Source organism: Pipistrellus kuhlii, unplaced genomic scaffold (genome assembly GCF_014108245.1).
Source record: "Pipistrellus kuhlii isolate mPipKuh1 unplaced genomic scaffold, mPipKuh1.p scaffold_m20_p_3, whole genome shotgun sequence".
Lineage (NCBI taxonomy): Eukaryota > Metazoa > Chordata > Mammalia > Chiroptera > Vespertilionidae > Pipistrellus > Pipistrellus kuhlii.
This window is the reverse complement of record NW_023425529.1, coordinates 8,834,972-8,979,150: the sequence shown is the minus strand read 5'-3', so window position 1 is coordinate 8,979,150 and position 144,179 is coordinate 8,834,972. Positions and strand designations below refer to the sequence as shown.

The window sequence follows — 144,179 nt, the reverse complement described above, 5'->3', positions numbered from 1 at the left end:
AACAAGAGAGCATGAGTTCTATTCTCAGACCCTGGGAGCTGTAATAAACATAGTTCCCCCAATCACTTCAACCTACAATTAGCAAAAATCTGATTCTTTTGTGATGTGTGTCTGTTTCATTGATGAGGCAAAACCAGTCCTTCACTCCAGTGTTGAATTCCCATCTCTTTTAAACTTCTGGGTTTTCCCCTCTGAAAAGCTATTCTCAAAATTTCCCTTTATGGTCACCCTCCTTCATCATACTTCATTAGATAGCGTGACCCCTCTGACACTGTCAAAATTGCCCCCAGAGAGCCCTAGAATGAGTCTTAGGGATGTATTTCTTACAATGGCCCTGTCTTCGTTTTACTGCAATCAATATGCTTAGGGCACAAGTTGTTAAAATGTATTACTGACTTGACTTTAGGCTTTAAATACAAAGACATCTCTTTTTACTGGTGGAACTAGTGGGGATACTGAAAATAACAAATCCTGGAGTAGAAACTTCTAAACTAAATCCTTGTTGGAAGGCTCCTCTGAAAAGAGAAAGTGAACCACACCAGGAGAGAAAAGTCAGGAAATGTTTGCAGAGTTTCCGGGAGGCCCAGGCCATTCTCTCCTGGAATCTGAACTGTCACCAGCACATGGAGCCTGGCTGACATTTGAAGAGTGGGATGCAGCACCACTTAGTATTCTGCAAAGGCAGTGGCGTGTGCTGGGGGCCAGGGAGTGCTGGCGGCTCTGGGCTCTGCCAGGCTTTCACTGCCTCCGATCGCCCTGCCTCCCAGCAGGAGCTGACCCAGGCTTGGAAAAGGTTAACTAGCACAAACAGCCATCATTTGTGGCGAGTGGGAAAGCCCCATGTGTTGCCCCAGCGTCTCTTTATGAGGCATGAGGGGTGGCTTCTCTCTGTTGTTCAGGCAGTTGGCACAAGGTAAGTACCCAGCATGCTTCTGCCTTTGGAACTGGAAAGGCCTGTCTCCAGGCAAGTGCTCCTGGGGGCCCCAAAAGGAAGCATCGGAAACCCTACTTCTGCACTGGGGGAGGCAAGGGGGGAAGGGGCAGGGAGACAAGTTGAGGTGGGGTGGGGGTAGGAGCAGAATAGCCCTTCAGTGTTAGCCCTGAATAAATGTGTTCACCTCGGCCTAATCAGTTCAGATGCTCTATTTTCAGATCCCATCTGCTTATCTCCAGGAAAGTTTGAGGACCAGCTCTTGCCCCATTGTGAGTCCATCATTCTGCAAATCTATTCCCGTCAGACCTCTCATTATAACAGATGTCAGCAGAGGAATCTGAGCTGTCGGGGAACCACCAACCATGAAAAGGAGGCAGAGGCAACACGCTAGGCAAACAAAACCACGGCCCCCGCCACCAACGTCAGCAGACATGTTGTCACAATATTTTCCCACATCGCCTAACAATTCCAGGGGGCTGCTTTCTAAAAGAAAAGGGGAGACATCACTGTCACCATAAGAGGCAGATTCCTTCAAGTTCCTCTCCTCCACGCTGAAAGACTGGTAACGTGTTCCTAAAATCGTCTTTCCCTGCAACAAAAATCAACATGTGTCTATTCCTTACAAGAGAGTTTCTTGCTATCATTAGAAAATGGTGCACCGACTAACTTTAGCCTGAGTGGCAATGCGAAGAGTTTCAAGTCTTCTCCTTTGTTGTTGAAAAGCCCTGCCTGGGTCATGAGCAGCATGGGACCTAAAATGCTGCACCATGGAGGAAAGGATGCACAATTTCTGGCCAGCCCTACTCTGTGGTCAGAACATTAGGCAAATCCACTGGAACAAGGGGACATGGTCAAGGGCTGTTGCTCTGGGGAGCAGTGTGTCTAACCTGGGCTTACTGTTGTCACAGGAAAGCAAGGAGTTGAGTTTTGGAAATGGAGATAGTGGGAACTCACAGCTCATGATTTCACTGGTTTGAGTGGCAAGTCCGTCTTACCATATTTTATTTATTTATTTTTAATATATATTTTTATTGAGTTCAGAGAGGAAGGGAGAAGGAGAGAGAGAAACCCTCTTACCATATTTTATTTATTTAATTTATTTTTATTGAGTTCAGATATAAAGGGAGAAGGAAAGAGAGAGAACAACATCAACGATGAGAGAAAATCATTGATTGGCTGCTTCCTGCATGCACCACACCGGGAATCAAGTCCCCAACCCAGGCATGTGCCATGCCTGAGAATCAAACCCTTGACCTCCTAGCTCATAAGTGGACTACTGAGCCATACCAGTCAGGAACTGTTAACAATGAATGTTCATCAATACATTTCTTTCTGGAACCTGAGAGGCTCCCCTGAATGCCTACGCAGTGTCAAAGCCATTCAGTGATTTTGTTTGAAGATCAGAGCCCTGGCCACATCTCCAAAAGGGAGCTTCACTGCCTCATTGAAGAGAAAACAAAGCTGTAAAGAGCATGCTCGGTCTTTGAACGTTTGGTTGTAACCTCACCTTTAAGAGCTGTTTTATGGGGCATTGTGGGAATCAAGGTTTGCTATAACTTGGATTGTGATGGTTGATTGGTTTGTTTGTCTACTTTTAAGATCAACCACTAAGGCAAGCTCCAGTGTTATGGCCTATCTGTGAAGCGTTACCACATCCCTCATCAAGACACCTTACACAAGAGTCTTATTGTGGGGATCACTCTGTAAGTTATAGAATCAGGAATAACTATGCTGTATACCTAAAACTAATAAAGTATTGTATGTCTACTGTAATTTAAAAGTTTTATAATACATAATTTTTTTAAAATGTTTTAAAGAATCCCTTGCTGGCATACCCTGCTCTGTGCACCACAGAAACTCACTTAACTTTCATGAGGAGAGGAAATGGAGGCCCTGAGAGCACTAAAATTTAAAGCTGCATATTCCAGCCCTAATAACCAGCACTACCTATGAGTGAAAAGTCCCATCAATTTTCATACCCATCCGCATCATGGAATTCCATATAACCACACACACACACACACACACACACACACACACACACACACACACACACACACACACACACAAACACAAACACAAAAAAAAAAAAACAGGGAAGAGAAGAATATTAAGGTCAAAAATGTTTGCACTCTATGAAGTGGGAAAATACCCGATACTAGAAGTATGTATAGTATGATAATAATTTGTGTTATAAATAGATTTATTGATGTACCCAGGTCAAAAAGTACTTATAAAACTATACATACATGCATAGCCCATGAACAGAGACAATATGTGGTGAAGGCCTGGGTTGGATGGAAGGGGAAAGTGGGAGAAATAGGGGACATCTGTAATACTGTCAACAATAACAAATAAACATAATAGGAAAAAAAGTTATAAAACTAATTGTCTAGATTGTCATGGAACACTGAGAATTTTGCTTTTTCTGTGCTCACTTTGTATTTTAAAACATGTTATACAATAGATTTACAAAATAGTATTTCCTCCTTAAAAAATAATAAACAATTTGATTGGCAGTTCTTAGCACAAATCGTGTTCTAAATGAAAGGGAAGGTAATAAGAAAGAGAAATCGCTCTATTTTTGCTTTGTTCACTTCTCTACGCACTCCTGACACGGTGACATGGAATCTTCTGGATTTTTCAGAGCTCCGGCTTCCATGCCAAAATCAAACATTGTCATCCGCTGTCGGAATGACATGCTTATTAAGCTGTCATTAGGATGGGTGACCTACTAACTGTGATGGGAGGCCGCAAAAGGCGGAGGAGGGCCCGCCATCACCATCCCGGCAGCATCTCGCTTGCCAGCCCCTCTGACAACGGAGCGGGACGCAGCATTGAGTCCTCCAGGAGGTCATATCCAACCACGCCTGCCCCCCAGGCAAGGTGAAGGGCAGACCACGGGCACAACGGGGAATTGTGTGTCTGCTGGCAGGACAGGAACCGATGCCAATCAAACAGAAGCTCAGCCTGCAGTTCAGCCCGCGACAAGATGCGCTTCCTTTCAGATCGGCTGGGTCAGCACAGGGAGCTCCTGGGCGCTTTCTGGCTGCGTTTCAGAACATAATGATGTAAATGCATATTTCGCCCTGAACATTAGCTCCGAGCAACAATGCGGGTTATGTCCTCTAACTCAGTTAATTGCTGGACTTCTTGAATACTCGGGGGATGTGTCATTTGCTGAGAACAGCAAATTCATTTTGGGGGACTTGAATTTGCTTAAATTGTCCCTTCAGATTTCTAGTCAGGAATTCGTCCTGACAGTATGAGGTTTAATACTCATAATGCTCCAGAAGGCCTGTGCAGTTCAGGGTCATCTGCAGCTGCTGGAGACTCGGTCCCTGGTTTCTTGCACCATGCTTTTGGTCCTCGTGGGTCTTAGGATCCCTGGTCCCCATTTTCCATCAAAAAAAAAAAAAAATCCCCTGGATGACCTCAGGGCCTAGGTAAGTAGTAAAACTGTGGTGCCAAGCATGGGGTGGGGAACCAGTGCACACCCTTAAGTCAAGATACTTCATGCTTCTGAAGCTGATTTTTTAACATCCACGTTGCTGAGATGATGTGTATGGCACAGAGTTGATGTTGAAACTATGAAACTGAGATCCTGTAAGGCCGAAAGGCTCAGAGATCAGCCTTTTGGTTTTGTTCAGGAGTGAGATACTTGTCAAGCTACAAATTTCCACATCACAAGATCAGACACTGATCCACTCAAAAGGCAGGACGTAGGTTAACATTCTACCACCCTCCTTCTCAGCAAATGGTCACCCTCCAACACTGGCACTTTGTGGGCAGAGAGGTGCTTTGTGTGGAGTCCCTGCCTAGGTCTGAGCACTAGCCCAGCACTTGCTAACAGTGCAGTCATAGACAAGCCTTCATTTCTCTAAACCTCAGCAAAATGAGGCTAATGTAGGACCTATTTTTGCAGGGGGTTTTATACAAATTAAATGGAGTATATAACTGCTGTGCCCAATGCATGGGCACATAGTGAGTACTCAATCAATTTCATTCTTTCATTCAATAAACAGAAATATATTAAGGGCCCACCCCCATCCTTCCAATAGTTTTGTGAACCTCCAATTCCCAGTAATTTATCTCTATCTCTCACTACTTGCAATACCGAAAGTGATTTCTGTCTTTCTGGCCCAAACCTTATTGATACAAAGAAATGGGAGAAGCCATATGGGAGCAGGACAATTTGTGGAATGAGAACATGGAGGTCACAGAGATGACAATGGGATTCAGAGTTTGACTGAAGAAATGGGCCTTAAGAGGTGAAGGAATCCTTTCTTAATTATGTCAGAAGAGAAGAAATCAAGAATGCGGATGGGTAAATCAGAGTGAAACAGGACAGAGCATCCCTAAGCTTTTTCTCTCTTAGAGGCAATAGTAATAGCATTTATTGACCTCTAAACAATTATCTAAGGCCGTGGTTGGCAAACTGCTGCTCGCGAGCCACATGTGGCTCTTTGGCCCCTTGAGTGTGGCTCTTGTACAAAATACCACAGAAATGGCGTTAGAAGAAGTTTGCTTAAAAAATTTGACTTTCAAAAGAAATGTCAATCATTGTACTGTTGGTATTTGGCTCTGTTGACTAATGAGTTTGCCAACCACTGATCTAAGGACTTTAAATGCATTAGCTCATTTAATGGTCACTATGATGTGATGAGATAAGCAAAATTATTATCAACTCCATATGACAAAGGAAGGGACCAAGGTACAGAGAGATCGAGTGCAGAGCCAGAATCCTAACTTGGGCAGCCCATCTCCAGATTTTATATATATATTATAAAATCAGTTTAGGTATAGGTATAGGTACTCAGCTGCACAGATTTGGACTAATATTATCCTTGGTTCTTATTTATTTTCTATTTTAATAAAGAAAAATAAGCTATCTACTCACCATCCAAAACATTTTATACAATGAAGACTATTAACAAGTTATATCTACCTATGTGCTCCCCAATTCTGTTCCCATGACTTTCCCCATCTGAAATGGTCATAATACTGAATCTTGTCTTCATCACACCTTTATTTTTTAATACATATCTTATGGTATATTTGTGTATGCATATTAAAGTTAATTTTTCAATAATATATATATATATTTTTTTTGGGGGGGAAAGGAAGGGATAAGGATAGAGAGATAGAAACATCAATGAGAGAGAAACATCATTGATCACCTGCCTCCTGCATGCCCATACTGGACATTGAGCCCAAAACCCAGGCAATGTGTCCTGATCAGGAATCAAACCAATGACCTCTTGGTTCATGGGCCAATGTTCAACCACTGAGCCACAACAGTGGGGATTATTTTCTTTAATTTTAACAAAAGAAAGAATTATTGTCTTCTGAGACTTAATTTTAATTTTATATTTTATTAAACATGAGATTGTGTATATTGTTTGTACTTTATAATTTTTCCATATTGTTGACACTTTTGTCTACCTGATCTATCAATTACTGAGAAAGGTGTAGCAAAAAATCTTCATTGTTTAATGTTGCATTTGTCACCTTTTCCATGTAGTTAAAATTTTTATTTTAAGCATTTTCAGGTTATGTTACTAGGCAAGACACAGTTAGAATTTTTATATCTTTCTCATGAATTGAACCTTCCTCATTCCCTCATTCTGTAGTAACTTCCATTATTTATCATAGTTTTCTTTGTCTTATAGTCTAAAGTTGTTAATATTATTACATGAGCTTTCTTAATATTAGCATTTGCCTACTATCAAATTTTCCATACTTTTAACTTTTTCATATGCTGATACTTTAAATGTGTCTCTTTTAAAAAGCATATGGAATATATTTTAAAACCCAGTCTAACAATCTTAGTCTTTTAATTGGAATATTTACCATTTGATATTTTGCAATGAAAATATAAATGGCTTTATTTTAATCAACTTATTCTGTACTTTCTGTTTGTTTCAATTTTTGTGGTATGCTTTCTCCTTTCTTGCCTCTTTTGGATTGAAATTTTTTTCTTTTTTTAAATATATTTTTATTGATTTAAGAGAGGAAGAGAGAGGGAGAGATAGAAAAATCAATGGTGAGAGAGAATCATTGATCAGCTGCCCCCTATATGTTCTCTATTGGGGATCAAGCCCACAACCCAGGCATGTGCCCTGACAAGAAATTGAACCATGACCTCCTGGTGACCTCCTGGTTCACAAATGGATGCTCAACCACTGAGCAACACCAGCTGGGCTGGATTTAATTTTCTATTGATTTGGAATTTATAATCACATTTCTATAATTCTAAATTCCCATGTAAATTACAGTATGCATATTTAAGTTATTAAAATCTAAAGTTAGTCATATATTTATCTCTTCCTATGCAATACAAAGGCCTTAAAATATTTTAATCCAATCAGCTACTTGCCAATTTGCATGCTGTTGTTCTGTGTATTGAATTCTCTCTTGGCTTATCACCATAAATATTTTATAGAATTGATGCTTGTTTTAGATTTATCTGTATGTTTATGACTTTTTCACTAATCATTTCTTCTTGCATCTAAGATCATTCCATCTGGAAATACTTTTATTATTCTTCAAGTACATTCTTCAGTTTGGTAGCAAACTGCCTGCGGTTTTAGTCTTCCTTATAATGTCTTTATTTCACTTTGATTATTAGATTTTTTGCTGAGAAATTCTAGGTTAACAGTTATTTACTCTGTACAATCACAAAATCTGCTTTATTATGGCTTTCATTGTTAATGTTCAGAAGTCAATTCCATTCAATTGCCATTCTTTCGTAAATACTTTATTTTTCTCAGGTTCCTTTTGAAATAATATATTTCCTCAAAGATTCTAAATTTTGCTGTGAAGTTTCAAAATACGGTGTTGTTTTTATTATTATTGTTATTATTATTATTTACTTGGTTGAAGCAGGCTAGATTCCTCCAAATGAGGATTGGTGCTTTCCATTGGTCCTGAAAAATACTTAGCCATTAATTCTTCAAACATTCCCTCTACCTCATATATCACTTCTCTCCTTCTGAAATTCCAAATATTAGACCATCTCATTTTATTCTTGTGCCTCCTAAAGTTCCTTAAATATTTTTCATCCCTTTGTTTCTTTGTATTTTCCTTAATTCTACTTTCAATTCATTCATTCTCTCTTTTACTATGTCTAATTTACTATTAAAATCCATCTGATTGTTTTTTTCTCTTTTTATCTAGTACCAAGGTTCAAGGCAGACCATTTCAATGCTGTTCCTTGTTTATGGGGATTGACAGCTTTATTTTTAGTTTATTGGTTGGCAGCTTTATTTTTATTTTACCATTGCATACTTAGCCTAGGGATTGCAGAGTCCCAAATTGGGGTATCCCTTATGTTTCTCACTTAGGGTAGAACCTAGTTTTTCTCCTTTTTCCCATGTAAGAGGTCATTACAATAAAAATTCAGTTTCTTGGCACGTTGGTGGAAATGGAGGCTCGCTTTGGATCGGCACAGATCCTGGCACCAATCAGCAGTATCGATGCCCAGTTGAGTGATATTCACTGAGTAGCAGACCCCAGCAGCTCATGGAAACCAGGATGAGGCTGGGGCACCTACCACAGTCTGCTGGAGGGCCAGGATGCCTGCTACAACAACTGGCCCAGCACCATGACTGCATAGGTCCAACAGCCTGCCACATGTGCACCAGCCAGGGGCAGGGATCCAACCTGCAACCCAGGTACGTGCCCTTGACCAGGCATAAACCCGAAAACCTGCAACCCTTCAGGGTGGGTAGATGCTGTCTAACCACTTAGAACACTGGTCAGGCCCAAGCCTGGGATTCTTTGAAATCTTTCTCTCCTGCTCCATCATAAAATGGAGCAGATGAGGCTGGCATCACATGGTTAATGGGATTGAATGTTGTATGATCTGTATTTTCATGTTCCTCCAAAGAAGGAATATAAATAGACCTGTCTTGGCTGTTTCCTTGTTTGTAAAATGAGCAAGTTGAACTACAAGATAATCCTTTGCCATCTCAAAAAGATCATGTTCAAACAACTTCTTTTCTTATTTTTTTTTCTTTTTTTTTCATCTGAAAGTATGAGAAAGAAGAAAGGTTTTACTCATCTGGATTGACACCAGAGCCCCACCTGTGTCAGAGGTCTGTGGTCACATAAGATGCATGAGGGACCCCGAAGGAGGAGCAAGAGCTCCACAGCATGGAGGGACCGCAGCCCTTTTGCCTTGAACGCATGGTGGCAGTTGGAGGCCTTGTTAGTAGATGTATGCGTTATATAAATTAGATAATCAGGCTCTAACTAGTTTGGCTCACTGGATAAAGAGTTGGCCTGCAGACTCAAGGGTCCCACGTTCGATTCCAGTCAAGAGCATGTACCTTGGTTGCAGTCACATCACCAGTAGGGAGTGTGCAGGAGGCAGCTGATTGATGTTTCTCTCTCATCAATGTTTCTGGATCTATTTTTTTTTTCCTCTCTGTAAAAGTTAAATTAGATAATCCATACTTCCAAAATGGACAAGTGGTGAAGAAAATCCTGTCAAAGTAAAAGCAGACTGAAGATAATGCAAAGAACGCACCTAGAGGCGAACCACATGAAATTGCCAATATTTCCTCAGTTTTCACCTAAGAAAATTCACTATTGAATTTGGTTCAAACCAATGCTTCCAGGCAACAAGGAAGTGGCATGATTCCTCAGAGCAGCCAGTTGGCCACATTAGAAGGCAAAAACAATGACCATCTAGTGAGACTTGACAGAAAGTGAGCCCAAAGAAGGTGGAATTATCCATCTCATTTGCAGTATGGACGTATACCCACTATCCTTAACTGTAAACCTCACTGGAAATATATACACTACACTGCCTTCAGATATTAGCTAATGATAGAAGGAAGGCATCAAAGTGACTTATTTACTTTATATCATCTTGCGATTCTATATGTTGGTGTATTTTACAATGTGCATATACTAATACACACAGAGCCTAACGGGGTACGTAATCAAAACCATGTAGATGGCTTCTTAATCACCAACCTCAGCACCTCAGCAGTGACTCTGACTAGATGGCTTATGTTCTGCTGCCACCTAGTGGCAAGCAGGCTAAGAACACATTTGTTGGGGCCATCAGTGGGGAGGATTGGTTTAAACTTTTAACCTCCTAATTTCTGGGGATCCTGGAGACCAGAAGAAGGAATCTGCATGTCACTGCCACAACACCTGGAAAACTCGGTGACTCAAACAAGTGGCACATCAGGGTACTGTACCCTAAGGAGGTGACCTCACTTCTTCGGACTCCTTTTCCTTACCTGTAAAAATGTTGATGCTTTTCAAACTGTTGGTGAACTTCAAAAGCATTTCCAACTCTGAAATGCCTATGACATTCATCAAGTGTCACTCTGCATTTTAATCTCTTCCAAACTCCCATAAGGAGTTGTAACGTCTCAGGGTAGCTCCTCCTTTATTACATCGTGTGCACGTGTGTTGAAATAAACTTGTAGGTCCAGGATGGAGATGCTCTTGCCAGGGTAACACATCAGCAAACCCAAACATCGGTAGCTTTCAGATCCCTGTCAGAGTTATGCTGGCCGAACCATATATGTGAACTAATTTATATCCAGTCAGCCAATCCCCAAGGCAAGCCAACTCTGGATTACCTGTTTTATTTCTTTGTCCCTTATTCATTTTCTATTTTTCTCTTCCTGGTGTATTTTGGGGAGTTATTGTTTGTTTGTTTGTTTGTTTGGGTTTTTTTTTCCCCTATAAAAGTTTCTTGTCTGCTGCTCCATTTAGCTGCTCTCTGACCTTCAAGGCATGGAGACTGGCTGCTTCATGCAGAGTTATAAATTGTCCGCTTTAACCATTTTTAACCTGTGTTTGTCTCTTACAATTCTTATTAAGTTGTTGTTTTTTAATATATTTCATTGATTTTTTTTAAGAAAGGAAAGGAGAGGGACAGAGAGCCAGAAACATCCATAAGAGAGAAACATTGATCAGCTGCCTCTCATTGGGGATGTGTCCGCAACCAAGGTACATGCCCTTGACTGACTGGAATCGAACCTGGGACCTTTCAGTCCACAGGCTTACGCTCTATCCACTGAGCCAAACTGGTTAGGGCTAAGTTGTTTTTTCAATTTTTGTTTTGCTTTGTTTTACTTTTTATTTTGAAATAAATTGTAGATTCACAGGAAGTTGGGAGGGGACTGTACAAGGAGGTCCCATGCACACTTCTCACTTCCCCCAGTGGTAGCAACTTATGTAATTCCAGTGCTCAGTCACCTATCTGGGAGTTGGCTGCCAGTCAGCAGATCTAGACTGATATCAGCTGAGGCTATTGGGAGGACTCATCTCTGCTCCACTTGTCTCATCCTCCCGCAGACTAGCCTCATGGCAATGGCAGAAAACCAGGATATGAAGTCCCAGTGCTCAAGGCAATTTCAGGCCTCTGCTTCCATTGCATCTACTAATATCCCACTGGCCAAAGCAAGGCACACCAGAGTTAGCATGAATAGTGATGGTCACCACCAAGTCACATGGAAAATAGCACGAATGTAAGGAGAAGTGAAGAACAGGCACCAGTCAAAGGCCCCTCCTCCAGACTTCTACCTCATAACAACTGCTTCTGTTCAGCTCTGCATTAAAAATAATCCATCGCATGAGGTTCAACCTCTGGGTGTCGATGTTATAAACAATTAGAAGCCTGATACATGAAGATTCGTGCTAGAATGGGCTTTCCTTTCCCTGGCTGCCAGCACCACCTTTCCACTCCAGCCCAGCCCCTTTCTGCTCTGGGAGCCTCCTCTTTCCACTCATGCCCCATCTTCTCTCGCTGCCCAGAGTCCCTGAGAGACCAGGGGTGGTGCAGAATGTCTGAGTGGTCACCTGAGTGGTCACAAGTGTCCCTCCCCATCACTTGGCACCTGTGTATGCAAATTAACCACCATCTTTGTTCAGTTAATTTGCATATCACTGGTGGCATAGCAGAGGTACAGTCAATTTACATGTTTGTCTATTATTAGGTAAGATTGGCTTAATGCAAGAAACCAGACCCTCTTACATTTTTCAAGATTTCTCACGTCCATCAGATGAGTATTATATTCTCCCATTGTTTTTGTCCCAGATACTCCTGTCTGGACACTTCTGTCTGTCCTTTCTGCAAGATCCACATGATAGGAAAACACAAAATGGGTGGTGCAGAGGGAAGCCACATGGGCTGAAGAAGTTTTTGTTTGTGCATTCGATGTTCTTTTCCCCTACTAAGTCATCACCTTGGATTGCACCTCTTTATGACCCCACCCCTATCCCCAAGCCTCTTTCTCTCTTTAGCAATGCTGCATGCTAGGAAAAGTACAGGTTTTGAGCCAAACAGTCCTTGGTTAGCTTCTCGGCTGACTGAAAAGCTATGCTGTTTGGGGACAAGTCACATCACAGCTCTGAGCCTCAGCTCCCTTGTGTGCAGAGCCGGAAGATGGCCTATTTGAATGTTAAATGATATAATGTGCAGCAAGCGCCCAGCGTGTACCATCAACACTGGGACCTTTCTCCCCATTCCCTCTACTCACCACAAGGAGGGGCTGGGGAAGAAGATTCTAAAATAAGGGGAGTGGATCTGTAAGAATAGTTTCATTTGCAAGAGATAGAGAACATGAGTCAAAGCAGCTTAAACAAAAAAATTAATTCTGAGCTCAATGAACTAAAAATCTAAGGGCAGAGCCCATTAAAGACCTTCTTGTTAAGATACAGTATGATTACAGCCTGTTTTTTCCTCTATTTCTCCCCACACTGGCTTCTCTCAGACATGGGTTCTCTTTAAGGTGGCCTCTGGGACTCATCCCCGAGTCACCCCTCACAGCTCCAAGTCTAGTGGAAACCCTGTCACCCACAGCACATAGACTCAGAACAGAAAAGACCTGGCTCTCCAGAGGCAGGGTTGCCAAATAAAATATAAGACACCCAGTTCGAGTCAAATTTCAGGTCAACAACATGCTTTTTAAATGTAAGCATGTCCAAAATATTGCATAGGACATGCTTATACTAAATATTTATTTGTTGTTTAAATATAAATTGAACTGGGTGTCCTGTATTTTATTTACTAAATCTGGCTACCCTATCCAGAGGTAAATGATGATCCTATATAATAAAACCCTAATATGCAAATCAACCGAATGACTAAACAACCATTCGCTATGATGCACATTGACCACCAGGGGGCAAATGCTCATTGTGCTCCCACAGGTGGAGCACCACTCAGCCAGAAGCCAGGCTCACAGCAACAGTACTAAGGACCCCTCAGGGGATGTCTGATTGCAAGAGGGTACAGGCCAGGCTGAGGGATCCCCTCCCATTTGTGCACTGGGCCTCTAGTCCTATATAATAAAAGGAAAATATGCAAATTGTCCCTTCGGGGAATTTGACCAGAAAACTTAAGAGTTTGATTACTCGCTATAATGTGCGCTGACCACCAGGGGGCAGCATGAAACATGGTAGGCCACCAATGGTGGTAGCAGCAGGGCACTGAGGGAGCAAGGAAAGGAGGAGGCAGGGAGGCGGAGAACCTGATCACCCCTGATCGCTGGCCAGGCTGAGGGACCCTAGCCGTGCATGCATTTCATGTATCAGGCCTCTAGTATTCTTAATAAAAAGAAAGAGATCTGGCTGGCATGGCCCAATGGTTGAACGTTGACCTATGAACCAGGGGTCACAGTTCAATTACTGGTCAGGGCACATGTCTGGGTTGTGGGCTCAATCACCAGAGAGGGGCGTGCAGGAGGCAGCCAGTCAATGATTCTCTCTCATTATTGATGTTTCTATCTCTCCCTCTCTCCCTTCATCTGTGAAGTCAATTAAAATTAATAAAAATAAAAAAAGAACTTCCCAATCAGAAGTTTCATTCAACACGATAATAAATCACTAAGGAAGGTGATAAGAGCTCAGTGCAATCTTATTGTGAAGCATTTCATATAGCAAAACATCAATAATGGGAGAGAATCATTGATTGGCTGCCTCCTGCACGCCCCTCTCTGGTGACTGAGCCCACAACCCAGACATGTGCCCTGACCAGGAATTGAACTGTGACTCCCTGGTTCATAGGTCAATGTTCAACCATTGAGCCATGCCAGCCAGGTCTCTTTCTTTTTATTAAGAGTACTAGAGGCCTGATGCACAAAATGCATGCACAAGTAGGGTCCCTAGGCCTGGCCAGTGATCAGGGGCATTGAGCAGAGAGAAACCCCTCTCATTCCGCATAACACTAGAAGCAAGTCCACCAGAAACACCAAAAGCATCGCATCCACAAAACAATTTGTTTACATGGAGGCCAGAGACTTCCTCAAAACATGCACATGACCCAGCACAACCCTAATTTGGGAAGTCCAGGAGAATCTAAGCTCTCAAATTCACACTCAACAGCCATGTTGCCCCTGCCCAGGCAGTCTTCCCTGCTCCTGTTCAAACAGACCTTCCTTTGGTTGACAGCAACAGCGCCAGCTGAGCGACTCTTTTTAGCCACGCAACAAAAAGACACGAAAAGAGGCAGCTTTCGGGATTAATCTATGGGTATGGGTAAGGCCACACTTCCCAGGCAGACAAGGTGGCCATAAGCTGTCCATGGCAGGGCCACGCTAGAGGCTGGAGCCACAGCCTGTGCCCCGTGCTCAGTGCCACCATCCCTGCTCGGCCAGATAAAGGCCTGGCTCAGTCCCACAGGCAAGATTCCTCTGCAGAGCAGCTGCGCTCAGGTTTTAAGGCATCCAGTTGTCCTGCTGATTTAATGAGGTCTCTTGGGCACTGTGTTTGTAAGTGACAGTCATCAAAATGCCAAAGCACCGGCGAGTCTATTTTGAAGAAGTGGCATTAGAAGTTTTAAAAATTTGGCTCTCAAAAGAAATTTCAGTCATTGTACTGTTGATATTTGGCTCTGTTGACTAATGAGTTTGCCGACCACTGGGCTAGAGTGAGAGGGTAAAAAAATGACAACCCCCTGGGAAAATCCAGCTTTTTTTATTTTTGTAAATAAAGTTTTATTGAAACGCAACCCTACTTACTCATTTATATATTGTCTATAGTTTCTTTTACATTGCAGTGGCATGGTTAAGTCGTTGCCAAAGAGATCATATGACCTACAAAGGCCTAAAATATTAATTCTCTAGCCCTTTCCAGAGAAAGTTTTCCGACCCCTGAGCTAGAAAGAAGGGGATGGGCCTAGAACAGCATTTGGCACATAGTAGGTCATCAGTGGATAGATGTTCAGGAAAAAAAATGAGAGAACCGAATAACTGAATGGGCAGGAAGCGGCTTTTTCATTGTGGGTCCTGACCTACCAGGGGCTTCATGAAGTCAGGACCACTTCATAGTGATGTGTCAGCTCTATTATTGCCCGGGGAAACTGTGTGACCTGTTGTTGGGAATGAATAGGGCATAAATATCATTTTGCAAATCAGACACATCGGTACTGGGTTCTTGCCAGTCAGTTCCAAGTGTCCCATCCTCTGCCCTAGTGGAGCCAGAGAGGGAAGCTAGTGATAGCAGAAAATGCATGAACTTTACATTGAGATACTATAGAGAACAAAGAGCAAAGGGCAGACTCTGAAACAGCACATTTGTCTCCAGTCGTAGCAAAGGAAGAGGATGCAGCTGATTCCCAATCCTGCTGAACTCTACAGAATGCAGTAAGAAAAGCAAACTTCCATATTCAGAGAGAACAAGGAGCATAGTCAATTTTGAAAACAACAAAAAGACACGTGGGAATATGCATAGCTAGAGTTTGGGTTGACTAGATTATGTGAACACAATTGTCTGCTAAAACGTCTGTCAAAATTCCTAGCTGAACTAAAAATGCCTGGTCTTCCCCATCAGAATGTGGGCTCTGAGCAGGTCCATGCTCATCTCTGACCTCTGTGCACACCCACCATGCTTAGCATATTGCTCTGCATGTCCCCTTTTGGTTGAAGTCCCCTTGGGTTTTCCTTTACCTGCTACTTAAATTGTCTGAGATATACCATTATCGTTGGTTATCAATGAACTCTGCTCTCCTCCCCTCTCAAATCTGTTGCTGGCAAAGAAGTAAAAAGGAAAAAGAGAGAGAGAGAGAAAGAGAGAGAGAGAGAGAGAGAGAGAGAGAGAGAGAGAGAGAGAGAGAGAGAGATTAAGAGTTCAGAATCTGTGGCCAGACTGCCTGGATTTGAACCCAAACTCCTCCACTTGCCCTTGGGCCCATTATCTCTTTGTGTCTTCATTTCCTCTCAGAGAAATGAGGGATAATAATAGTACCTACCTCATAGGATTGTTGAAAATGTGGAAGGTAATTTATATAAATGCTGACAGTAGTGCATAACGATGAATAAGACCTAAAAACACTGTCATTTTTTCCCGATAGTCCTAAGCCAGACCGTGTTGCTCTCTGCCCTTGCCTCAAGGAGGCATAACCCCTGATGCTTCCTGGTGTCTTTCCCACCATGGCCGCCTCTCCTCCTAACTTAATTGGCATGGACCGTAGGAACAAAACAAATTATTTTACTGCCTAAAACAGACCCACAAGCTCACTCTAGGTGAAATGGGTTTTTGGACCCTAAAGATGTCATATGTTAGCAACTAGAGATACATGCACACACGCCAAGACCATCAAAGGCCCAAAGCTGCATTTCCCAGCTATGGTGACTGAAAATCCTCTCTTGACAGGTGGCAGGTGGGGACCCCAGTACAAAGTCCGAAATGCCACTTTGACTCTGCTGAACTATAAGCCCCATGAACCGTTCCACACTCCAGAGGCAACTGTTTATTTTCTCAAATCACCTCTCAAGGCCCCGTGAATCTTATCTGTCATGAAATCTAGCCTCTCTTTCTAGAATTCTGTGCCATCTACTTTGTTGATTATTAACCCCGTGAGAACTGTATAATCCAAAAAGGTTAAGGGGTGTCCATGTGGTTCCCACATTCAGGCTGTCATTGCCCCTTGCGGCCACACGGAGTCACTGTTAAAGGCAGATACTGCAAGTCCTCACAGCCCTGGAGCCTGCTGGTCCCAGTTCCAGTTCCGGTGCAGGTGGTGGAGTCTTGGTCTTCCACGGAAGCCCACCCTCGCGCTGGGTGTAGCAGGGCCAAAAACATTGGGGTCATCCTTGACCCTTCTCTTCCTTACTGAACCTCCCCCCTCATCCAAACTTTCCACACATTTTGTTGGCCTTCCTTGTGAAATCTACCAAGAATCTAACCCCTTCCCACTACCTCACTGCCCCCACCATGGTTCAAGGTATCATCTCCTCTCACCTGCTTGGTTGCAATAGGCCCTTCAGAAGTCTTCTTTTCTCCAAGGTCTGTTCTTAAGACAACAGCTGAGATGATGGTTTCCTAATAAAATCCAGATATGTCTTGACTTAAAACCCTCCACTATGTCCCAGAATTTTCACCAAGACCCTTGATCTTCTATCTCCCATTACCACTTCCAACGAAGGGCCTTTGCTGTTTCTGCTCCCTCTACCTGGGATACCCTTAGGTATCCACTTATAAAATCCCCTCATCTCCTTTAAGTCTTTCTCACATTTCACCTTTTCAGTGAGGATTACCCAGACTGTCCTATTTACTATGCCTTTCCTCACTCTCCAAAACCCCTTTATAGAGCCCTGCTGAATCTGTTTTGACATTTTTAATATTTTTTTAAAAAAGGACCCTGCATATTCATTTTGCAATGAGCCCCACAAGTTATTAGCCAGCCATAGAAATCCCTACTTTCCTCTGTTTTCTGGTTTGTAAAGCAAAGGTAACAATGGCACCTTTCCCAAGGGAATTTTGAGAGGATTAAATAATACGTAACAGGCACATAAAACTTATAAATGCATTCAACAAGAATGTATTGTCTACTATGTATCAGATACTATGTTCTCAATCCTGGGAAATGCCTATCAAACATTGGTCTCATGGAGCTTACAGTCCAGTGGGAAAGAGAGACAATAACAAACAAGATACCATCACATGGAATAAGCACTATGTGAAGAATTAAAATGCAGTCATGTGACAGAGTGGCTAGATGACCACTGTCACTTGGGTGATCTGGGATGGCTTCTCTGTGGGGTGACATTGAAATGAGACCTGGTGACGAGAAAAAAATCAACCATGCAAAAATCAGAGGCAAGAGCATTCCTGGCAGAGGGAGAGTAGTGAATGTGCCCAAGATGGGTACCAACTGAGGTGTCAGAGACCCAGAATAAAGGCAGGGTGGGTGTAGCAGAGGGCATTAGAAAGCGCTTCGAGACAAAGCCAGAGAGAAGACGGGAGCCCGGATCAAGAAGGACCAAAGCCACAGCAATGGGTGGTGCTTGGTTAAAGGTGTGATGGCAAGTCATTCAAGAGTTTTTAAGCTGGGAACACTTGGTCTAAACTTCCATGTTTAAAAGTTAACTGTGACTGATGTTTGAAAAATGGATGTGAGTGGAGGAGCAAGAGAGGAAAGAGAGAGGTCAAGGAGGAAGTTATTTCAGTCATGTAAACAAGAAGTGGGGATGGCCTGAACCAAGGTGATAGTGGCGGGGATAATGAGAAGGGGTCAGATTCATGACAGGACAACACCTATTGAAGATAGAATCAATAGGCATTGTTGATGCTGATGGTGAGGAAAAGAGAGAATCAAAGATGATCTTTGAACAGTTGGTGGATAAACGTTCACAGCAATTGTATAAATACCAAAGATCATGAAGTAAATACCAAATGATTAATAACAAGAATGGGTTACTTAATTAATTAATATTGAATCCTAATGAAGAATTGGGATGTTTTCATGGAATAACATCCGAACCAGAAAGGTGCCCTGTGCTGAGCACTTTAGTGAATGTCGCTTGAGGGAAGGAAGGGGAGAGGGGGGATGATAAGGGGGAAGAGGAAGGGGAAGCTAACGAAACTTTGCCAACTTTACAGTTTTGCCCAAAGCAGGACCTGCTGACTAGTCTCCTCAAAGAGGAAAAACAAAATCACACACACAAAAAAAGAAAGTTTGCTGCACGGGAAGATTTGAACTAACAAAGGAACAGGAAAGGGCCCGGAGGACAGGGACACACATGTTTGGACACATCCCCCACTTAGGAAAGCTGACTCTGGAGAGGGCCAGGGCCTGATGAGTGTGCAGGAAACCCTTTTGCCCTGTCAGTTCCTAACAACAAGTGGGTGCATGTATTTACCCTCTCAAAGCAAGGCGAGAGGAACCAGGAGGGGTGTCCGGGGCCAGGTAAAGGCAAGGACACTTCCCCATCTGTTGGCCTACCCCCTTCTGGAGGGCGGGAAGCCTTTACAAAGGCAATGCTGTGACCCTAACGTACGTGCTACCTGGAGACTCACATTTCAACCAAAACTGACAGTCTCCTGAGTCTGGTATCTTATACCCACAATAATTACCTTCCTAGAAAATTCATTCCCTGAGAAGTGGACTAAAGGTCACCTCTCTATGACGATCGAAAGCTTATAATCTTTTCTAATCATGTGTAGTGCCAAGCAGGATCATGTTAGGGTACACGCTAAGAAGTTGCCATTATTAGTCCAGTTTTTTTTACCTAAAAAAGTGACTTTTTCATGTGGATCAACGTGATTATCTGCTTCTGCAGCCTGGTGAAATAGTCTCAGATAAATATCACCATGGCCATGAGTATTAGCTTAATTAAATATATCTCTGACCCTTTTATCAGAACTATAGAATGTTCGATATCTTTTGAGAAAGTAATATTAAGGGATTAAAGCAATTTCAGATTACTTGTGGGAGAAAATAATTTACCTATATTCCTTCAGGATGCAGCCAAAATTCAAGCCAAACATTAAAAGACTCAAGTCTTAAAGAAATCTCTTTAGGGTGAGAAATGTGAAAAGAAATATTTTACAATCCATAAAATATGGAGAACCAGAGTGAATATCTAGCCCCCTTACTTTATCAGAGAGCTCAAGGACTTGCTCAAGGTCAGGGTCAGAAGTCAGAGCAGAACTGGAGCCAGACCTTTGTGTGTATAGAAACAATTCTCTTTTCTGAACCAATACACATTATATATGGGAAAAGTTGAGATTTTGTCGTTAAAACCACTTCATTTGTAAGAAAAAAAAATATTTAACACATGTTACAAGAATTTGATTTCCCAGATATCAAATAATTCAGCATAATAAGATATGGGAAAACTCACCAAGAAGGAAAAGGATTTTAGAATGATCATTTAGAGGACAGTGTTATGAAAGAACTGAGTGGCATAAAGAGCAGAATGAGCTGATTTTGTAAGTGACTCGAGGAATTTAAAGAAAAAAAGAAGAGTATGTTTCAATAAATGTATTTTTTCTGAGGATGGTGGTATTTTACTTGGATTATTTAACTTGCTCATCTATATAGCTGAGAAATTTTCATGCCCATGAGTTATTCTGTCAATCATTTATATTGAGTGCTTACTATATATCAAGCATTCTCCCAGATAGTTAAGATAATATCAGTTCACTAAGCAAAAAAAAAAAAAAACAAAAAAAAAACAAACCCTGTCCTTAATGAGCATATATTATAATTGGGGGACCAGACAGCAAACAATAAATATAATAAGCAAGCGAAGTGTATGGTGACTTAGAAAGTGACAGATGCCAAGGAAAGGGAACAAGAAGATCAGGATGAGAGGAAGCAGGGGCTGTGGGAGGGATGCATGCAGCTGCTTTCAGCTGAGTGGTCCGCACTCGCCTCGTGGAGATGGTGGCTTTGAACACGGACTTGAAGGAAATGAGTTAGTCAAGTGGCTCTTTGGGGGAAGGTTGTTACAGGTATAACCAAGTCACCTGGTCCTGGAAGGTATATGCTTCATCATGTGCTCTGAAGAGCTGGGGTATTACCCGTTTCTTCCTTTTACATAGAACAGGAAGCCTCAACCTAACCAATTTTCCCATGTGATGACAAGACCGGTAGACCTTGCAGTGGGCCATTGGGGATCAGTGACCCAACACTTTCAGTTCTGGCCCAGGTATGCCTGAGGTTATATGAATCTCAACCATGTTCTTCTTATCCATTTTTCAGGGCTTCTGTGTCCATGGCCTTATCTCAGTGTGAAAACAAATAGACAGCACCCAATGCAGTTCAGCATTCTAATGACTGAATTAGATGAACCACAGATAACCCATTTAATAGCTTAGGCATCAACTATCAGAATGGTGGTCTACCATTACAGGCAGAGTATGTGACTAGAGTAAGATTACTGGCTCTTCTGTGGCTAATTCTTACTAACTTATTGACCTGTATGAATCAATTCTTTTATGCCTCAATTTTCACATTTATCAAGTTAATACACATTGAGTTGCTCAGTCTATTTTACAAGGTTTAATAAAGTAAAATTAGCAAAGATTAAGAGTATACTGTAAAATTAATTAAATCAGTTAAATATTAAGAGTGGCCTGAGTTTGTGCAACAGGAAGAGAAGGAGGAGAAGCTGCCAGAAGCCGGGGAAGACAGTCCTGATTGCAAGCTAGGCCTAGGGATTGTACCCACGCACAATTTTGTGCACCTGGCCTCTAGTAAAATTAATAAAACTACTCAGACAATTTCTAAACAAAGTCACATGAGTTATATGTATTTTTTAAGTATAATTTTTTTAAATCTTCACTCAAGGATATTCTTCCATTGATTCTTAAAGAGAGTGGAAGAGAAAGGGAAAGACAGAGAGAAACATCAGTGTGAGAAGCACATTGATTGATTGCCTCCTCCTGCATGAGTCCCGACCAGGGCCTGGGCCAGGGAGGAGTCTGAAACCAAGGTATGTGCCCCTAACCAGAATCAAACCTGGGACCCTTCAGTCTGCAGGCCAATGCTCTATCCACTGAGCCAAACCAGCCAGGGCATCTGTATTTTTTAATGCAACTAATTGATAAAGTGTATGAACAAGTCCTATGGAGTCCCCCTTGGCCGTTTGCAGGCTAGCATTTTCTAGCAACTTAAAAGTAGAATATTAACCCTGCTAAAGTCTAGGACACTATTGCCCTAAGATAGATCAATAGAACACTAAATCTAGAGGCTAGTTTGCAAAGGGAAAAAGCATCCCTTGGTCTTAGAAATTTGAAAAATACTGCTTTAAGCAAAGCAGAACTGTTTTTCTTTGGTTTTGTTACACTATTTTTTACTGCGGGACTTCTCAGAACCTTTAATAGGCAAATAGACATGGTCTCTCAATAAAAAAGGGAATCGGAGGCAGGCTTTTCCAAATTATCTAATGAGAGAATTCTTCCTTCCCCAGCAATCCCTGCAGCATCTCCCAGAATAATTTAGGAAATGCAAATATGGGTTCATTTTATTATTTCTCTGAGAAACTAAAACATTCTAAGCCACAGATATTTATCCAGGTCCATCAAAGAGAAAAGAATCAGAAAGAAGCTCCCAACTACTTTCCCTGGTGATCTCTTAGGGTGAAACAGCTGTGTAACAGACAAGCCTCCAACCGTCATTGGCTTCCCAGAATAATAGTAAATTTTTTTCTCAAGCAATAGTCCTATGCAAGTGGAATTGTCTAGTAAGATTGGAAAAATGCTCCTGTTCTCCACACCCCAAAGTTCTGATTTGATAGTTCTAGAGAGGTTCGGACATGGAGGAATTTTTTTCTAAGCTCCTCCAGGATTCTAAATCATGCCTGAAACCCACTAAAACAAAGGGCTTCCTCGCCATTCACACCTCTGGGTTAGCTTCTGAAGGCTGTCTGTATTGGGAGTTTCTTAGATTATTGATCAATATAATATAATTTTGTTTTTAAAATGCAAAAAGAGAAAGACTTGCCGGAGGAAGAAGTTGTTTTATCAAAACTAGTCTCTCTAACCATGTCCCCCAGTAAACTCAGTGTCATGAGATGTGCCCTCAGAAGCCCATCTTGTTGCTAAACCCAGACTTTATCCTTTCTCAATCTCATCAGTGAGACTGTAGCACCACCTGCTATTTGTTTATGCGTAAAGAGTTACTGTTTTAAACCATAGAGGGTAGTGGTTAAAAGTATCTGCTCTACAGTTATACAATTTGAAAACTGATTCCCCACCTACTAGCTATGTGGCCTGGGGAATGTCACCTAACCTCTCTGCTTCAGTTTCCTCATCTGTAAACTACAGAAAATAATTATGGTATTTTATGAGGATTAAACAGATTAATCTATGGAAAGGTCTAGAGATCTCCTGCCCCCATGGCTGCTTTGCTTCCCATGCACAGCTCAAATTGGGACCCAGGTAACAGACAGAGACAGCAGCTGCCCTCTCATTGCAACAAGACTTGTTTGAGAGGTCTTGTACCCATGGCGTGGACAAGTAGGTTTTTAACATCCAAGTCCAGCCTAGTAGCAGGAATGCTCAGGCCCTTCTCAAGAAGGGAAATAATCAATTCCACTAATGCACACATGGTAAATAAGATTTGTTGAGTTTGACAGATGAATAGTAGCCAATTTCTCAGAGGAAATTAATGTGGCTAATGGAAATAAATGAATATTCTAGAAAAACTGATTGTAATGTACAAAAAGCTGTTCCCAAAGTGTTAACAAAAATTCTTATTGGCAGAGCGTCCCATGGTAAAATTGCATATGTTATGAACCTAAAGCAGTCATAGTGTAGAGCAAATAATTAAAATGTAAAAGCTATCAAGACAACATTATAAAATTTCCAAAAGTCTCCTATTATTTAAAGTAAAAAAGGAGGTGACAGTGAAAGAATATCACATAAGGAAAAATATCCTGAGAATAATTTACATCTAAAAAAATTGTACTTTAGAAAATTAACCTTCATTCGAAACTCTAAGAGCGAGATACCCATGAAAATACACAAAACAAGCCAGAGGAAAATTATTTGGGGGGAAAATAATGAAAAAGAATCTCAAGTCAAATTAAAGAAAATATCCCTTTATTAACTTTTGGTAGAGAATATGTCTATATATTTTCAGAAAACAACTTCGAGACCATCTGGAATCCTGTAACAGAGAGGAATAGACAGAAGTGCTCCAGCCATGAAGACTGAAGAGACACAATTCAGAGATGGAAGATGCTGATGACGCCTCGCCATACCAGCAGACAGCAGCTGCGTGTTGCTGAAGGATGCCCAGGACCAAACCAGAGATGGTTGGACCTGCATCACCACCATTTGCCCACCAACCAGATCTGAAATATCATGGCTGACATGTATACATAAGGAACTACTTGACATTGAAATTGGGACTCAAAAGAACTGTTGGCCCAGAAAGGAACTCACTACAGATTGATTCATTTGCCTCTCAGCATAACCATTATGGCTTGTCACAGTTTAGGTTCTTACAAGGTTATTTCTTGGATCACACGATCTCACACATCTAGAGGAAATAATGAACAACATAAACTGCTGAACAAAAACAGACCCAGAGAAAGAGAAGCAGCAACCAGACTCTCAAACCTCAGAGGGAAAGTAGGGGAGGGTGGGGATAAGGGGAAGAGATCAACCAAAGGACTTGTGTGCATGCATATGGGCCTAGCCAGTGGCCATGGACAACAGGGGGCGGGGGTATATGTAGGGAGGGGTTTGGGATGGGAATGGGGGATAAGGACAATTATGTGAGACCATAATCAATAAAATAAAATAAAAATAAATAAATAAATAACACATGAAGGTTTTAACAAATATTGGCTATTATTTGATTTTATTATTGTCTAATGCAAGTCTCTGCTCTAGGCTGTCAAGGGTATATGTCCTCAAGGAATTCATACCTGGGCATGGGAGGCAGACATATAGACTGTGATGGCTGTGACTAGGTTTCCATGCCATTATGTGCACAACTCTAGGAGGGTCTCCAAGATGCTATTGGAGGATCAGGCCCAGAGGAGCTGGCATTAGATCCTTGAAGAAGTGGCCTTGAAGGCTAAGATGAGACTTATAGGCTCTGTCGTTTGCTACTGAAGTGACACGGAAGATGAGAAAGGATGAGTCAAAACCCACTGTTGGCATCTGCAAAGTGATATTCCTTTGTGGTAGTTTGCCAAGCACACCAGGTGAGGCCACCACTAGTCTTCAAAGTCAAGGACCTGGGCTCCTGCAGCATTCCCTCCAGGATATTGTGCCCATTTATGGCATTCCCACAAATACTGCCAGTCAGCAAGCTTGGATACGGACAGAAAGGGGTGCCGTTTTCCACAGTGTGGCTGTGGAAATGGTGGTGGGTCTCTGGGTCCAGGAATAGGCAGACCCAGAGGCAGGATGGGCAGAGCAGTGGAGGTGGGAGCTTGTTCCCAGGAGTTTCACAGGCACAAAAATTCAGATCGTGTTTCTGCTCCAGCCCCTTCAGGATATCCTGTCATTCAGCCAGGGCATATATACAGTTGAGAGTGGCCAATGTCACCGCAAACCCTGGATTAGCTATTTTTCCTGTCTTAGGGGCGGGTCTCGCATATCATCTGGTTCAATCCAGGGAAAGGAGAGGGAAGGATTTAAAAACAGACACTGAAATGAGAAAGAATTCACTGGGAGCTCTTCAGGAAAAGTTAAAATAGGTAAACAGCTCTGACAGGGGCCTGGCACGGAGAAGGAGCAAATATTTCCTCACCATGCTACGAAATTCCATCCCTTTCTTTCTTGGATTGGTTGTACAAAATGTCTGCTCCTCACTGGAAACTACAGAGCAGGTAAGATGAGACTTCTATTTGGTTTTTTTTTTTTTAATGGTTCATTTTTAGGGTGTGTTCAAAAGCTGTTGGCTTTACTATGTTGTCAAGGGCACAGAGTCCTATGGGGGCTTCCTAAAATGAAGAAGATGCTGTGGAGAAAGGATAGGAGTAGAGATGCATCCTCTTTCCTCAGCCCTGGTTCGTTCTGTGCTAACATGCCATTGTTGGGACTCTCAGAATGTAGTGCTCCCATTCCTGGTTTCATTGTGAATTTTGGTATCCTGGGTGTGTTTTGTTTGTTTTACTAGCCTCATCACTCACTTCCCGTTGTGCCATACCAAATATAGAACATAACAATGGCTGTGGAAAGATGTTCTGGGGAATTACAGGTTGAGTGATATCTGGCTGAGGAATACAGTATTACAAAATGGGTCAGGTATTCACCCTCCACCTTCCCAAGTTGTAGTAAAAGTACCCAGGGCACGCCAGCCTCTCAAGCAAGATCCCATGCGTTGTCACCTTAGGACAAGTTCAATGTCAGGTCTGGAACAAGGTCAACCAAAAGGAGGGGGTGTGGGAGTCACCCCAAGTGATTTAGTTGAAATGCATTTTGCAAGATATGACTTTCACTCCATGAATAATAAAACACAAATGTGATTCTGCATCTGTGCCGGGAAAAGTTTTATCAACGCCAATTTTACTTCAGTTGGCTGTACTCTAATAATATTTTCACAGAAACATTAAAAAATGGCATAACGGTTACTCACTCCATCTCTCCCAGTTTGAACTGTGGTTTCAGAAGTTTAACAAATATTTTTGAGGGTCAGTGACTACTCCACAGCTTGCTAGCTGTTCAACCCTGAACACTTTGGTTCTCCCTGGACAGTGGTCCACACAGCAGAAATTTATCATCATCACCATCACTGTCATCAGAATGAGTGGAAAAACCAGGTGTTGACTGATGCTTAAAGCTAAGTTTACTTTTCAAGAAGCGATCATATGAGAAATAGAATAAGCCATTCTACTTCTTATTTGAAAAGGACAAGGGATTTTTGAAAAGAAAATATTCGGCCCTGATCGGGTGCCTCAAGGAAAACCCTAATGTAAAAGAAAATTCTGCTTTAAAAAAAATAGTATCATGACCATTAACAGAGATTAATTGAAATTATATCTAAGGGTGGTTTTTGTTATTCCATAAATACCATTCCAGCCAGAAAAAAACAATACACATAGATTTTGGTTTTCTACCCCACTTCACTCCCACTATACAGTGTGCAGGGAAGAGAAATGGCCAAGCAAGGAATCAGAAGGCCACTGACTCTCAGTGTGGCCTTAAGCAGATCACTGGACCTCTCTTCAGCTCAGTTTGCTCCTCTCTAAAATGAGGATGGTGACACCTGCCCTACTTACCTTTGGGGTGGTCAAGTTCAAATACAATGATGCCTTTGGGTGTATGCATAACCATGAACTGCTCTGTCAATGTAAGGTTTCCTCTGGTGCAGCCTTCACAGATGTCAATAAACTTAGAAGTACTTTAATGTTCCCAAGACGTCTAACCTAGTGCTGGGCCCCTTGAGATGACAAGAAAAAGTAAGAGTGGTGGTTTTTAAATGGAGAGCAAAGACAGCAAATGTGTTCTACTGGCCAACCATAGAGAGAAGCAAGAGAGAAGAATGTCGTTTTGTGCATGTGGTGGTGTTAAACAAGAGCAAAGACAGCAAATGTGTTCTACTGGCCAACCATAGAGAGAAGCAAGAGAGAAGAATGTTGTTTTGTGTATGTGGTGGTGTTAAACAAGGCCTTGAAGATGTGACATTTGGGGAGCCAAGGAGAGGAGAAAGAACATTCCCATAAGGAAAGGCAACAAGGAAAGCACAGAGGTGGAGATAGAGAAATGATACAGCAATTAGCACTTTACTTCCTATGATCTCCAGTGCTGGGCCAGGCAATTTGCACGTGGTGCATCATTTAAAGTTCTCAGTGTCCTGGAGTGTCAAGATATCCCCTTTATAAAGGATGACAAAGAGGAAGGAATTCACTCCATATTGTACACCGAGCAAGATGTTGAGCCTGATTCCAAGTTCAGGTCATTGGCTCCTGAGTTGTCACTTTTCCTTATGTAAAGCTGTTTCTATTTAAGTTTGATGGGGAAATGAAGGAAACTTGAGAAACAGGTGAGGAAATTCATTTGGGAGGATCAGCACCAGCATTGGGCAGTGAGGGAGCCTCAGGGCCAAAGTTGATCTGCATCATTCGTCGGAGTAACATTCTCTGCTCCCTGGTGTCGCTCATTGTGTCTGGTATACCTGTCTGATTTCCTACAACTCATTAATCCAATCGGCAAATTTTTACTGAGCATGACTATGTGCCAGACACTGTTCTAGGTGCTTCGGACAATGCAGCAGAGGACAAAGTAGAAAAAGATTGCTGCTCACACAGAGCCCACACTCCAGCTGAATTTTAATCCAAAGAATACAAATATCTTTGGAGAAGACACTGTATGCTCCAAGGCATTTAGCACCCAGAGGAGCCTATTCCTGTGGAATTAATGTTGAAAGGATATCCTTGAGATTTGCCAATCTAACCAAAGAATTTACATGCATTTATGCATAGCCATGAATACAGACAATAGTGTGATGAAGGCCTGGGGGCATGGGGAGGAGTGGGGGGGGGGGCACCAGGTGAGGGCTAGAAGGGGGAATGTGAGGGAAAGGGAGATATCTGTAATACTTTCAACAATAAAGATGAATGTTTATATGGTTGTTGTGGTGGTGGTTTCGTGTGGTTTTTTTTGTTTGTTTGTTTTTAAGAAATGAGTACTCTACAATATATTTCAGGTTTCCCATTTGAAGAAGTGTATGTCGTAAGGTTACCTTACCTTGCTGGACTCCAGACTTTAGAGCAGGGATGGCAAATGGGTGGTACAAGCAGCCCATCCACAGCCAGGCAGACCTTGCCTGTCAATCCCAGCACTCTTTCTAGAGAAGATTGAAAGCAGGCTGCCAGTCACTACTAATCAACCTTCTCTAACTCTCCTTGTGATTCCATTGATGTAAAGTCAGTGGAGAAGATTGCCAAGCAAGGCTCAGCTAATGGAAGTTGATTTTTTTTTTTCTATGCTCTCACAGACAAAAAGATGTGATAAGAAGTCTCTGCTTGTCATGAGAACTGAGTGCCAATCCTGCTCCATCAGCTTTGGAATTGGCTGCCCAGATGGTTACACCAAGGTTACCAATGGCTCCGTAGGAGTTCGTGATTGCAGGTACTCATTTTGAGAAAGTAGCTGTGCTCTAGTCTTGAAATTCAAGGGATTGTGAATCCAAATAGAAACCTCCCGTTTCAAACACTACAAAGCATTGCCATGATGTTCTCTTTCTCTGAGGCCACAGTGAGCTCAAACTTAGGTAACTCACAACGATGACCTTGAATCTAAAAAATGGATTGCATTTTAATACTAAATTGACTACATTATATTGCACATAAATATTCTCTCTTTCTTTTGCCCTTCTTTAGTTAGAAAATCTAGGTTTTGTTTCACTTGGAAAGGGTTCTAGTCAGGACATGTTAAAAAGCCTTGGGTCTGACACTCATCTTACTAACTAGCTAAGGATCCTGATACTAATTAAAACTCCAATAAGGGAGGCAAATGAATTACAGCTTTGTTGTGTTCTATGTGAGCACTGTATTCCTGAAATCCTTTTATGATTCAACGCTCTCATCATTCAAGGTTAATCCTTGCACAGGATAAACTGTTCTACTCACCCGCTAATAGTTACAGCCATGCAGCTCAAATGAAAACACTTTTTTTTAAAAAATATATTTTATTGATTTTTAACAGAGATAAAGGGAGAGAGATAGAGAGTCAGTAACGTCGATGAGAGAGAAACATCGACCAGCTGCCTCTTGCACACCCCCTACTGGGGATGTGCCCGCAACCAAGGTACATGCCCTTGACCGGAATCGAACCTGGGACCTTTCAGTCCGCAGAACGATGCTCTACCACTGAGCCAAACCGGCTTCGGCCACTTTTTTTTTTTTTTTTTTTTTGCTTAGTTCACTAATTTAAAACTTAGACAGTCCTCAGTGAGTTTCAATTTTAATTCAGGGATGAAAAATTGCACTATATTCTAAACCCAAATCATCATTTTTAATAGAAGTTTCTCAACATTAGCTGGAATGAATTAGCAACCACACGTGGCAGTTGACTACTCAATTACCAAAGTGGGTGCACATTTGCAAATAGATCCTTTTAGAAAGTATGTCTGAAAGACTTAGGGTTCAAGGTTAAAATTATATAGCAACGTTAGTGAGAACATTTTGTACATTTGGTTACTTTTTTTCATGACCAAGGTTGGCACTTGGTTATGTCCCACTCCACTACCCTAAACACACCCGGGGGGGATTGAGGGAGAGAATAAAGTTAGTGGACTCATGCTCTCTGTTTTAGAAGTGATTTTTTTTTAATATATTTTATTGATTTTTTACAGAGAGGAAGGGAGAGATATAGAGAGTCAGTAACGTCGATGAGAGAGAAACATCAACCAGCTGCCTCTTGCACACCCCTACTGGGGATGTGCCCACAACTCAGGTACATGCCCTTGACCGGAATCGAACCTGGGACATTTCAGTCCGCAGACCGACGCTCTACCACTGAGCCAAACGGGTTTCGGCAGAAGTGAATATTTTTAAAAATATGTTCTCATTGATTTCAGAGAGGGAGAGGGAGAGAGAGATATAAACATCAATGATGAGAGAGAATCATCTATCATCTGCCTTTTGCATGCCCCCTACTAGGGATCAAACTCACAACCAGGCATATGCCTTGACCAGGAATCAAACTGGTGCTCAACCACTGAGCCACATTGGCTGGGCTAGAATTGAAGATTTTGATTTGTCATTCATTTATACTGGAACAAACCCAGTATAAATGGTTCTTAAGGGGCCATTTGGCTCTGCCCTTGGCTCTTCTTATTTGCCATCTTTATAAAGAGTAGTCCCTGGCAGTATTTCAACCTTTCAAAGAGATTGTCAACTCTCTCTCCAGCCTGACTGCCCCTAAATCCAGTAGCTCTGTGGTTAATCAGCTGCATCACCGGCATGGATGAACAACCTTTAGGAGAACAACCTAGAACTCACGGGCACACCATTAGTAACAGCTCAGGTGAAAGAAACAATGTTCATGGAGGACAATCTCTAGAAACACCAGAGTCAAATCAAATCCTGTAAGAAGCCATCTATACAAATAGACAATGGTGATTAGCCTCCACAGAATTGCTATTCCAGAACTGTACTTCAGACAGTACAAAAATTGTTCCAAGGAACTCTTATATCTCCCTCAAGGAAACTGTGGCAAATGCTGCTCATTACATCACACTGCCTCTCACAGGAATTTCTACATCTCCAGTGTCCTGAGCAGTCGGTTTGATTTAAATCCGCAGGCCCTGTGCACCACGTTACTCATGCTCTTTCTCTTCTTTCATTGGCTGCTGGGACATCCAGTGACAAGTTTGAAGTCCATTTCCAGCTTGGGCCTAGAACCTAATATCATTTTTCCCATCTACTAACTTCACTCTGACATCATGCGAGATATTTCACCCCTATTTTCATTGGGCCCTGATGTTTTTCATCCATTTCTCACAATTAAAGATAAATCGTGATTACATTTTTTTCTATCTAGAAAATAATTTTTTTTTTTAATGTAGGCAAGCCTAAAGACCTAAAAAAAAAAAAAAAAAAAAAAAAATCTAGGGCAATCGCCCTGCCTTAGTTAACACATTGCTCTGATGGTGGGTTATGTTCCTCTTTACCCTTGAAGGTATATCTTTATGGTCAGATCATACTCGCTGTCTCTCCCTGGATGTCGCCATATCTGTAGGAAGGAATACCTCCAGCCCCAATGCTGCCCAGGCCACTGGGGCCCCGATTGCATGGGTAAGTGGCAAACACCCTTCTTGGGTTTGGATACTTGCTTCTCAGTGTCCCATCTGATGGAAAATTGAGAGGAAGGAAACCAGGTAAAAGGAGAATGTCAGCACCTTTTTCTAGAAAGGCGCATTTCTATCAGAAGGTAGAAAATCGTTTTTACCCTCTCAGCTTTTCTAAAGAAATCTGCTTTCCTCCTTTCAGAGATCTGTCTTTAAAGGGGATGGTGGAGAATTCCTTCAGCAAATTAGTATTGAGAGAGTTAGAAAAGGGGATGGTGGAAAAGCTACCTGTACTCACACACACATAGAGAGGAAGTGGTTCTTATGATTTCAAATTTACTGTAAGAAGTTTTATGACATCTCAAATTGTTTGGCAACTAAAATAATCATTCAATCTTCTAAATATTTAAGTTTTGCCCTAACTGGTTTGGCTCAGTGGATAGAGCGTTAGCCTGCGGACTGAAGCGTCCCGGCTCGATTCCGGTCAAGGTCATATACCTTGGTTGTGGGCACATCCCCAATGGTGGGTATACAGGAGGCAGCTGATTGATGTTTCTCTCTTATCAATGTTTCTGACTCTCTATCCTCTCCCTTCCTCTCTGTAAAAAAAATCAATAACATATATTTTAAATAAATAAATAAACAAACAAACAAACAAACAAATAAATAAATAAATATTGTTCCTCCTTTTAAAAAAAAAATTAAGTTTTAGGATGAAATAGCAAACTCTGTAATGACCATGTTCCACTGTAAGAAACACTACCAGCCAAGTCTGAGTCAATAGTATAGTCAGACTCTCCTATGATCAAGCACAGCGCTTGTGAGCTGAAATGGAACTTGTATTCTACTTATAGATGTTTGCACTCAAGTAGTGACTATGTCCTTGCTATGACATGCAAACTATAGGAAATCCCTTTTTTTCTTGGATAGTGAAAAATAAGGCATGTTGATTCATGACTTTACCATTTGCTTTCCATCTTCTAAAATGTAATGAAAACATATCTTCAAGTATACACATAAGGGGAGAGATTAGTTCTCTTTAGTTGTGTTTTTTTCTGATTAAAATAATATAAACAGACCTGGCCAGTATTGCTCAGTGGTTAAAGCTCCTGCTCACTCTTAAAAGGGTTGAGGTTTTGATTCTTGGTCAAGGGCACGCACCTGGGTTGCATGCAGTTGGATGCCCAGCCTCAGTTAGATAGATGTGTCTCTCTCATATCGCTATTTCTCTCTCTCTCCCCACTTCCCTCCCTCCCTTCCACTCTCTCTCTCTCTCTCTCTCTCTCAAAAAAAAAAAAAAAAAAAAAAAAAGCAATGGAAAAATATATCTTCCTTTGAAGATTAGCAACAAAAAAAAAAAACTAATAATAATGACAGCAAATTGTATGCAGCTTATAAGGAAAAGTACAAAGAAAGAAAAAAATAGCAACTTGTATTATGTCACACCTATGAGACTCTAAAATTTTGGCTTATTTCTCTGGTTTTTTATTCCATATGGCTTCTAAATAGCTGCGCCCATGTTATATGCATAATATTGTCTCCGGTTTCTTTTTTTAACTAATGAAGAATCGCTTCCATTTACTCAGCATGGCTGACATTAGTTGCTAGAGAAATCCGTGGCCGATATTATCTGCTTTCGTTCTTAAAACAAATCTTGGAGTTAGACATTTTTATCTCCATTTTGCATATGAGGAATCAGATATTGAAGATGATCTCTTGCCAGTTTCCTTTGGGCTTTTAAGTGATCAAGCCAGTTCCAGTTCAGAGCTGCTGGCACCAAACTTGCCAGGGAGAGAGAAAGGCGGGGTTTAGGATCTCCCCGCCCTTCTCTCTGTTAACTGCTCTGCTCTCAGCATCACCCCAGCACATTGACTCAGTGTTTTTCTAAGAGATTATTACGTCGGAATCAAGTAATTAGCCCAGTTTCTAACAGTTGATTATATCAGAACCAAGTGATTGGCCCAGACTTTCAGAATACAAGAACGTTTTTTGATGTCAAATGTGGTCATATCACATCCTGTTCTTATAGACATCCTGATATACTAGAAAGAACTCCTACTTTTTCTTTTCTCTTTCTAACCCTCAAAAACTAACCTGGTGCTGAACTATTCATCAGACTCACTGAAGACAAGAAAAGGCTTTGTTCAAGATACAGAAACAGAAGTCAGTGTGCTCAACATAATGCATGACAGACCGCAGCCAGAGAGCCAAGGCACAACCGGTTTTAAGTTTGAATCCAATTCCATCGTTACTGCTTTGGGCAAGTTATTTCCTGCTCAGGTGCCAGTCCTTTTAGCTGTCAATGCGGATATAGTAAAAAGTCCTACTTTACAAAAACACAGTTGAGATTTTAAAACGTCAGTACAGATGAAAGAACTAGGCAACGTGTACAACACTACGAAGACACTTTTAAAAAGTTGTATGAATAAATGAGTGAGTGAATCCCGGTCAACATTGACCTCTGATAACAAAAGCCAAATGAAACGGCACCATTTCTCCAAGGCCTTTTTAAACACTCGGTAACTCATGAAGCATGAACAGGCAAACGGGATTCCAGTCTCTCATGCCATCACACTGTGCTACGTGCACACGTGGCAAAGCTCACACCTAAGATGGAAGGAGTCTTAGAGGGTTCCCTGGACGCTCAGGCCTTTTCCTCTGATAGATCTCGAGGCCGTAGCAGCAAAACCTGTGGAAACCAAGGCGTGGGCATTCTTTCTGCTGACCTCTCATTGAGGCAAAAGTGTGCTCCCTGTTATCTTCATCTTCCGAACATAATGTCTCCAAGGGCTTCCTTCCTTTGGTTCAGGAAAGAGATAAGACCTCTGTAGCTGTCACCTCTCCCTCACATTCCACGATGATGACAAGAGATCTTGCCTATCATTTCCCATTTCCGCAGGGAGAAGGCCACTCGGAGCTGCTGACACACACCCATCCTTCTTTCTGAGGCAGTGCGGGCTCCGGAATGGCCTTCTCTCCAAGGCAAGAGCAGCACCAGCTGAAACTGGTTTGGCTCAGTGGATAGAGTGTCAGCCTGTGGACTGAAAGGTCCCAGGTTTGATTCAGGTCAAGGGCATGTACCTTGGTTGTGGGCACATCCCCAGTAGGGGGTGTGCAAGAGGCAGCTGATTGATGATTCTCTCTCACTGATGTTTCTAACTCTCTATCCCTCTCTCTTCCTCTCTGTAAAAAATCAATAAAATATATATTTAAAAAAAAAAAAAAAGAGCAGCCCCCAATTCCTCTTCCATTCACTGAGAACTGCATCATACTCAACACCCCTGAGTTGATTTTTAAATTATTTAACAGTTCCTTTTTCAAGTTAGCTTTCAAGTTAGACCATAACTCTGTGATCCATTCTGAAAACATGGAAAACACAGAAAAGCACAATGGGAAAAAAATTATTCATTCTCTTCTAAAATTACAGCGTACGGAATATAGTCCATAATACTGCAATAGCAATGCCTGGTGTGAGATGGATCGAGGCTTATCGGGGTGATCACTTCATAAATTATGTGAGTGTCTAATCACTGGGGTGTACACCTGAAACTAATATTGTACATCAGCTGTAATTGTTGAAAAGTAAGCATTATTAAAATGTTTATTCTTCAGAAGTAATATGTGTCTGCTAAAGAACATTAGGTGGCACTAATAAGTAAAATAAAGAAAATAAACATCAATAATCTTCCAAAGATATCCGCTATTAACCGTTATTGTTATTATTATTCCTATCATTATTACCTTTTGCTATTATTTGTTTGAAATACAAAAATTTGTGTACCTACCCATTGCCTTTATTTAAAATATCATACTTTTAACATAACTTTTGGTAAGTTGTCATTTTCACTTAACTGTGTATTGTGAAAATTTTCTATGCCAATAGAAATAGTTTAGTGACACTTTTTGGAACAACTCTTCAGTAAATGCCTCATTGGATGAATGTTCTGTCATTAGTTTACAAATGCATTATTTGGAACATTTAAGTTATTTCCAATATTTCCTTTGTTAAATGAAACTCTAATAAACATCTTCATAGACCACAGAGAGAGAGAGAGAGAGAGAGAGAGAGAGAGAGAGAGAGAGAGAGAGAGAGAGAGAGAGAGAGAGAGAGAGAGAGAGAGAGAGAGAGAGAAAGAGAGAGAGAGAGAGAAGGCATGAATTCTCACTTGAGAAAAAAAAAATATATGTCATCCTGACATAACAAAGGTGTTTCTACCCATATTTCAGGTGCTTTTCCCTCATTGAAACTTCTGCTGATTTATCAAATCTGCACATAAAAGTCTTTTCTCATTAGCCAGAAAACATGTTTTTAACCTTGAAACTCAATACATTTAAACAACCAATTTCTATTTTAGATGAAATAGATTTTTTTTTATTTGAACATGCCAGTTCTCTTTATTTCACCATCAATGTTAACAGATTTGTGCTACAACTCAAAGTAATGGGAAAAGAATGTGGCAAAACAATCTATTTCAAAGGGAAATGACCTTGATTCTTCTTTCTGAGGTCAATGTCATTGAGTTATGTGTATTTGTTTTTTGTATCATTATTTGCACTTTTTTTCCTGTTGTATGTTCTTTGCCATTTTTTCCCTGTTGTATGTTCTTTGCTGTTTGTATCATTATTTGCATTCTTTTTCCTGTTGTATGTTCTTTGCCATTCACTGCACGGACTATGTGGATTTGAAACCACATTAGGCATGCCCTTTTTTTTTTGCTTTGATTGACAAATAATGCTGAGTTTACATAAGGAACCTACCGTATTTTTCGGACCATAAGATGCACTTTTTTCCCCCCAGAAGTGGGGGGAAAAAGTCCCTGCGTCTTATGGTCCAAATATAGCCTACACATATACTTTTAAAAAAAAGTTTTTTACTTGCCCGGCTCTGTGTGGTCTCTGTGTGCTTGCCCGGTTCTAAAATGGTTCTAAATGCTGCTGTTTACTTTACAGGGTTGATTACATGTGTTTATGACTGTGATGTTGGGTTTTAATGCACATAAAATATTTTAGGACACTATTTGTTTCAGAATCTTTTTTTCTTCATTTCCCTTCTCTAAAAACTGGTGCGTCTTATGGTCCGGAGCGTCTTATGGTCTGAAAAATACAGTATTTTATATCTGTTTCCCAGACAGACAGTTTCAACCAGAGCTGTAAATGCAATACCAGCACGTATTCTCTGCCTCACTGTGAGCCAAGCTTTTATTTTTTTAACATGTTTTTATTGATTTCAGAGAGGAAGGGAGAGGAAGAGAGAGATGGAAACATCAATAATGAGAGAGAATTATTGATCGACTGCCTCCTGCATGCCCCACACTGGAGACAGAGCCGCAACCGAGGCCTGTGCCCTGACCGGGAATCAATCTGTGACCTCCTGGTTCATAGATCAATGCTCAACTATTGAGCCAAGCTGGCGGCTGTGAGCCAAGCTTTTAACAAAGGTAGTGATAGGGAGGAGGCACCTTGGGAGATAAAGTTACAAGGAGGTCCTTGGCCTCTTACTGGCAGGAAGTTTATTATCTTCCTCTAAAGAAACAGGCAGCTGATGATTTGCTGACAGCTTATAAGGAGCAAGACTCCTGCGTGCGGGAAGTCAGTGCAAGGCCCACCAGAGCAGCAGGGAGCAAAGGGAAATGTGATAACGACCTAAAATAGCCTTATCAGCTCCCAAGCTCACAATGTGTCAGAAATGTGCCCTCATAGCAAAGTCTGTAATCTCCCTGTCAAGTGTGGTTGCTGAGAATGTATTATATGACAGCCCCAGATGACACTGTGATCTGCTGGCCTCCTCTATGTAACCCCGGGTGACGCCAGCAGGGTCTTCATTTCTTTCTGTGTCCCTGGCAACTAGCACCCTGACTGGCACATAGTGGGTGCTGAAAGCATCCTTGCAGAATGTCTGTGCACCATCAAAATGAATGAACCAGCAGAAACTGGTTTGGCTCAGTGGATAGAGCATCAGCCTGTGGACTGAAAGGTCCCAGGTTCGATCAAGGGATGTACCTTGGTTGTGGGCACATCCCGAGTAGGGGGTGTGCAAGAGGCAGCTGATTGATGTTTCTCTCTCACTGATGTTTCTAACTCTCTATCCCTCTCTCTTCCTCTCTGTAAAAAAATCAATAAAATATAAAAATTTTTAAAAATGAATGAGCCTGAGCCCTTTGCTTCCCTAGAGTGCCCAGGAGGAGCCAGGTCCCCCTGCAGCGGCAGGGGCAGCTGTGACCAAGGCATGGAAGGAAACGGAAGCTGCTCGTGCCAAGTAAGTTCCGGAACATGTTCTTCTCTCTGACTCTGCCCCTTCTCCTTAACTTTTGTCTCTCCTTAAACATACACACTCACACACACACACACACACATACACACACACACACACGTTGGAATCTCTAAAGAAGCGATACTAGTAAAAAGAATAGACAATTGCAGCAAAATGACTTAGCAGAGGCTGGAAGCCTTGTAGTAAACCCATTAACTGCTCAGCCTTAGGTGTGTCCATCCATAAAATGGGTTTGGTAGTAATCCTGTGTGATTACATTTGTCGAAAAGTGAAATAAGGTCAGAGATGTGATACTTTGTGAAACTGCACAGGGCTGTAGAAATTGTTGTTACTAATAAGAATCACCACTATGAGCTCTTGGTGCTGTCCACACCACCAGATGTCAAGCACGGGGTCTGCCATTGGAGAATTTCTTTGGTATCCCATGAAAATGACTTTTTGCACTTTTCAAGCCTTTGGTTGAAACACAGAGAAATCCTTCTGAAAATGACTGAGGTGGGATGTCTTCAGAAACTCAACACTGGAGGAGTTTTCGTTTCTCCTTGGGTGAAATTATGATAGGGTTCTTACCACTTGCTCACTATCTATTTATATCTTTGGATTAATAAAGCAGCTTTCTTCTGGACTCGCTGTAAAAAAAAAAATGATATAGGGATTGAGGTACCCTTACAACACAAAAACAGCAATGAATAAAGGGAAAACACAAAGGGGGAGCTTCAGAATAGGCGCAGGGGAAGATATATGAGAAATAAGCACAGACCACACCACCAGTGAGAAGCCCAGGGCTTCCCGGGTAACGCCCATCGCGTTGGGTCTAACGTCGTCTCCCTGGGGTGTTTTGCAGGAAGGGTTTGGTGGAACAGCCTGTGAAAGCTGTGCTGATGACAACTTATTTGGACCCAACTGTACAGGAGGTATGTCTGATTCTGGTGTAGTCTAATGCATTTGGACACATAGACAGTCAAACAGCTGCAGACCCCAGGAAGACTGTTCCTTGGGGGAAAACATTCAATAGTTATGTGTAACCACGTCTGCAAAGGCAAAGCAAAGAGTTGGTAACAAATCTGATAGAACTCAGTTTTTGAAAAAAAGAGTTTCCTGTGGCTTTTAGCACTTGCAGTCAGCTACTCACCAGTAATGCTTTCTGGCCAACTTGGGGGCACACAACTCCATCTCTCCAGACTCCAGGATCAGACATCCCTGCTCTTTGCCTGCCCAGCTTCTCCCTGAGCTCTTTCCAGATCCTGGTCTTAGCATTGACCTTCTCCTCTGGGCCTTCACTCCCACCAGAGATCCCACCACATTCTAGGCTGTCCCTTCCTTTGGGGAGTTCACAAAGAAATGCCGAGGTGAGCAGAGGTGGCTGGCTCCATTTTGCAGGTTAAACAAACAAACAAACCTGACACTGGCTGGTCTAGTCTCTCATTTTTGGTTCCTTCTTTCGCCCAGAAATAGACTCTGAAAACAAGGGTTCCAGTACAAGTGGCATATTTGGGAGGTGACGGCAGAAACACTAAGAAAGTGACACAGAGGCAATAAAGGGTGTGCTGTCAGGCCAGAGAGCAGTGTGACGACCGGTTAATGCCCTGGACTGGGGACTCCAGTCAGTGTCGAACACTCACCTTGGAGTTATCTCACCCCAGGGGGAGGGAGTCACAGTGTGACTGACACACAGAATGAAGGATGCCCCCTCAAAAAACAAACAAACAAACAAAAAAACACATCATCATCCCTCGGACAATAATAATAGAATTTAAATCAATCAATCAATCAATGGCTCAGTGACAGCTGGTCACTCCCCATTGGCAAGGACTAGGGGAACTTGCAAACCTCTTCAGCCGGGCATCCACTGGGTGCCAGTGTTGTTGCATCCAAGGGACATTGGTGTCTCGGAGGAGGCGCGGCTGCTGGAAGTAGGACAGCTCTATTAGCTGCCGTTTATTTTTATCGCGGGTTTCAACCTGCTGCTGGAACAGCCTCCTACCCGCCTGCTGATTCACTTAGACATCATTTAGAGCTGCATCAGCGAGAGTGTTCACCTCCGTTGCCAAGGCCCTCGCCCATCTAGGGCCTCGCTCCTGGTTGGGGCAGAAGGCAAAGCCCACTTGCTCTAACGTGACCCCCAAGTCAGTCCCACAGTCCTGTCTTGTTGATGACAGTAGCTGGCATTTGCTGAGTGCCTGCTGGGTGCCAGGCTGCGTGGGAAGGGGCCTCTCTTTGGATGCTCACAGCAACTCTTCAAGCCGGTACCTCCTTTTATGAATGAAGAAGCAGAGAGGTTTCCCAAGGTCGCACACCTATTGCATGGCCAGAGGCAGGACTGGACCCGAGGTGTCTGACTCCAGAGTGTGGGTGCCCAGCCCTGCACCATTCTGCCCTTGACAAGCACCCAACATTAGGCCCCTGACAGGGGTTGGGGATCCAAAAAAGGGAGAGATTAGGTCCCCACTCCCAAGGAGCTGGAAACACGGGTGACAATTATGGTCCAGGGTGCACAGCATCAGGCGGTGCTGCAAAAACACGGGGGAGGGAGCAGCTCACTCTGCCAAAGGGGCTCAGCACAGGGGTGGAGGGAGGGGGCGGTTTGTGCACTGTCCCTCTGATCCAAATGGCCATGGCTTTGACCACTTCAAAGTCACACACCTCAAGCTCTGAGTGTCTCTAGAGATTGGAAACAAATACCAGGGGCTCTTTAAATGGCATCTGGGAATCCCTCTGCCTCATTCCTCCTTCCCAAGGACACTTGGCAGAGGCTGGCAGTCCTGCAGTGTATGTCAGGAGCTCCCCAGAGCTGTACCAGGACAGTTAACCCAGGACAGAGGCTGCACTAGAAGCCAGGACACAGGGAGAGGCTGGTGTCAGATTCCTGGGCTTACATCAGCCAGCCCTGGTTGGGGGGGAGAGAAGGGGCCTTAGCAACAAGGATGGCCCTTGCTGGGAGCATCTAAATTGGAAGCAGGCACTGAGTCCCATTCAAATGCCCCTTCCACCCCCTCACCCTCCTCCATGCCACATGACAGCACTCAGAGCACACCCTCCTCAGCCTGCACCTGCCTCACCCTCCCCATCCTGCACCTGCCTCACTCTCCTCACCCTCCACCCTGCACCCTGCACCTGCCTTACCCTTCTCACCCTCCCTACCCTGTACCTGTCTCACTCTCTTCACCCCATTCCTGGCCCTGCAGGATGCTGTCTCCATTGAAATTTTAGAGGTGCAGTTGTTGGCATGGTCATGAGCTCTAGAAAAGATATGGGGAAGTAGAGGGTCGCCTGAGAAGGCACATGGACATCCTTTAAATTGTCACCTGGGCCCGAGGCACTGGCAGAGTAGGTGCCCTGTTACACCCCCCAAGAGGGCTGGGGGTGTTACTCAGTTTCTGACTTACCTTTGTCCAGGTGTCAGCAGGGAAGGGTCTAGATATGTAAATCCAGTAATGCTAGGGCCTAGTTAAGAATGCAAATAAGCGCCTTTGACCCTATAAATAAACCTGCTCCGTGGCTCAGCTGCTTGCTGCCTCTCCATCAGAGAGATGGCGCCCACCTAGCGCCCAGCTTGATGAATCTATTTCTGCCTCTTGGTCTCTTTCTTTCTTTTATTTCTTAATCCTCAGCTCCTCCACTCAGGAACCAGTCCTTCTCCCTTTCTGAAGAAGCACCCCACCGCAGGGAAGCACAGACAGGGAAGGACGTCATTATCTACATGTTATACATAAATATGTTGAAGCTAGTAAAAAGAAAATGAAGTCCAGATTAAGCTAGGGTCTCTAGGACCTCACATGATGGTTTTTCCTGCATCATCATGCAGATTCTCAATAAACACTATCTGAAGATGTTATCCACCCAGAGTCATTAGGAGATGTCTGTATCTGGGACTAAAAAAGAAAAACCCATTTCCTGTCTGCAGTGTGCAGCTGTGTGCATGGAGTGTGCAACAGCGGACTACACGGCAATGGAACCTGCGAGTGCTACTCCGCATACACCGGCCCCCACTGTGACAAGCGTAAGTACCGCCCATTTCCTCAATGCCACACCAGGTCGAAGAGGCACAGGTGTATGTATTTCAGACAGTGCAGCCCAGAGGAATGCTGTTCTGTGCACCCTCTCCTCAGCCCTGTGCGTTCCAATGGATCATAGGAATGGCCATCAGAGGCTGGTCACCTCCCTTTATCCCTCACAGCTGACCAGGGAAGCCACCGGCCTGACCCACACACAGAAGTCCACTATACTTCTGAGAGCGTGCCTCTTAGCTTCTGGTCCCAGAACACCAAGTGGGTCCTGACTCTTGGCACCTCCTGTGGATGGCCTGCCCTAGAGGGAAGATTTCCAGCAAACCTCGCCATCAAGGCATCTTAGCACCTGCTCCCCCGCCGGGGGCCAAGGCCGGGCCTGTCCCGGTGACATCAGCAGCTCAGCCCTGAAGGGAGGAGGGCTTAAGTTGGGTACTTACCTCAACCCAAGGGTAGTGGTTGTTCTTTATATTTCTGCTATTCCTTTATTCTTTAGAATTCTAGTTGTGTGTTTTTTAACTCTCGCAAGGAATTCCCCTTATTTTAATTCTCTGTTCATAATTCTTTACACTAAAATTTCCCCTGTGTATTTTCTGTCTCCTGCCTGGACCCTATGTAATACATTTCCTACCATTAAATACACACACACACACACACACACACACACACACACACACACACCTTAGATTCCCTCAGATCAGAACTTCTCTCCTGTAATAAAATCCATTGCACATGCAGGTATGCATCTGGACTCTTAACACTGCCCCATGGGAATTGGGGCTTGGAAGACCTGGTGCAAAAATGCTGACATTCTGGCTATTGGTCTTCCTATGATTAATAAACTATTCTTTATCTCTGACCCAGGAATCTCATATCTTCTACCATCGTCCATGAAACTGAATCGGCCAACTTGTTAGCTTTGCACATTGGCTAATACGTCAGACTCTTCATAGTTTTTAACAACCCCCCATCAATATTTGTAAAATATTGTAAAATATAAATTAGACATTAAAGTATATCCTTAGAGACCTCCATAGTACATTGTTTAAAAAAAACAAGTTTCTAAAGATTTTAAAGGGATTTCATTTGGTTTTAAAAATCATATAAATAAATATATGTTATTGTTTGTTGACAATGGTTTTTTTAGGAGTGAGATGGGATAGTGAGAATAAGAAAACAGTTGATTTCTATTTCATGCATTCTGTATTGTTTGACTTGGTACAGCAAATCTGTTACCTTTTTAATAATGGGGAATATTGCTTTTGTTGAGTTTTTTATAACTGGTTTTTCTGCTGATGCAGTTACCTCAACAATCTTCCCTTGCAGCCATCCCTGAATGTGCAGCCTTGCTCTGCCCAGAAAATTCCAGATGCTCACTTTCCAGCGAAGATGAAACAAAGCTAGAATGCAAATGCCTTCCCAATTACAAAGGCGATGGCAAATACTGCGAGCGTGAGTAGAATTTAGATCTTGCAAGTTTAATGGTTGAGATGTTTAGGTTATTCAACAGGGGTGGAAATGAGGAGGGTAACTCACAATCTCCCTAATTTTAATGCAACCAACACTTCTATTTCTCTCTCTATTGCTGGATGAAATATATCAACAGTTCTCAGCAAAATGCTCATCATGAAACTGGAGCCAGACTATCTGGGTTCCTATCCCAGATCTGCCTATTACTAGCTGGCCAAATTCTTTAACCTGCCTGTGCCTCTATTTTCTATCTATCAAATGGGATAATAATGGTACTGACTTTAGAGGGTTGTAAGGATTAACTGAATTAATGTTTGGTAAGGGCTTAGAACAGAACCCAGAACTTATTATAAATTCAATAAGCCTTAGTATTTTCCTTCATATTCTTCTATATCCAAATCCACACAACACCTGGCATAATAATATATCAACACAATATTTGTAGTTATAATCTTTGATGGCCATATGTAAATCTGTTTGTAGGTGAGGGGGATCAGGTAAGGTAAGACAAGATATTTCCTATGCCTTCTCTTAAAATTGTTGGACTGCCTGTGCAGCTTTGATGAGCTGTGACTGGCAGTCCCTTCACAGTTCAATTGTCCTCCATCCCAGGTGTGGTGACTGCCTCTTATTTTGTCATTGCCTCTCCAGCCATCAATCCCTGTTTACAGAATGTCTGCCACCTTCATGCTTATTGCACATTCCTGGGACCAAATCAGCACAGTTGTACCTGCCGAGAAGGCTACCACGGGGATGGCCAGGTGTGCTTACCAGTCGACCCCTGCCAAACCAACTTCGGAAACTGTCCGACGAAGTCCACAGTGTGCAAATATGATGGGCCAGGACAGGTGAGCTGCTGATGCATGGAGCTGATGCAGGTAGAGTAGGACAGCCCCCCGAAGGTAAAATGGCTACAATTTGTCTTCCGTGCCCTTCCCATGCTCCCTTTCAATGTCCAATTGGGCTTCCTCTCCAGACAGACCTGCACATACTTAGGAATAAACTTGGCATGTCCCCTCCCTAGTCCAACCTCTACACTCACACTTTCTAAGCTCCTAGTCAAAACTTCACTGTCCTATATCCTCTTCTATCCTAGTCCTATATGGCCATTGACAAATACACTGAGTGGCCAGATTATTATGATCTCTGAACACATATATATATTAGAGGCCCGGTGCAAGGATTCGTGCATGGTTGGGGTACGACCAATCTGGCCAGGGGAGGGGACATGGGTGGTAGGCCGGCCTGCCTGCTGGTCAAACTCCTGGTTGAGGGGACAATTTGCATATGAGCCTTTTATTATATAGGATATACAATGAGTGGCCAGATTATTATGCGTTCAGAGATCATAATAATCTGGCCACTTAGTGTATATACACAACTCAAATTCAATCAACAGATTGACTGTCAGCCAAGTGTTGGGTGACTATATGATTGACTTTTACCAACAATCCTCCAGTCCCTCTCATTTCTTTTCAAAAGGAGACTCTCAGAACCAAAAATACTCTGTCCCAAAGGTACAGCACTGACAGATTGCAGAGAACAGGGAGGAGATTCTGGAGTGAAAACCTGATCCCCTAAATAAAATCATGGCTTTCACTGGGTTTTCCCAGTCAGCCTGGCCAGGAGACCCTTACTGGGGATTCCAGTTGAAAGAGCCTTTTTCTAATATCTCATCCATCATCAAATATTTAGCAGTGCCTCTGGCCCCCGGGAACTGCACACTGAATGTTCATGGAGGAAATTCATCCATCTGTACACAGGCTATTGCAACCTAAGTGGGAACCCACACAGTGGCTGGTCCCCAGCTGTCTAGTCAGCAACCCACAGGAATGCTCCTAGTATTCCCTGCACAGAATCTGCACAACCTTATCTCCTAGGAAAAAGAATATATCACATGATGTTTCTACTATCGATTTCTAAGGCGGGTTTACAAGAAATTCAAAGGGTTGAACGCCCTCCCCGAAATGAGGTCCCCTATGGGCAAAAGTCCTGTTACACCCTGAACCGGGTCCCAAGGACTTTGGGCGTGAGGTTTAAAATATGCTTTGTCTCCTAAAAATGTGTCTCAAGGCAGATTTTCCAGCTTAGAAACCCTTCGTGGTTCACACAGCAACAGTGTATTCAGTATTTTCATTATTCCAGAGCGGGTTCCTCAAACTCAGGATTAATAATGCTGTGGGTTGAATAATTCTTTGTTGGGGGGAAGGGAGCTTGTCCAGACCATTGTAGGATGTTTAGGAGCATCCTTGACCTCTAGTGACACCGCCCCCTGTCCCATTGTGAAAATCAGAAATCTCCAGATACTCCCAATGTCACTTGCGTTGAGTGTCTGAAAACCAGTGTTCTAGAGCAGAAATACTTCCCAGCTGATCCTCACTCCCTACTCAACTGCAGAAGATCTAAAATCAAGAACTATGGGGCCAGCAAGGCCCAGGGTTAGTGCACAAGGAAACTGAAGGGTTAACAACACCCAAAGTGTCTGAGTTTCCAAACAGACATGATGTAGACTCAGGGTTTCCAATTCCAGACACTTTGTCAAAGTTGTAGCTTAAGCCCATACTTTGCAACTTCCCCCAGTGGATTTTTCTGATACAAGATATGAATTTAAGAAACATGTCAGCGTTGGTGACTAACTAGAACCCTATTTCTTTGTCTCTCCTCAATCCCCTGAAGTCTCACTGTGAGTGTAAGAAACATTACCATGGCTTTGTACCCGGCGTGGGGTGCAGTGTGACCGACATCTGCAAATCTAACAACCCCTGTCACAGGAACGCCAACTGCTCCACCATTGCACCAGGCCAAGCCAAGTAAGTCTTTGCAATTTGTACATGGGGGCCAGTCAATGCTGTAAGTGTCTGGAAGGGCAGGAAATATGTCTTATTCCGCCTATACCCACCTCACCCCCATAGCACAATGCAAGGAGCATGGTAGTTACTCAATAAATCTTTGTTTAATTGATGAATCGTTCAAAGATTGTTTCCTTTCTAATGGCCATGAGAACAATCTGAAACATAGACCCGGCCTGCTAACGTGGCAGGAGGTGGTCAGCGTGTGGGAGAAGGAAGCCACAGTCACTGGGAAAACAAATGTTGCAATTCCAGAGAATGACCTCTAGTGTATATGCCTGTTTCCTCACCCGTGAAATATTGCTTGTTAGCAATGCAAAACAAGGCCAGGGAGAGTGACTAAGCATAGGGGTGTTTCCTGGACTCCGGGTTTACTGTGGAAGGGGCTTACTCTACGTAAAAATATTTGTGTGGAAATTCCAGCTTGTGGGGTGGGAAGAAGGTAGTGTTTGGGGTTTAAAGACCTGGGTTCGAGCCTCTGCTGTAAAATAGCCAGGGGATGCTCCTGCCAGCAGAGAGTCAGGAGGTCAGATAAGGCAGCCTAGAGCAGGCTGGGAGAGCATTCCTGGCAGGGCAGGTAGCTGAGAAGAACATCCCGGTTTGCTTGTTTTTAAAGCCATTTGGTGGAGCTGGAATTCGCAGTGAATGGCAGGAAGGGGGCCTGGTCAGCCCTGCTAAGCACTTATGTCTTATCCTAGAGGTGATGAGAGCCCTGAGAGTTTTAAGCACAGAGATGCCAGATTTCCCTTTTGGACAGACCACGCAGGGTGGAGGGATGAAGGACTGATGTGAGGGAAGGAAAATGAAGGAAGTCAGGAAGTCATTGCAGCAATCCAAGCAAAGGGGTGATAAGACTCTGAAATGTTTGTTCAGCAAACTTGTTGAAAATATTCCTGTTTGCCACGGGACCATATTTAAAAAACACAACTGGAGATTGATGGATGTATAACTGTTCTTTGAGATATTCTTCTAAACATCAGTTAGATCTGTGAAATGGTATGACCACAGCATCCCTGCATGTCTCTTCTCTGTCATGTTCTTCCCTAACCCATGTTTAGCTCCTTACTTAACTCCAGAAGCCTGGTGAACGTCACCTTCCTATGCACCTTGCCAACTTCAGCCAGCTGTCAGCCAACCTTTGCTGAGTGGTGTGCTAGTCTCAGGGGTTACTGATTCAGCAGAACGGATTGTTAAATTTTCAGGATTTTGCAAGATGGTTGGCATCACCTTGGTAGTTTGAGATTAGACAACGTGGGAGTATGAACCGTGGAAATTGGCAAATACTACAAATCAGGGCTCTTCTCATCCCCCACCCCCACCCAGACACCTGGTCATTCAACTTTGACCTGCACACTACGGCGAGTGCATCATTCATTGCATCTTTAACTATTTTTATGAAATTAAACCATTGTGTAAAGTGCCTGTGACTTTCATTGTGTATGCATTTATTTTAATTCAGTGACTGCTTAGTGTACAACTATTAATTAAGTACCTCCTATGGGCCACATCCTGCGCTAGATCCTGGGGTTACAACAGGGAAGGAATAAATACACACATAGCCCTTGCCCTCATTCTCTTCTCAAATTAGATGGAACCAAATAACCACACAGTTAGGATAGAATTGCATCTGGACACGGTGGCCCAGAGAGGAGCTATATGGTACAGAGTACACCCTGAGGGGAATCTGTCTACAGTGGGGGAGGGGGGGAGAGTGAAGAGGAGATGGATAATCAAGGAATATTTCTCTTAGGAATGGACAGTTGTCTGAAGATCTCAGATAGGATGGGAGGGTAGGGGAAGAGTCTTCTAAGCAGATCAGTGGCTCTGCATCTTTATCTGAGGCTTAAATTAGTAGCTTATTGTGATTCAGTGGTTCTGTGGAGGGGCCCAAGACAGTAAGCATGCCATGTGCTTCTGATGTACATGGTCTCTTAATCACACTTTGAAAAATACTGCGAGTATACAAGTATGTCTAGTGTTTAGGATACGCATAATGTATTAACTATCCACTTCTTGTGGGCCTTCTCTATGTCAGGCACTGAACTAGGAGTGTTCACTTCTATGTGTGCCTCTCCTCTCTTGGCCTATCCCTGAGCATCACTTTCCCCATCGTTGCAGACAAGGATCAGATGAGGAAGTTGGGTGATAGGATCTCACTTCTCATGAGCTCTAAGACCCTGCAACTGTGTTTTCACCCTCTCTGTAGATGCACTTGCCAGAAAGGTTACGTGGGTGATGGCTCAACGTGTTATGGAAACATCATGGAGCGACTCAGAGAATTGAACACTGAACCCAGAGGAAAATGGCAAGGAAGGCTGACTTCTTTCATCTCACTCCTGGGTATGCAGCTATGGGTGCAGATTCCACATACAAGGCAGCCACCTTTCAGGCAACGGTGACTGTAAGACACAGTCACTCACAAAAGGGTGGGCAGGCTAGGCAAGGCTTGTCTGTTGGTTCCAGCCCTTCTAGGAGGGGTCATGCAGGTGGGAAGGAAAGGACAGACAGCAGTTTCCAAGTTAGTAGCAAGAGACCCAGAAATGCAATAATTAAGAGGCAGAGAACTGAGGACCGGGCAACAGCTAATTTGACTATGGAGTCCATCCTCTTTCCCTTGACTTTATGGATCCTTCAGATATAAAACAAGGTTGGCAGGTGATACTGAGGATAGAGAGTGACTAAGCCCCTGAGGCAAAGTCTATGTTTCTCCATGGAGGTGCTGTTTGAATTGGGGGAATATTCTTGATTGTGTGTGACCATCTCACACATTGCATTGCCCCCCCCCCAACCACTAATGGTCCATAGTGACGTATTCTCCACTGATCCCCCAGAAAGGGTGACAGCCCAAAACACCATCCAGTATTTCCAAATGCCCTATAGGTCATTATCCCAACTACCTTTAGAATCAAATACGAGCACTGATTGCAGCCTTAGGCAAGACTTTTAATAAAACACAACTTTGGCCAACAGACAGAAAATATAACACAGTCTTGACCAATCAACAGAAGCCTTAAAATATCCCTATCTTGAATTTGCCAGTCACCAAAAATGTTTTTCCAGAAAGAGCACAGCCAGAGAAATGTCCTCCACGGGCCAACGCCAAAGTTCTTGGCAAAAATCTCAATGTATACCCTGTATAAATGCCTTGTTCTTTCTGAGGCATTACTGGCATGCCACAGGGATTGGAGGAAACCTGCCAGGCTTCTCCCAGCCTTCTCAAATGACTCACAATATCAATGAGAGTGGACTGGAGTGATAGCATGTCCTTTGCAGACCAGGCCCTCAAACTTTTCCCTGGACAGAGTCCAGTCAACTCTCAGCTGCCTCAGTTATGAAGTGCAGGTACACACATTACTTACTGCCTGTGTGAGAGAACAGAGCGCATCTTCCATCTCAGCTTCCCCAGGGGCATGGAAACAGAACCAGCCACAGAACTTGCAGGGTCCTCTGCAACATGAAAAGGCAGAGTCCTTTGATTTTTTAATAAAAGGTTAACCATTTGAAGATGACAAACACAGAGCAGTAAACCATGCATGAGGCTCTTTTAAGCTGACTCTGGATGGAACGAGGGCTTTGTTCACTGAAATGGTGACAGCTGGGAGAGTCAGACACAGGGTCAGAGTCCTGCTGAGTGGCGTTGTCTGAGGATTTGGTCACCTGACCCTCACAGAATCTCTCATCCCAGGGTGTCCTTGATGCCAAGACTGTGGCTGCAGGAAAAATCACACCATTATGGGGAACCTTTGGGGGCCACGGCACCATGGTGCCTTACATTCTCAGATAGCTTCCCAGTTTGCAAAGGGCCTGTGCATGCCGCTTAGCACAGAGAAGCTCTTCAGTCAAGGGTGTAAATGGATCACAAGGCCCATTGCCCAATTTTACTCTGCATGTGCCATTGACCCATTTGTGTTTTCTCTGGGTGTCTCGACTGCTAAGACAAAGTCTACGCCTGGCCACTCAGCAACCTGGGACCATTCACTGTGCTGTTGCCAACAGACAAGGGACTGAAAGGATTCAATGTAAGTATTTAAAATAAGCCTACAACCAAGAAGCTGATGCAAAAAACATTCTTAGTAGGCAATACCTTCTTTTACTTAAATAGGAAATGCCCATTAAATAAAAGCTACTGTGATAAAGATGGTGATATTTTGGTAAACTTCTTCTAGTGAAATATAACATCCTGGCAGGAAGTTTACAAATTATGAGCACATGACTCAATTAATTGTCACAAAGTGAAGGCACTTGTGTATTCAGAAAGACCATTTCCAGCTCCCTTCAAAACCCCTTCTAGTCATTATCCCTCCAAAGTAATCACTGAGGGTCCTTATCTAGAGTCATGTGATACATAAGATTTGCATGATCCAAAACTGCTCACTTCCTACAGGAAGAATTATGTTAATGCACTAGCTAGGTATTTGGATTCATAAATGATCACAGTAATAGGGGAGACTAGAAAATGGTAGTGTTCCATGTGAGCAACTATTGTCTGAGATAATGTCATCCTGTGGGAATGAAACTCATAGTGCCTGGTAGAGGTGCCCCATCATGATGCTATCAAACACTTAGATTTGGTTTCATATAGATAATGGACATATTGATTTGTATAAAATCGGTTTATTTTACTCTAAGATATTTTGTGGTGATTTTTGCTGCATTGAATAAAAACCCAAGTTCCTACTATGCCACCACCATTAATCCATCAGAGATGAGTCTACCATTAATCTTCAGTGGTTCTCTCCCTTCTCTCCTGTTGGTGGGAGAACTGGTAGATATTGCATGTCTCTAGGCTGGGCACTTTGCATGTGGTTTCTTGTTTAATATACAGGTTCAGTTTGCACAAAGTTAATTCAAAAATCTCTGTTGGTTGATTATTAATGATATACTGAAAAATGTAGATTAGATTCGGTAGATTTTAAGCATCTTAATTTTATTGTTCACTGGTCCACTCTACCTGTTCTTCTTACCTACTTCATATTTCATTTCCATCTGCTCCTGGGCTCCCAGTCATTCCTGGTGCCTGTCACCCTCCTTGCTCCTCCTGGCCCGAGTGTTGCGCTCTCCCCACTGTGTCAGTTTCCAGGCTGGAGCACCTCCCTGATGGGAGAAAATACTCTGCATCACCTCTCACTCTCCAGCTTACCACTCCCTTTAGGGCCTGGCCCAGGGCAGCTGCACTCAGAGAAAGAGCCCAACCCCGAGTGAGGGTGCACTGACTTTGATGTCTTTGATGAACAAGTCAATGTATGAATCACAAGCCTCATTTTCTCCTTCCAACAGTGGAAACTGAAGGAACGGCTCTCTTTTCTTAGGTTAAAGAGCTTTTGATGGATGATAAGGCGACTCAGTACTTTGTGAAACTCCACATAATTGCTGGGCAGATGAACACTGAGCGTATGAATAACACAGACACATTCTACACCTTGACGGGGAGGTCGGGGGAAATCTTCAATGGTGATAAGGTAAGGGTTGCTCTGATGTTCACTCCCAGAGGGAAACTGTCCACTGAGTCAGTGCCCACAGCTGGCTCCCTTCATGTTTCTCAAAGAACTTCCCTACTTAGGAAAAGGTGGCAAGCAACACCAGAAAGGGTCAGGTTGGTGTGGGGTGGACTGTTATAAATGGGAGGGGGGGGTGTATAAAGTGATTGATTTTGCTCTGGTCTGAATTAGTTTTCAAGACAACCATCATTCAACTGCAGACAGGAAGGAGGAAGTTTGCAGTCAGCCTGTTCTCTGGGAATATCAGCATGACACTAGATCAGCATTCTTCTTGCAAAAGGAAATGGACTGTGTTTGTTTTAGATTGCTGGAGTTTATCCATCATCTCCAGCATAACATTTCACCTTTCCTAATGCCATTAGACTGTTTTGTTTTTTAAATAAAACCATCCTACTCCCCTTTCATAAACAGCTCTTTTTATGACTTTGCTGAGCTGAGGTACACATGATTAATCAACAGAATGTGCAGGTGTGCGTTATGGACTATACAGTTATGTTTCACCAAAGAGTTGATAGCTGTTACTCTGTGGAAGGAACTAGGGTCAGTCTTCATTTATGCTCGGTAAGATTTACAGCAACCCTGGGAAGGACATTTTGCCAGAGCCAGGATTCAAGTGCAGGTCTGCCTGGTTCCAAAATCTGATTCCTTAACAATATGTTGCACTGTGTGTGTGAGGACAGATGGGTAGATGGAAGGAGGGAGGGACGGATGGAAGGAAGGAAGGAAGGAAGGAAGGAAGGAAGGAAGGAAGGAAGGAAGAAAGGAAGGAAGGAAGGAAGGGAGGGGAAGAAATAGATATAGATATAGATATAGATTATATATATATATATATATGGATGCCTTTCTTTCTCCCAAGGACATGCATACCTTCATTGATTTATTCATTCAACAAATAACTTATAGGAGCTACATGGGCGGAAGAAGGAATTAGTTTCTCTTATTTACTCAACAAATATTTGTATTGTGTGCCTTCTCTATACAAGACACTGAAATAGATGATGTGCTTATAGTACATGGAATAGTTTTGCCCTTTCAGAGCTTGCACTCTATTGGGGGACACTTGCAATCCTGATTGACATGTAGCATGTGACAGCCACCAGTGATTTCACAAGCTATCTCATTTGATCTTCATGAAAAGGTCGTGAAGTCAATCAAGCAGATGCCATCCTCCCTATTTTAGGTGAAGTGGCCTATCCATGATCAGGCAGCCAATAAATAGCAGGACCCAAGGACTCGGGGCTTCTGACTTCTAGTCCAGTGCTCACCCCTTTGAGGCCACCACGCTAACTTTATTTCATTTTCCCTTGGTGTTTTAGGACAATCAACTAAAGCTTAAACTCAATGGAGGAAAAAAGAAGGTAAAAATTATGGAGGGGAACATAGTTGCTTCCAATGGTCTCCTGCACATTCTTGACAGAGCCATGGACAAGATGACGCCCACATTTGAGAGCAACACAGAGGTAAGAATTGTCAGCTAAAAGTGGCAATTCAAATCCATCTTCCTTTGCTCTATGGAGAGTCACATCCAAAAGGAAAATGCATGCCAGCGCTATACCCTGAGTGGCCAGATTATTATGACCTCTGAACGCATAATATATATATTAGAGGCCTGGTGCATGAATTGGTGGTGCATGGGTGGGATCCAGCCAGCCTGGCCATGGGGAAGGGACATGGGCAGTTGGCTGGCCTACCTGCTAGTCAAACTCTTGATTGAGGGGACAATATACATATTAGCCTTTTATTATATAGGATGTACACTGAGTGGACAGATTATTATGCATTCAGAGATCATAATAATCTGGCCACTCAGTATATACTTGTCCTTCACTTGTACTAGGACTCCAAACATGGGAAAGATGGGGTACTTTGTTTTCAACAGAATTCTGGATACCTCTGCAGAGAACCTGCAGTAGGTGTAGGAAAGGTCTTGATTTTGTGACCTCTTTTATGGCCACAACTGACAGTTCAGTCCAGTGACTATTGAAAATATGTCCCTCATGCCTGATGGAGGAGGACAGTCTCCCTTCAATAATATTTATTATCTCTGACTTATTTGATGATGGCTAAATGCTATTGTAGAATGTGCAGGTCTGAACCACTATTTCAATAACAACTGGAAATATTTATATAGTGTTGACCAGGTCTTTGTTTTTATTTACCCACACTTACACATAAACTCTGTCATCAGTCTTTTAATGATTAGGTGCCTATTTCCTTAACCACCTTTATTTTTTCTACTAATTTTTAAACAAAGTGTCTCTTTCTAGCAAACCATAATGACAATGCTACAACCAAGGTACAGCAAGTTCAGATCCTTGCTAGAGGTATGTACTTTTCATGGATTTCTGGAAATGCTTTATGCCCAGTTTTTTGTAAAATTAGCCAATGTGTCAATGATAAATATTTTTTTTAGGAATTACTCAACTATTTGTCAAAGATAATTGCTAATATAAAATCCTATTTCTTTTTTTTTTTTTAATCTTTATTGTTGAGAGTATTACATATGTCCCCTTTTCCCCCCATTAACCCCTTCTAGCCCAACCTCATCCCCCATTCCAGGCCTTCACCACCCTATTGTCTACATCCATTGGTTATGCATACAAACTCTTTGGTTGATGTCTTTCCAGCCACCCACTCATTCCCACCTTGCCTCTGAGTTTGTACCATCTGTTCCATGCTTCTATCTCTCTGAATCTATTTTTATTCATCAGTTTATAAAATTTTATCTCTTAATTGCAGAAAGCCAACGTGGGACATGCCTTAGAGGAAGATGGAGTTGGTGGACCATACACCGTTTTTGTCCCAAGTAATGAAGCATGGAGTAACATGAAGGATGGCACTCTTGAGTATCTCCTATCTCCAGAGGTATTGTACCCTACTCACTCTCATGGCATTATGGCAGCACCACTGTCTCAGTCTGTGTTCATACAGGCTTTGTCTAAACTAGGGATGGCAAATAAGTAGCATACATATCACCACCTACCCTCTTACAACCAAGGCAGACATCATTAATCAATCACAGTTCTCTGGAACTACTGGTAAGCCCGGTGTTGCTATGGCTTAATTTTCAATAGAGTTCCAAGTAGTCTGATTAACTATCAGACTGGGCATAGAGAAGAAGATCTATTTTCAGTCTTAAATCTAAATGCTTGGTTTGATTTTCCTGGCTCTTCTAATATTACTCAGTAGCAAAATCAATATTTTAAGTTCTCTACAACTCTAAAACCATCTAGAAAATAAAGTCTAATTCAGGACACTTTGGACCAGGTCAAGGCTAAATTTAAAAGGCATAAATGTTATTTTTAGATGCTCCATCCTTTCCTTTTTATTGCTTTAACCTCTTTCCATTTTAACCCTCTCTCTCTTTTTTAATATTTTTTATTGATTTCAGAGAGAAGAAGGGAGAGAAAGATAGAAACATCAATGATCAGAATCATTGGTCAGCTGTCTCTTGCACACCCCCTACTGGGAATCAAGCCCACAACCCAGGCATGTGCCTTGACCAAACCATGATCTTCTGGTTTATAGGTCGACACTCAACCACTGAGCCACACTAGCCAGGACTATAACTTTCTCTTTATAAACCATAACTTTTAATTCTCTCACATTCTCCTCTAGGAAGGAGATTATTTTTTTTTTTACTCCTTCACACTAAGGTGTAAATAACTAAAAGCATTTAAAGTGTTTCCTTTCCCTGTTCAAGGTGAAGAGAACAATAGGTAGTTATGGAATTTTGTTCATTAGAATATCAACTGGTGGAAGGGCCACAGCTTTCTTCCAGGGTCCTGAAATCATGCCGCTGCCTTGGCAATGGGGCCAGACTGCCTACAACCTCATGTAGTCCAGTGCCGAGCATACATGATGGGGGATCCAGATATTTTAGGTTAATGATTCCCAAACTTTCATGTGGTTAGAAATCACCTAGGGAGCTTGTGAAGCAGGAATCATCCAGAATTTTCCCAAAGCATTCTGATTCAATGGTACTGGAATGAAGCTAGAAGTAGACATTTTGGGAAGCACCAACTTGAACTTGGACAGCCCAGGCCATGCTATTTCTGGAACCCAGAACCTGTGTGTGTGGTTTAGAGGTCCATTTGGATACAGCCCTTTCTAGAATACTCTCCTCAGTCTGTGTCCATACAGGCTTTGTCTAAACTAGGGATGGCAAATAAGGGTATCTTACTTTCAGAAAACTTTGGATTAGGAAGATATGCCTCGAGGAGATAAATCAGAAGGTGATCTCCCTTACATTGCAAACAGATGTTCAACATATTAAAGGATGTGCTACAGGTTTGCATTTAAAATGCTATATTCCCGGTGTCTTAAAAATAGGATGTTATTTTATACTTATGATTCACTCTCAAATTTTATGAAACTTAGCTATTGGGGAAAAAATCCTGTTATACCTAAGTGTCCAAAGCCATGTGAGGAGGGTCCTACAAGATGGTGGGTGGGTAGGAAATGTTGTGCAATCTTTACTGACTAAGAAAGTATATTAATTCCTTCACAGGGATCTTGGAAGCTTCTGGAACTCGTCAGATACCACATTGTCTCCTATACCCAGGTGGGCCCCACTTTTCCTGCGCTTTTCCCCTGCTTTCAAGATAACTGACCTAGTCTTAAATTTGCAATATGGATGCTAGAAAATCTGTGACAATTGTTGTTGTTTTTTTCTGTAGTTCTGAGCATTCCCTTAGCCGTAGATGAGAAGCCTGCTATCAAAGAAATCTCCAAAGCCCAAAAAAACCACATGACATCCGAGCTCCCATTATTTATTTCATGAACTTGCAGGCTGTTTTCCAGGGAGGATGTTATGAAAGCAGGATTCTGTTTGCTGCTCTCAATGTCTCCGTCTCTTGTTCTCATTGCAGCTCGAAGTGGCCACCCTCGTTTCCACCCTTCGCATTAGGAGCATGGCCAACCAGATGATACAGTTTAACACAACCAGCAATGTAGGTGAAAACTCTCCCACTGGTGACTTACCTGCATTTTCACTCTTCTACTCATTATTTTTCAGGTTATTCTACCTCTGAACTAAGTCAAAGGCTTAAAACCTTTACGATTGTTTCATTCATGTGTTGCCTTTGTCAGCAGATACCTGCTGCACAGCTACATGTGTGAGAGTCTGACCTAGTTGCCAAGGGTAAAGCAGTTTGGAAAGACAGGCTTCCATCCAAACAAGGAGAAGAAACTTTAACAACTATTAGCAACCAGTTAATTACTTTAATTACAATTGTAATCAGTGCCACCAAGTGGAAGTTAAGAGGACTGTGAGAGCATTCAACAGGAGGAGTCTGAGCAAGTCTAGGGGCCCTTAGTGAGGATGTGAGACTTTGGCCAAGATTCAAAAGATGAGTAGAGTGGACCTGGGCAGAGAAGAGAGTTCTAGGCAGAAGAGAGAGCATGTGCAAAGGCCCTAAGGTGGGAAAAACATGATTGATTTAAGAAACTCAAAGAAGACAGTATTATTCAGCTAATTCCCTGGGATAGTAATATCGGTCCAAGTCTGGTAGAGATTATGTCTCCTCTTGATTCATTGCTGATGAATGACGGTCATTAAACCTTCAACAGATATCTATTGAGTGCCTACTATGTCCCAGATACTGTTTTATGTCCTGAGGGTAAACCAATGAATAGATGAAAGTCCCTAGTTGTGTAGGACCTTCATTCTAGTAAATAGGAGGATAGATAATAACCAAATAAGTAAAATATATCATACATGAGAGAATAGGAAGTGCTAAGGCAAAAACCAGCAAAGTAAGGATGGGGAATGGAATGGAGGAATGGGCCTGACATTTTAGATAATGTGCCCAAGAAATCTTCATGGAGAAGGAAACATATGAGCAAAGACCTGATGGGAGTGAAGGGAGAAGCAGTGTGACTATTTGGGAAAGAGCATTGCAGAGAGAGGGAGCAGTAAGTGCAAGGAACAGAGCAAGGAGCATGCCCAACCTGCTTGAGGAAGGGCAGGGTCAGTGTGGCTCCATTAGAGAAAGCCTAAGGGAAGAGAGGTTGGAGAGGAGATCGGGGCAGAAGGAAAGAGAAGGAGTGGCTGGGTCAGGACATGCAGGACCTAAGCTCTCAAGGTGAGGACATAGGTTCTTACTCTGAATGACATGAGAAGCCACTGGAGGATTCTGGACAGTGGAATGACATGACCATCAGACACACATTTTGGGAGACTGGTTAGAAGGCAATTTGCAATAACTCAGAGAAGTATGATGGTGACTCAGACCAGGGAGATAGCAGGGACATGATAAGAAGTGATTAAATTCTCAGGGCATTTTAAAGGTAGACTTAGCAAAATGTGCTGATAGATTGGTTGGGAATAAAGAGAGAAAAAGCCAAGGACGACCCCCAAGATTTGACTTGAGCAACCACAAAGATAAGTTGCCAAGAGCACTGCAAGTGGAGTAGATGTAGGAAAAAGTGGAAATCAGCATTCTTCACTAATTTGTTCATTTTCTGCTCCCTTCCCTACAACATAAGCAGGAACTTGCCTAGATTTGTTCACTCGATATATCACAAGGTCAGTAAGTGTATCTGAATGAATGGATCACCACAGAGAAGTAAATTAATTTGCCCAAGCTGTCATAGCAAATATGTTGTAGAACTGGAATAGTTATATATCTTCCCCAGTCAAGGACCATTTCTGCAAGGACATCCTTGCCGAACATCAGTCAAGAATACATTTAACAGATTCATCTCTCCCTGTCAGCTAAGCCCTTCTAATAGCAGTCTTCCACTCTCTGAAAAGTCAGGTGAAGTTGAAGGTCTCTGGAGAGGGCACCACCATTCAGACCCACCAGGGGACCACTGGTGTCCCTGCAGGACAGGATGGAAGATACCACTGCTTCTTTCCAGGGGCAGATTCTGGCAAATGGTGTGGCAATGGAAGAACTTGAGGTTGCTGCCAAAAATGGCCGAATTTACACACTGACTGGAGTTCTTATTCCTCCCTCCATCATCCCAATCCTGCCCCACCGATGCGACGAAGCAAAGAGAGAGATGAAACTGGTAAGAAAACTGGGACAGTGAATAAGGACCCCTAACCTGCCCCACAAAGCAGACAATGTTCCCAGTTCTCACCGTTCTGAGGAGCCTCAACGCAGAGGGTTTCTGTCTTCATAGAGAGACAGGCGTGAACTGTTTCCTTTGGGGGAATTTCCACAGTGATAGATGATGCCTAGGTGTATTAGTTTTCTAGAGCTGCCATAACAAATGACCACAAGCTAGGCGGCTTAAAGCAACAGGGGTGTGCTCTCTCACAGCTCTGGAGGCCAGAAGTCCGACATCAAAGTATTAGCAAGGTTTGGGGTTGTGGGGTGGGGGTCTTCCTTATGTCTTCCAGTTTCTGGTGCCTCCTGGGGACCCTCAGCATTCCTTGCTTGTAACTGTGTCATTTCAATCTCTGCCTCCGTCTTCTTCCTTGTTTGTGTCCCTGTGTCCCCTTCTCTTGTGTAAGGACACAAGTCATTAGATCTAGAATCCACCCTCATCCATATGGCCTCATCCTAACTCGTTACGTTTGTGAAGACTCAGTTGCCAAATAAGATCACATTCAGAGACTTGGGGAAACATCCATTTTGGGGGGGAACACTATTCAACCCACCACACTTCAAGGCACTTTAAGAGGGATTTAAAATGGAATTTCTTCTCAAGTAGATGTCTGGCCTAGCCAATCAACCATTTTTCTGTGCTTCTTTTCAAATACCAAACTTCCTATTTGCCTTTGAGTTTATGTACCTTCTCATGGCCTTTCCTGTTTCCATAGCAACTTTCTTTGGCTCGGCTGGTTTTAATCAGAGCACCCCAAATGTTAACATTGCTGTTACATGTGATTGTTCGGTTCCCCTGGAAACCACAACCCCAAAGTCACAGCAATAATAGGTCTGAGTATTTCTTTTCAGGACATTTCAATAATGCTTCAATGATTGTCCTCACAATGTCCTTGGAACATGGACATTGAACAAGAAATAATGGACTGTTTTTATAGATTTTATTGTATTGATTCCTCTCCTTATCATGAAGGCTAGAAGTACCTAGTTGAGTGCCTGTCACAGACTTGTGGCTGATTCCTTTGATTCCAGATTTCTTAATTAATACAAAGACTCTAATATGTTTTAGGTACTGTGATGGTACTGGTTCCCCATGCCAGTCACATGCCATCTGTGGGATTTAGTTCAACTTTGAACACCTCTTTTAAAAAGAGGCAGAAACTTGGTCACTTTCCCAGCCAGTCCCTGGCAGCAATTTAGGTGTTTGGTTCAATCCTTGAAATAAATATTGGCAGGTGTGTCACCTAGCTTAGGCCAGAATGAAGATCAGAAAAGGACAGATGGAAATAGTCTCATCTCCTGACCCAAAGGTAAAAATATTTGAGAAGTCGGGCCTCTGCAGAAAAGAATCGATAATTAGACTCCTTTGGAGCTCCTCTACCCCAAGCAGCTGCTGTTCTAGTTCAGAGAAGGAATTCTGTGAAGGAAACAAGGGCAGCCACAAGTTCAAGGTTGCCTAATTCCAGGTTGTTCAAAAGTTTGTTCTTCATCTCCCCAACGAACAGAATCAACATGTGGGTTTGAACTGCAGCCTAAAGCATTGTGGTTAGATGGGGAAAAGAACTTCCCATTAGCCACCTTAAAGTGGAGTCTTCTGTTTTCTCTGAGTGTAAAGTCAAATCTATCTGCTCCATGTGACTTAGGGTGGTTTTGATTGTCTATTAAAAGCACAAATGCATTCTTTGGAAAGTATGTATTGCTAGCGGAGAATAGAAGCTGCTGGCACCTTCTAGAAGTCTCAGTTTTCACCAGGATGAACCCATAGCTGCCTTTGGCCATGTACATTTGCATTTGGGGACATGTATTTTGGATTTTTATTTTTTTTTTGTATTTTGGATTTTAAAGGTTTTATAAATAGTACTGTCTACTTGATAGGGTCCAGGGTCCCTGCAGGAAACAGAATGTATCCCAAAGGTTCAAATGGAAAGAGTTTAATGAAGAAGCTACTACAGAGAGATGGGCAGGGCTAGGGAAATAAACAAGTTATGCTGGGGCATCCAGGGACAGGCAATGGCAGGAAATAATTTCTACTCCAAGGCCAAGGGGTCACAGTGGGGAGTCAGGAAGGGGAGTAGGGTTACCTGAACCCAGTGAGAATGGGAAGAGTGAAGAAAGTGACACCATCAGGAACTGCAGAAATGGTGCCTAAGCACACAGAGAACAGGGAAGAAATACCTTGACTTCACTCTCCTCCAACCCATCAGTATCCTGCTGGTGCCTCCCATTGGCCAAGACCAATCAGAAGCGGCCAAGGAAGCCCAAGAGACCATTCTTCAAGTTCTACCTACTGAAGCACAAAGCCCAGTAGAGAACTTCAGAGAATGGGTTTGGAAAGATTTGGAGGCACACACCCCTTTTCTTGCTCCTGAATCACTGAAGTGAGGAGAATGAAAGGTAGTTTCAATGTTCATCCTCATTACCTGCTAAGCTCATTGGAGAACAAGGACTTCATCCTAATCCTTCATCCTTGGCATAGATGGCCAACTACAGTGCCCCTGTGGGTCAGGCGCTTCTCTACATACAGAGAGTTGATCTGTCTGACCCTAAAAGAGGGAGAGGAAGGCACTGCACAGGCTCAGTTTCTCCTCCCCAAACCCTCCTACACCACCTTTTTTTCTGGGTGGAGGGAAACAAGAACAGTCGTAAGTTCAAGGACAGCCATACATCCAAACCCTCCTGCACCACCTTTACTCCTTTTCTCTGGGGAGGAGACAGAAGTGGGTAGGGAAAGAGGCTGGGAGTGTTACTCTAGTAGAACCCCCTATAGGGGAGAAGCATGGGACCAGACAGGGCAGTCCCCTGCTCCCTCCTGCAGGAGCAGCTGTGCTGATCCATTGACTTTCCTTCCAGGGCACATGTGTGAGCTGTTCCCTCATCTATTGGAGCAAATGTCCTACCAACTCCGAGCCCACGGTGAGTGTTACAGCCTCATGGAAACACACATCACCCAGGCAACCCCACCGATGTGGTTTCTCATCCTTCCCACCTTCCTCTGAAAAGATGCTAACTCCAGCAGGGTGATACAAGAGTAGCTCTTAGCCTACTGCCTGTGTTTCAATCCTTGCTCATTAACCCGAAGTAAGTTGCTTAAACTTTTTAACTCTCATTTTCTACTTCTGTAAATAATAATAATTAATAATAATAATAAGCACCATGGAATTAGCATGGGTTTAAAACCCAAGCACAATGCCTAAATCAAGTAGCCATTCAGTAAAGGTTCATTTCTTCTCTACTCTTTTTCCCTCTTAAACAAAATGCAACGTTTGTGTTGGAAAGGCAAAACCTTACCTCCACTCTCTAAGAGTCTCCAGCTGGGCCTCAGAATTAAGCTGACACAAAACAGGTTAACAGGAGAAAAGCACACAGATTTCTATGCTTACATGGGAGCTTCCATAGAAGAATGAAGACCCACACAAGTGGTAAAACCCAAATGCTTATATAGTAGGTTGAACAAAGAATGGCAATTTGGGGAAAGCAACTGAAATGTATGGGGAGGCTAAAGGAAGAGCAATTGTTTTTAATTCTCACCCAAGAATATTTTTCCCATTGATTTGTTTATTTGTTTGTTTGCTTGTTTGTTTTTAGAAAGGGAGACTGGAAGGATGAGGAGGAGGAGGGAACAGAAGAGAGAGAGAGAGAGAGAGAGAGAGAGAGGGAGAGAGAGAGAGAAACATTGATGTGAGAGAGTCACATTGATTGCTGGCCTCCTCCAACCGAAATGGGGATCAAACCTGCAACTGAGGAATCAAACCCAAGATCCTTCAATTCACAGTCAACACTAAACACTGAGCAAAATCAGCCAGGACGAAGAGCAGTTCTTTTTATAAGATCTGTGTGTACAGATTTTTCTTGGTTTCAACTCCCTGTCGATGGTGACAATATATTTCTTTTCTCCGGTACAGGGAGAGCATCTTTCACATAATTTTATCTTCTGACAAAACTTGAGATCACCATTATTGTCCCTCTTCACAGATTAGGCAATAGAGGCCCACAGTTTCCAGAAAGAAAATAGATATCTACTGTCTTTCAGGTATCTTTAGCTCAAAATAATCCTTATCCTGCCAAAACTGGTTTGGCTCAGTGATAGAGCATCGGTCTGGGGACTGAAAGGTCCCAGGTTCGATTCTGGTCAGGAGCATGTACGTTGGTTGCGGGCACATCCCCGGTAGAGGGTATGCAAGAGGCAGCTGGTCAGTCTCATTGACATTTCTAGCTCTCTATCTCTCTCCCTTCCTCTCTGTAAAAAAATCAAATATATATATATATATATATATATATATATATATATATATATATATATATATATATAATTATCCTTATCCCAAAGTGGCATACTTTGGGGTGGCATGTTCTGCCACTCTTTATTCATATTTGCTCTTCCCAAGCATCACTCTAGAGAAAAATATTAAGAAAATGATACTAGAAACATCAAAACCTTTTCAAGTTTGATTTAATTCTATACACGTCTACTGAGGTTCACAGTGCTGATTTTGGGGGCAGAAACATGAAAAAGATAGTTTTTTTTTAATTTTGGTTTTGTCTTGAGAGCTCTGATCTAAAAGGAAAACAGACTGCTGTACAATTCACAATCATGCCATGTATTCTATTGGTGACAAAAGCCAAATGTTCTAACGTCAAGTTGATGAGGGAAATGTCTGCCCCTAAGTATATCCTAAGAAAGAACTTCCCTCCCCAGCCCATGTGGCTCGGTGGTTGAGTGTCAACCTGTAAACAGGAGGTCACAGTTTGATTCCTGGTCAAGGCAGATGCCCAAGTTGTGGGCTCAGTCCCAGTGTGGGGCATGCAGGAGGCAGCCAATCAGTGATTCTCTCTCATCATTGATGTTTCTATCTCTCCCTTCATCTCTGAAGTCAATTAATTTTTTTTTAAAGAACTTCCCAACCAGAAGTTTCATTCAACACGAGAATAAATCACTAAGGAAGGTGATGAGCTCTCACTGAAGTCTTGTGAAGCATTTCATATAGCAAAACATTCAAATTAGATAGGCACAGGTGTTCCGATATTTATTTTGCTTAATGAAGCCATCAGCCCTGCGTCCTTCAGCGTGCTGTCAACCAGGGAATATGGAGGGAGGCAGGGAAGAGGAAACTGTGTTGGCCAGTATCACAGCAACTGCTGGTGCCAGCCATTGTTCTCAAAGCTTTCTGCAGCAAACCTAGGAGGTAGGTATATTATTATTATCATAGTCATCGCATCACCAGGAAGCTAAGGCAAAGAAATAGCAAACACCTCGCACAAGGTCACCCGGCTGAGACGTGGCAGCACCATGAACCCACATTGCCTCCACCCACAGGAGGAGGAGGAAGAGAAGAAAGAGAGATGAGACACATGGGTTGGAGCTGAAAGAGCCTCCTAACTGCTCCTCCCAGGCTCCCAGGATCAGTTTCTGGTTAATTATCCTGCAATCCAACCAGAGAACTGAATACTCCCTTTTCAATAAATGTGTCTCAGAATTTGGGATTTTACAGTCTGTGGTGTTCTCAATGCTTTCTCCTTGAGCAAGAGCCTACAAGGAAGGAGCAAGCTCACCACCAACACTTATTGAACATAAAATCTGAGCCGGGGACTGAGTCTGACAAAACTGGAGATCACCATTATTGTCCCATTTCAAGGATCAGGCAGCTGAGGCCCACGGAGACTACATAACTTGCCTGTGATATCCTAAAGTTAGTGGGTGGTAAGGCAGGTCCCGATCTCTGGATCTGCCTCTCCGAGCAGTGTTCCTTAGGAAAATGGCAACCTGTCTGAGCTTCAGCTTCCTCGTCTAGGAAAGAGGGACGAAAAACATCCATATGGGTTGAGGATTGATGACCTCATGTATGTAATGTGTCCGGCCCTAGTACGTTCTCAATAAATTGTAGTTCTAGATAATCATGAGTGGGCATGAGGTTAGAGAATGAAAGGTGCATTTGAATCTGCCCCCACCACCAAGAGAAAAGCCAGACTGTCACTATCGGGCAGGAAGGGTATTTCTAAAATTAGAGATAGATTCTTTACTGACTCTAAAATTTCTGTGTAAGAGGAGCTTAGGGGTGGCAGTTGGTTGGAAGGGGAGGCTAAGCTGTATCCAGGATGCACAGGAAAGTGTTCCCTGATCAATTATCGATATCTGCATAAAGATACATGGCCTGCATTGTGCTAACCCTGGCCTGTATTAGGAAACAGAGTATCTAAAGCAGGTGACCAGCCAGCAGGCATGGCTCAGTGGTTGAGCATTGACCTATGAACCAGGAGGATTCCCTGATCAGGACACAGGCCCCATCCCCAGTGGGGAGCATGCAGAAGGCAGACAATCAATTCTTTCAAATCATTGATGTTTCCATCTCTCTCTCCCTCTCCCTTCCTCTTTGAAATCAATAAAAATATATTCTTTAAAAAGAGGGTGACCACATCCTGACGGGACCCACCTGTGCCCAGTGTGGTCTACAGCATCCCTGATGTCGATGGTAAAGCGGTAGTAGACCGTCGAGTATATGTAGAAACTGGGGAATGCCCAGAGGACCTGGAACGCACACAGCAATGTTTTTTCTCGTTGGCTTTCTTCCAGGAACTCTTCACACACAAATGTGTGTACACCGGCAGAGCCAGGAGCTTGAAGAGTGGCTGTGCCAGATACTGTAATGCCACCATGAAGGTGAGGAGGGTGTGTGGCTGGGGCCTTCACAAGGAAGCCAGCAGGGCTGGGCAGTGCCAAGGCCACATTCCTGGGCCCCATGTTCCATGAGTCACAGGCTGCCTTGTAGCCTTGGCCAGATCTGCCTGGAAGAAAATCAAAGGGTGGATTCTCCACATGGCAGCCAGGTCACCCCCTTCCCTGCATCCATCCCTTCCATGGTGGCTTCTGGCTCTCAAATAAACCTCATACTCTCAATGCCCTCACACAGGTCACACTCTGCCTCTGACCTACCTCATGCCTCTCTCAAAGTGTGGACACTGGCCATTCCCACCTTCAAAATGTTCTTCCAGGTTTTCTTGGAGCTGAGTTATCTTTCATGTCTCTCTTTAACTGTCACCTCCTCCATCAACACCCAATCCACAGTGACCTCCCCAATCTCCATCACCTCTGCCTTCATCTGCCGCCACTTTAGTATGGTCCTCTGTTTTCCCAGCACTGGCCACACTCTGAAATTCCCTTGTTTTTCTCCTCCTTGTCCTCCTCTTCCTTCTCCTTCTCCTCCTCTTTCTCTTAATTATCTTCTTCCTTTTCCTTCTCCTCCTCCTTCTCTTACTCATTTTCCTCCTCTTCCTTGTCCTCCTCCTCCTTATTCTCCTCCTGATCTTCTCCTCCTCGTTCTCCTTCTTCTTCTCTTCCCCTTCTCCTCCCTTTCCTCCTCCTCTTCCTTATCCTCCTCCTTCTCCTCCCCCTCCTCCTCATCTTCCTTAACCTCCTCGTCCTCCTCCTCCTTCTTCTCCTCCTCATTGTCCTCTTTCTTCTTCTCTTCCCACTCTTCCTCCTCTTCCCCCCCCCCCCCCCTCCTTCTCTTTTATGTATTATCTTTCATCTGCCTTGTCCATGGTGCCAGTGCTGAGCTGGTGGCTGAGCACTAGCCATGACATCATCTGCAAAAGAAAAGTGAGCTCATAATGGGGGAGGGAGCTAATGCTGTTTATGATAATAATAATAGAAATTAAAATAGATCCCCTTTGAGGAACGAGCACTCTGCTTGGGTTTTAAAAGGCAATACACCTTTTGTCTCTCAGATACCAAAGTGCTGCAAAGGCTTCTATGGGCCCAACTGCAACCAGTGTCCAGGAGGCTTCTTGAACCCGTGCTCAGGAAACGGACAGGTGATAAGGACAGTCCCCAGTGCATGCTTTCCATGAATGCAGAGGCTGACCTTGCTGAAGTCGAGAAATTATCTTTAAAACCACTGAGCCAAGCAAGGTGCAATGCCAGCCACTAGTCCCAGGAAGTAAAAATAAGACAGCTCGGTTACTAAAAGCACAGGTGTCGGCATTGGAAGGAATCTTTCCCCAGAAGGGGACGGTGGGTACAGTGATGTCACCTCGAATCTTTGCTTTTCTGCTGCATGATCTTGGGCAACTCAACAAGGCTCTCTGGACCCCACTTTCCTCCCTCAGGAGGCAGTAGGGTTGGCTGAACCTTTAAGATTCCTTCCAGGACTAAGATTTTATGAGACTTTAAAAAACAACACTGCCCAGTGATTGCTTTTTTTTTTTTTTTTTTTTTTTTTTTTTTTAACCTACCCCAAAACCTAAGAAAATATAAAGGCCAAAACTTAACTCTAGCTTGGAGGCCAGAGCTAAACAAACAAAGGTTAAAAAAAAAAAAAAAAAAAAAAAGTAGCTGTGGTGGTTTATACAGAAATCACATAGATCTGTGCATTTAAGAAATCCACAGTTAAAGTATGATCTTTCAAGGGGAAGGAAAAACTCTGCAATCACATGTGGGGACACACGCAGGCGAAGAAAGGAGGGCGACACTGGCACTAATTAATTACCACAGCCGGGTAGTCGGGAAGGCACCGAGCCCAGCTCTGATGAGCGCTGATCTTTCAAAATCTAGCCTCCAGCTGGCCCGGGAGGTGGGAAGCAAACATATTAACACTGAAGGGAGGTCCACGGCAGTGAGAAAGAAGCCACAGAGCTGAGCAGGCGAGAACCTGGTGAGAAAGGCCAGCCTTCATTCTGGAGTCCGATGCCTCGAATCGAATCGCCGGCCCATTAGCATTGTTTGGAGGTTCCCAGTTCACCCCTGTGACTGCCCCTCCCTTGAATGACTTCCCTTAAAGTTCTACATCCAGGCTTGGGACCCCAGGCTTCTCCTGCCTGGTACCAGGAAGTCAGGGACTCCATTTTTTTGGCGGGGGAGGAAGGTGGGTGTCGTCCTGACGGTCCGGGCCTACTTCTGCTCCCAGTGCACAGACGGCCTTGATGGCAACGGAACGTGCATTTGCCAGGATGGCTTCCACGGCTCCCAGTGCCAGTTCTGCTCGGACCCCAACAAGTACGGACCCCGGTGTGACAAACGTGAGTGGCACCTCCAGGGCTTCCCTCCGCTCCTCAGCCAGGCTCCCTGCTGCCCTGTGAGCCGGTGGTGTGGGCGGGCCTGCTGTCCTGGGCCCCTTTGCTTGGTGAATGCCCTCATCACAGGGCAATTTTTTTTCTTTTTTTGTTGTGGCTCCAATTTTTTAAAAATTTCTTTATTGATTAAGGTATCACATCTATGTCCTTATGCCCTATTCCCATCCCAAACCCCTCCCCACGCATGCCCTCCCCCCCCTCCCCCCTGTGGTTCTTGACCACTGGTTAGGCCCATATGCATGCACGGAAGTCCCTTATCCCCACCCTCCCCTTCCTTCCCTCTGAGGTTTGATCGTCTGATCGATGCTTCCCTGTTTCCGGGTCTGTTCTTGTTCATCAGTCATATGTAGTTCATCATTTCCCCTAGATCAGTGTTTCCCAAAGTGGGGTACGCGTACCCCCAGGGGTACGGGAAGAGTTTGGTGGGGGTACGAGTTGCACCGGAGTTTGGTGGGGATATGCACTGCCCCGTGCTTAGCTGCACCTAATTCTACGTTCTCATGAGTACGCGGGGTACTCAGCGTTACGAAAATTATAGAAGGGGAACACATATGTCAAAAGTATGGGAAACACTGCTAGATGAGTGAGATCATGTGCTACTAGAAATACACTTATAAGAATCGAAAAATGAGACAAGCAATAATGGTTATGCTGAAAGGCAAATGAATCAGTCTGTAGAGAAGTTAACAGCTTGGTTCTGACACTGTAGCCCATGCCAGATGGCTGGGCCCACCCACCAAGTTTCTGAGAAGGTGGGCCTGGGTGGTATTTGACAATTTGTATTTACAAAAAAAAATTTCCTGGGAAGGTTGATAACTGCTAGTCCAAGGACCACGGTTTCAAAGCCAGTCTCCAGGTTTCTCCACATTCTTAAAGTGATAGTGGGCTCCAGATCAAGATACAGACTCACTACCTGTCTTTCAAGTGGTCCGCTTCCATCCGCTCCTCCCTTTGCCAACTGTGCGACCTTGGGCAAGTTAACACTCCTCTCAAGGACTCAGTATCCTTGACTATAAATTGGGGCTAATCCTACTAACCACCTTGGACAGTTGGTGTAAGTTTATAAATGGAAAGCATTTGTCCTGGAACAGTGCCTAGCACAGAGTATGCACTACAAATATTCTCTTATTATCATTATCCTCTGTTATCGTTGCGACTATTGCTATTCTCAGTTCAGTGGCATAAATGCCAAGAAGCTTGGAGAAAAATGGAGAAAGTTCCACAACAATAGGCAATGAAAAAATGCAGTTATACAATCTTAGAAAATGCACTGTGTTCTTTAAAATGGCATGATGTGTATATTTAGGCATGTAAATATATTTAGGTACATCCTTCTAAGCCAAGATTAGAATGTAACAAGAATAGAGGGAATGCATCAGAGCTGGCTGTGAAGTCCAGCCCAACTCAAATTAAACCCCTACTGTGCTGCTTACTGGCCATACGGCCTTAGGAAAAGCCTCTCATTCGGCCTCAATTTTCCCATCGATTAAATGAAGGTAGTCCTGGTGCCCACCTCACAAGTCATCGATTAAGTTAGATCACAATGTAGGGCTTCAGCACAGAGCTTGCACCTAACACATCATCAGTAAAGGAAGCCATTCTTACTGCTGTTAGTACCTTCACTCGTTTGCTACAAAATGCACAATTCTTCCCCTATCTTGCCTTATTCTGATTCTCACAACTACCTCTTAAAATGGGCAGGAAGCCAGAGCTCCACCTACAGGGCTGCTGTCCCTAAACCCACATCCTTTTTGCCCATAAGATTTCTGAGAAAGGAAAAATAGGGTTGATTCCAAAGCCTGCCAACGTTGACATTTTTATGAGGTCCTCGGACTGGCTGCGGAGGCTGGGGCAGTGGCCAGCACGGGACTTCCTGTTGCAATGCCTCTCGTCCCAGGTCTGGGGCTGCCTCAGGCAGGGGCCTCCTCTCTGGGCTCTTGTTGCTTAGGAATTACAACCTGACTTGCTTAGAATTTTATGAAAAGTCTTTATTTTAATCCAGCCATGCTTTCCCAGCCCCCTCACTGAGATTCTCTTCTCTTTCCTGGAATGTTGACTCCAAGCACCCAAACTAATTTCCAATCAATCCCTTCTGAGGCAAAAGTGCAAGTTCCTTCATTTCTGATCAGTTTCAAGTCCAACAAATCCTTGCCATCTGCCTTTGAGAATCATTCACACCCACAAGCCTAGGAGCATGAGTCTGATGGGCTGGCTCCCATTGCAATGTTTCAATGCCTAGAACTCAAAGCAAAGGAAGCAGCTAACGTTTAAAATGACAACAGGCATGTGGAGATGCCAGTGGATATAGCCATCTCCTGTGTTTACACCTGCTCGCTAATAGAAATGAACTTCGAAGGCCTGTGTTCAAGTCCATGCTTAGGACTAAGCAGCAGGTGGTCCATTTGCTTCGCCTCTCTGAGCCTCTGTTGTTTCATCTAGAAAATGGGGATGCTAAAAAAAAAAACTACCTCCTGAGGCTGGTGACTGTTCATGAGGTGGTACAGGTTAAATGCTGGCCCAGTGCCTAAAACAAGGCTAGTGAAGAAGAAATGGGTAAGCTAGCAGCAGGGGCCAGGCCAGCATGAGAAATCACTTCTATTCATTCCAAAATGTCTCCACGAAAAGGTGAGACATTTTCAGACTAAACTCTCCAACCGTGAAGGAGATGACCATCAAGTTCCTCGGGGGCTTTCACAGCAGCACAACTGTCCCTAGGTGCCACCACACCCCACACATCCTATAAGATAAAGAGCTGATATGCTAATTAGACCAGAGGGTGAAATGACCTTCCTGGTCAGAGGGCAGGGCAGTGTGGGCCAAACCCCTTGCACAATTTCGTGCACTGGGCCTTTAGTGTGCATATAAAAGAGACCTGGGTCCATGGTGTCCTCATCCAGCGCTGTCCCGGGCACACTGAGAAACACCTGGGACCCTAAGAATCAGCACCCAAAGGCTCCCCTGCCCAGCCCAGGTTCTGCTCTGACAGGAGTGATTGGGATGAGGAGAGGTGGTCCTGTCTTCCATGCCCCGTGCGTCCTCCAAGCCCTGAGTGCCCCTCTGCCTTCTCTCCCAGAATGCCTGTGCATTGACGGGACGTGCGATAACCGGGTGGACAGTGACGGGGCCTGCCTCTCCGGCACATGCAGAGAGGGCTCCGCGGGGAGGTTCTGCCACAAGCAGACCTCAGTCTGTGGGCCCTACGTGCAGTTCTGTCACATCCATGCCACCTGTGAATACAGCAATGGGACAGCAAGGTAGGTCTGGGGGAGAGGGGCTACCACCTTTAAAGGCCCGGGGCCATTGTGTGATCTGCAGACAGACCCGAACCCATACTCAGAGGCCTGTTCTCTCCAGCAGCCAGTGTGGCTTTTGTGGAGAAAACCTCAGGCCCAGCTGGGTTCAAATTACTGTGCTCCCTCCTTTGAAAGTGACCAGCTGTGTGACCTTGGGCAGGTTTCTTAACCTCTCTGAGCCTCACTTTCCCCGTCAGTACAATAAGGATGACGCTACCTACCTCGCAGGGCAGTTGTGGGGATTGTAAATGCACCCAGGCCAGGGTAAGTACATGATAGATGTTGCGTCATGGGAACTATAATTCTTATCATCACACATATGAAGGAAATGAAGACTTGTCCACCAGCTTTCCAACCCTTGAAAAACCCCTTTACTTGCTAAGGCCAATAATAACAACCCTGCTGGTAAAGGCATCTGGCAGGTCCTTAGGTCTTTGGTCATTTGGTTCCATATTTATTTCCTTAATGTTAACATATCCCATGGGCTTGGAGAGAAACTGTCCTCTCCAGGCAGATTTGGCTCAAAGCCACAACCTCCTGGGAAATGCAGAGAATGTCGAATGTCTTGGCCTTATTTTTATAGCGCTTTTCTTCGTCTGTAATTGCATGGTTATATGCTTATCTGTTTACGGTTTGTCTCCCCCTCTGGACTGTAGGCAGCGTGCACCCAGAGCCTGTCCTCTCATCCACAGTCTACGGCAGAAATGCATCTTCCTAGGAGTTAGGATCTACATTTGGTGCATGAGGCAGAAAACACAAGTAATCCCTACCCTTAAAACCTCTTCCGACTACAGACGTGGGTCTGTGTATATTATATAAACTTAGAGTTACAACACATTAGACTATGTCTTTGGGCACCAGATAAAGCATTTAGTTCCTTTAGGGGCTTGATCCATGAAAAACATTATTTTCTGTGAAGCACACAATTTGCAGTAGGAACATGGGAATGTGATGGAGCCGCACGGTGTCCCAGCACCTGCCATGGTGAACCAATGGCCCTGTGTTTACTAGTGACAGTGTCACGGTAGAGCATGTTGGGAGGTGGAGGGTCAGGAAGCTATTTCAACTCACGGAATGAGGCACCTGAGAATGTTGTGTTTGGCGGGGGAGAGAGGAGAGGTTTCATGGGACCATCATTTTCATGTAGCTTAAGAGCTGTTGCTATGTATGAGCCAGGAGGTCAAGGTTTGATTTCCAGTCAGGACACATGCCTGGGTTGTGGGCTTGATCCCCAGTAGGTGGCGTTCAGGAGGCAGCTGATAGATGATTCTCTCTCATCATTGATGTTTCTATCTCTTTCTCAATCTCCCCTTGCTCTCTGAAATCAATAAAAACATATTCAATAAAAAAAAAAGTTTTAAAGAGTTGTAGCATAGAATAGAGGGAAGAGTTGATCTCTGTGAATCCAGAGAAAGTACCTAGAATTGTAAAAAACAAATTCCAGCCCAGGGTGAGCAGAAAAGCTACCAGATGGTGAGCCTTTTAAGGTGCCAGGGCCCTGCGCAATGCTCCACATGCATTAGCTCCTTTAACCTTCACTGCAGCCTTGGGGGGAAGCAGTATGATTATACCCATTTTCCAGGTGAGGAAACAAGGTCTCCCAGAGGTTAAGGGACTCCTGCATGGTCACATGATTGCTGAGAGGTGGATTCCCACGTAGTTCTGTCTGACTGCAGACCCCAGGAGTGTCCGTGACCCTGACCCCTGGCTGGCCCGGGTGGTGGGTGCCGATATTTCTGGGGCTGATGGGTGAACTCCTCTTCTTGGCAGCTGTGTTTGCAAAGCCGGATATGAAGGGGACGGAAGCCTCTGTTCAGAGATGGATCCTTGCGCGGGATTAACCGCAGGGGGCTGCAGCCGCAATGTGAGTGGTGGATTTTATTCCCAAACGGCCCGGTTTTGTAGGAAATTTTGAGGGAAGGCCGTCCAGCAGGCAAGGTCTGATGGCTTTTCATCGCATGGACCACCTTTGTTGGAACCTTGAATTTGAAAGGTGGTGCCGGAGACATTCCGGGGGGAGCCCCACTTCCTCAATCCACACAAGTGGGAGACGTTGGGCTCTAAAACTACAGGCTAACAATCAGATGCTGAGCTCATTCGTATGAAACTCTTGGTTCAGAGGCCACAGCTTCCAAGCAACTATCCTGTGTGCAATTTTACTTGCTCTCCCACCACCCCAATGAAGCCATTTTGTCAGCCCCATCTTCTGATTGGGAAACTGAGGCTTGGGCCCATTAAGTGACCTGCCCTAAATTCCATTATTGTCAGGTTGTGTCAAAGCCACCATTGCTTTTACTGATACCTTTTGTGTGGTTTTTTGTTTTGGTTTGGTGTTGTTTTTGTTTTTGTTTCTAATATGTTTTTATTGATTTCAGGAAGAGGAAGGAAGAGGAGGAGAGAGAAACATCAATGATGAGAGAGAGTTATTGATGAGCTGTCTCTTGCATGCCCCCTACAGGAGATCGAGCCCACAACCAGGACATGTACCCTTACCTGGTTCATAGGTCAACGCTCAACCACTGAGCAACACCGGCCAGGCTCACTAATGCCTTTTGAATATCTCCACCACCATCTGGCCCAGTCACCTTCATCCCTTACCCACCGTTTAATAACCGGCCTGCCTGTGCCTCTCTGGACTACACACAGTTCAGTCCTTGTCCACCCCCAGCCAGAGGGGCCCAAAGTGGGTCAGATCATGCTTCTCCCATGCCGAAAGCCCCTCAGGGGCTCCCCCTGGCTCTGAGGATGGAGTCAGACGCAAATGCCTTGCCCAGCCCACGAGACTCCCCTTGGATGCGTCCCACCCACTGAGCAGCCCCATCTCAACAACTTACCTTGCACCTCTCTCCCTCTCCCCATGTCCTTCGGCCTCCTAGTGTGGTCCTCCTAAGAAAAAGTACAGTGATGAGGAATGTGGGCTTCAGCATCCTGTAGACCTGGGTCTGTGCCTCTGTGTAGCTGTGTAACCTTGGGCAAGTTACTTAACTCCTCGGAGCCTCTGTCTCTGCAATAACAATACCTTCCTCAGGATAGCAGCTCACACCTACAAAATATTGGGAACAGTCCCTGGCACAATAAAATAGCAGGGATGTTCACGGTGGCCATTAGCTGGCCAACTCCAAGCATTTTTCTTTTTAAACCATCTTCCACTGAATTCCATGCAAGTGTGTTTCTAGATGGTACCTCTGAAAATCCTCTTTGGCTTTTGCAATCAAGTAGCTGGACTGAGGTTTCTGAAGTTCTGCTGTTTTCCCTTCTGCAGGCAGAATGCATCAGAACTGGCCTGGGGACCCACACCTGCGTGTGCCAGCAGGGCTGGACAGGGGACGGAAGAGACTGCTCAGAGATCAACAACTGCCTGCTGCCCAGCGCTGGTGGCTGCCATGACAACGCAACCTGTCTGTACCTGGGGCCCGGGCAGGTAGGTGTGACATGGTAGAGGGCAAAGAGGAAGCAGGATTCCTAGGATGGCTTTTTTCCCTCTAGACCAAGCATGTCAAACTCTCAGCCCATGGGCCACGACAAATATTTTTTGCAGCCCAGCCAACATAACGGTATGTAAGAAACATTTTAATGAAAATTTCATCACTTAATTTTTGCAATACCCTATTATGATTATTAATAATGAACTACAACGTTTGCTAATGACTGATTACTATAATTGTGCTGCATTCACTTCCCTTACACACCTTATGGGCAGGCGCACCATTTCTCTCCACTAATACTAGCAGCGAATATTTTAGCAACCGATTGCCACGTCACTGTCTTGTCCTGACTTGTTTGGTGTGCACAACAGGAAATATTTTGCTTTAGGAGAATGAGAAAAATAGGGTTTTTTGCATTACGATTATTAATTTATGCAGTTATTCAGTGTTTGGTAAGTTAATGTTCAAGAAAAAATATTAATTTTTATTATTAAAGTGTTCTATTATTTTATGTTACCGTGTTTCCCCAAAAATAAGACATCCTCCGAAAATAAGACCTACTTACAGGTTTCCTTCTGAGTGAAATATAAGGCATCCCCCCAAAAATAAGTCGTCCCCCCCCCCCCCAGGCTCTGTCTCAGAATGCTATTGCTAAACATGAGAGATTTGGTCCACTGATTCTGAAAGAAATGGAGTCACAAGAAATTTACCAGGAAATTCAGGAATTGGATTGTTATGATGATGTTCCAGAAGATGATGACATGATTGTCATTGAATAAATGAGTAAATTCTTGATACTGTAGGATTCACAGTTTGTCTGGTTTGTGTTGACAACTACCATACTACCGTACCATATACAGGTAATAAATTTCCTTTATTTTCATTTAACAATAAATGTGTACTGTATTCTTCTTCATGGAAAAATAAGACATCCCCTGAAAATAAGACTTAGCACGTCTTTGGGAGCAAAAATTAATATAAGACAATGTCTTATTTTCGGGAAAACAGGGTAACAATTACTCATTTGTTTCAGCCCTTTGTATTCACCATGTCTCTATGGAAATAAACCTTCGTTACTATAAGAATTGAAGCTTTTGTTTTTTTTGCGGCCCACATAAACTTAAACCTTGTTTATTTGGCCCATGTTAGCCTTTGAGTTTGACATGCTTGCTCTAGACATAGAAGTACCTCTGAAAATCACCAATCTGTTCATTGTTTCTACAAGCTTAGATTAGGGTGAGACTTTGTTTGTTTGCTTATGGTTTTATTTTGTTGTTGTTGATTTCATAGGAGAAGGGAAAGCGAGAGAGAGAAATAGAAACATCAATGATGAGAGAGAATCATTGATTGGCTGCCTCCTGCAAGATCAGGAAGCGATTCCAAAACCCAGGCATGTACCCTGACCAGGAATTGAACTGTGACCTTCTGGTTCATAGGTCAACACTCAACCACTGAGCCACCACAGCCGGCCTGTTTGTTTTTTAGATTTCACATATAAGTAAGATCATACAGTATTTGTCTTTCTTTCTCTAACTTATTTTACTTAGCACTCAAGGTCCATCCATGACAAGGAAGGCAGCTGCTTCCCATAACCCCCTGTGCCTCTGTTCTTGCAATTGCAGAGTGGGTGTGAGTGCAAGCCTGGATTCCGAGGCAATGGCTTTGAATGTGGACCAATAACTTCCTGCTTGGAACAAACAGGGACATGTCATCCTCTGGTGAGTTTCTGGATTTCTTTTACCCTTATAAATAAATAAACAAACATACAAACAAACAAACTTTTTTTTTTTTTTTTTGAGAAAGGAAGTTATGTTATTTCTTACCTGAGCCGAGAAATGAGCAAAATCTTTCTTATTCCCAAAGGTTGTCCCTAAGCAGAATGGGAGTCATTATATAACTTATTCTCCATTATTTCAAAGCTTGGAAGAACCCACATCTGATTACTAGATACAACACAGGACTCTGCATTTCAGATGCACAATGAATCCTTTTCCAGCACAAGTTTGCCCTCAAGTGCAGCACGGGCCATACTTAGACGAAAACACATTTGTGTATCTGAAATTCCAATGAGCTGTGTGTCCTTGCTTGTACTTGCTAAATCTGGCAGAGATGTCCAGAGAGAGACTAAGACATGCAGACCGGGGCTTTTCATTGCAACATGGGAGGGTCTGCAGGTTACTCCCACTGACCTCCAACCCCAAATCTGCAGTTAGGCTGTAGCTCATTCCTAACTTTCCAGTTAGGGAATCGAGCCCTTGTTTCCCATCTCCGTTCCACCAGGCAGCCTGTCAGCTCATTTCCGGCGTCTGGAGCTGTGTTTGCGGAGAGGGCTATGAAGGCGATGGCTTTCTGTGCTATGGGAGCGCGGCCGTGGTAAGTCCTCTGTGGTGAACCCCAGTAGAGCATGACCAAGACACAGAGCTCTGTAGAGCCTGACCTTCCCAGCGCTGTGCAAACCGAGTGATTTTACAGGACATCCCCGGAGATATTAGAGGGAGCAAGTTGCTTCTCCCAGATGGTATAGGTGCCTCACGGGTCACATGTTTTACATGCTTTCTGCAGGCTGAAGGTTTCTAGCTTTTATTTGGCCCCTGTTGTGTACCAAGCGATCCTGGCTTCTCTTTCACCTCATTCTACCTCTTGCCATCCCCAAATATCCCAAATGGACAACTAACCGGCCTCTGCTGAGCTCTCTGTGTGCTCCTGTCTGGTTTGAGTGCCCCCTCTTGATACCCAGAACACCCTGCACTGACCACATCTGGCGGGGAAGGGGAGGCGGGGAGTGCGACCCTACTAGCAGTTCTTAACCTGTGGGTTGTGACCCACAGCTTGAGAACCACTGCTGTAGAGCCTAAGACCATCGGAAAACACAGATATTTACATTACGATTCATAACAGTAGCAAAATTACAGTTAGGAAGTATCAACGAAAATAATTTTATGGCTGGGGGTCCCCACAACATGAGGAACTGTATTAAAGGGTGGGGGCATTAGGAAGGTTGAGAACCACTGCTCCAGACCTTCAGGCTGTTGTTCCATTTGGAGTTTCTAGAATTACTTCTCCACCTCAGATGGAGGACAGCAGAACCGCTGAGCCTGAAAGAAATGAGCAGCTCTGGCAACACGGAGACTCAACTTTCTATCGGGTCAAGGAGGCTGGCAGGGAAAGGGACCCCAGCCCGGGAAGGCTTGGTGCTGGCTTCCCAGAAATGTGCTGTGATTGTGCTTCTCATTGTTCGTTCTCTCCTCCTCTCCCTCATCTCTCCCTCCCGCCCTCCCTCGCTCGAAATGAATAAGGAATTGTCCTTGCTCTCTGCGGCAGCTAAATTTAACCAGTGGATACATGTGAGTACCTTTGTTGGACTGTGTATAATTTTAGAAATGTGGGATGCATACAATGGAACACTGTCTAGAGCGAAGGTTCCTAACTCTGGCTGCCCTTCTGTAAATAGCCATGCCCCTCCACCACCACCACCACCCCAGACACTCTGATTTGATTAGTCAGAGGTTTGCTCTAGACATAGGTGAATTCTGAAAGCTTCCCAGGTGATTCTAACATGAAACCAGAGGTAAGAATTTCTGGTCTAGGATCAGCTTGGGTGATCAACTTTTCAACCAATTCAAATATATATATGTGTAGCGTCACTCATCCCAGAGGTCTTTTTTTTAAAAAGTCAATGTAATTCATCACTGTAACTCGCCAAGTTAGAGTTGGGACTTAAATTTTTATTTTATTGATTTGAGGAGAGAAAGAGAGAGGGAGGGAGAAAGACAGACAGAGACAAAGACACCTCTGTTTGTTGTTCCACTCACTTGTGCATTCATTGGTTGTTTCTTCTATGTGCCCTGACTGGAGATCAAACCCACAACCTTGGCATATTGGGACAATGCTCTAACTGACTGAGCTACCAGCCTGGGCCAGAGTTGGGATGTATAGTTGCAATCTGGAAAACTTCCTGTGTGCTTAGCCCTCGGCCCAGCATACCTGTGGGAGCTTTCCCTCCCCTTGGAAAGTTCTATTGCCAAGAATCTCTGCCGTCTGTGCCTGAGGGGTTCTGGGTGACCGGCCCAGCCAGCCAGCACACAGTGGTTTCTCCCCTTGGAACAGCCACATGCAATGACAGGTAGTGTGTGGTCAGCACCCGCTGCAGGACAGCTGCCCATTGCTTCTTCCTGGGGCCCTCTGGCCCTTCACCTGGAGAAGCAGGACTAAGTGTCCTGTGGTCCATGTTGATTTCCATATAGACCAGCCCCAAACGCAGAAGCATGCCCAGGGGTGCTCTGGACCCAGCTCATCCCAGCTCACCAGAGCACACCCTTCCTAGCTCCACTGTCCTGTTGGTAGCTTGAATTCAGCCACGGAGGGAATCTTTACCGAACAGAAACCAGCGAACACTAAGAACCAGGGCATGTTGTTTGTTTACTTGTTTGTCCTGGAGAGCTGATTGTTAAACACAAGCCCACTGCTGCTTTTATCCACGAGCTCTAGGTAAGAATGAAAAGTAGGTCAAGTTTAATTTCACGCCTCTGGTCTCTCTCTCTCTCTCTCTCTCTCTCTCTCTCTCTCTCTCTCTCTCAGGCTGAATCTGTTCCTGTAATCTTTCCACCACTCTATTCCAAAGGTTCCAAGGATTCTCAAGGTTCTCCGCATATACACACGCACACGTGTGTACACATGTGCACACACATGCATAATCATGCCAAGACTATTCTCTGACTCTTTATTTAGATGAATGGGTAAATGACTGGTAATGATTTCAAGTGTGACTGGATTGGAAAACTTGCCTTTTAACCAGGCTCACACAATTAAATAAAAGAAAGGATTTGGGAAAGCGGTCCGTAGGACCACCCTAGTGTCCCTGGAATTAATCCAAAGACTGGTCATCTCTGCCAAGCATTAAAACAGCCCTCATCTGCCTGCTAATATGAGCCAAGCCCTTTGTTTTCCTTCTGTAATTCAGAACGCCTCTCTGCATCCCATGCTGTCAGCCGCCTCCAACCTCACCATCCTCGTGCCTTCCCAACAAGCTATTGAGGACATGGACCAAGAGGAGAAAGCCTTTTGGTTGTCCAAGAGCAATATTCCAGCCCTGATAAAGTAGGTATTATGCATTTTATTCTTCATGACATCAGTGTGAATAAGTGCAATGAAGGGAACCCACATGGTCCTTCAGATTCATGGCGCTAAACATGTCCCAGGACTCCCCTCACCCCAGGATGGAAGTAGTTAAGCATTATGGACAGCCCACCCTGGGCTAACTGCTGCATATGTAACCCAGTTCATCTTCCCAACAACCCCATGAGATAGGAATTATAGTTACTCCCCTTTTACAGATGTGGAAACAGGCACAGGGTGATTCAGTAATTAACTGAAGGGTTCTATGACTGATCATTGCAGGGGTAGATTTGAATCTGGCAGTCTGGCTCTGGAACCATTTTTTAATTACCTAGTGAAACTGCCGGGTGCACTGGTATTCACTATGGCCCTGTGGACTGTTGTTTCAGATACCACACACTCCTAGGCACGTACGGGGTGGCAGATCTGCAGGCTCTGTCATCTTCTGATATGCTGGCCACGTCTTTGCAGGGCAGCTTCCTTCACCTGGCAAAGGCAGATGGGGTAAGAGAGTACTGTCATTTGTCTGGGAAGTGGAAACATGTCCATTGCATTCATGTTGTACTTTTAATTTTTTGTGTCGTGGAAATTTTCAAACATGAGCAAAAGTAGAGCAAGAATAGAACTTCTGACATCCATGTTGGCATCACAACTTCAACAATTATCAATGTATATTGGTATTCACACACACACACACACACACACACACACACACATTCACACACACACAGTTACTCTATGGTGGTGATCCTATAAAATGTGGCCCTCTTCCCACTGGTTAGCCACATCTGACAGACCACAAATGAGAATGAAGATTCTACAGGAGAGTGAGAGCTGCTACATCCAGGGACCATGGGCCACAGTCAAAAGGTTTCAGAATAACTGCTCTGAAGCATCTCTACCTTTCTGCTCACCAATGTGAACTTTATGAAAAGACTCGTCCAGAGAGTCAGATCTGTCTATTCTTCTGGGTGAAGGTTGTACGGTTTCACCACATTGAGTTATATGTATGGTTAACCAAGAGCTTGTTACTGTAACCTGCTGATTGAGTCAATGCAGGTTACTAAAATTTTATATTGAGTGAGGGTCAGCCAGGCAACTAATATTTATTGAGCACCTGCTATTCTCCAGGAACTGGTTAAAATGCTGGAGTTAGGGCAGTGCCCAAGGAAGAACCAAGCCCTATCAATGCTCTCCTTCTGGCTACAATATGTCAAAGACTTGGATTTAGTCTTTCCTGAGATTGTCTGGATGCCCTACTGCATGTGGCACAGCCTTAAAACTCTTTCTATGAATCTCACAAGATGAGAATGAAGGTTCTACCGTAGAGTGAGAACTGCTCTAAGGCATCTCTACCTTTCTATTCATCAGTGTGAGCTCTATGAAAACCTCTCTGACTAGTATTACTTAGATGTATGTGCTTCATCAGATAATTCCTTTTATCCAGCAGTAAAGAGTTACATATGATCCCATGGGTCCTTACCATCTATATATATAAAAGTCTAATAAACCGTTTTGACCAAACGACTGGAATGCCCAGAATGACCAGTTGACCAGTCGCTATAATGCGCCCTGACCACCAGGGAGCAGATGCTCAATGCAGGAGCTGCCTCTGTTGGTCAGTGTGCTCCCACAGCAACCTCCCATGGCCAACCAACCTCCCACGGTCCCTGCCCCTGCCCAGCAGCGGGCAAGCCTCCAGGCCCCGACCAACTTGGAACAGGACAAGACAGCCCCAATAGGTCCTGATCACCAGCCAGGCCTAGAGACCTCATCCATGCACGAATTTCATGCCCCAGGCCTCTAGTACAATTATAATTCTAGTGTATTACATGCATTTATCAGATTTTGGTGTTCTTTTCTATCAATGTTTTAAATCACTGATTCTCTTGACAAGCATTAAGGGGACACCCAGCCTGGTCATTGCTTATCCCAGGCTCTATAGATTCAAAGATAAGTCAACCAAGACCTCTGATTGAGAGGATCTAATCATCAAAGACACATTTTTAATGAGTTTATTCCTATGTCTGAAGTAAATGTTTCCCTTTAACCAAAAGCGATATGAGAGGTGGCCAGAAATGTTTTCTTTGGGGCCTCTGCCAATGTGACTTTGGAGCTGCTCAGGGTGACATGGGTCCCCTCTGTATCCAAAGTGCCCAGAAGGGATTTCACATGGAGGGTAGTGGTGGACATGAGAAGACACCAGAGAAACCAGAGAGATTGGGGCCCCTTTGTCATGGTTGATTGGTGGCCAGGTAGGTGGCTAGATTGGTTTTTACTTAGCTCCAGTCTCCTTGTCATTCTTCTTCTTGAAAAATAGCTGGATGCTGACCAGGAAAGTCAGTTGCTGTCTGTATGAGTTTGCTAGAGCTGCTACAGCAGACTGAGTGGCTGAAGCAACAGACATGTTTATCTCACATTTTTGGAGGCTGGAAGTCCAAGATCAACGGGAGGGGAGAACTGACTCCTCGTGAGAGCTGGGAAAGGAGCTGCTCCAGGCTGTCCTGTAGGTGACTGTCCGCATGCTCCCATGGCATCCCCTGCAGAGCTACATCCAAATCCCCTCTTTTTATAAGGACACCAGCCATGTTAGATTAGGGCCCATTCTATTGCCCTCTTCTTAACCCGATTACCTCCGTAAAGATCTTAGCTCCAAATAAGGTCATATTCTGACATACTTATGAATTTGGGGGGAGGGATGGAAGACAATTCAAACCACAACATTGTCTACCGTGTTTTTTCAAACAGCAGGGTCACTTTAGTGACCTCAACCAGCACTTGTAAAAAATATTTTTTTTCTCGATTTCTGAGAAGGAGGAAGAGAGAGAAAGAGATAGAACATCGACGATGAGAGAGAATCATGGATCGGCTGCCTCCTGCATGCCCCACGTGGGATGGAGCCCACAACCCAGGCATATGCCCTAAATGACAATCGTACCCAGACCTCCTATTTCATAGGTTGATGCTCAACCCTGAACACACTGGCCAGGCAGCCAGCACTTTTTTAATACAAGAAAAAGGAATAGAGTAAAAATCAATGATGAGCTGCCTCCCACACAATAAAGTACTATTTCATTTTGAGTGTGTGTGTGTGTGTGTGTGTGTGTGTGTGTGTGATGTCTAATGGATCACAGTTTAAAGATATTTCTAACTGTGAGTCATGGCCCAAAAGGTTGAAGGTCACTGCTTCTCAGAAAGTGGAAAAGAGGAGAAATAACACTGATCTCTAGGTGTACGCAAAGGAGACTCACCTTCCCAGTGTGGTTTGCATTTACAGAACATCACCATTGAAGGAGCGTCCATCGTTGATGGTGACAACGCAGCCACAAATGGAGTGATACACATCATCAACAAGGTACACGTCCATCCTCCCGCCTAGAGGCAGCTTCCCTTCTCTCATTTACCCTCCTAGACAGTATCTCTCCTTTTGGAGGGAGCGCGGGGGAGTAAATACTTAACCTTAACATAAAAGTCACCTGTATTGTGCCTCATTACTTTTATTTTAAAACCACTTAGAGCACACATGTCAAACACAAGGCCCACGGGCCAAATCCTTGATAGCATGTGAGTTGGTTAACAGCACTGTTAAGGAAAAGATTGTTCCACTCATTTTAAATTCACATTTCTGGTTAACATTGTCAGTTTATGACTGTTCAGTAAACCATTCGGCCCGCAATTTAGGCTGGATTTTAGATTTTGGCCCCTTCTCTGATTGAGTTCGACACCCCTAACTTAGAGGCTCTACTCATTCAATCAGACTCAGTTACTGTCTACTCAGCCCCTGTTCTCCAATGGGCCCTATACAAAGTGTGGCCACATAGAGCATATTTCTTACTTATGGGAACATCTCACAAAGCCCACAGAACGTTGGCCTTTTTTTAAATGTGCAGAGGCGCTCTCGGGACTGGCAGTAGCCCTGACAGTTGCAAATGTATGTGGCATGAACGCATGTATCACAAGTCCTTCCGGCACCTGCTAACAGAATTTGGGGGCTTCCCTTCTCAGGTTCTGCTTCCCCAAAGAGGTCTAACTGGCTCCTTACCCAACCTGCTCCCCCGGCTGGACCAGATGCCTGACTACTCCATCTTCCGGGGCTACCTCATTGCAAGTACCACGTTCTCTCCAGGACTCCCTTGCTCAGGTGACCGGGGAGTGGTAATCCCTCACGCACGCTTGTCTCTTTCCATCACAGCACTATAACCTGGTGAACGCAATCGAGGCTGCCGATGCTTACACTGTGTTTGCTCCAAACAACGACGCCATTGAGAACTACATCCGGGAAAAGAAGGTTACCACTCTGGTAGGTATCGGGCACGAGTAGCAGGAAAGTCAATTTCTGGAAATTCAGACGCTCGACATTTGACAAAACTCCCTTTCCATAGCCAGATCCTTAACCTGTTAATCGGGGAGTTCCCTTTTTAATTACACAACGTATAACGGGCGCATACTCTTTCACTATGGGTATGACGTGTCAGTACGTAATGTCCGGTGGATGTAATTTTATATTATTTTTTTTATTTATACTTAATTAAAATAAGTGAAATATATATTTTTTCATTTATTTATATATAAAGCACAAAGGAAAATACAAAATTACAAACAAAATAGAAAAGAATACCAACAAAAAAATGGAAACATCAAATTAAAAAATTATAAATTTTATAAACAATTATAAAGATTACAAAAAAGATATACTGTCCGTTTCAGGGCGCAACATATATTTCAAGGACGTATTCATATGTCCTCCTTGTTCCAGATATTGTTTATGTTTGACGTATTTATAAGTCCCACTTGGTTAACAGGTTCATGTAAAGTCCTGAGGAGACGCTCCGATATACACTCCTCCCCCATGTTCATGCGGAGCTGCCCACTTGCTGTACTTCGTTGCCAACCCTAGAAGCACACATTTGGGCCCCAGGACCTGGATATGTGTCCACAGGACACAAGTGTTCTCGTGTCCCAGGCCAGTACCAGGAGTGCAGGGGGCCCAGTGCAGGGACACCTCCTCACTCCATGGGATTGGCCAGCTGCCAGCAGTCCCTGACAGGAGATTGCTCAGGCCTGAGTGAGACCCCAATGACAGAGATCTCTCTCTCTCTCTCTCTGTAGGGGGCACAGGTCAAGCCCTTTAATTTTTTTAAATATATTTGTATTGATTTCAGAGAGAAAAGGAGAGAGATAGAAACATCAATGATGAGACAGAATCGTTGATCAGCTGCCTCCCTGCACACCCCGCACTGGGGATCAAACCCGCAACCAGGGCACGTGCCCTGACTGGGAATTGAACCATGACCTCCTGGTTCAGAGGTCAATACTCAACCAGTGAGCCTGATTCAGAGGTCAGTACTCAACCGGCTGGGCAGATAAAGATCTTTAAAACATCCCATCAGATTTCCTCTCATGACCCTGGATGTGAAAGGTAGGCTGGGGAAGTGAAGACCCTCATTTTCCAGCAGTTATTATTATTTTTTTTAATCATCTTTAACATCCTCTCCCAACCTTCCATACCCTCATTCTGGGTTTTAGAATCACCTGGTGCACTGTTGAGCATCGCAGGTGGAAAACTTGCACTTTCTCCCAGGCGATCTGTCTCCGATGTGATATTTAATGTCTATTGTGTCCTGTGGCCTCAGTCAAAACCTCCAGTTCAACAAGGTGTTGCCCCTGCAATGCCCACAGTGCCTGACACATCGGAGTAGACAATGTGGTAAGTGACGGGACTGGCTGGCCTATTTCCATTCTGTGTGTTGACCAGGAGGAAGACATACTCAGGTACCACGTGGTCTTGGAGGAGAAACTGCTGAGGAACGACCTGCACAACGGCATGCACCGGGAGTCCATGCTGGGCTCCTCCTACGTCCTCGGCTTCTTTCTCCGCAATGACCAGGTGAGGGCCTTTCCTTCCAGGCCCTGGAGTGGGTGTCTTAGCTCCGATCACCTGTCATCACCTCCATGCTAACCTCACCAGTGCTTCCTTTTTTTTTTTTTTTTTTTTTTTTAATTGATTTCAGAGAGGACCAGAGAGGGAGAGAGAGAGAGAAACATCGATGATGAGAATCATTGATTGGCTTCCTCCTGCACTCTTCTCCCCCACCCACCCCCACACTGGGGATCGAGCCTGCAAGCCGGGCAGGTACCCTAGACTGGAATTGAACCTGGGCCAGTCCTCAGGCCAATGCTCTATCCACTCAGCTAAACTGGCTAGGGTACCCACAGCGCTTCCTAAACCTTATCAACAGAAGACAATGGTCTGTGTTTCCCCATGAAGGAATGACTATGCCAGACTGTCAAGTTCCCACTCACTGTCCCTGTCCCCAGCCTTCAGGTAACCAGTGTTACCTGACTAATCTCAGTCCTGGAATCCCAGCAGTCACAGGTCCTATCAGACCCAGCCAACAGTCCCAAGCAATCTCCCAGGGAGAAGGGAACCTGCCAGAAAAACCTAACTCCCAGGAGATGGCACAGGCTCCTGGCCATAAGGAGCCTAATGCCATAAGCAGGACCTAGGTGCCAGAAGAGTTACCATTATCATTGCTTGACTATAGGGACTGTGGTCCTAGGACTAACAGACCTCCACACCGGTATTTCAGTATTTATCTCACACACCTCCTATATATTTAAGTGTTTAGCATTCATTTTTAAAAAGAATTAGTGAGACTAAATATTTAATACATTTCAAATATAAAATCTCATTCACATATATCAGACATCAAGTAATATCAATCAAGTATCAAAGTAAGAAAATTCAACAAGAAACTCATGATGTTACTCAAGTATAGATACTCATGAAAAAAAAAGAACAAAATTGTTAAGACAATTTATTTTACTATTTTTATTAAGCACTAAATTAAAATAAAGGTTAATCACTGGCCAAGCTCCACAGAGGTATTCCAGGGCCTGTGTAATTGGGAAAAGTAGTGGGAAAACCTTACTGATGGTGTCAAATTGTGACTACAACACACATTTCTAGAATTCCAAGATGCCAAGCTATTTTAAAATACCAAAATAGCAGAGCTCCTGATGCTATAATACTGTTGATTTGGCGTTAAAAAGTGAATAATATGCATAGTCCATGGACATAGACAACAGTGTAGTGAAGACCTGAGCAGTCAGAAGTGAAAGGGGTCAATCAATAGTATTATCTGGTTCTCTTTAAAAAGGGCAGTCTTATGAACAATCTTCTCAGTGGTTTCAGCATTTAATCACAAGTGAATTTTGTGTACACATTTTTTAATCTGGGTAGAAGAGAATTTTTCTGACTCTTCATTACTTAGGGAATAATTGAATTTCAAATATTTTTCTCTGACTCCTACAAACATCTCACCTATTGTGCAATAACTTTGAGGAGGTCCTTTTAAATATATTTTCTTATTTTTTCAGGAAAAGCAATTTTTATCATTAAAGAACCTATTTTTCTTTTATATATCACCTTTTACTTCATCATGTAGAATGGCTTTTAGCACAGTTAATTGAATCAATTTCAATTTTGTCATGTTTATTTCCTATTTATTCAGATCTTAAAAACAGAGGTTTTAATCTCTCAATAAACAACTGGTTCTATCTTACAATCAAAGTTTTACTTTTATCGATAACTCACTTTCTCTTAGGACAATGTAGATGCAGAAAAATGTTCTATGCATGTGTAGAGTTGTATCCAACTCAAAATTTTAATACAACACAAAATTTACATAAAAATCATGAGTCAGTGGAAGTTTAAATGTAAGCACTTAGTAGAGTCATTTTATTGTAATATCGCTGCTATAAGTTCAGGCAATGTTATTAAGCATTTGTAAGAATTTGTTAGATTTGACATTTACTTAGTACAATAAAGAATTCCCCCTTTGCCTAACCTCAGATCTACCACATCTATACAGAGAGAAGCACACACATACACACACCACCCCAATTTTTCAAAGAACCATTTGTTTCAAATTATATTACTTATTTTGTTTCAAATTATATCACTTATTTTTGTTAATCAATCATTAAGGGATCCTCTCCTTTAAAAAAATCAGAAGAAAACAAATTTCAAGTTCAAGTTGAATTTGAGTTGGCAACATATAGGTACCCATGTTTGAACACACTAGACAAAGATGGATGCCAACATTCCATAAACTCCAAAGAAACATCAAGGGAAACACTGGGTAATGCTGACCTCTGAGCAGTCTCCACACACTGGGAAATGATGCTTTTTACAAAAGAGAACAATGAGATTCAAAGAGGAAAAGCAAGTGGTTCAAGGTCACACAGCTCGGTGACCAGATGCAGGACTGTTCTCAGACTCCTAGGCCAGAGCTCTCCCTCTCCAGCGTGCTGCCTTTGGGGTGCATATTGGAATACCTTTTAGGCTGATGTCATATTGATATCCTCCAATCCCCTTCTCCCTTATTCCCCTTAAAATCACTACAATAAGAAGTTTACATTTGACCCTCTTGTTCACAGCTCTATGTAAATGACGCTCCGATAAACTACACCAATGTAGCCACTGATAAGGGAGTGATCCATGGCTTGGGGAAAGTTCTGGAAATTCAGAAGAATCGATGTGATATTAACGACACGACTATTGTACGAGTAAGTTGTATGCAAGGCTAGCGATGCAGCTAAAGGGTGTTGCACATGTTTTAGGAACATGTCACACTTAAGAGTCTGTCATTCTTAAGTTGTGCCCTTTGTTTCGTAATCATGTGAATATTATTTCCACCTTGATACCTCACCTGGACAGAGGGCTCCCAAGACTGGGCACCAAATCTGGCCCAATTCACTAAACAATGGGTCACCAAGAAGTGAGGGTTGTTGTTAAAGAAATTCAGATTCTAATGAGATAAGACCTTCACACCATAAAGGGCTATCAGCATCAGAAGAATATGGTGGGCAAAGACGTGGTCAAATAGCCAAGACCTGAAGTAGTTAAAGTGCTTGTCTCTAAGAAAATTAAAGAGGTTGACCAGAGGAGCTTCCCTCATACCTTTCTGATTTTTCGGTTCTATATCCTAAAACCCTCAGCTCTTAGGTCTGGGAAATATTGGCCGCCTCGCATTGCACTAAAAGCAATAACCATGAAATGTTCTCTTTGCCTCTGTGTTCTGTCCAGGGAAAGTGTGGGAACTGTCCCCAGCCAGCCATCTGTCCACTTGGAACCAAACCGCTAGTGAGTATTTGATAAAGTAGTTTCTGATCCCAGCAAGGTCCAATTTAGAAAACGACTCTCAAGCATCCTCCATTTTTCACTTCCTTCCTTCATTGTTGTACGCGTCTTTCTAAAGTCTTGAATCCAGATTTTAATTAATAAATAAATAGAGACAGGGGCTTATCTCAACCAATGCACAACACAGAGAGATTTCTCACTTTCTATATATTCTGGGAGCCAGAGGAGGCTGGAGCAAGACATCTTATTTGAGAAGGCAGCTTCCATATCCAAAACCAAATCCAGCCCAGATCAGCTCCCCCTGCCAGAGTTCCCCTTACAGTTGGAGATTAATTTTCTCTAAGAAACAGATGGCGAACTTGGGGGAAGTAGGCTTGTCTTTTCAACTACCAACCTGTGTTTCTCATAGCTCTTTATTGTAAAAGCTAATTCTGATCATGCTCCAACCATTAGAGAGAATAAAAACCCATGCACCTTCCCGGGTATGGTAATCCTATGTAATAAAGAGATGATATGCAAATTGACCATCACTCCAACACACAAGATGGCCAGCAGGGGAGGGTAGTTAGGGATGTCAGGGCCAGCAAACGACACCAGTTGGCGAAGACCCAGGCCTACAGGGGAGGGCAGTTGGGGGGACCAGACCTGCAGAGGAGAGCAGTTGGAAGTGACTGGGCTGGCAGGGGAGGGCAGTTGGGAGTGACCAGGCCAGCAGGGGAGGGCAGTTGGGGGTGACCAGGCCAGCAGGGAAGGGCAGTTGTGAAGGACAAGGCTTGAGGGGAGGGCAGTTGGGGGGAACCAGGCCTGCAGGGGAGGGCAGTTGGGGGGGATGAAGCCAGCAGAGGAGGGCAGTTAGGAGTGACCAAGCTGGCAAGGAGGGCAATTAGGGGCAATCAGGCTGGCAGGGAAGCAGTTAGGCATCTATATGGCTCACAGAGGAGTAGTTAGGAGGTGATCAGGCTGGCAGGCAGAAGCTGTTGGGGCAATCAGGCAGGCAGGCCGGCGAGTGGTTGGGAGCCAGCCATCCTGGATTGTGAGAGGGATGTCCCAGATTGAAGAGGGTACAAGCTGGGCTGAGGGACACCCCTGCTCCCAATGCATGAATTTTTTTGCACCAGGCCTCTAGTAATCATTTATAATGGACACAATGCTGATTCTCTCACTTGAGACTTAATATAATCTTGTGTATGATAGGTCTTAGTAAGAAGCCTGAACCATTCTCAGACCAAGGAAGAATAGAAATCAATAAGTAGATAGAAATCAAGGCTCAGATCAACTGATGTGTGGTGCTGGTAGGACATTTTTGTCTGGCTTACTCTGTGACTCCTGCTAACTTGAGTTAGTTTTATCGGGAAGAGAACTCGTTGGGTTTTGCCACCTGGTGTTATGAAGCCAGTGCTATTTGAGTGCCTTATTTCTTGTGAAGCAGCTCTGAGCCACCATCCTGTCCCTTCCCAGAGCATTTCAGTCCCAGAGACAGCCACGTATCACCCACCTTCTTCTTTCAGAGGCTGGAAAACAGTTTCCTAACTAACACCCCGATGTAATCATTGCTATTTCATAGGGCGGCGAGATGAGGAAATGTCTCTATAGCATTTATTTCATGGGCAAGCGATCCGTGTTCATTGGGTGCCAGGCAAAATGTGTGAAAACTGTCATTGTGAGTATCACAGTTTAACCATTCTTCTAATTATAGCAGTAGCATTAGGAAATTTAATCGTATTTTATATTTTTCTTTATTTTTTTAAGTACATTTTTATGGATTTCAGAAAGGAAGGGGAAGGGAGAGAAATATAGCCATCAATGAGAGAGAATCTTTGATCGGCTGAATCCTGAACTCCCCACACAGGGGGGTCAAGTGCCCTGATTGGGAATCGAACCCAACCCATGACCTCTGGTTCATAGGTTGACACTCAACCACTGAGCCACACTGGCCAGGCACCATTATTCTTTACTTAGTCCCTGCTGCCCTCCTTCTCTCTCACTTTGCTCCTTCCTCTTCTCTTATGCCTGTTTCCTTTTCCTTTTTCTGACCGCCTTGGTGGAGGCCTCTGACTATTCCTGGCACCCCTGGAAATTGCTTACGCTCCCTAGTTCTCAGGGGTTCCTGCAATCCCTCACGGTGGGGTCCAAGCTCAGGGCACTCAGCCAGCCCAACCACGGGATTCTGCTCTGTGGCTGGACAACACCAGGGCGTGCAAGCGGAGGCCCAGCCTCGGCCTCTCATTTCAGACGAGAGAATGCTGTGCGGGCTTCTTCGGCCCCCAGTGCCAGCCCTGCCCCGGGAAAGCCCAGAACGTCTGCTTTGGAAACGGCATCTGCCTGGACGGGATGAACGGCACGGGGGTGTGCGAGTGTGGAGCGGGCTTCAACGGCACCGCCTGCGAGACCTGCGCAGAGGGCAAGTACGGCGTCCACTGTGACCAAGGTGCGCACCTCTCTCCTCCAGGTCCGAATGCCAGAGCAGGGGAACCTCTGCCTTCTCCCAGGCAGGCTGGATCCCATCGCTCAGATCATGTGACTTATACGCTGTGTTGTGTAGTTTGTAGAGGCCAGTGTTCCCCCACATTTTCAGTCACTAACCTAGACTAAGGTGACCAGATGTCCCCCTTTTGGCGGGACAGTCCTGACTTTTAACAATTTGTTCCGCGTCCCGCAGTTAAAAAGCGGGGCTGTCCTGCCAAAAGCGGGATGTTTGGTCACCTTAACCTAGACCCGGGGTCGGCAAACTGAAGCTCAAGAGCCACATGCAGCTCTTTGGCCCTTGAGTGTGGCTCTTTCACAAAATACCACGGCCTGGGCGAGTCTATTCTGAAGAAGTGACACTAGAAGAAGTTTAAGTTTAAAAAATTTGGCTCTCCAAAGAAATTTTAATCGTTGTACGGTTGATATTTGGCTCTGTTGACTAATAAGTTTGCCGACCACCGACCTACACCTACCAACCCACCCCACCCCATCTGTTCATTGTCATACCATCTTCACGGTCTTCCCATCACCCGCTTTGGACAGTGCTTGGTAGCTTGAAAGGCAGATTTGTGCACATTATCTCATTTAATCACACAGGAACTTTATATACGTGGGTCTGGCCATGCCCATTTTACAGAAGGGGATATTAAGGCAAAGAGGTGGAATGACTTCCTTCAAGGTCACACCTGAAAGAGGCAGAGCTGAGATTCAAATGCGCACTGCTCAACTCCAAGGCTCTGCCCTTGGATGATATTGTCTTTCTATGAAGATCACACTATTGATTCACCCTCAGGAAGCCACATGCTTTAATTTGTTTTCACACACACACACAATGTACCCTTTGAACCAAGTCACCTGCATTCTCTCACCCTGGCATTCTTGTGCCCAGGGACACACACTTGAGTGGGAACCAAGTCACCTGCATTCTCTCACCCTGGCATTCTTGTGCCCAGGGACACACACTTGAGCAGCTTGGGAGGAGGGGTTTCCTAATGCATGATGAGAACCCAAAGCACCTGTTTTCCCTTGTACTGAAAAACACACCTTTGGCCTGACTAACACTATTTTATCATCAGCTGGTCCAAGCAAGGCAAACTCCATGTGTAGCTGGCTCACTGTGACTGGGCCACAGAATAGAGAACGGACATTACCACGCTGCTTTTTTCTATGTCACGTGGCAGATTGTCTGCTTGCGTTTGTGCAGGGGTTCCCAGCCTGGGACCCAGAGTGACCCTCTGGGAAGGGCATCCCTAGCTTTCATCCGGTTCTTAAAGAGATTCACGATGCCGCCTATAACAAAGGAATCTGCGTCTCCATGTTATTGAAGAGGGCGGTGCCTCATCAGTCATATAAACCCAGTATCAAATGGGCTTCTTTTAAAGCCCACTCTCAGGGACCCCCAGGGATATGATAACCTTGATATCATATAACCTTGGCTGAGGACACTCCACCGCTTGGGTGGCTGCCTCACATGGTTCCCAGTCCCCAAATAGTGGTCCGTGTTGAAGCCTGACCTGACGCACCTGTTGGCCCACTTAGTTCCACCTGCCCTTCCTGTGCATGATGTTCTCTAATGATGCAGTACAGGACGTGAGCCTCTGCAGTAAGTGGCCAGTGAGTTACTGAGCCCGGAGGTCTGACGGTGTATGGGCGTTTCTCACCTAGTGTGTTCCTGTGTGCATGGGAGATGCAGCCAGGGGCCTGCGGGCGACGGCTCCTGCGAATGCGATGTTGGCTGGCGAGGGGTGAAATGTGACTCTGGTAAGTGCCAGCCCCTCCCTACTATGATCCCTCTCAGCCCCCCTTCTCAGCAGCTATGTGTGTGTGTCTTTCTTTTCAAAATAGGAGGGACACCTTTGTTTCTTCCTTGAGCAATAAAAGTAATTCCTCCTTGCAGCAAAATGTTTATACAACAAAGAAAAACAGAAAGAAGATAAAACTTACTCATACTCCCAAGACAGGAAAAAACTAGTATTGATTTCCTGTAGTATCCTCCCAACATTTTTATAGGCACGCAAATGCTTGTATATAGTGCCATACTCTACACACTGTTTTATAGTCTACATTTTCACTTCCCACTGTATAACAGCTATCTTTCCATGTGAAATAAATATAGTAAATATCATTATTTTCTTAACTTTCATAATATACTGTTATACGATTGCACCACACTTTTTGAAACCAATTTTCTACTGTCATAAACAATGCTGCAATGAGCATCTTTTACACCTCAGTACATCTTTTTTTTAAAATAAATTTTTATTGTTCATATTATTACAAATGTTCCTTTCCCCCTCCCCCCCCATTGCTCTCCTCCACCAGGTTCCCACCCCACCCTCTGCCCTTTCCCCACCCCCATTGTCCTCATCCATAGGTGCACAGTTTATGTTCAGTCTCTTCCCACATCCCCCTCTCCCCTTTTCCCCAAGAATCATCATTTCACTCCCCTTCCATACCTCTGATTCTATTATATTCACCAGTTAATATTGTTCATCAGATTTTTTTTTAATTTCCTTGGTTTTTAGATTCACTTGTTGATAGTTACGTATTTGTTGTTCATAATTTTTATCTTTATTTACTTTCTCTTCTGAAAGAACCCCCTTCAGCAATTCATATAATTTTAGTTTGGTGGTGATGAACTCTTTTAGCTTTTTTTTATTAGTGAAGCTCTTTATCTGACCTTCGATTCTGAGTGATAGCTTTGCTGGATAGATTATCTTTGGCTGTAGGTTCTTACTATTCATCACCTTGAATATTTCTTGGCATTCCCGTCTGGCGTGCATGGTTTCTGTTGAGAAATCAGCTGACAATCGTATAGGTGCTCCTTTATAGGTAACTACCTGCTTTGCTCTTGCTGCTTTTAATATTCTCTCTTTGTCTTTTGCTCTTGGAATTTTAATTATTATTTGTCTTGGTGTGGTCCTCTTTGTATTCCTTTTGTTTGGAGTTCTGTGTGCTTCCTGGACTTGTAAGTCTAATTCTTTCACCAGGTGGGGGAAGTTTTCTGTCACTATTTCTCTCATTATGTTTTTGATATCTTGCTCTCTCTCATCTTCTGGGACCCCCATAATTCTGATATTGGTTCGCTTGAAGTTGTCCCAAAGGTTTCTTACATTATCTTCAATTTTCTGGATTCTCTTGCCTTCTAGCTTCTGCGGAGGAGTGTCTTCTGGCTCTTTATGTTCCAAATCTTTGACTTGATTCTTGCGATTTTCCATTCTGTTTTTAGGACTCTGTATAATATTTTTTATTTCAGACAATGTATTCTTTATTTCTTGTTGATCCCTTATCGTTTCTTGTTGATTTCTTATTAATTCTAGTTGATCCCTTTTCATATCCTCATAGGTCTTATCGATCTTTTCTAGGAAATTCTTGAAAAACCTTATAAGCGTAGATTTGAACTCTATATCCAGTCGCTTTTTGTCCTCCATTTCTTTCGTTTGTGATCTATTTTGTCTCAGCATTTTCACAGCTTCCCTGATGGAGTGGGGTTTCAGGGTGGAGCCTACAGCTTTGGCTTCCATCAGCCCCGCCCTATGCGGCTCCTGAGTCTCAGGGTCCTTCAGTACTCGTTGCAAGCGCCTCTGAGAGAAAGGTGCCCTCAATTTTCGCCTGCTACCAAACAGTCTAGGCTCTCCCCCAATGAGCCCGGTATTGGGGTTCAATTCAGTTGGAAGTGGAGTTGGAGGTGGCATTCAGAGCAGTCTGGAGCCCCTGTCTCCTTCCCGCCAGGGCAATTCCAAGGCACAGCCAACCATCTCTGCACGCAATGTGCGCGCCTCTGGGACCTGCTTTCGCTGCTCCCCCAGGGTTCTGCCTTACAGCCCAGCTCCCTCTGTTTGAGCCTGGGTCCCCGGAGTCTGGCCTAAAACTGGGGTTCAGAGCAGTCGGAATTGGGGCCCAGCACAGTTGGAGCTTTCATCTCCTTCCTGCTAGGGAACGCCAGCCAGGCACTCAGCCTCCCTCCTCTCCAGCTCCGCCCTCTCCCCGCTCGCTGCGTGTCTCTGTACTTTAGGCTTTTATAGCTCCTCCGCTCTTCCTTCTGGTTTTCTCCTTGCTTCTCGTTGTAGAATTTCCAGTCAGTCGACTTTCCTATAGTTCTGGGTAATGTCCATTTTATATTTTAGTTGTATTTTATTGAAATTGTTGTGTGCAGCTGTGGGTAGGTGTTTACCTGTGCAGCCATCTTGGATTCTCATCCAGTTCTCTCAGTACATCTTTTTGCATTTGTCTGCTCCCTCACTCCTGCTCCTCCTCTCACCAGTCATGTTGTCATATATCTCATTGCCTCCTGTTCTATTTCCCTCCATCCCACACTCCACATTGCTGCCAGAAAGAACTTTCTGAAACGTAGATGACTTATTCTGTTCAGGCTCCTATAGCGAAGTCTCAGAGACGGGGTAGCTTATACACAGACATTGATATCACTCAGTTGTGGAGGCTGGAAGTCCAAGTTCATGGTCGGGTCCCGATGAGGGCCCTCTCCTGGGTTGCAGATTGCCATTTCTCGTGTTGTCGCAAGAGAGGCAAGGGAGCTTTCTGGGGTCCCTTTCACAAGGGACTAATCCCTCATGACCTAATCACCTCCCAGGGACCCCCACCTCCACATACTCCACACTGGGGATTAATCTCAGCCTTAGACTAGGGGAGACACAAGCTTTCAGTCTGCAGAGCCCTGCAGTTTTTACGTAGTAAACATGATGCGTATCAGTTACAATAGGATCTTAACATTTTTTCCTGGCACCAAGCACTAACTGAAAGGTCTTCAGGGAGGTTTAATAAAAGTGGGCTGGCAAAGCAATTGTTTGATTTTGGGTTTTTGTTTGCCCGTGTCTGTGTTTTTCAGAGATCACAAAAGACAACTGCAATGGGACCTGCCACACCAGCGCCAAGTAGGTCCCCTCTGGGCCTCCCCTGGGGACGATGTCAAGGGGATTCTTTCTTAAGAGTGTACATCCCAGGCCCTATCCCCAGGGGAGTGTTTTTATGAGAGCATTTCTGAGGATTTAGGATCCATTTAATGTGAAACTAGAAGGTATTTCTGAAGAGGCCGCCACCCGCCTGCCAGATCCAGCCTTTGGAACAAGCTGCCAGCCCAGTTACCTGGCACATTGGCAAAATGCCCGTCATTGCCCCCAGTTCAAGCCACAGGGACGCCTTCCCAGAGGCCTAGGGTAGCCCAGGGGGCCTCTCACTTTCATCAAAGCTTATTCTCAGCTCACAGCCAAGACTTGCTTCTTCACTCTTCCACTTCATGCCCCTAATTCCCAGCGGGGCTTAATGGGTTAATGAGTGACGAGCCCCGTAGCTGGAGTTAGACATGAATTCAAATCAGCCTCTGTCATTGACCTTGACTCGATGACCTGATGCCTCTAAGCCTCCGTTTCTTCATCTGTAAATGGGAATAATAATAATACCTACGCGTCAGGGCTACTGGATGTTGTGTAAGTGACATGAAGTCATGTGTGAAGCACAGCCCCTAACACACAGGTACCTTTCTGAAAACGGGCAGCCCCTCCCCCATCCCAGGGCCCATGCCCCCATACACATTCTAGTTTGCCTAATTATGATTGCAATTTTAGCCACCTGTGGCCAAGCTAGGAAGGGACTTTCTCCCTGAGCCCTTAGACAGGACTTCTGAGGGCCTCCTAGGGTGATAGTGGGGTGGTGGGGGGATCGCTGGCCATATAGGGGTGGGTGTTATGTGTTTTTCTACAAACAGCCTTTGTCCTTTCTCCTGGAAGCTGCCTTTCCAATCCAGATGGCACAGCCTCATGCAAATGCGCGGCAGGATTCCAGGGGAACGGGACAGTCTGCACAGGCAAGTAGAGAAGGAAGACTTTGCTCCGGGGAGATAAGACCAGCAGGAGCCTTGGAGAGCTCTCTGCTCCTGCAGGCTGGATGGGCAATTGCCATCAGCCATTGCTGGTGAGCAGGGTGGGACAGGGCAGCTGACTGCCTGGGGCGGGGAAACCACTGTTGAGGGATTGCTATCCATTTCCTCCAAACTGTGGTTCGCAGCCCAGATCGCAATTGGAGAGCTTTCAGAGCCACTGATCTGATTGGCCTAGGGCAGTGGTCGGCAAAACTCATTCGTCAACAGAGCCAGATATCAACAGTACAATGAGTGAAATTTCTTTTGAGAGCAAAATTTTTTAAACTTAAACTTTTTCTAACGTCACTTCTTCAAAATAGACTCGCCCAGGCTGTGGTATTTTGTGGAAGAGCCACACTCAAGGGGCCAAAGAGCAACATGTGGCTCTTGAGCCGCAGTTTGCCGACCACGGGCCTAGGGTATGGCCTGGGTGAGCGGGGACTTGGGAGTGGGGCAGAAAGGGTCTGAGCCCCACCTGATTCTCCCTCCTACTCCTGTGTGGCCTTGGGTGGGTGTTTTCCCTGCTCTGAGCCCACTTAGCTCATTGTAAAGGAAACAAAACTATCTCCCTTGCAGAATTGGTTTGGGGATGAAGTGACCTGTCTGTGTACAATGGTGGAATGACGTGGCTCTCCTCCAGAAAGTCTCCTCTATTCCTAGTCTGTTGAATATTTTTATCCTTAAAGGTGTTGAATTTTGCCAGAGCCGGTTTGGCTCAGTGGTAGAGCCTCGGTCTGCGGACTGAAAGGTGCCAGGTTCAATTCCGGTCAAGGGCATGTACCTTGGTTGCAGGCACATCCCCGGTAGGGGGTGTGCAAGAGGCAGCTGACCGATGACTCTCTCTCATTGATGTTTTTAGCTCTCTATCTCTCTCCCTTTCTCTCTGTTAAAAATCAATAAAATATATATTTAAAAAAAAAAAAACATGTTGAATTTTATCAAATCCTTTTTGCTCCTTCTGCCAAGATGATCATGTGGTTTTTGTCTTTAATTCTACTGAAATGCTGTATTACATTAATTGATTTTTGGACATCACACCACACTGCGTTTTCTGTGTGACTACCACTTGCTTGTGGTGCAGAGTAGCCCCCCTTTATTCACAGTTTTACTATCTAGTTTCAGGGACCTGTGGTCAGACACAGTCTGAAAATAGTAAATGGACCAGTGGACAGAGATAGCAGGGGGGTGAGGGCATGTACGGGAGAGGGGGATAAGGGGGTAATGGGGGATTTGGACACATATGTAATACCTTAATCAATTTTTTTAAAAATAGGAAATGGAAAATTCCAGGTATTTTGAGAAAGAGATCACATTCACATAACTTTTATTACAGAACATTTTTATAATTGATTTATTTTATTATTAATTATTGTTGTTAATCTCTTACTGTGCCTAATTTACAAATTAAACTGTATCGTAGGTGTGTATGTATAGGAAAAAAGAATATTCATAGAATTTGATATTACCCACAGTTTCAGCCATCCACTGGGAGTCTTGGAACATATCCCCATGAATAAGGAGGGACTATTGTTTAATCTTTTTTTATGCATTGCTGAATTTGACTTGTGGGTATGTTCTTTAGGGATTTTTGTGTTTATATTTAAGATTATTGGTTTTTCGTTTTCTTGTGATGGCTTTATCTGGCATCATAAAATGAATTAGGAGGTCTTCCTTTCTCTTCTAGCTTTTGGAAGAGTTTGTGAAAATTGGGTGTTTAGTCTTCTTTTAATGTTTGGTAGACTTCACCAGTGAAGATATTTGATACTTTGCATCCTTTTGAATTGTCCACATTGATCCAATGTCTGCCGTTCTGAAGTATTCCCATTTCTCGATGACAAATCAAAGTGCATCAATTTTTTTTTTCCCTCTCCCGCCCCTCTCTACTCTGTGCCATCTCTCTCTCTTCCACAGCCATCAATGCCTGCGAGGTCAGCAATGGAGGTTGCTCTGCCAAGGCTGCCTGTAAAAGAACCACCCCAGGAAGCCGAGTGTGCCTGTGCAAGGAAGGCTATGCGGGCGATGGCATCGTGTGCCTAGGTACGTACCATCCCTCATCCGTCCAGGGGCAGTGGTTTAAGAGTGAGAGCCCTGTTGTAGGATCCTGATGTGTGGATGATGTTGGACCATCTTTCAGTCTCTCTGGGAAGGTCTGAAGATGAGGAAATGTGACCATTGAGAATATTGCCTTTATCCTTAAATGCTTGAGTGTATTGGGAAATGAGGGTCGACTCTTACATAACTACAGTAATTATCAGTTTTAGTACATTTATTTTTTTATATAATACTTTTGTCTAATTACCATTTATATTCTAAGTTTTTCAGTTGACCCCAATAATGTCCTTTTCTGACACTTTTTCCTCCTACTGCAGTATCCAGGCTAAGGTTGGGAACTGCGTGTAGTTATCATGTTTCTAGTCTCCTTTGACCTGGAATGGTTCCTCAGCCTTGCTTTGTCTTTGATGACATTGACATTTTGAAATAGTGTTCACCACCCAACTTTTTTTTTCCCCAACATGTCCTTCCTTTGGGGTTTGTCTGAAGTTTTTTCTTGATTATATTTGGGTTCCGCATTCCAGGCCCACTATCACACGAGTGACATTGCATCCTTCTCAGGGTATCACACTAGAAGCTTGTGATTTCCAACTGCCTCTCGTTTGTGGTGTTAATTTTGACCACTGGTCAGGTGCTGTCTGGCTTCTCCATTCGTACAGCTACCTTTTTCTCTTTGCTGCTAATAAGCAACCAGTGGGGAGATGCTTTAACACCGAGCAAATCCTCTGCTCCTCGTGGAAATATAACCCAAAATTATCATCTACTAAAGACTCTCTCCTGAACCAATTATATTATGATGGTTGCAGTGATTTTTTAAATTCCTAAATCATTCATAGCCTGTTGGACTGGACTCTAGGATCCTATTATTTCTAGTTCTTGGCTGCAAACACTCAGATTCGCTTAGCAGAGGGGAGATCCACACCGCAGATTATGCCTGTGCTCCCATGGCCTACCACACCCCACCCCCACTCCCAGAGAGTCTCTTTGAGAACCCGTGTCCGGTAGGCTCCCTGTCAGGTCACTGCTGCCCTGAGTTGTCAGAAAGCTGAATCACACGTTGACATCTGCTCTCCTGGCTGGCCCAAGATGCCTTTCCTTGAGAATGAGGTTCAATTCTCATGCCAGGTGTCGGCTTTTTGTTTTAAAGAGATCAACCCGTGTTTGGAGAACCATGGTGGCTGTCACAGGCACGCAGAATGCACGCAGACAGGACCCAACCAGGTGAGCCCCGCCTCCCGGAGGGGCTAGAGGTCTTTAGACCCAAGCCTGAGAGAAGGGGGCTGAGCAGGGACCTTCGGAGAAAACAAATACTTTAGGGGAAATTCTGAAAGCATTAAAAAAAAAAAAAAAAAAAAAAAAAAAAAAAAAAAAAAAGGCCATTCTTGGCAAAGGAGGAGAAATGGGAGGGGAGACAAAGGGTACTTAAAACAGAGGCTTTCCTAAAGTGGTGAGAGTCAGCTTCTCCATACACTATGTGGTTCCAGAAGCATCTAGAAGGTCGCCAACAACATCTCCCTTTCTCTCACCTTTCTGATTCCCAGAATCCCACCATTTTTCTTTGGCTTGGGGCTCTGAAATCCATGCACTACAGCGAAACCTAACATTTTTAGGCCACATGTCAGCCTTCTGTTCCCTATCACAGTGGACCTGATGAGCATGTTTGGGCGTTCCAAAGGAGAGGAAAGGTCACGGGGATGGGGGGGGGGAGAGGTGGGGGCGGGCAGGGGAGGAAGGAGGTGAGAAGAGGCTGAAAAGCTGTAGCTCAGGAACCCAAGCTCCGCCTCCCTCAGTCCCTGTCACATTAGGAGCAGCCCAGTGGTCCACAGGAGATCACATATATCAATAACTGGATGATGATGTTCTACTTACCTTGTTGAGCCGTTAGAAATAGTGCCAGGCATACCCATGGGCAGATCAAGCAAGCACCAAAAGCACCCAAAAATAAGAAAAATACTATTTATTTTGAAAGAATCATCTCTGGTGTTTCCATGTATAGTCATGAGGACAACCAGAACAGTCAATATGAGTCTACCTTGTATCTATTTGGGGATTCGATAGTGCTCTTATTTCTACATGTGGAATGGGGAAACCCTATGACTTTTTGGTGCTCTGGGCCTTTAAAGTCTTCCTCTGACCTAGAAGGCAACCCTAGACACAGGGTTGATCTCTGAGACAGGAGCACTGGCTGGTGGGCGTCTTGGTAAAGGCTGGAGCCCAGGTCAGGGCCTGTAATGAAGTTGAGGAGGAGGAGGAGTGAAAACCAACCCTTTGGTCCTGACTGGCCAACCAATGAGTTCAAGTTCTAACAAGTAGATGCCAGACCAGAGCCACCTCTCCTGTGTGGGAGGCTTTCATGTGAATTAGAAAAGCCATCCCTTGGGGACACCCATCAGGAGCAGGTACTCCTTCTTCTGGTTGGTAAATAGAACAGACTGGGTTTCAGCCCCACTCACCCCCAGGCTCAGGAGCTCCTGATCAGGGCACATGGAATACGGGGGTGAAGTAGATAGTCCCAAACTCCCCACAGACAGAGTCCCCTCCCTCATCTTGAAATCCCCCACCAACTTCGTTAGTCAAACAGTGGAATTGACTGATTATTTCCCCGTGTGCAACTGATTTGACTGCAGAGCCATCCCCTGGCACCGCCTTTGGCTGGTGCCGGGGGGCAGGTAGGGGGAGAAGGGAGGTTGGGTTGAGGGGGTGGCGAGACAGAGGGAAATGAACAAGAACTGAGTATAAATGGGTGTGGGCGAGAGCTTAGCTTCCTTGCTACTGAGCCTTTACCCACTGGAAAGAGAGAAGAGCGAGTGCCCAGAACAAGGGACCAAATAATATAGCAAAATTTAAAAAATAAAGTCTCTTGGTAACAAAGATAGGATAGTTAGGCGATCCCAGTGCTAGGGAAAAGTGTGTCAAAGGTGCTAAAATGTAAGGTGACAGATGTCATTATAGAACAGGTCTCACCAAGATAGAATCTTCTAACATTACCATTACCCATTACCGATACCGCTCTGGGGTCCCAGTGTGAGAGCCAGCAGAGTCCTTCTGAGAAATGGCCCGTGTCCCTCTCCTCCTGCACAGGCTGTCTGCAACTGCTTGCCGAGATACACTGGGGATGGGAAGGTCTGCATTCTCATCAACACCTGCTTAACCGTGAGTCCAGCTCTGGGGCCCAGACCCTCCAGGGTTAGGCGGGAGTGCCTCCTATCTCCCTTCCAGGAGATGGGTGTTGGGGTGATCTCCTCTGAGCTGCTTTGGGCTTGAGGCTCTTTTCTCCTCCATGTTCCAGTGGTTTATTGGGGAAACTCTGGTTTCAGCACAATGGACGCTTGGTCGATGAGCATTCTCTAGATCCCAGGCACTGGGAAGTCACTATGAGTTCAGGTTCAGGCCAATGGTGTACCCCAGAATTTCTGAGAGAGGTAAGGAGAGAGAGGGAGATAGAGAAACATCGATGATGAGAGAGAATCATGGATTGACTGCCTCCTGCACACTCCATACTGGGGATTGAGCCTGCAATCTGGGCATGTGCCTTAACCAGGATTCAACCTGATTCATAGGTCCACGCTCAACCACTGAGCCACACTGGCAAGGCAGGAGTCATTTTTCTTAAGCAGCTCTCTGAGCTGCGTCAGTGAGGCAGGAATCTGGGTGGTAGGTCACTCCTGGGCTGAAATATCATGTCCACAAATACTTTTGGAATGGGGGTTGGGAGGGGAGGTTTTGCAGCTGGCCTTGAAGACTGGTGACCTTCCCTGTTCAGCCTCATTGGATTTGTTTTTCTGGATCTTTCCATTATTCCCCTCTTAAGAACTCTGCTTAGGCTCTCAGAGCCCTTCTTGGTGTTCCCATGGAGATTGGCTTTGGACTGCACTTTGCTTTGTCCATAGCTTAGGCCTCTGCCCTGCCTTCCTCAGTTATAAGCTCTTTGCTGACAAGGACAATGTTTGGCATCATTTTATACCTATTGCCTTCTAGTTGGTGACTGCTACCTCTCCTATGGTGGGATCTGAGTTTAACCTAATGATGGGAGGAGTCAACCGAGACCAGGACCTTTCTAGTTAAGCCCCAGGTGCCAAGAAATTCCCACTGGGCAATTGTGGGCTTACCAATATAGAGCTGGAGGCTTGCTCAGATGCACCTTCTGACTTGGGATACAAGGCTGGGGAGGAAGGCAGCCCCTACAGCTGTAGGGGATTGGAAGGTAACGTCAGGAAAAGGGCAGATATTGCAAACCGGTCAGAGAGGAGGTAAAAAATAAACCTCAATACAAGATGCTTTGTGATCATTGGCACAACTGGCAAGCTTCCTGATCTGACTCCGATCCCCCATCCCTTGGAAATCTTACCAGAGAAATGGCGGCTGTAGTGAGTTTGCCATCTGCAACCACACGGGAGAAGAGAGGACCTGTACTTGCAAGCCGAACTACATCGGGGATGGGTTCATCTGCCGCGGCAACATCCATCAGGTAAAACCCATTCATGTTCCGTGAAGTCACCTCTGCTTCCCCCACCGCGCCGAGGTCCAGGTTGCTAAGGGACATGCAAGAGTTGTGTAACATGGGAAGCGCTCTAACCAGGGGACTGACTGTCTTGACATTCATTGGCAGTGAAAACAAATGTGATCTCTCCATGGGAATCCATTTGACCCGGAATGTAGTGATTCAGATGGACAGTTCTAGAGTCAGAAGCCTCTGGGTTTGGATTCAGCTCTGCCAGTTAGTCATGTGACCTTGGGCAGATTGCATCGCCTCCCTGTGCATTCATTTTCTAATGTGTAAGAGAAAAGAATGGTACTGGCCATGTCAGGTTGTCGTAAGTATGAAATGAGATGATGTGTGCAACAGGCACAGAGAACTACAGTGCCTCGAAGGCATGGGCATGCTGCCAGGGCATGGAGGTGAGGCTGTAAGATATTCATAGGGATCTACCTGTTATAATGAAAATCCGTTATTAGATTTAAAGACAGGCTAGAGCATTTCATCTGATCAAAAATTCATGTTAATAGAGAAACCAAGTCTGCCATAAATCTAGAACTTATTTTTTAAAAAGATACTTGAACTTTAACACACAAAAAGAGACCCCAGGTATACACACACACAGGAAAGGCCATGTGAGGGCACAGTAAGAAAGCCATGGTGATCTGCAAGCCAAGGAGGGAGGCCTCAGAAGAAGCCAGACCTACTGACACCTTGATCTTGGACTTCCAGCCTCCACAACAGTGACAAAAATAAATGTCTGTTGTTTAAATAATAATAATAATAATAATAATAATAATAATAATAATTGAACTTTTAAAAAATACTAAAGCTCAGATGTTTCTGGAAATGGCTCAATCGGGTAGAGATTCCAGAAGGATCTTGTAACTCACAGTATGTCCACATAGTCACCCTGAGCATCAGCTGTAGGTGGAGCTGGAAAAGGTTTATAGCAGCACAGTCCCAGCTGACAGGATGACAGATGCTCTCGATCTTAGAGACACTGCCTTGCAGTAACCCTCTGTTGTTCTTGTCTATAGTTCACGGACACTAAGTGAACTGCCCTCTCTCTGTTTCCAGGAGCTTCCCAGGAACCCCAAAACTTCCCAATATTTCTTCCAGCTGCTGGTAAGAATGTGTGTGTGTGTGTGTGTGTGTGTGTGTGTGTGTGTGTGTGTGTGTAAGAGCTGAGTCTCAGGCCAGATACGGGATGAGCCTGTAGCCTCTGGAATGGGTGTGGGTAGAAGAAAGCCTGGAAACCTGGATTTCTGGAGGGGACTCTGTGTTGGTCATTTATGAACTTTTCATGCCTCAGTGGGCAGCATGAAAGAGTGGGAAAAAAAACTGTCACACTGGCCTGTTCTACACATAAAAGTGAGATATAAAAAAAAAATTGCCATCATACGGTGGAGAAAAGAAGCATTCCTGGGGCAACTGGTTAACTTTTTGGGTGAACATATTATGGTAGATCTTTCTGCACATTATACAGCTGAATAATTTCTAGATATATTAAGAATGAAAGATACAAATCCAGAGAAATAAAATCATAAAATCTAGAAGAAAATACAACCATACGATGTTAGTATTGGCAACAAGACCATTGTAACCATTCAGTAAATCACCCTATGTCCTACATTTGTATTATATCCCAAATATGGAAAACATGTGCATGTGGTAGAGATACTGGAAAAGAATACTTGAAAATAGCATGGGATTGTGGGTAACTATTTTCTTCTTTATACTGTACTTTCAAATAGTTAATACAAAAAGCATATGTTATTTGGGTAACCAGCTAAAAAGTATTATTTCATTGATAAGGGAGCTGAATGAACTTGAATATGGGACTAAATGGAGCACAGATCTCCCCATCAATGTCCACCCCCCCCTCTGCCACACCCATCTGCCCCCTCTGCCCTTGGAGCCTGCCTGTGTTTATGTTCCGTACGCATGTCGCCCCCACCTTGCTTCCCACAGGAGCATGCTGTGCGAGACCTGGCTGGTCCAGGCCCCTTCACCGTTTTTGCACCTATGACGGCAGCCTTTGATGATGACATTCGGGTAAGCGTGGAGCTTAGGCAGATGGAAAAGGCCTGGGACCAGAACACAGTGTCACCCCAGAATCAACAATGGATACGTTTGTGGGAGGGAGATTTAAGAACAGCTGGAGTTGACCAGTAATGGAAGGGGCTGCCTCTCAGCATTGGGACCCCTATCAGGGGAAGCATTCAAGTGGATTTGGGATAACCACTAGCCAGAGACCCTCTAAAGGACATTCCTGAATATATTAGAAAGTTGGAGTAGATCAGCAATTCTTAAATGATCCAAACTTCCCATAGACCAAAAACAAAAGGGGGGGGGGGGATGTTAGATTAAAGAGATTTAAATAGGTTGTGTGGGGGAAAGGAGAGGTATGAGGGTTGTTGTTTTTTTGCAGGACTTATCAGAGCCTTTAGTGTTCTAACCTTCACTAAGACTCTTCATGCTGGGTTGCCCATTAATATATTATAACGTAGCAAACATTTATGGAGTGTACCATACAATGTTTCTAGTGCCTTATGTAGATTAATTAATTTATTCTTCATGACAACCCTGTGATAAAGTGCTATTATTATCCTTATTTTATAGTCCAGGACACTGAGAGAAGTAACTTCCCCAAGGTCACCTGACTAGACAATGGTGGTACAAGGACTCAAACATGCCCCAAAGTCTGTGTTATTAACCACCGCACACATGGCCTCTCTGTGCATACATTTTAGACACCAGCAAAGCAGGGACACAATAAAGTAATTTAAAAAAAAAAATTGACACCTGGTAGATTTTTTAAAGCATCAGAGGAGTTATCATCATAAAACGGCGAGAACCATGTGGCTTATATTACCCCTACCTTATGGGTCATTTTGTTTGCATTTTGAGTCACACATGGAGAAGCATTGTGATCTCTCCCATCTTAAAGGTTTAAATCTGGCCCAGACACCTCTCGGATGCAGTGTTTCCCAGTACCTTTCACTAGAAAACTCTTGTTTAAGTATCATCTAATAGGACTTGGGGTCCTTTGCCACGTGTTGTAAAATGCTGGACCAAAGAAACCCCAAGTTCCTTTCCACCCGGAGATCCCAAGTGGAAGCGGGACAAGAATCAGGGTCACACTCTCCCTCTTGCCTGAACAGACTTTGACCTGAGCACAAGCCAACCCTGACTCTCACTTCCCAGGGCCCAGAGTGAGGGAGAGATGGGGGGGAGCCCATGGAGTACAAGACAGCAACGGAGAAAGGGGGAGCGAAGGCTTCTGGCTGCGGCAGGAACCCTCTGACCTTCCCTTTACAGATTCAAGACTGGGACCGACAGGGCCTGATGCCCCAGGTCCTTCGGTATCATGTGGTCGCCTGCCACCAGCTGCTCCTGGAAAACCTGAAATTGATCCCAAATGTCACTTCTCTCCAAGGGGAGTCGATTGTCTTCTCTGCCTCTCAGGTAAGAAAGGCCACTCAGGAAGATGCCCATTTGCCTTGGGCCTCCTTTCTTCTCCTCTTCCTTACATTCATAGCAGGAATAACAAAAATAATAGCAACAACAATAACGAGTGCCTATTGTGATTTCTATATGCCAGCCACTAAGTGTTCCATGTGTACGCACTCATAGACGCCTCAAAATAATCCCATAATATAGATGTTCTTATTTTTCTCAATTGATACATTAAGAAACTGAGCTCAGAGAAGTTAAGTAACTTGTCTAGGGTCACACAGTAAGTAAATAGGAGAGCTGGAATTCAAACTCAGAGGCGAGGCATCTTCAGGTGGTCAGCAGAACTGCCTTCCGAAGCATTACTCAGAAGCTGGAGAGGGATGAAAGCTTTGGATGGAAGCCCCCTGACCACACTGGACCACTCCCCTCACCACACACACAAATGGTGGCTGTCGGATTCATTGCAAAGGGGGGGGGGGGGAGTGTATATTGAGCAGAGGGGAGGGTTGGTGATACAGAGAGCACCTGTGAACTATTGTAGATGCCAATTTTGATCCACTTGTTATTTCGTATTTGAGAATCACAGTGAAATGACTGTTTGGGTTGATTGTTTGCTATTGACTTCTCCAGGTGAAAAATACATTCTGATCTCCGTTTCCTCTTTATAATCATAATTAAAAAATGGGCTAAACTCGGATCTTCAGCTTTTGCCCACAGATCTCCTTAAGCATTCGCTCGAATGATAATTTAACACGGTGAGCACTCAGAAAGAAGCAATGCTTGGGTCTCTTTCTGTTTGTACTCATTTCTTTTCTCTTTTTTGGTTGGTTCCAGGACACGGTGTATATAAATAGTAAAGCGAGGATCATATCCAGTGATATCATCAGTACCAATGGAGTCATCCACATCATAGACAAATTACTGTCTCCCAAAAACCTGCTTATCACCCCCAGAGATGCCGCTGGGAGGGTTCTGGTGGGTGAACTCACTGTCATGTTCTCAGCACAGTGACTCGGTGTTCTAATAATTTACTCTCTCCATTCCGATTGAGAGGCGTTTTAATTTTACTGCTTCAATCTCAAGCAAGTATGAAAAGCCTAGTAAATATTATTCTTAGTAAGAAGCAAATAAGTGAGTCTATTTTAGATAAGTATCAGTTTTCTTCATTGTTCACAAGGGCAGGTAGTCTTGCATAGATATAGAAAGTGGAGAAATTATAGATAGATGATAGATAGATAGATAGATAGATAGATAGATAATGATAGATAGATATCACTAAACTAGACCTGTACCAAGACTCCTTAATTGACAGAAAAGACAATTTTAGCTTTTATTGTTATTCATTTTGGCCAGGGTTCTTCATTGCAGACATCAGTGGTATGCCTAACTTAAGTAAAAAGGGATTTCTTAAGAAATTGACATCCCCAAATATCAGGAAAGCCAGGGAGCCTGATCCAGATACTGCACAGCTGGGCACACCACAGCCCAGGACACCTGCAGAGGGAGAACCCCTGGCTTCCCCTGTAACAACTCTGCCAGTGCCACCTGTCCCAGCCTCACCACCTAGGACACCGGAAGTCTGGCACCAGAGGTGCTTGTAAGAAAATCTGGTCTCCCTTGCCAGCAGCCACTGCCACCTCCTGTTATTCCTTTCCACTAATAAGTCTCATACAAGCGCTTCTCCTTGGAGAACCCTATGGCACATGGGGCTCTAGCTGCAAGGCAGTCTGGGAAATGAAGTGCTTAGCCTTCTAGCCTCTGTAATGCAGAAAGTCAAGGGCAGACAGGAGCTGGGGTGGGTGCCATGAGCCAATCCACGGAACCTGCCGTATTATCTTACCCTGGTCGCATCCAGTTGAGTTTTTGTTAAAGTGCTTTGTGAATTGCATGAGAAAAGGTCTCATTCCCATTCTTATCATCTTTGCAGAAAAATCTTACAACACTGGCAATGAACCAGGGCTACACCAAATTTAGCAACTTAATACAGGTAAACACCTAGGACAAAAGTTACCCAGGGAGTAAATGGACTAAAGAAGTGTGCGTGTCTGTGTGTGTGTGTGTGTGTGTGTGTGTGTGTGTGTGTGTGTGTGTTTGTGGGGGAGAGGGTGCTGTTGGTTTGGTTTTCTGTCATTTTGTTTGTTTGGGGCACACCCCAGCTATCCTGGGATCTGTATGGGGAAGTCGTAATTTTCCAGAGAACAAAGTCTTTCTCTGCCACTCCATCCTCAAAACATTGTATGGTTTGTTCAGCTCTACGGTATATACATGGCCGAGTTAGAAATTAAAGGGCACAAGGCTGAGGGAGGAAAGGACTGACAGTGCACCAGCCCCTGGCCCAGGTGCTTCATGTCTGGAATTATCGCCTGCATGGCAGCGATGGAGAAGCTGGGGTGGAGTCGGGGAGTCTGTGCCCATGAGACAGGTAGAAATTGCACTGCAGACTCTACCCTTTTGACTTCAGAGGCTATTCCCACAAATGGAGTAGAAAAACTTCTTGTTCAAACAAGTATTGCAGAAGATCCTCAGGTGGGATCAGGTTCGCCCAGGCTCCCTCTCCTGCTCCCAGAAGCCCCGGAGGGCTCTAAGAACCCCAGCTTCTCCTTCTCCCCTCCCCCTCCCCCAGATCTCTGTATCTCCCAGTAATTTTCAAAATGGTCTGGGGCTCAGACTCTCTGGGCAGCTTTGAAGAAATGGAGATTCCAAATGGTGTTCCAAATGAGAATGTCCACGGATGTTAACCACAAGTCATCTTGGCCCACCCACCCACTCCCAGAACCTTACTGTCCCCACACACCTGAGCATCGGGTCTGGTTGAACACAGGCTTTTATAGCAAGTTAGGAGAGCTCTTCGGGGCTCCATGAGAGGGATTAATAAAACCTACTCCCCAGGCTTGTTGGGAAAATTGTAAGGAAAAACGTGTGCGATGCACCAAGGTTATAGGAGGCTCTCAAAATGGCCTCTCTCCATTCATCTGGAAATTTATTTTTTATCTACGTGATCTAGAAACCTTATAAATACATTGGATAGGTTTCTTCCTTTTTTTTTTTTTTAATGACATATGAGACAAGTGCTAAATGGGTCTTCCAGAAAGTAAAATATTTGGGCAAGAGAAGCCAAAATAAAATTTTTTGAAGATACTCCCTTAAGTTTATTTTCCTATTATCAAAAGCCCAGAATTTGACTTCCTGTTTTGCTTTCTAAGAAAATGTAGGTCCAATAAAAGAAAAAGAAAAGGAGGGTCCCATGGCTGGAGTGTGGGCCTCTAGTTTCTGGCTGTGCCACGGGGTGGGCACGGAGGGGGACCCCAGCTGCCTTTAGTCCCTGCCACTGGGCTTGGCTGAGCATGTGACTGACCCTGTGTTTCAGGATACTGGTTTGCTGAGCATCATCACGAATCCCATCCACACCCCAGTCACTCTCTTCTGGCCCTCCGACCGAGCTCTCCAAGCCCTTCCCCGGGACCAGCAGGACTTCCTGTTCAACCCGGACAACCAGGACAAGCTGAAGGAGTATCTGAAGTTTCACGTGATCCGAGACGCCAAGGTATTTTGTTTCCGTGCAGACACGAGTGCAGGGCAGCCCTGGGAGTGATGCCACCCAGAGATAGTGAACCCACTGTGTCCTCTGACGGGTCGTCCTCTGGCCCTGCAGTTTACCACACCTCAGCCTGTTGCTCCAACCTGCCTGTTATTTTCTAACTTTTGCCAATACCCAGTGGCAGCCTTCCCATCTTGTACAGCAGATCAGCTTTCTCGCCTCCATCATTCCCATGGCGAGATGGCTGGGGACGGCAGTCCCCAGGTCTCTCCAGAGGACTCTTTCTCTCCTGACTCCTAAGTTTCTAGGCAAATTACTGACTCATTCCACTGCGATCAGTTCTTTATTCCTGAACCGGTCCACGGTGCTCAGGGCGTTGAGATCTTGCTAAAACCCTGGACCAGCAGCCGTGTTCCTCTCCAGGAGCAAACCTGTCCAATCCCCAAAAGCCAGCTGTCCAAACTGTGTTTAATTCATAGGATCTGTTTGTTTCCTGGGGCTGGCATAAAAAGTTACCACCAACTGGGGCGGGGGTGGGAGGGGGGTAGCTTGAAACAACAGAAATGTATTGTCTCAGAGTTCTGGAGACTGGAAGTCTGGAGTCAAGTCTGGAAGCTCTTCCTCCATGCTCTAAGGAAGAAGCTGGTCCATGCTTTCCTCCTGGCTTCTGGTGGTTGCTGGCAATCCCTGGCATTCCTTGGCTTGTGGGCGCATCCCGCTCATCTCTGCCTCTGTGATCACAAAGCTGTCTTCTCCCTGTTTCTGTCTTCACTTGGCGTTCTCTCCTCTCTTCTTATAAGGACTCCGGTCATATTGGATTAGAGGCCCAATCCTACTCCAGTATGACCTCACCTTAGCTAATTAAATCTGCAATGACCTTATTTCTAAGTCATGGGGGTCATGACTCTGACTTTTGGCAGGGGGAACATCAATCAACCATAATAGCATCCTGCACCATTTCCCTAACCCACCCAGTGCTGTCCTTGGCTTCAGACACCAACACGCATCTTCTGTAAACTCCCACACATAGACGGGTGATTGAACCCAGTCCCACTGGCAAGACCTTCCCTACAGAGAGCATATCCAAGTTCCTAGAGGGCCTATAATTGTTAGCTCTTTTTAGTATACCTATTGTCATTTTAAAGCTGGAATTATTAGAACTCTTAGAGAAACTTGTGTCTGAATTTGGTTGGTTGGCAAAGCTCCTATGGGCCCTTCCTCTGCCCAAGGTTGGGGCATTCATGTGGCATCCCGGCTGTTACAGGTTCTGTCGGTGGATCTGCCCAGGTCTGCTGCCTGGAAGACCCTGCAAGGCTCCGAGCTGAGTGTGCAGTGTGGTGCCGACGGTGACATCGTGAGTACCCTTGCACGGGTGGGGGTTGGCAGCTCCTTATTAGCATTCCCCAGCCATTGCCCTGGGTAATAAAAAATATATTTTTTATTTTCTGGAAGACCCATTTAGTACTTGTCTCATATTTCATTTTATTTTTTAAATATATTTTATTGATTCTTTATTTTTTTACAGAGAGGAAGAGAGAGGGATAGAAAGTTAGAAACATTGATGAGAGAGAATCATCGATCAGCTGCCTCTTGCACACCCCCTACTGGGGATGTGCCCGCAACCAAGGTAACCCTGACCGGAATCGAACCCGGGACCTTTCAGTCCGCAGGCTGATGCTCTGTCCACTGAGCCAAACCGGTTTGGGCTCATATTTCATTTTTTTTTTAATGAAACCTATCCAATAATGATATGCTGCTGTGTATTTATAAGATCTCTAGATCACATAGATTTCTAGATCTCAAAGAGACGTTCTTTTTTTTCCTGTCATTGGCAGCAAGCTCTTTTCCTCGCAGCCTTGAGCGCTATCTCCCCTGAGAGTAAGTAAGCAGGTATGAGGAACCTAATAAATCCTGGCCCACCTAAGCCCTGGGGCAGGTGTCAAGGAGCTCCCTTCCTCTTACATGTGTGGAGCAGCTTTTAGGTTAGTTAGTTAGTTAGTTAGTTAGTTAGTTAGTTAATGGTGGAACATTTATTTTCCAGGATGAGACACTTCCCTGGAGCAGGAAAGCATGTTGTCATTCTTTTCCCTTCCTTTCTAACCCCGAGGTGACCTCATCTCTAGGCCTCTCTTGGTGATCAGAACCATCTCTGGGCTATAGCTTCTTCGATGAGCCAACAGAGAGAAAGTTTGCCATTTTCACCTTCCCTGGCTAGTTTCTCAACAAACATACCTTCCTGTAACCCCCTATGATAAATGGATATGATATGATAATAGTAGCTACACTTATAACCTGCACATAAAGGTAAACCCAAAATGACAGTGACTTAAATATACAAGAGTTTATCGCTCTTATAAAGGAAATCGGGAGGTGGCTCCTCCAGAGTTAGTGTGATGGCTCCGTGAGGGAGCTCCCCCTGTCTTTCTGTTCTTCAGCACATGCTTCCAGCCTTAAAGTGGCCTCAAGGTCCATCATGGCTGCTGGAGCTCCAGCCATCACATCCACTTTCCAGGCAGTAAGAAGGACAAATGACAAAGGGATGCAGTCCCAGTTGAGTTGATTCCACTCAAGGTTCCTTCTGAGAAGTCCCATACAACTTTCTGTTTACAAAGGATGACCAGCCAGATCCCTTTGGTATTTGGGTTGGAACTGCATTGACTTTATAACTGAATATGGGGAATGTGAGCACCTTTACCTTCCAACTTCCGGAAAGTTACATTCAAGATCAGCTGTACTGCCCTGTACTGTTTTGGCTCAGTGGATAGAGCGTCGGCCTGCAGACTCAAGGGTCCCAGGTTCGATTCCAGTCAAGGGCATGTACCTTGGTTGTGGGCACATCCCCAGTAGGGGGTGTGCAGGAGGCAGCTGATCAATGTTTCTCTCTCATTGATGTTTCTAGCTCTCTATACCTCTCCCTTTCTCTCTGTAAAAAATCAATAAAATATTTTTTTTTTAAATCAGCTGTACTGTCTCCACAGACCAAACTGGATGCCTATAAAGAAATATAAGAAGAATGCCCACTGCTCATTCTCTGTGCTGATACAGCCTTTGGGGAATGTTGTAATATATGATTTAGTCTGATCTCTATAACAACCCTATGCAGTGGAATCATTGACCCTACTTACTGGTGAGGAAAATTAAACCCCGGAGCAGTCCGCTGACAAGTAGAAGTGATGAAATTTAACCACAGTTTTCCAGTATTTTTTCCCGCTGAATTACCTTGTGTCCATCTCATCATAGATGCTGAAATCTATCTTTTTTCTTTTTATAGAATTTTCTAAAAAACATTTTGCTCCCTGGGGGGGTTAGTGGGAAGGGTCATATCCATCAACTTTGCCGGGTGGACCTTAGCAAAGAAAAGTGCTAGGATTGCCCGTCTATTTGGCTCAGTGGATAGAGCATCGGCCTGCAGATCAAAGAGTCCAGGGTTTTATTCCAGTCAAGGACATATACCTTGGTTGCAGGCTTCTCCCTGGCCCATGGCCCAGGCCCTCATGCAGAAGGCTCATTTAGGAGACAACCAATCAATGTGTTTCTTTCACATCCATGTTTCTATCTTTCCCTCTCTCTTCCACTCTCCCTAAAAAAAAATCCATGGAAAAATATCCTCGGGTGAGGACTAACAGAAAAAGGAAAAGGAAAGTGCCAGGATAGTTGTAACATAAAACAAAACAATGTCTCTAAACACAAATTACCCAATGCCTAGTCCATGTGAAAACGGAAGAAGTTGTTATCACTGTAAAGGAAAAGCCATCCCTTGTATGTCCTAGGAAGACAGTTGTGTCAGGCACTTTGCTGGGTGCTGGCACTAAGTGAGGAATCAGGGTTACTGCACATGACGTGACCGTGTCAACAAAGTTCATCCTGAATGTCAGCCAGGCTGCTCCTGCTCCACCCTGGTACCCCCACTGCCACTGTTCTACTTTGGCAGAGATGGTGTTACAGAGTGGCCAACAGTGTGGACTCCGAGGCTGGCTGCCTGGTATGAATGCTTGCACCGCCGTTGACTGGCTGAGTGACCTTGGGCAAGCTATTTAACCTCTCGCTGACTCAGTTTCCTCCACTGTAAATGAGAACACTAGCAATAGTAGCTTCATCCTAGAGTCATGAGGAATAAAAAAAAATTGGTATAGGTAAAGCACATAGAACAATCCTTGGGACTTAATACATGCTTAGTATTGGATATATATATATAAATATTTATCTCAGTTCTTTCTGAGTCTTGTAAGCGCTGGCTATATTATATGGCCTAGGAAGTCTAAGAAAGATTGTTGATACCTCTCCCTCTCTCTCTCTCTCTCTCTCTCTCTCTCTCTCTCTCTCAGGGTGAACTCTTCCTGAATGGCCAAACGTGCAGGATTATACAACGGGAGCTCTTATTTGACCTCGGTGTGGCCTACGGCATTGACTGTCTACTCATTGACCCCAACCTGGGAGGCCGCTGTAACACTTTTCTTACCGTCAATGTCTCGGTCAGTCCTAAAAACACTACTCTTTATTGTGGTAAGAGAACATTCAGCCAAAGAATGGTCTCATGACCCTGCATGGGCTCAGCTGTCAAACTACTGAGGGCTGTTCTCCTCAGATTCGCGACGAACAAGCATCCACCTACGCCTGCACAGGCCTTGCACATTTTCCCTTGTCCACCTGCTCACCTTTCTGTTCATTCCCTCGCCATCAGGGAAACAGTTGTTGAGACCAGCCATGCGGCCTACCAGTCATTTTCAAACCCATCCGTCCATTCAGTCATTCACTTATTCATTCAACAAGCATATTTGAGTTTCTGCTATTTTAAACCATATGAAATTGCCATACCTGACAGGCTGTGGCTACAAACATGGCAAATCCGTATGGTTCAATCAAATATGTTATGCTACCCACACTTCCATTAATTTGTTCATTTGTTAAGAACATAGGTTAAGCTTCTATCCTAGGCCCTTCACTGTACGAGGCATTTTCCTATTTCTCACTTAACCATCTACCCAGTACTGTTTTCTGAGTTTGGTTCCATACACATCTTATTCCTACAATAATCCAATCATAGAAATCATAGAAGTAGTTATCATCAATTCTGTTACACAGACTTGGAAATTGAGTCTTAAAAAGGTGAAGTGACTTACATGGAAAACTCAGTTACCAGTTGATTTGAGAATCTAGCAACTTGTAGGCACTTGATAAATATCCCAAGTTATTATTATAGAATACCCATCAGCCAAAGTAGGAGATGAAAACCCAGTTAGCCTTTCTACTACAGAGGTGGTGGCCTTCTTAATTTCCAAAATATATTCACACACACTTTTTTTTAGTAAATCATTTTTTATTTTTTTTTAGTAAATCATTTTTCTGAAGGACAAGAATTATTATGCTTACCTAAAAATCAGAAAACTAAGCACCAAAGAAGGTGATTGACTGAAAGTACCCAGCTGATTTGTAGTGGTATAGTCACCTGCTTCCACGCTTCCCGCTGGTTTACCATATGCCTGCATGACCTACGCTGGTCCACCTCTGTGGGACAGGGAACTGTTTATCGCTGAGAACTGAACCAAGAACCTGAGGTCCAAGACAGATCTTCAGAATTCTTTGTGGCAAGGCTGATGTGTGTTTGCTGTTGTATTCTTGATCACTGTCAGAATCATAATCAAGATTCAGTCCTTAGTCAACTCAATTAAGACATTCCTAGGGGCATTTCCTTGTGCTTCCTAATATTCTTGATTTTTAAGTGTTTCTTTTCTTGACTACTAGGGGGATTGTGGGAGCTGTACCAGTACTCCCAGCTGCCCAAGGTGGACAAAACCAAAGGTAATTATGAATGCAGCAATAATATTCAGAAAGCAATAGTTTATTTCATTATCAGATCCTAGTCTAGTTAGCGTAAGTAAAGCTTGCAAGTGTGTGCAACGGTGGGTGTGTTGCATAACTATAATTTATGCCATTCTTTCAACAACCAGACCCATCGGATGAAAGATGAACATTCTTAACCCAGGCAACCTGTAAACCCGGTACTGCCCAGCTTCTAGGAATTGTCTAGAAAAGTCATGGGAGTGTAGACCTAGATCATTATAATGATAAAAAATAATAGCTGGATTGTATTGGCTGTTCTTCATGTCCCTGGAGCTACACTGAGTTCTTAGACATTATCCCTGTTCCTCATTATAACACTCATAAGAAGCTGTTATTACCTCCGCTTATGAAAAATATGAGTGTCAGAGAGGGTAAGCAATCGGCCCACATCACACAACTGGCAAGGAGCAAAGGAAGCCATGTACAAGTAATGGCTAAGCCAATGAAATTTGGAGTTCATAGAAATGGGGTCCAATTCCAGTAGGCAATCTTTGGAAAATCACATAGTCTATACATTTTTTGACTCTGTAAAAAAGGAGCTAATAACTATTCAGTGTGTGGCCTGTTAGAATGTAAGTTTTAAAATGCAAATTACAGAGGCTGTCACATACCATGTTTCCCCGAAAATGAGACATCCTCCAAAAATAAGACCTAGTGCATGGAAAGATAAGACATCCCCTGAAAATAAGACCTAGCACAACTTTGGGAGAAAAAAATAATATAAGACACTGTCTTATTTTCGGGGAAACACGGTGGTAAGCGTTCATTAACTATTGGGATTTATTACTTATTCCAAAACCAAGTTCTTTCTATTCTACTAGGAAACCCTCTTAACCAAAACATCCCTGCAAAATAAAATGTAACTCAGACCATTTCTTCTGATGATCTGGGGGCCTTGCCATGACAGGAAGCTACCTCTCCCCCACCTCTCACCAGGCACGCTTTGCAAACATTCTCAGAGTCTTAAGGCTGGAGAGGAATCTTTCTAGCACTGGGCTCTCCCCCACTCATTTGCCTGTCCCTCCCTGTAAAGGCCATGGAGTCCTGTTTTCAACTTGGGCAGTACCAGGATCTACCACTGGAGGCGGGCTAGAGCTTAAAGCCCAAGTCTAGCTGCAAACAGCGGAGGGCTGTTCACTCTCTTCCTTCAGGGTGTGAAGCAGAAGTGTCTGTACAACCTGTCCTTCAAGAGGAACCTGGAGGGCTGCCGGCAGCTGTGCGCCCTGGTGGTCCTGTTGCCCAGGTGCTGCAAGGGCTACTTCGGGAGAGACTGCCAGGGTGAGGGCGCCTCTCATCGCCTTGAGGTTCCGAAATGATGGCACCATCACTGTGCTGCATTTGGAAGGACTGAAATCATCAAGTGTGTGTTTGGGGGGAGAAAGTCCATCCTCCTCTCGACTCTACTAAGAAAAGGTCCCATCGCAGTGCTGCAAAGCTGTGTAGCTTTCCTTAGACTTCTTCTCTTGCCCCATGTTGGTTTGGACCAGAGCTGAGAGTCTAGTGCATGAAGTGTGATTAGTGTATCATGCACTTTTGCTTGCTAGTATGGCATAAGGCATTTCCCATGTCGCTAGAAATACCATGTTTTCCTTGTTACTCTAGTCCACATGTGTCAAACACAAGGCCCGCGGGCCAAATCCGTTCCACCAGGCCTTGCAATGTGGCCCGCACCGTGCTGTCATCACTGCACTCTGCTGCGTTTCCATCACAATGACAGTTTATGACTGTTCAGTAAACCATTCGGCCCGCGATTTAGGCTGGATTTTAGATTTTGGCCCCTTCTCTGATTGAGTTCGACACCCCTACGTCTAGTCCGTGATCCTGACAAGTGCATGAGTCTAAAGGCATCTAATAGGATTCTACCCTGGCAGGGTGCTAGGCTAACATGATATGGTTGGGCCATTATTTAGTAGGGGGAGGGGGTGTCGGGGGAGGGGGGGAAACCTGAATATACAACATTCACCAGGAAAGGGCTCCTTGTCAAAAGGGCATTTGGGCCCATTCTGAAGCCCCCGTGTCTAGATATAATAATGCAGCAGCATAGCAAACGCAAGGCACTTCCTATCAGCCGTGCATGGGTACTAGCTACTTCCCATGTACATCATTCTATTTAAACCTCAAAACCCCTAAGAAGTAAATAACATTGCTATCCCAATTTTGCAGGTGAGAACATGGAGGCACAGAGAGAATAAGAAGCAAGCCCAAGGTCCACTTATCCTGGTTCAGTTGAGAGGATTCTGGGCTGGGAGTCCACGCATTCACCCAGCCTCCATGCTCCATCACTAACGTGTAGACTGTTCTATTTGCTCAGTGCTTCATAGTTTCAAAATGTTCTAAGTTATAGTACCTCATTGGATCTTCATGTCACAATGTGGTATAGGGGATTGTATCACCATCATCAATCATCATCATCATCATCTAGAGCTAATGGACCTGAACCTTAGACCATGTTCATTATTCAACCCAGATCTATCCACGCCAGGTCTCCTGATCCCCAAATACAGTACACAGTTCGGGGTGTCACCCTGCCAGGGTAGAACCCCATCAGATACATTTAAGTGTAGTGGCTTGCCCTAAGCATTGAGACACGGTGTGGGTAGGTCCCCAGGGCCACAGTCCCTCTGAGCTAATGGAGCTTGGGACCCACGGCTGTGGACGGGTTAGCAGCGCATTTACAGATGCTGGGGAGGCTGTTGAGTCACTGCTATTTCATCTCTTCCAGCCTGCCCCGGAGGACCAGCTACCCCGTGTAATAACCGGGGTGTCTGCCTGGACCACTACTCAGCCACGGGAGAGTGTATATGCAACGCTGGCTTCAATGGGACGGCGTGCGAGCTGTGCTGGCCAGGGAGGTTCGGGCCTGACTGTCAGCGTAGGTAGCACCCACGCGCCTGTTCAGCCTCTTGGGCAGCCGAGTGCTCCCTGCCCTGATCCACACCAGTCTCCTGCCCTGGAAGCATGCGTCTTCCCCTCTCCCAGCCACACCCGCCCACATCTGCCTCCCTTTACGTGCTTTTCCCCCTCGGATGTGTGCGCATTTCCATCCACTGAAGGAGCTGCATCTCTGAAAGAGCTGCAGCCACCAAGACAAGCTGTGGCTGAACAACATTCATTCATTCAGTTATTCAACCAACCTGTAGTAGTCAATCCTTACGAATATTGATAGCTAACAGTTTATGGAGTGCCTACTATATGCCAGGCAGGTATGTTTTACCATGTAATCCTCCCAACAACACTTTGAGGTGGATACTGCTGTTATTCCCACATAGCAGAAGAGGAAACAGAGGCACTCAGAGGCTCAAAAAGTTGTAAGGACACAGTGGTGTAGGAGGGGGCAAAGCCCCAGCTCTCAAAGAGTGTGTACTGAAGGGAGAAAACGGATGAAAGCTGCAGAAACAATCGTAGTTATAAAGGTATAAATATAAGGAAGCAGGTGAGGGGGATGGTAACAGAGAGATGAGCATGTGCAAAGGCCCTGTGGCAGGAGCAGGCTTGCCATGAAACAAACAGCAAAGAGGCCCGAGTGGCTGAGCAGAGTGAGCACATGAGAAGAAGAAGGAAGAAAGGCATGCAATCTGCAGGTCTCCAGGGGCCAGGTCACATGGGAGCATCTCAGCCCGAGAAAGATCTGTGCCCCCTGCTCTGCGTGTGATGGTGGCCAGGGAAAGGTTAGGGAGGGAGGAGTGTCATGAACAGATTAAAATGCATGTCCTGTGGAGAAGACACTGCCAGAGAGAAGCACAGAATCAGGGACACCGTTAGGGAAGCTAATGCCACTGCCTATGTGAGAGCTGGTATTGTCTTGGGCTCTGGTGGAGCTGGGGGTGGCGAGAAGTGGAAGAATTGGTAACATGTCTTGGAGATTTTACTGTTAAATAGATTTCTCTGTTTGGGGGGGGGGGGGGGGCAGATAAGGTTCTCTCCCTCTTCTGTTCTTTTGTCTGGTGTAACCTCATTGCCCAGTCATGTCTGCCCCATGATAGCCACTGAATAAGTTTTATTTCGAATGTCTGGATGGATGAGTGAGTGAGTGAGTGAGTATGGCACAAGCAGGGTGCCTCCCACAGCAACAACGCAGCCAACAGGTGGCGAGTGAGCTGGTTGCTTGGATTTCAATCCCTGATGACGGACCACTGACCACAATTTGCTTTACAGCCTGTGGCTGCTCGGATCACGGCCAGTGTGATGAGGGGATCACAGGCTCCGGACAGTGCCTCTGTGAAGCTGGGTGGACCGGCCGCTTCTGCGACACGCAGGCAGGTCTGTCATGGGTGTGAACAGCTGCCTGGAACCCTGCCCTGAGCGTCCAAGTCAGGTTGGGCCTGAGCAGCACCTGAAAAAAAAAAATTAAACATTAAGGCAACACAGTAGGTGCGCCCTGGGCCACATGAACAGCTGACTTGGATACGTGGCCCCAGGCCTCGGGAGTGTGGCAACTTGAAGGAAATTTTGTAGATAAAATTTTTCATGCAAACCCATGAAATTAGCATGCAGCCCTGTGCAATCACAGAGGACCCACCTCAGGCAAAGAATGCAGGATCTGGCAGGGAGGGGCCCCGGGATCGTGGTCCTGGGCCCCAAGGCTGAGTGCTTCCATAGGAAATACAGCCTGGAATCCCGGATCTGATTCCAGATTCTATTTACCAGACCAGAGGCCCACTCTGAGCCTTGATGCGCTCATCTTTTGAAAAGAGTATGTGTTACACATTTTGCAGGGCATGGGGGAGAGAGGGTTGTTGTGAGGGCTGGAGATCATGGCTTTGAAGTGCCCGGTGTACTTGGGCTCTTAAAAACAGTGGCTGCCATTATCATTATCAAGTCATCATTACCTTGATCCTTACTGAGCAGTTTTCTGAGCCTCCTCATGCGCAGAGCCCTATTGCTGGCAGGACGTCTGAGATATAAAGGTTAAATTATCTCATGTGAATCACTGCCATTTCATCCCTCCTCGCCCCCTTCCCTCAGCCCTACTCACACCCATGGCCGGGTTCTGAAGGGCGGACCAAGCTCTTCCACTGGGCTTCGGCAACCTGAAGTTCCAGAATTCCAACAGGGCCCTTCACTTCCGTTCCTCCCTCTCCTCCTCCTGCTCCTGGACCCTGACTGCCACCTGGCTTCCTGCAGCCTGTAGATGCTGCAGCCCCATCCATTCACCAAAGCCCCTCGGAATTTTTCCTCCAATTTAATATATTTTTATTCATTTCAGAGAGGAAAGGGGAGGGAGAGAGAGAAACATCGGTGATAAGAGAAAATCATTTGTCAGTTGCCTTCAACTAGCTCACTCGCCACCTGTTGGCTGCATTGTCAGTGTGGGATAGAGCCCACAACCTGGGCACATGCCCTGACTGGGAATCCAACCATGACCCCCTGGTTCATAAGTCAACCCTCAACCACTGAGCCACACCAGCTGGGCTCTCCTCCAATCTAACCATCTCCATCCGGAACCCCATGCCCTTAGGACCAGAGAGCTAATCTACCAAATTCAGGTCTGCTAGCAAATTTGGACATAGAAACTTTTAATTGGTTGCTCCCAAAGGTAACATGTTTGCATTTTAATCTGATTAACATCACAGAGATAATGTCTTAATATAAAGGAGTAACCAGAATCTCGGGATCTCCAGGCTAGAAGGAACCTTAGCAAATCACCCAACTCCTCGGCTATGAGGGGACACTTTTGAAACACAATGGCAACTCAGAGGGGAGTCTTGGGGAGACAATTAATTGGGTCTCAACTCTTCTAGCCATGACACAGGATGAATGGCGGCCTTTTTTCTTTGCAGCTTTGCCCCCCGTGTGCACACCTCCTTGTTCTGCTCACGCTACCTGTAAGGAGAACAACACGTGTGAGTGTAACCTGAATTACGAAGGCGACGGAATAACGTGCACAGGTGGGTCCCATTTGTGCATGTGTGAAACAGTCATCGTCTGGGCTCCATCCTGGCCCTTCTGCCTCCTGCCCGGGCCACTTAGCAATACCTACCCCCTCTGTCACTCAGTTTCCTTGGTGGGTTTACCTACACCTGACCTGCCCACCTCCCAGGTCACGCTTTGAAATTGTTTTTGCAAACTGTGTTGCACTTCATTTTAGAGTGTTTCTCTAACTCTGTGAGTATTCCAGTCTTCAAAAAATTCAGAAGATACCCTATAGTGTTTAAAAACAATAGTTAAAATTACACATACTCTCACTATTTAACAAGAACCACTCTGAACATTGCAATGCCTGTATTTAATAGTGAGGATGTGGGTTCAGCCACATGAAGACCCAAAGGTAAAGTGGCATAAATATGGCTGATGTTTAGATGTTCATTTTCATCACGCAAAACATGAGGCATCACTGTGAAAGGTCACCGGGGAGCCCAGACTCCTTCTATCTTGTTGCTCTGCCATCATTCAGTTGCCTGACCCGAGATAGCCACGGCCGTAAACACATCCCAGGCAGAAGGAGGGAGAGGGAGAGGAAGGAGATTTAAGGGCACACCTAGTAGTTGCTAAAATCCTGTCTGCTCCTAGCCCATTGGTTGGCCCTCATTATCTATCACATGTAGCAGCAAGGAATCCTGGGAAATGCAGTCTTTCATTAGGCCACCATGAGCCCAGCTAAAAGTCTATAGATAAAGGAGACAGTAAGTACTAGGGTAATCTTGGCCACAAGTACTTTCTTTTTTCATGAATAATTATTTACAGAGATATAGACTTTCTTTACAAAAATGAGATCTCACTATGCCTGCTGTTTTTTGTTTTGTTTTGTTTTATAAATTTTTATTGATTTCAGAGAGGAAGGGAAAGGGAAAGAGAGAGATAGAAACATCAATAATGAGAGAGAATCATTGATCGGCTACCTCATGCATGCCCCCTACTGGGGGATGGAGCCCACAACCCCAAGCATGTGCCCCTGACCAGAATCCAACCTGGGGCCTTCCAGTCCGGAGTCCGATGCTCTATTCACTGAGCCAAACCAACTAGGGCTATGCCTGCTCTTTTGTAATCTGCCACAAGGCAGTCCAGAAATGGCTCGGCACTCAACAGTGGCAGCAAAGTCCCAGGTCTATCTTTCTACCCCATCATCGTTAGGGTGAGGCCTTTTGTTCCTAATGTCCATTCCCTCAGAGTCTCAAGTGGCTGCAACAACTCTAGGCAAAAAGGCAGGTAAGAGAAACCAGATGGCTTTCCAGCTACTCCAGAGGTTAGAGCTAATCTATGCCTGGGGTGAAATTTGGGGGGTTGTGCAAGCAAAGGTGCTAAAGAGGCAGCACAACAGTGGGCACTGCATAGGTTTCAGAGTCAAACCAACCTGGGTCTAAATCCCAGCCCTGCCATGTTCTAGCTCTTTTGCCTTCACCAGATCCGTGAAGCTCTCTGAGTTTCAGTTTGCTCATCTGTAGAATGGGGTCATGTCTATCTCACACGTCCTCCATAGTGGGCTAGCTCTACACACACATATAGACGCATAACTGTCCTGATATGACTAGTAAACACCCAAACTCACGCAGGAAAGTGATGCCCAAGGTGAGGCTAGCAGTATGGGACAGAGGGGCAGAGGTGGCCTGATGTCTTCGGGCCTGGTCTATGAGAGGATTAGCCGCAGGATAGTAGGGTTTGCAAAGGCTAACACAGAGGCCACGGGAGCCTGGGGAGAGAGGGCACCAACATGTTGGGGCCACTGGTCCCGAGGTGACCTGTAGCCCAGTCTGAGGCCCATTACACAGACAGTGGCTCATGAGCCCTCTCTCCCTGCTCTTGCAGTGGTGGATTTCTGCAAACAGAACAACGGGGGCTGTGCAAAGGTCGCCAGGTGCTCCCAGAAGGACACCAAGGTCTCCTGCAGCTGCCCGAAGGGCTACAAGGGGGACGGCCGCAGCTGCTTGGAGGTAGACCCCTGTGCGGACGGCCTCAACGGGGGGTGTCATGAGCACGCCACCTGCAGGATGACTGGCCCGGTGAGTCTGTCTCCCCAGGATCAGCTTCTGGGGCCTCCCTCGGCCTCTTCTCCCCTCTGCTTCCCACCTCAGTCTACTTCTTGTGAAGTCGGCGAGCCAGGGGCAAGGTGGCATCCTAAGCCAGAAAAGGACCTTCGTGGAAACACTGGTGAACTCCACAGGAAGTCTGTTGTTTAGTTCATAGTAATGGACGAGCGCTGATTTCTTAGCTTTGACACGTGTCCTATGGTGACATACAATAAAATGTTGACATTTGGGGAAACTGGGTGGAGGGCAGATGGGACTAACTCTCTCTGCTATCTTTGCAACTTTCCTATACACTTAAAATTATCCAAACTCAAAAGTTTACTAAAACAAAAAGAGTTGGTAGGAGGTGGCAGGAAAGTGCAGGTTTGGACACTCCCTCGAGCCTTTTTATTTACTTATTTTATTTTTTAAACAACAGGCACCAACAGGCCACCTTCTCTTTTTTTCCATATATATATATATTTTTTTTTTTTCTTAATTGACTTCAGAAAGGAAAGGAGAGAGAGAGATAGAAACATCAATGATGAAAGAGAATCACTGATTGGCTGCCTCCTACATGCCCCCTATTGGGGATTGAGCCCACAATCCGGGCATATGACCTTGACTGGAATTGAACCTGGGACCCTTTGGTCCAAAGGCCGATGCTCTATCCACTGAGCCAAACCAGGTAGGCCCTCAAGTCTTTTTAGAATGGACCCAGTGCCTGGAGCCCTGTTTATCTGGTGGGAAGAGAAGATGGAGGGAGATAATGTCCCCGATGGTTATAACGTGAACTCAGAGTCAGACAGCCTTTGAGTCTCAGCTCCTGGACTTAGAGTGTACACTGTGTGGCCTGGGGCTGGCTACTTCGCCTCTCTGAGCCTGTTTCCTCATCTGCAAAGTGGGCCTAATAATAATGCAGATCTCATAGGATTGTTGTGGGATCAAATGAGCTCATTCACTCATCCAACAAATGGTCATCAAGCACCTACTATGTGCTGTTGCAGGTGCTAGGGATGTCGCAATAAAGTGCTTGTATTCGAGCAGAGGGAGGGGCGATGCTCAGTGCAGAACTCATGCACAAGACACTCTTGGAGAGCCCCGAGGGTCAGGAAGAAAGTGACCCGGCCAGTGCGACAGGGCATGGGGAGCTGCCTTATTTAGGGGTCAGGGAGGCACCCCTGAGCTGAGATGTGAAGGACAGCATTTCATCATGATCCTGGACAAACACCACGTGACAGTTACTTCTTTCCCTCTGGACAGGAGAGGCATAGATCCTTCTGAACATTTTCTATGCTGGATGGTGGGCCGCAGAGCACTAGGGATCCTGGGTCCTAGTCAGGGGGCTTTTTCACCTTTCCAATCTCCCCACAGGGCAGGCAGAAGTGTGAGTGTAAAAGTCATTACATAGGAGACGGGGTGGACTGTGAGCCAGAGCAGCTGCCCATGGACCGCTGCCTGCAGGACAACGGACAGTGCCACGCCGATGCCAACTGTGCCGACCTCCACTTCCAGGGTCAGTGTGGCGAGGGGCTGCGGGCCCAAAGCACCTAGTCTTCAGGCGTTGGGGGGAAGGGGAAGGGGGGGTCTGTGCAAGAGGAAAAGAAAAACAATTTAACTTTTAAAAAGTAAACATTTAAAAATAGAAATAAAAAGTAAACATTTTAATTGCATTAAATTCTACAACTTGTTCTGGCCTGTTTGGCTCAGTGGTTGGAGTGTCAATTCCCCATCAAGAGCACATTCCTCAGTTGCAGGTTCCGTCCCCAGGTGTGCGCAGGAGGCAGCCAGTTGACGTGTTTCTCTCCTGTTGATATCTCCTCCTCCTTTCCCCCTCCCTCCTTCCTTCCTTTTCACTCTCTTTGGAAAGCAATAGAAAAAATATTCTCTAGGGAGGATTTTTAAAAATTGGCAAGTTAATGAACCTTTTAAAATACAAATATATATATATATTTGCACTGGCAGTTTGGCCATAAGGCCAAACTGCCGGTGCATAGCCCTGAGTGGAGGGGCAAGTAAACTCAGAATTGTACCCTGAGCCTTGAGAATGAGACGGGAGCTCAAAGGTCCTCTACCGTGAATTTTCCTGATTCTTGCTTTCCTCGAGTTGCTTAGCAATCCCTGAAACCCCTAATTGGAAAGGAGCATCATTAAGGGTTTAAATAACCAAGAGGAAGTGGCTGCCAGGAGCAGAGCAATTTCTTTGCAGTCATGTGAATAGTAGCACATGGATTGGCACAGGCTCACCTACTTCCAAGGCTGATGTGGATGGCTTATAATACCCCCACCGACATCGTAACACTAAGTACAGAGGTGCAGCTGACAGGGCATCTTGAAACCTGATGGAGGAAAGCCATAAAGGGCCCACAAACGAGTTCTGAGCCAGGGCAGGGAGGGCTCGGTCTCAGAAAGGGATATAGCCACTTCACCTATGGCCAACAGACATCTCAGGTGGGTTCGGTTTGCTTTAGTGAGGCAGTTCTTAGCATCTCAATAATAACTATCTATGTAAGACCTGTTATGTACTGTCCTGGTCCATCTGAGCTGCTACAACAAAGTACCATAGACAGGTTGGCTCATTAACAACAAGAAATTGATTCCTCCCAGTTCTAGAGGGGGAAGTCCAAGGTCAGAGTGCCAGCCAGCACAGTAGGACCCTCTTCCGGCCTGCAGACGGCCAACTTCTCACAAGGCAGAAAGGACAATGGAGCTCTCTGTGGTCCTTCTCATAAAGGCTATGCCCATTCATGCGGGCTCCACCCCCATGACCTGCTTACCTCCCAAAGGCCCCACCTTCTGATAGCATCACATCGAGGTGAAGATTTCAACACAGGAATTTGAGGAGGACACAAACATTCAGTCCATAACATAAATTAAGCCTTAAAGCCCCATTGGGGGTCTACTATGTGTCAGGTACTGTGAGGGGTGGTTTGTTGACATTACTGTCCATCCTATGACATCATTTGGGCATGCATGAGCTAGAGGGTGTATATAAGCAGGGGAAACACATAGGATAATGAGATTATCTACTTAGAAGGACATTCTAAGTGAGAAATTCAAAAATTTCTAAAATGTTTTTTTAATTTTAAAATTCATACGAACATGGGGGAAAACTAATAAGACAGAAGACAGTAATTTTTTGCATGCTGACAATCCAATTGAAATGAGAGAGAAGAACAGAGAAAAATTGAAACCAGAGGCTCAAATAGATATATGTCCACCCATGTTCACAGCAGCATTATTCACAATAGCCAAAAGGTGGAAACAACCCGAATGCCCATCCACAAATGAATGGGCAAACAATATCCTACAGCAGGGATTGTATTCAGCTTTGAAAAGGAATGAAACTTTGATACATGCTATAACATGATCACACCTTGAAAACATGCTACATGAAATAAGCCAGACACAAAAGGAGAAATGGGTGATTCCACATACAGAAACTCAGTAGTCGGCCTTCTGCTTTAAACGTTCTTCAGAGTTCTTCGCAGGAAATACTGACCTGGGTGGTTCCTCTCCTTCCCTATCTAGATGCCACCGTTGGGGTGTTCCATCTCCGCTCCCCACTGGGCCAGTATAAGCTGACCTTTGACAAAGCCAAAGAGGCCTGTGCCAATGAAGCCGCAACCATGGCGACCTACAACCAGCTCTCCTATGCTCAGAAGGTGGGTCCCCAGTTGATGGGTTCCATGCCCGCAGGGTCTGCTGGGGAGGAGCTAGAGGCTCTTCTTAACATGGAACACTTTGGCTGTTGCCTTCTTGGATAGGGAGTGCAGGGAGCTGCTGGAGCCATAATAACAATGTGTCACAGCCATTGGGTGTCTACTATGTGTCAGGCACTGTGAGGGATGGTTCACTGACATTACTGTCCATCCTTACAACATGCCTGGAGGTACAGGTAGGGCCAAGTGAAGTTCTGAGAGGTTAAGTAATGTGTGCAGTGACACCTAGCCACGAAGTGGAAGATCCAGTGGTCAAATGTAGCCCTGACTCCAAAAGGCTGTTCTTGACCATGACATTCAACTGCCCCAGCAGAGGCACAGACTGGGAGTGCATACCTCACAGCTAGGGCCCAGGAAGACACCAATGACCACAAGCCTGGCATCTCCCTGAATCCACAAAGCAGCCCCTTTCCTCTGGATTAGCTGGATTTCCCTGTGTCTGAAGGGGCTGAGAAGGGGGTGAATGAGGATGGCCTAGCTCTCAGCCACAGCCAGGTGGGAAGTGGAGCCCTGGCCTTAAAAACCAGAAGCCTGCACATTTGGAAAGGCCAGCCCTTTGGAGTTACCTAGTGATTTCTCAGTGGGAGCAAAAGAGGGGACTGCTACCTGGTATAATATTAGAACTCTTCCTCCAACCTCCGTCACTATCATCTCTCTACCTTCCCTCAGACCTGACAAAGCCTTTGATGCCAGGACCCAGCATCTTGGAGGATCTGAATTTCTGCTCTCCTGCTTGCTGGTTGTGTGGTCTTGACCAAGCTATTGAAACCTCTGTCCTACTTGGCATGTTTGTATAAGGATTAAAGGTGAAATGGCACAGTGACTGGCCTACAGTAGGAACTCAGCTTTTAAAATTAAGAGCTCTCATCGGCCTGCAGACGGAGGGGTCCCAGATTCTATTCGATTCCAGTCAGGGACATGTACCTTGGTTGTGAGCACATCCCCAGTAGGGTGTGCAGGAGGCAGGTGATCAATATTTCTCTCTCATCGATGTTTATAGTTCTCTATCCCTCTCCCTTCCTCTCTGTAAAATAAAAAATCAATAATATATATATATATATATATATATATATATTTTTTTTTTTTTTTTTATTTTTTTTTTTTTAAAGAGTTCTGGAGGAGGCTGCCTCAGTGTGCATCTCAGCTCTGTTATTTGCTGGCTATAGGACTTGGAGCAAGTCACTTAACTCCTCTTTGCCTCCATTTTCTCAGTTATGTGATAGGGAACTTTTTTTAAAATATATATTTTATTGATTTCAGAGAAGAAGATAGAGGAAGAGAGATAGAAATATCAAGGATGAAAGATGATCATTGATTAACTGCTTCCTTATTATCTGCATGCTCCACACTGGGATTCTGCCCATAACCTGGGCACATGCCCTGACCGGAAATCAAACCATGACTTCCTGGTTCATAGGCCAATGCTCAAGCACTGAACCACACTGGCTGGGAAATATAGGGACATTTTTAAAGTTCTTCTCTCAAAGTGTTAATGTGAGGGTTAAAGGTGTTGATGCATGAAAAGCCTTTGCAACAGAACCTAGCCCAGGATAAGCTCTCATTGTGTTATGATGATGATGGTGATGGTGATGGTGGTGGTGATGGTGATGGTGATGGTGATAATTATTATGATGATGGTGATAGTGGTGATAATGATGGTGATGATGAAGCTGATAATGGTGATGTTGAACATGATAAGGGTGATGATGATGATGATGATAGTAATGATGGTGGTGATGATCAGTTAGAGTTCTGCCAATCCATAAGCAAAAGAATTTTCACTAGGAGTGAATGGCTAAGAGTAACTCCTTTCTCAAGAGCAGAGAAAAGGAAAATGAGTATGAAGGACTCAGACGCCTACAAGAAAGAGAGGGCACCACTTTTGGCCATACAATGGGACAATCAACAAAAACTTAATGAACATCTATTGTACTATGTCACAAGCAGAGGAGTACAACAGGCAAAATGAGCCATGACCCCTGACTCCCTAGACTAGAGTTTACAGTCCGATGGGGGGATCAGGTATTAGCCAAAGGACTCCACAACAAATATGAAGTTGCAGCTGACCCATAGCCACGTCTGTGTCCCTACAGGCCAACTACCACATCTGCTCAGCAGGCTGGCTTGAGAGTGGGCGGGTTGCCTACCCCACAGCTTATGCCTCCCAGAACTGTGGCTCGGGTGTTGTTGGGATAGTGGACTATGGACCGAGAAACAACAAGAGTGAAATGTGGGATGTCTTCTGCTATCGGGTGAAAGGTAATGCTCCCAGCTGCACTTCCGATTCCAGGCCGCACAGCTGGTGAGGCATCCTCGGCCTGGCCAGCCAATCTTCAAGGGTGAGGCTGGCAGCTGAGGTCCCTGCCATGTGCCCCTGCCTTCCAGATGTGAACTGCACCTGCAAGATGGGCTACGTGGGAGACGGCTTCTCGTGCAGTGGAAATCTCCTGCAGGTCCTGATGTCCTTCCCTTCGCTCACAAACTTCCTGACGGTAGGTACCGTGTCTGCTCGTTTTCACTCGGGAAAGGAGGGGTTGCCTCAAAGCAGAAGGCAAAGGCTCACAGGCATGGAGCATGGGCACTGGACCACATTGCCTGAATTTGAAGCTTGGCTTTGCCACTTGTTGCATCACCTTAAAGTTACTTTCTTCTCTGGGCCTCAGTTTTCTCGTCTGTATAATGGAGATAATGATAGCACCAACTTCATAAGATCATTGCGATAATTAAATGAGTTCATATTTGTAAAGCACTTAGACCTGAGGCCATCACATGGAAAGTGCTGTCTTGGTATAAGCTGGTATTACTATCTCTGTGTGCATCTGGAGCCATCTTGAGTCTGATCTTCAGGGACAGGATGGGACATGGTGAACTAAGCCTGCCTGGTTGACCACACAGTGAGCCAAACCATCCACATGGTGTCAACTTTTGTATTTTGCACTGCACTTCAAGTCATTTCAGTAGTCCACACATTATGTCCAATGAAGAGAAACCCCCACTGGAGAAGGGTTTGAGGTTGACTGATCAAAAATCTGAGCTAATAATAATAATAACAGCAATACCAAGAAAGCAAATATTTCCTGAGAATTAACTCTGCACTGAGCCCTTTCACTAATTGTGCAGAACGTAAGCTCTGTAAGAAGGATTTTCTCTGCTTTGTGGCTTGCGTGGAGCAGGTGCTCAATTAAGTCCTTGTTAGAATAAATCTTGCTTCAACTTTATGAGCTTACTTCTGCTATTATTCCCACTCTGTAGACAAATAAACTGAGGCTGAGCAAGGTCATGGACACAAGCAAAAAGAGTAGACTATGCATAAATATGGGGCTTGCAGAATCAGGGCAGAAGTTAAACCAAGGACCCCCACATGGTGAATCTTTGTCCACAGACCAGCGGTATCTATCTAAACATCAGGGTTACCGTAAGTACTCTGAGATAATCACCCAGTCCAACATTCCTGCTGTCTGGGAGCTTGGCTCGTGAGCGCATTACAGAGAAAAGACAGTGTCAACATAAAACCCACTGGCTATGTGCTCTACAGCAAACTAATTTCTCTGGCAGTAGTAATCCCGTCAGCACAGTGGCTAAATTGAACTGGGTAGTGAGATTGCTCATAATTTGTTCAGTGAGTATTTATTGAGCACTTACTATGTGCTTGAGCGATATTAGTGAAGAAAATGTACAAACATAATAAACAAAATGAGTACACAAGTAAATCCTGTTGACTGCTAGAAGGTGATATAGGGGAGGGAAGTAGAGCAGGGAGGTGGGGCGGAGAGGGGAACCACAGGGTTTCCATTTTGCATAGAGAGATGAGGGAAGGCCTTAGAGAGGAGGTGACATCTGAGACATGCAGATTTGGGAGAGACCGTTCCATGAAGAAGGAACTGCCAGGCACGGGATGATATGCCAGGCAGGTTGGAGCAGCAGGAAAGCCCGTGTAGCTGGGACAGAGTGAGCTACCGGAGGCTGGGTATGGGGTCCAAGGAGCCACAGTGTCCAGGTTTGGCCTTCATGGGTCATTGCAAGGCCTTGGGCTTTTCTTCTGAGTGAAGTGGGGGCCATTGCAGGGTTTTGACCACAAAAGACTCAAGATTTGATTAACGCTTCCAAGGACTGTGCAGTCAGCCACGTTGAGAATGGTCACTGGTGTGGCCGTGGTTTAGGACCACAACATTCACTGAAGAAAAGGAAAGTGCTCCTGAAACTCTGCCAAGCTGTAGGCAGACCAGCAAGCAGCAGCCTGAGTTGGGCTCATGTCGGGAATATTCCCAGGTCCTCTCCTTCTGATCACTCCCTTCTCCTCCCTAGGAGGTGCTGGCCTACGCCAACAGCTCAGCTAGAGGCCGGGCATTCCTGAACCACCTGACTGACCTGGCGATCCGTGGCACTCTCTTCGTGCCACAGAACAGCGGGCTGGGAGGAAACGAGGTGAGTGGGGTCCCTGGTGTCTGTGCTGTAGACTTAATTCTTCTAGCCAGTATCAGTTCTCTATCCACACGATAGAGCCAGGAACAGATGAACCCAAAACTCGGTAGCTACACATTTATTCAGCTCTGACATCTGTAAATCAACTGGCAGACCTGGTCTTGGCGACGCCTGCTCACATGTCTGAGATGGGCTGGCTGGTGGAGGATCTAGGCTGGTGGTGTGTGGCTCAGCTGCTCAGGGCTCTCACCCTCCAGCTGGCTAGCCCAAGCATGCTTTCCTGGAGACAGCAGGACATGGTGAGAGCAAGTCTGGTCCTGTGAGCACTTTGCGAGCCCCAGTCTGATCCCTTTGCTAACATGCCACTGGCCCAGTTAAATCATACAGCTGAGCCCAAAGTCAGGATGAGAGGCCCTCACATTTACATAACAAAGAGCAAGGATACCGGGAGGGGTGGAGAACCAGGACCACACTAATGGTCACCACCCCAGGACACACAGAGGGACTGGCAATGTTCATTCAGCCCTCCCCCAGTTGGCTGTCTGGGAGGCTCTGACAGTCCCAGGCCCTTCCTACCCCCAGGGCTGAGTGGGACATCACCTCTGCCCACTCAAGACCCACTATTCCCAGGATGCCACAGGGAAGCTCCACTTAGATTGTAAAAGATGGCTCTCCATGCCACGTCCTCGCTAGAGGGCAACCTCTGGCAGAGCCCAGATGACCAAAGCCTGTGAAGAATGACTTTTCCTGATCACCACGTGAGGCAGAAAAGCCAAGGCCATGGGTAGTGATATTTTTTCTGTGTCATTATCATTCAAAGGAAAAAATATTGCTTGGCCTTTAAATACCATTCTTGCATATCTCCTTTCTCTCAGACCCTGTCTGGGCGGGACATCGAGCACCACTTCGCCAATGTCAGCATGCTTTTTTACAATGACCTTGTCAATGGTACCCTCCTGAGGACGAGGCTGGGAAGCCAGCTGCTCATCACCTCCAGCCAGGACCAGCAGCAACCGGTATGAAAAGTCTTCTGGGCTTATTAGAAGAACTGGAGATAATGCATGCAAAGCTCCTATCATACAGTATGTGCTTAGTAGATGGCAACTATCTTAATGTGAAAGTACACCCTAAATCTGCAACGAGGGGGTGGTATTAGCTACACACCATAGCACATCACACTGAATGGGCAGCTAGCCCTACCCCTTGGAAAATAAGCCATTGGTGACCACCAGCCTCAGAAGCAGGTAATGAGAAACTAGTAAATGAAACTACTTTAAATTCTATCTGATCACCACCTTTGTTTCTGTCAGATTGTCAGCCTATCCTAGGCCTTAAAGTCAAATGAAATCCTTAAAATCAAATGAGAGCCTACTATGAAAACTACTTCTGCCACTTGCTAGCTGTAGGAACTTAGACAAGTCATCCATCTTCTCTGTGTCCCAATCTCCTATATGAAAAATAAGGATTATGGGGTGTGTTGGTGGAGGTGGTGGTGATGATGATGGTGATATTATTTTGTCAATGGTGATCATGGTGATGGTGCTGAAGTGATGGTATTGATGTTGATGATGATGGTGGTAGTGATAATATTAATGGTAATGGTGATGGTGATGATGATGATGATGATGGTGGTGGTGATGATGGTGGTGGTGTTTGTGATGATGGTGGTGGAAATGTGATGGTGGTGGTGATGATATTAATGGTGCTGGTGATGGTGATGTTGATGATGGTGATGGTGGTGGTGGTGGTAGTGGTAATGGTGGTAGAGGTGATGGTGATGGTGGTGATGGTGGTAGTGATGGTCCTGATATTAGAAGTGGTGGTGCTGGTGGTGATGGTAATGATGACCAGGATACCCATGATGTCAAATCATAGGCTTTTATGGGGATTCAGTGATTCAAGGCTTTTGATGTGTGAGAGTAGTGCCTGACATGTAGCAAATCTTAAATAAGTATGATTTTTAATTGTTACCTAATAAAAGATTTCTGTTATCGAAGGTCAGTAGTTTAGACCAGTGCTTCTCACATTTTAATGGGTGTTTAAACTATTACTTGCAGGTTTGTTAAAATACAGGGTGTAATCCAACAGATGGAGTGTGGGTCTCAGCTTCTGCATTTCCAGTGAACTCTAGGGTGATTGCCCACACCACAAGCCAATGGATCACACTTTGATCAGCAAGGGATAAGATGACTTAAAATTACTTCTCCACAGTGTGGTCTGATGCTCAGAGCAATGGATGTGGAGACCAGAGGCACAAGGTTTGCCACTTACCAGCTGGGTGATCTTGGACAAACCATTTTCCTCCTGTACCCTCACCTGTCAGACAAGTGGGCTGGACAGGTGACCCCTCAGGTTCTCTCCAGCTCTTGATCAAGTTGTTTGCACAAGAGCAGCTCATTGTTCCGGGCTGGCCAGGTGGTGAGCGGAGTCCTGTGTGGCCTATTGATGAAGATACGCCTGAAACCTAGGCTCCCAGATCTCGGGCAAAATGAACAACTTCCTTCCATAGATGGACCACCATGTGAGGAGAACCAGTCAGGTGACCATCGGTCTCCATCAGCCCTCTTCTCGTTTCCCTAGGAGACCAGGTTTGTCGATGGAAGAGCCATTCTGCAGTGGGACATCTTTGCCTCCAATGGGATCATTCATGTCATTTCCAGGCCTTTAAAAGCACCTCCTGCCCCAGTGGTGAGTACCCAGGATTCATGGAGAGGGGCCGGGAGAAGCCCAATGTCCACTCTGCAAGAGGCAAAGTGTTGATGGAAACCCACACATCCACCTCCCCCTGGAGACTAGAGGAGTCTCCCCCAATCATGGCAGCTGGCCTCAGGGATGCCTGGCCCTCGTTTATCCCACCCCCACTCCTGCGCATTAGAAACATGCCTGTCACCATTAATATTTGTTGAATAAAAGGGACAGGATGAGTCAATGGAGAAACTACTGAGAGGAGAGTGACAAACCCTAAGCCCCTCTAATCTATAGCTGTGTGACCTTGGACAAGCCCCAGAACACCTCTCTACCCCATTTTTCTTACCTGCAAAATGGAGGTTATAACGCCTTCCCCCATGGGAGGACTATGAGTTCATGTAAAATAATGAGGGTAGCCCCTGTCACATAGTACAATTATGCGACAATCTGGTGGTTGGTGTTAGTATCCTAACTTTGTTCAAAAGTGTGAGGGAGGGTGAGCACAGCCGGATGCTAGGAAGTTCCATAGCACAGCAGTTCAGTGCATGAGCTCCAAATCCCAGCTCTACTGTTACCAGTGGAAGTGGAGTTTTGGGGGCCACGAGGAAAGGAACTCCTGGGGCCCCTCTGGGAGGAGAGGGCTTCATGGAAAGCTTTATTGATGATGTCAACTGAAGGGGGTTCCCCTCCACGGTCCCATCTATGTCCATCTCGCTGTGGACAGAAGTCCAATGTTGCCTTCAGCAGGTCCCTAGTTTCTGCCCCATATTAAAGTACAGTGCAATCCAGCCTCTTGCTGTGGAGTCGGCAGGACCATGGGCCATGCGGCTGCTACGGCCGTGTGGCTATGGAGAGAGAACAGGCAAACTGGGGTCACAGAGCCAGAGAGAACAAGAGGCAGCGAACTCTGGGGATTTTAACCAGGCGTTTCTACAAACTAACCAATTAACTTGCCGCGATGATGTGCAGTTTTGATGGGGTCCACCCCCTAGCCTATCCTTTGTTCCCCAGGCTAGACTGACAAGCAGGCACCTCCCCTGTGCATGTGCCTATCTCCCCTTTTCCCCCCAACAATCCAATATGGGGAAGGGAGAGCGTTAAGTCTCCTTGAAGGAACAATGCTATGTGAAACTATAGCTTCCTGGTGAAGCGTCCCAGGTAACCATGCTTACCATGTCTGACTTTCTTTTGCTTTCTTTTATTAATAAACTAGTGTCTGGTGCATGAAATTCGTGCGTGGGGGTGGGAGTCCCTCATCCCCGCTTGCACCCTCTCCAATCTGGGACCCCTTAGGGAATGTCCAACTGCCAATTTAAGGCCAGATCCAGCCTGCTCACCCCCAACTGCCCCCACCCCCCTGTTGGCCTGCTTGTCCCCAACTTCCCCCCTTGCTGGCTTGCTCACTACCAAATGCCTCCCCCTGCCAGCCTGCTCACCCCCAGCTGCCCACCCCCCCAGGCCTGATCAACCCTACCACCTCTGCCTCAGCCCCACCACTATAGCTTTGTCCGAAAGGACGTCCGGAAGGTTTCTTGGAAGGTCTCCCAGTCTAATTAGCATATTACCCTTTTATTACAAAGATAACACTACCACTCATTGGCTGTATGATATTAGGAGCAAGTGCTTAACCTCTCTGTGCCTCAGTTTCCCTAGTAAACATGGAAACATGGCCCTAGCTGGTTTGGCTCAGTGAATAGAGCATTAGCTCTCGAACTGAAGAGTCCCAGATTTTATTCTGATCAAGGGCACGTACCTCAGTTGCAGGTTCGATCCCCAGCTCTGGTGAGGGCACATATGGGAGACAAGCAATCAATGTGTCTCTCTCACATGGATGTTTCTCTCTCTATCTCACCCTCTCTTCCACTGTCTCTAAAAATCAATGGAAAGAATATCCTCAGGTGAGGAATAACAAAAAAATAAATATGTTATTTAAAAAATGGAAACAAGAATGATTATCCCTGTTTCTCTGGGCTACTATACGTTTAAATGGGTTATCTCACGTAAAGGACTTAGAACAGACTCTGGCAGCAGTAAGGGCAGTTACATGTTAACTATTTTATCACTAATTCTATTCCAACTTGCTCCAAGACGCTCTGGCCAGCGGGAATGGGATGGGCCCCAGAACACGCGTCTTGGGGGAAGACACCAGGTTTCATAGCGACCCCTCCCCTTTCTGTGTGCAGACCGCAGCCCACACTGGCCTGGGAACAGGGATATTCTTTGCCGTCAGCCTGGTCCTCGGAGCCATCGCTTTGGCTGCATATTCTTACTTCCGACTGAACCGGAGAACTATTGGCTTCCAGCATTTCGAGGTAAGAATGAGAAAAACAGGAACACGGGGATGGAGGTCCCCTCTGCAGCCCAGCCCCTGGCTCTGGGCTCCTTCAGCTCACTGGCTGCTTCCCAGAGCTCCCAGCAGGTGGGTAATTGGCACACACTTCTCTCCCCCCCCCCCCTGCTCCTGCCAGGCTGGGTGTCTGCCCCTAAGAGCAGCAGCAGCAGGAGCTCCCAGTCCCTCTTCCTGGCTGAGACGGGTTTGGTGAGAGGGCGATGGGCCGCCAATAGCACAGACACTTCGAGCTTCGAGCCAGGGGACTGGAGTGGAGGCAAATTCACCAGGCCCAGGAGGCACGCTCCCCTGGGAGGGTTCAGGGGACAGGCACCCACCAGGCTTGGCCTGGGCTTCAAGGCTGTCTGCACGGGGCAACAGGGCTGGTCACCCAGATGGTGGGGCCTCTTACTGCAGCCAGTGAAGCACATTGCACCCTACTTTTTAAAATATATTTTCAGCCCAGCCGGTGTAGCTCAGTGGTTGAGCATCAACCCATTAACCAGAAGGTCACAGTTCAATTCCCTGTCTGGGCACATGTCCCAGATTGTGGGCTCTACCCTACTGGGCGTGTATAGGAAGCAGCAGATCAATGATTCTCTCTCGTTGTTGATGCTTCTCTCTCTTCCTCTCCCTTCCTCTCTGAAATCAATAAAAATGTATTTAAATATATATATAGGTATGTCTGGGAATCAGACTGTGATCTCCTGGTTCATGAGTCGACACTCAACCACTGAGCTACATTTCACCCTATTTTAACTTGTCTGCGGATCCTGGCTGACCTTGGGGTGACCCTGGGGACTGGGTTCCGCAGCAGCCCAGCAGCAGAGCGCCCTCCCTCTGAGCTTCCTACCGCCCTGGCCTGTCCTCCCCTCCCCCACCGTCTCCTCCAGACATGCCAGGTGAAGCCTATGGCGTCCCCGGGCAGTGCACTTCCTCCAGCAGATCGCCTGCCTCTGTGTGAGCTCCGGGGGCAAAGTTCAAAAACATCATATTTAGCACAAGTGCACACACTGAGGGAATCTTTTTGAATTCAGTTCAAGGGCAGACAGTACCACTCCAGGGTGACGGAGATCAGGACATAGGTTATGCTGGGGGATTTCATACTGAGGGTATGGGGGAAGGGGGGCGAGAGGCTGAGAGCACTTTCTGGGGGGATGGAAATGCCCTATGTGCTGATTTGGGGGTGGTCCCACCTGGATGGGCATATTAAGAAGTCTGTGAACTGAACACATAGGATTGGTGTGTGTTACCGTGTGTGCACCAGATGTCTATGAAAACACCGTTAACAGGAAAAGGTCCGCAGGCGGAGGTGGGGTTGGGCTTGCCTTACCTGCCAGCTGGGAGGAGGTGCTCCAGCCCCGGGACATCTGCCTCTCAGCCTGGGACTGGTCTTTCCGAGCAGTGTGAAGAGGACTTCGATGTCACAGCCCTTGGCAAGCAGCTGCCTGAGAATATCTCGAACCCCGTGTACGAGAGCGCCACCTCGGCTCCCTCAGAACCTTCCTACGACCCCTTTCTGGTGAGTTGGCATGATTTCTCCAGGAACAGGTTCCCCTCAGGGGCTGTTGGAGGGTGTCTCTCAGCAAGTCTCAGGGGAACACTTCCCCCCGAGAAAAGCTAGCCTCCACAGCGCATCTGGGGCAGCTGGCCTAAAAGCCGGCTTCAGGGGCGGAGGGGAGCTGAGCGGTGGTCAGTGTCCCTGGGGGCCTCTGGGTGGGTGGATTGCAGAAGCCCTAACAGAAGTAGGGAGGACCAAAGTTGGCACACACCAGCCTCACCATCAGGTGACAAGGGGAAGAAACGGGCTAGTTCTGCCACACACGTTTCTGAGATTGCTGCTGCAAAATAAGATATAAAACCCAACCTTTCGGACCTCGTGGACCACGGGTTAGTGACCACTGCTTTAAAGCCTTTAAAAGATATAAGTGTATGTTGTTACCCAAGATTGTCCTACCTGTTGTCAGAGCTGCTTCTGGCTTGTGGGGCTTCGTTCCTTCGACAAGGTCCTTTGTATTTAGGGGAGCTTGCTCTGCTCTGGGTTTCCATTTGTGTCTAGAGTTGGTGATCCTTGACCTCACTGGGGCCTCTACTAATCCCTTCCCAGGGGGACCCCATGGCAGGGACCCCACACACACTGAAGGTGGAAGGTACACCCTCCCTGTATTACCAGGTCTGGATTGAGAAACTGGGATAGCACTTAATTCCTCCTTTTATCTATATATATAAAAGCCTAAGGAGCCATTCAGTTATTCAACCATTCAACTGTTGGACTGGTAGCTATGACACGCACTGACCATCAGGGGGCAGACACTCAACGCACAGCCATGGAAACACGGAACAAACTGATGAATCTTAGAAGGAAGATGGGAAGAGATTAACCATAGATCTTATAAGCCTACCAGAGGCCCAATGCACAGATTTGTGCACCAGTGGGGTCCCTTGGCATGGCCTGCAGGGATGGTGCCAAATCCACCCACCAGGCCTCTGGCATCCTCCGAGGGGTCCCAGATTTCGAGGGCACAGGCCAGGACCAGGGACCCCACTAGTGCACAAATCCGGGCACCAGGCCTCTAGTATAAAGAAAAACTGCCAGCTGACTGCTGAATGAATGGCCTTTTGTACCTCTGCAGTCTGAGCTGATGGTCTTACTGGTATTTCAAGGGAAATACTTGAATCTTGGTTTGTGTGGGTCTAGAACCCTCCTGCAATCATAACAAAAGCCAGCTGCTGTCATTGTGTCTTGCGTGGACATATGCTGTCCCTTCTCCCAAGACTATCTATATTATGATGGTTGTTGAATTTTTGTGACTTGCACTGAAACATTGCAAAAATATTTCATTGTACCATCTGAAGCTTGTACAGTGCAGCAGATGTTCTTCTCCTGCAGTGAGCCCAATGTAAACGCCATGCGGTTCTGAGTGCCTATGGCAGCAGATGGACTGTAGTTGCGATAGATTGAAAAATATCCTGAGAGAGAACCATTAATCAGCTGCCTCCTGCATACCCCTACTGGGGATGGTGTCAGCACCTCGGGCACGTGCCCTGGCTAGGAATGGAACCGTGACCTCCTGTTCCATAGGTGGACACCCAACCCCTGACCCACACTGGCCAAGCCTTATTTTGTTTTTTAATCAAACGCATGTAAAGGGTTTCTAGTCCAAACTGTAAGGGTAACAGCCAGATTGCATGTATTAATATTTTATCTCTGCAAGCATTATGTTGAAATCAACCTTTTTAAATAAAAGCAAAGGGGAAAAGTAACCAATCCTGTTCATCGTGCTCCATGCCTTCTCAGCTGAGGGCTCACTCGGCACTGTGCCGGAGACGCACCTGGGCAGGTGAGCGCATCCCTGAAACAGGATACAGGGGTCCTCAAACTTCTTAAAGTGGGGGCCAGATCACGGTCCCTCAGAGAGCTGGAGGGCCGGACTATATGAACTACTAATTCCTACTGTATCACCTCGGCTGCGCTCACTGCCCAAAAAACCTGGCGGGCCGGATCAGACTCCTCTGCGGGCCGCATGTGGCCCAAGGGCCGTAGTTTGAAGATGCCTGAAAACCATCTCATCAGGCCCCCGGGGGGGGGGGGGGGGGGATCAAAAACATCTAGTTCCAGGGATCCTAAGCCGAGGGTGCCATCCCAAATGTGTCGTGCTGGAATCTCATGCCTTTTCTATTGGTTGGGGAGAGGGTGACCTATTGAATACCTGTAGCCAACCCATACACCTTGAACATATCCATTATGCTAATTAACAATTTTTGAGTGCTGATTGGGGCTAGAGAGAGCAATAAGCTGTGGCTGGCTACCTCTTGAGAATGGCTTCTGATGGACTCTCTCAGATGATATCTTTTTGTTGTTGTTATGAATCCTCACCCGGGGATATTTTTTCCATTGATTTTTAGAGAAAGTGGAAGGGTAGAGATTGAGAGAGGCAACATTGATTGGTTGCCTCCCTCATATGCTCTGACCAGGTTCTGAATCGAGCCTACAACTAAGGTATGTGCCCTTGACCAGAATGGAACCTTCGGCCCTTCAGCCTGCAGGCTGGTGCTCTAACCACTGGACTTAAATTGGCCAGGGCTCGGGCGATGAATTTTCCATCTGAAAGGACTTTTATGGTCATCGTCTGAATAGCCACCATCTGTGGGGTGCTTATACCTTCCTTCACGTGGCGGCTGATTTAATCTCACACCTGTCAGGACTCTTTATAGACGAGGAAAACTACCACAGAGCTTAAATGATTTGTCCAGGGCACACAAAGCTTCAAACAGCAGCGACTATCCCCCAGAATGGGGCCCTAACCACCACACATCCTGCCTCCCAGCATGAGACAGGAGACCGCCATGTGCAGGAGTGTTCCCACCACGTGCGTCCACAGGGAACCTGGGGAAGAACCGTAGTTCAGGCTGCAGGGGAGGGAACAGTTTTCAGCAACCCTCTCAGGTTCCCTGTCTGGTCTGAAAAACCCACAAAGGCGAGTTCACAAGAGAGAGAAGCACATACATGGTACTGAATGTTTACATGTCCACGGGAGGCTTCACGGGAGAAGGAAGACCGAAGAAGACCCGCACAGGGACCTCTTATTTAGACAAAGAAACGATACTCTTGTGGAGAATTGTCGAGACAGAGGTCTGGGCTGGGGAGTAAACGGTGAAGAAGTAAGTGGGGCGATAAGGTCAGTTTAACGGGTTTGTACAGGTTTCCTGGCCCCAAATGCCTCATCTCTGCTGATGAGTGTCTTCCTTCCTCCTGCTACACGGAGGGACCTTCACCTCGGGGTATTATGACCTGTTTCAGGGGAGATGGGAAGGGAGAGGAGGGCAGAATGACCTTCCTGCTTCTGCTGTTTGTTTGGTTTTTTTTGTGGGATTTTTTTATTCCTTCAGCTTCAGATATATAATATGCCAACGTGTCTTATTTTGGGGTAGTGTGTCCTGAACCCCCATCTACACCCCAGACCAGTGGCCAAAAGAAACGCTCACTCTGGAGAGGTTCGGTAAGCGGCAGGTGCTGGGCTCTCTCTGCACTTGCTCACAGACCTCTTCTCTTCCAGGACTCCGAGGACCAGCTGCTGGAGGGCAGTGACCCCCTGGGGGCGCTGTGAGGGCCGGACCCGCTGCAGCCACCTGGGCCCCCAGCCTCCTCACAACGGCTGCGAACTGTGACTCCTCGGCCCCAGCTGCCTCTGGGGAACATAAGGTCCTTGAACAGCTGGAAGTATGTCTGAAGCACGCAAGTCGTACCTCATCTCCTTGGTTCATCTGGGGGGTTCTTTTGTTTCTGTGGGTGAGGAACAATGTGAACTCCACCCATCAGCTCAGGGGACTCCCCCCACCTCTGACCTTTGGCTGCCCTTCCTGCGTGTCACCTTTAGTACTTCGATGGCACTTCCTACAGCCTACCCAACTCGACAGTAACTGTGACCTCCTCTTATTTTCCTACTCGATTGTAAGCTCCCACAGGCAGGCACTCGCCTCATTCGCCTTGTATCTGAGCACTTAGCACAGTGTCTGGAACATGAAAGGGGCTCCATAAATGTTTATGGGACAGAAATAAAGTCAGTGGAACAATCTAGTGTTCTGAGAACCAAAACTACTGTTTGCCACAGAAGGGGTCAAGCTTTAAGGGTAAAATCCACTTATGAGACCTAACTAGGGTCTGTTCAGTAGCCAACATCCGCCTAGAATTATTTCTTAATGCTGTCTTGTTTGTGTGTGTATATTAACAAGACATGATAACCACAATGAAACATCACTTCCCAATCACTAGGATGGCTATCATCCAACAGGCTGATAATAGCAAGTGGTGGCGAGGATGTGGAGAGATTAGAACCCTCATACATTGCTGCTGGGATTGCAAAATGGTGCAGCCATGGTGGACAAGCTTGGCAGATCCTCAAAAAGTTAAACACTGAGTTGCCATAAGAACTAGAAACTTCACTCCGGGCATATACCCAAGAGAGATGAAAACTTGTCCACACAAAAGCGTACATGTGCATGTTCAGAGAACATTATTCATAACTAGAGGCCCGATGCACAAAGATTCATGCAAGACTAAGCCTTCCCCTGGCTGCTGGCACTGGCTTCCTCCGGCACCTGAGACCCAGGCCTTCGCTCTGGCTGCCGCCTTCACTCTGGCCCTGCTGCCCTCCTGTAGCTCTCTCTACACACCCCCCCCCCCCCACACACACACACACATATACATACTCCTCTCTCATAGCAGCCGTCCCACCCTGCCCTGGCTGGGTGATGTGGGGCAAAGTTATGTGAGCTGTGAAGGGCAACAGAGAGGAAAGCCTGAGATCTCGACCCAGCCTTTCATTGCTCTGTCCCTGCAGAGGTTCAAACACTCAGCCAGTGCTAATCAGGGACGATTTGGAAATGTGTGGTGGGTGGATTGGAGGGTGTCTGGTTATCATAGTAGAGGGGGGCACTTCTGGCCCTGAGTGTACCCTCCATGGTGACAACACAAGCATCCTGGCCCGGCTGCCAACATCTTTGTTGCATCAATTTGCATATTCCCTCCTTATTGGCTGTGGGCACCACCATCTTTGTAATGGAGTGATGATCAATTTGCATATTCCATCTTTATTAGGTAGGATAGCCCCAAAATGGAAGCAACCCAAATGCCCATTAAACTGTGGTATATCCATATAATGACATGTCATTCCACCCTACGAAGGGTCTAAGCACTGAAGCAGGCAACAGCATGGATGGACCTTGGACACATGCTGAGTGAAAGAAGGCAGACACGAAAAACCACATATTGTAAAATG

General features: G+C 45.1%; 1 protein-coding gene across 1 annotated transcript; it reads left to right on the top strand.

The window, feature by feature from the left end:
- Nucleotides 1-25,017: 25,017 nt before the first annotated feature.
- STAB2 (stabilin 2) lies at nt 25,018-142,978 on the top strand. Its single transcript, XM_036457457.2, has 69 exons — nt 25,018-25,482; nt 28,593-28,726; nt 31,280-31,395; nt 37,559-37,644; nt 38,504-38,573; nt 41,564-41,659; nt 42,993-43,118; nt 43,788-43,984; nt 45,813-45,946; nt 48,192-48,325; nt 49,922-50,004; nt 51,295-51,444; nt 52,800-52,943; nt 53,751-53,807; nt 54,223-54,348; nt 55,994-56,047; nt 56,355-56,435; nt 58,348-58,500; nt 61,392-61,454; nt 65,110-65,196; nt 66,264-66,350; nt 67,442-67,553; nt 70,681-70,861; nt 72,671-72,764; nt 74,163-74,321; nt 75,948-76,043; nt 76,606-76,698; nt 77,622-77,669; nt 79,286-79,422; nt 79,830-79,944; nt 82,718-82,795; nt 83,446-83,544; nt 83,633-83,740; nt 85,196-85,327; nt 87,883-88,011; nt 88,532-88,588; nt 90,150-90,245; nt 90,818-91,013; nt 92,717-92,812; nt 95,898-95,943; nt 96,796-96,872; nt 98,838-98,963; nt 100,126-100,199; nt 102,060-102,131; nt 103,330-103,446; nt 104,536-104,583; nt 105,430-105,513; nt 106,780-106,926; nt 107,752-107,892; nt 108,845-108,904; nt 110,285-110,461; nt 111,720-111,809; nt 114,781-114,927; nt 116,198-116,254; nt 117,448-117,574; nt 119,019-119,168; nt 120,452-120,556; nt 122,077-122,184; nt 124,040-124,233; nt 125,614-125,755; nt 127,771-127,904; nt 130,055-130,220; nt 130,347-130,453; nt 132,267-132,386; nt 133,259-133,399; nt 134,964-135,071; nt 137,255-137,383; nt 138,806-138,922; nt 142,458-142,978. The coding sequence occupies exons 1-69, from the start codon at nt 25,405-25,407 to the stop codon at nt 142,506-142,508; spliced, it is 7,644 nt and encodes a 2,547-aa protein (XP_036313350.1). The 5' UTR covers nt 25,018-25,404; the 3' UTR covers nt 142,509-142,978.
- The last annotated feature ends 1,201 nt before the right edge of the window (nt 142,979-144,179 follow it).

Coding starts and splice junctions, on each gene's coding strand:
- STAB2 (XM_036457457.2), top strand. CDS start 25,405: ATGCTACGAAATTCCATCCCTTTCTTTCTTGGATTGGTTGTACAAAAT. Junction 90,246..90,817: donor AATGTGTGAAAACTGTCATT/GTGAGTATCACA, acceptor CTCTCATTTCAG/ACGAGAGAATGCTGTGCGGG. Junction 138,923..142,457: donor CTTCCTACGACCCCTTTCTG/GTGAGTTGGCAT, acceptor CTTCTCTTCCAG/GACTCCGAGGACCAGCTGCT.